This window comes from Onychostoma macrolepis, chromosome 15 (genome assembly GCF_012432095.1).
Source record: "Onychostoma macrolepis isolate SWU-2019 chromosome 15, ASM1243209v1, whole genome shotgun sequence".
Lineage (NCBI taxonomy): Eukaryota > Metazoa > Chordata > Actinopteri > Cypriniformes > Cyprinidae > Onychostoma > Onychostoma macrolepis.
The window spans coordinates 7,574,916-7,701,436 of record NC_081169.1 but is presented as its reverse complement, the minus strand read 5'-3'; the positions used below and the strand labels follow the sequence as shown (position 1 = coordinate 7,701,436).

At 36.7% G+C, this 126,521-nt stretch overlaps 4 protein-coding genes across 13 annotated transcripts; all 4 read right to left on the bottom strand.

Moving 5' to 3' along the window:
• Positions 1–1,127: 1,127 nt before the first annotated feature.
• On the bottom strand, positions 1,128–21,652 carry zgc:153184 (uncharacterized protein LOC751652 homolog). Its single transcript, XM_058745500.1, has 6 exons — positions 21,343–21,652; positions 10,798–10,881; positions 10,459–10,527; positions 10,224–10,292; positions 6,410–6,613; positions 1,128–3,795 (listed from the first exon to the last, which is right to left on the bottom strand). Exons 1-6 carry the CDS (start codon positions 21,346–21,348, stop codon positions 3,370–3,372), a joined length of 858 nt encoding a protein of 285 aa, XP_058601483.1. The 5' UTR covers positions 21,349–21,652; the 3' UTR covers positions 1,128–3,369.
• Positions 21,653–28,440: 6,788 nt separating this feature from the next.
• mlnr (motilin receptor) lies at positions 28,441–32,048 on the bottom strand. The gene is made up of 2 exons (XM_058799395.1): positions 31,319–32,048; positions 28,441–28,778 (listed from the first exon to the last, which is right to left on the bottom strand). The coding sequence occupies exons 1-2, from the start codon at positions 32,046–32,048 to the stop codon at positions 28,441–28,443; spliced, it is 1,068 nt and encodes a 355-aa protein (XP_058655378.1).
• Positions 32,049–35,280: 3,232 nt separating this feature from the next.
• fndc3a (fibronectin type III domain containing 3A) lies at positions 35,281–118,481 on the bottom strand. Of its 10 annotated transcripts, none has more exons than XM_058799269.1 (27): positions 117,734–118,169; positions 107,571–107,660; positions 100,807–100,969; positions 88,601–88,676; positions 66,670–66,746; positions 66,056–66,299; positions 60,727–61,044; positions 59,296–59,354; positions 53,623–53,792; positions 53,297–53,356; positions 51,334–51,472; positions 51,153–51,206; positions 50,941–51,065; positions 50,000–50,174; positions 49,548–49,634; positions 47,992–48,130; positions 47,243–47,311; positions 47,030–47,148; positions 45,801–45,906; positions 44,292–44,467; positions 44,048–44,161; positions 43,214–43,363; positions 42,079–42,428; positions 41,703–41,915; positions 40,732–40,898; positions 39,921–40,042; positions 35,281–37,589 (listed from the first exon to the last, which is right to left on the bottom strand). In XM_058799269.1, the coding sequence occupies exons 3-27, from the start codon at positions 100,927–100,929 to the stop codon at positions 37,275–37,277; spliced, it is 3,747 nt and encodes a 1,248-aa protein (XP_058655252.1). In that variant the 5' UTR covers positions 100,930–100,969; positions 107,571–107,660; positions 117,734–118,169; the 3' UTR covers positions 35,281–37,274. The 10 variants fall into 10 exon arrangements, with proteins under 10 accessions (XP_058655252.1, XP_058655254.1, XP_058655256.1 ...); XM_058799271.1 differs by having other exon boundaries at positions 107,575–107,660; XM_058799273.1 differs by lacking the exons at positions 107,571–107,660; positions 117,734–118,169 and adding an exon at positions 118,369–118,481.
• A 2,303-nt stretch (positions 118,482–120,784) lies between these two features.
• cysltr2b (cysteinyl leukotriene receptor 2b) lies at positions 120,785–126,308 on the bottom strand. The gene is given in 3 exon segments (XM_058744966.1): positions 120,785–121,866; positions 121,868–122,760; positions 126,173–126,308. Coding segments are annotated over 2 exon segments (963 nt in total). The 5' UTR covers positions 122,744–122,760; positions 126,173–126,308; the 3' UTR covers positions 120,785–121,779.
• Positions 126,309–126,521: the final 213 nt, after the last annotated feature.

Sequence of the window (126,521 nt, the reverse complement as noted above, 5' to 3'; positions counted from 1 at the left end):
TATGTTACAGCCTTATTCCAAAATGAATTAAACTCATTCTTTTCCTCAAAATTCTACAAACAATAACCCATAATCACAACGTGATAGAAGTTTGTTTGAAATCTTGGCAAGTTTATAAAAAACGAAAAAACACAAAATAAATAAATCACATGTACATGAGTTTTCACAGCCTTTGCTCAATACTTTATTGAAGAACCTTTGGCACCAATTACAGCCTCAAATCTTTTTGGGTACGATGCAACAAGCTTTGATCATCATTTGGCAGTTATCTGCCATTCTTCTCCTTGGTTCTTCACCTCTCAAGGTCTGTCAGGTTGGATGGGGGCAGACGCACATTTTCAGGTTTCTCCAGAAATATTTGATTGGGTTCAAGCCCAGGCTGTGGCTGGGCCACAAGGACATTCACAGCATCATCTATAAGCCACTCTTGATGTGTGCTTAGGGTCACTGTCCTGTTGTGCTCCAACATGCACTGTTAACTGTGGCACCTTATATAGACAAGTGTGTGCCTTTCCAAATCATGTCCAGTCAACTGAATTTACCACAGGTGGACTCAAATCAAGTTGTAGAAACATCTCAAGGATGATCAGTGGAAACAGGATGCACCTGAGCTCAATTTTGAGTGTCATGGCAAAGGCTGTGAATACTTATGTAGGCTACACGTGATTTTTTTCTTTATTTTTATTTTTTTAATAAATTTGCAAAGATTTCAATCAAACGTCTTTCATGTTGTTATTATGGGGTGTTGTTTGTCGAATTTTGAGGAAAATAATGAATTTAATTAATTTAGGAATACAGCTGTAACATAACAAAATGTGGAAAAAGTGAAGCGCTGTGAATACTTTCCGGATACACTGCAAAAGCACCGAATTTACCCAGCAATGAAAATTAGTGTTGTTATGACTAGTACGGAGGCTTCGAGGCTTGTATCGAGAATATTAGGTAGCCTACTTTCAGACGGAGCTCTGTATCTAGGCTTGTATCATTTTAGTGAAGTGAAGTCAGTTCGAAGCTTTGTTTGATTGCAGTGGGTTCACTTTTGGTGGAATTGAGCCTGAAGACAGTGAAAAAATATTGGTTTTAAAATTCCACTGTCTTCTGTCTAGTCCACATTAATCACTTTAACCCTCTTTTATCCAGTCTAAATAACTGCATCATTTTCCTCTGTTGAACAAAATCAGTTACAAAATTATAAAACAATTGAGCATAAAAACTTTAAAGAATTTATTTCTTTATTTTACATGTGTTTACTATATGAGTGTATATGTTAAATTTATCAAGCCCGTTTTAACCATGTAGCGCACATTTTGGCACTGTCACACTACTAATTTTTTTTCTGCACATTATTAGGATGGACCAGCAGCATTCATTCAAATCCTCAAGAAATGAACCACTTTTCAGCACATATAGCTGGAAATAATAATAATAATAACTCTGTCTCTTCCACAGCTGCCAAACTTCATTCAAACTTGTTCAAACAGGTTACAGCGTGGCAACACGTTGTGCCGAAGTCTTACAAGTACTGGAGCCAGTTGCATTAACATCAACATGTTAAGAAAGACTGTCTTAAGAACTAGTTTGACTAATCAAGTGGTAATCAACCTTAATTTTCAGATTTAAATTCGATCCAATCTACGTTTTTGCGTGACTGATTATAAAAAATTATTTATAATTAAATTACCAGTCTTGCAGAAACAAATTAGATGACTAACTTTTAAGTCTAGTCTAAGCAGTTTATGCACACGGCCCTGGTCTCTGCAGAACAGCAATGGGAGTTTCCGGATCAGTAGGCGAGGACAGACCTGAGGGGATTTCCAACCATTTCACCTGGTTTGCTCACGTCATGTAATCAATCATAATTGACATTTTGATATGTAATTAGCCTATATTTGAAAGGAAAATCGATTCATAATAAGAGGGTTTGCATATTTGCACTTTAATTGTCAGCAGCTTTAGCATTCTGCAGAATAACTCTTTCTGAGTTCAACAGAGGGAAAGTCAACTGGGTGAGTAAATGATGATATGATTTTCATTTTCGATTTGAGTATCCCTTTAATGTTAAACAAAGAGAACTATGAGAAAAGACCAGATATCATTACAATTCATTACAAATGCTTAACCCTTAATTGCTGTATATAATAAAGGAGAGCATCTGGTAAGTGTAAATAAAGCTCTTTATTCACTCTTATATGGGAAGTAAAAGGTCATTGATGCAGTACAGTAGCTTTGCAGTCACAGTGATACATTCCAGGCATTTTATTTAATAATAAAGTAGCTATCTTTGCATAGCAGCAGTGGAGACTGCGGGTCAATTTGGCTTTCACAATATCTGCCACTAGTTCGTTGTATTGTTTATATTTATCATTTTTCTGCAAGATTTTAAAAACTGTGCATTTCATTATAATCAGACAATAAAAGTGCAGTAAGTAACTCATGATTTTGCAACTTAGTGGAGGGCAACCACACACCCTCTCCACAAGCCTGTCAGCCAACTCAATGTCAGCAAACCTAAACACTCAAAATGACTGACAGATAAAGCATTTCTGAAGTACTTATGAAGCATTTCTAGCCAACTTTTGCTGTTTACAGAGCCTAGGACTGTCACAGAGGCATGTCAATAAAACTGACAAGTCAATAAAAACACTCCTATTTCAATGATATTTGTCATTTTGTAGATTGAATCACATAAATATTCAAATCGGGTGAAGGCTGGAACTTTTCAAATGGAGAATACTTTCCAAAGGTAAAAGCGATCTCGTTCTCTGAACAGCAAATAAGAATTCAACATAAGTTTATTTAAAAGCAAAAGCAAGCAAGACAGAGGCATATGAATTATTCAGACATACCCTACAGAGTTTGAATAGAAACTCAGGGTTTGATATAACGGCTTCATTTTAGCTAAAAGATCCCACCTGATCTCTTGATAAAACATATTTATTATTATTATTATATTTCTTTTATTTATTTTTTTGCAGTTGGTAAATTTGTACAATTTTATTTGTACAAAAATCTAAAAAAAATTAATTAAAAAAAGGGTCCACCACTAAGCCCAACCAGCAATGGGGTGCAAGGAGATACAAACATACAGACTGTACAAATTCACCACCAATTCTCCAAAACATAAAACAAATGAGAGTGTGTTGATGACATCTAACCCTTTGTGTAATATTTGCTTTAGCAATATTAAGTCCATAAATCCACAGTCCTAAAGAGGTCCCTCTTCATCTATATTGGAGTCTGTTCTCAATGAGTTCACCTGAACGTTTGTTTGAAAAACTCCAGTAATTCAATTGTTGTCTGCAATAATAGGTTGCTAAATCAATGTTTATTGGCAAAAAAATTTGTTTTGATTTTGATGACCTGTTGCTTCTATTCTGGGTTGTTCTCTGCATCCAGCACTTCCTTGTCCTCTTTCACTTCTGTCCTGTCCTCTTCGGTTTCTTCCTTCTCTTCTTTTTGGGCCTGTTTACAGTCAGAAGGTTCATATCCTCCTTCAGTTACTTCCTGATTTCCTATATGGGTTACTTGGGTCCCCTCATTTTCTTGGGGTACATCTCTGTGCTCTGTCCTGTCTTTTTCCTGTTGTGGGCCATTGGTGGGTTGTGCAGAGTCCATTTTATCTTCTGCATCCTCCTGCGAAGGCCCACCAATCAATTCCCCTTCATCTCCATTTTGCTGTTGACTATCTGGTTCACACGGAGAGTCATTTCCCTCGTTCCATTTTGCCTCCTCACATGCTGACTTCCTGTGTTGTCGTGTGGGCAGCCGTCGCTTAAAAGACAGCCTAGCTCGACTCTGTGAAGTGCACAATGCAATGCTAAATAAACAACATGCTAACTGCACAGAACTTCATAAATGAAACACTCTACATTAGCTGTAACTCCACGTGCCACACAAATAGCCCTCGTCATGTTTACCACACAGGACAATCGACTCGCAACTGATTCCAGCAGAGTTTGGCATTAGCATGTTGCTAAGCTAACAACACAATACTCATTTATTGAATTAATCATTTATAAAAAAAAAAAAAAAAAATTTAGGTGGTGATGCTGGCTGTTCCTCTCAATATGGTAATATGGCATTTTAATTATATTGAACCATTTTTATTGATACTTTTTAGTACTAAGTGAAATAAAGCAAATTTATAAATCAACATTCTTCTTGACTAGTCAACCACAGCTTGTTGCAATTCAGTCTCTGGTTCCTGCAGTGGATACTTCCTTCCTGTGATGGTTTCTGCCTAGTTTTTAATATAGCCAGCATGTTGGGAGCGAACATATGATGCCCTAAAATGATGTCTAGGTGGAAAGATTAGGTTTTGCGAACATAGCTGTTGCTCATGACGGCAGTAATTCTGCTATATTTTATACACAACAAACAAAAAGAGGATTTTTCTGATAAATGATAAAAGACTAGTTTGGTTTCTACAGTGAATTAAACATATCATCCAAACATCTCATTATTATGTTTCCTGTCTTATACAGTACAACATTCCGTCATTATTTCAGTGTTAGAAATCACTAAAAATTATTCCGTTACTAAGTGAACTTTCCAAATTAATCAAACTGAATTGCAAACAGATTCAGACCTTTTTGTGAATCCATTCATCAGACTGTATCAAAAGAATGATTTATTTGCAAATCTCGCGACATAAATTTTAATTCTAAACAGCAGCAATGTAGTGTAGTCGACCCTGCATTACATACTGCCTATTTACTTGATGCAAAAAGCAATAAAATATATTTCAAAATGTTTTCTGTAGAAAATTTTAAATTTAAAGCTGGTATTACTACCAAATTATTCCTCACAATGAAACTGGAAGGTGGCGTTGAGCCAAATGCATTGTGGCATATACATGCAAAGTAGCATGCTCTGTATGAATACTGCATAATTTGTCAAATGTACAGTAGTAGATTATATTTGCATTCCGGAATCAAAGAGTATAGGCTAGTTCAGCAGCTAAGTGCAGAATATGAACAATCATGTCTTATGGCTGCATTCTCTTGTGAATGCTCTTTGAAGAGGTGCAGAGGGTGTGATGCAGAAGTGACCTGATTGGATTAGAGTTTGCAAACCCTGTTGTTATGTCCTCAGGCAGAGCATGGACAGTCTCTATAGGCTTACACAGAGCTTAAGCCAACAATACTGGCTGCACGCAAAAGAGATGTGCACCTTGATGCTGATATCATCAGATCCTATTCTGCACACATCAGAGATTCTCTGAGAAACAGCAAGCCTGTAAAAGTTTACTGCTGAACTTTCAAGAGATCATGTTTTGCTATTCACATTAGTCTACAACAAATACAGGTTTTCAATGATCAACTGAACTTAAACCATCACTCACAGTCCAAAATATGTGTACAGCCTTGCATTTCCAATAATTATTCATCCTAAACCAGTTACAGTATATATTTGATTAAGTAACTTCTAAGTATCCCTCAAAAAGAGTTTTATGCAATTTTTAAGGCATATTTTATAGTTATATTTATATATACACATTCAAAAAACATTACTATGGAGTCCCTAAGGAGACAAAAACAATTATGAAATGGGAAGAAAAATCATATTTCAATGCTTTCGCATCTCTTGCTAAATTATTGCATTACCCAGAAAAATGTTGCATTTTCTCGCACAACATTTGCATTCTCACACACAATATGTGACCCTGAACCACAAAACCAGTCTTAAGTCTGGCGTATATTTGTAGCAATAGCCAAAAATACGTTGTATGGGTCAAAATTATAGATTTTTATTTTATGCCAAAAATCATTAGGATATTAAGTAACAATCATGTTCCATGAAGATATTTTATACATTTCTTACCGTAAATGTATCAAAACTTAATTTTTGATTAGTAATATGCATTGCTAAGAACTTCATTTGGACACATTTAAAGGCGATTTTCTCAATATTTTGATATTTTTGCACCCTCAGATTCCAGATTTTCAAATAGTTGTATCTCGGCCAAATATTGTCCTATCATAACAAACCATACATCAACTGAAAGCTTATTTATTCAGATTTCAGATTATGTATGAATCTCAATTTCGAAAAATTTACACTTAAGACTGGTTTTGTCGTCCAGGGTCACATATTTGCAATCTCTTGAAAAAAGCAATTCTTCTACCATCTAATTTGTTTTTTTTTTTTTTACCATTATCATGTCCCAGACATTTCCACTCTTCTGAAGTATAGGAATTTTTGTCAGCCCAGTTTATTTAAAATGTAAATATTTTGTACTAAATATAAATGAATATCACTTTATCTGAATCAAATCTTCATTGTAAGGGACAGGCTTGTGTCTCATTGACGTTACAGTAAGTTCCCAAACAAGAGTAAAGCATACTTTAAATGTATTTTGGAAAGTGAAATCCTTTGTATTGCTATTGATATTGACAAACTACTTGACCTTGTTGATGCTGGGCAGTGGTGTACCCTCGACCGGCTGCTCGAAGCTAACCGGCGCCTCATCTTCACAGGACAGCTGAGTGGGCTGCAGGGTGGAGCTCAGGGATCTGCGGGGGCTGATGGGACTTGAGGCAGTGGACGGCTGTTTGGACTCTGGACTTTTGGGTGGGGAGAGCAGGACAGCTGGAGAGAGGGCAAGATTGGCCTTAAAGAGAGAAGGAAAGAATCTGTTATGTTCTTGAATAGAGACAAAACTAGTGGTCAATTGTTTCTAAAATGCCAATATTTAGAGAACAAAGTGGATGATATAATGTACATTAACATAATGCAACTTACTGATGATGAGATGTAAATAAAATTGTGGGAGTTAAATGAACAATTATTTTACTCATTATTAAATATGTATTTAGTGGCACACAGGGCAGTGCATCGTTCAAGATATATAACTGTTGTGCTCAACTCCGGGTTAAAACAGTAAAAAAAACAAAACATTTATTTCAGCTAGTTTCTAAGGTTTATTTAGTTTAACTTATTAACTAAATAAACTAAAATTAATGAATCAAAAATAAATAAACATTAATTAATAAAAATGACAAACTAACAAAAATGGCAAAATTACTAAGACTAAAGTAAAAACTAAAATTTAATTTAGAATAACAAAAACTATAATAGTATATCAATGATAATAAAATAAAACTGATCTAAGGTACTCAGGTTTGAGTTTGGCTCGGGTCATGTCTTTAAGCTGTTCTCATTCTCTCTCCCACCACTTTCCTGTCAAAATCACCACTTTTGTATTTACTAAAGGCAAAAAGCCAATTAATAAAATAAAAAAATAAGTAATCAATCAAGCTTATTTGACAAAATTATTAAAAGAAACATAATATTTTAAAATGGAAATATAACATTTAATGTTATACATGTAAATATTATTTTAAAAAGTGAATACAATTTTTTTTTTAATTATAAATTTAATAAAGCTATTATGGCAAGCTAATATTTTAGTAAAAACAGAAAATGCAATATACTTAATATATGTTAAAATATTTTAATGAATAAAAAATACATTAAGTAGTTAAAATTAAAACAATAAAAACAACTAATTAAAAGTTATTCATGTTTGTAGAACGCTGTTAGAATTTTTTTTTTTTTTTTTTTTAATAATTGCTTTTAAATGGCAATTAAAATACATGTTCGTCAGACAATTCACAGTAATATCTAGGTTCTTAAAGTTATCTTTACCTTGACTACCTGTGTGTTACCCATGGTTAACCTCTGGCATAGGCTGTTGGACATAGATCAGGCTTAGTTTATGAAAGACGTTATTCTGAAATTAATATCTCCTACCTGTACAGGGGAGAACAAGAAGAGAGAGAAACGGCAACCCTTTTGTCCCATGACTGCCTGATAGCTGCTAAGTCGAGTCTAGTACAGCTCAGCACTCAGCAACTGAGGCTAAGCCGTTATCTCATTAGAGTCCTTACCTGAACCAATTGGAGGAGACGGTGCAGACCTGTCCCTTTTATGAGCAGACATATCCCACGGACCAATGACAGTTCAAACTAACTAGACACCTCTCATGAGAGATGCTGTGTAGGGTTTAGTTGCAGGTATTGACCATGCAGTAGTACTATTTAAACTCTAGGTGGCAGAAAATGTGCATTAAAAATCCTTGAATATTGTTTACTGCAAATTGCACATTAACACTGTATACTGCCTACTGGTTTTAAGTAAAAGTGTCCAGTTTTCACATTTTGTAAGTTTGATAAAATAATGACTAAACGAAGATGATAAAATGTCTTAGTGGATATTATTATATTGAGCTCATTGGTTATAATAGAAGAACTCCATTTGCATACTATTGTATGTATAGTATACATACTATAATATACACTACTGCATAAATACTAAGAGTATTATCGTAGCATACCATTCTGAACATCTTAAGCCATTGTGTGGTCTTGTGTTTGATATGCCCTTGCAACAGCATGTTATCAACACTAGGTGACAGTAGAGTTTTATAAAAGTAGGAGCAAGTACAAATTCTATAATATGACTAATATTTTGATGTTCAAAATAGACAATAAGTTGGCCTGTACAAAATAAATAAATAAAAGATATTCCTAATGCTGCAGGAAGCATATGCATTTAAAATATATGGAAAACTCTCTATATTTTGAAGACATGTAGGCTTTGTTTCATTGTGTTGTTGATTCTGTTTGCCCCATTATTTGACCTAGTTTTCCTGTCTGTTTGATTCAGTCTCATTCAGTTCACCTGTTACTCATTAATTAAGGAAGTACCTTAATTTCCTTTTTCAAACACAACCAATCAAAATTCCACTCTAATTCATCAGTGCCTCACACTAACTCCTCCCATATGCAAACATTCATTGCTTTACTCAACCAATCATGGCCTATAAATATACATCTACACAACTATGTATTTTCTTTCATACTGTGTAATACTGTACCACAAATGTTTACAGTAAAAAAAGTTTGGTTTCAATCTTGCTTTTGTGTTTACTGTGAATTTTTCAACATCTCTCTGACAATTACTTTCAGTCTTGTACAGAAATGTAGGCTACATAGGAGCTCATGAAAGAAGAGCTTTAGGATTTGAATAACTGTGTGTACATGATATATCCAAAAATATGATATAATGGCAAAGGTGTTTGCAACATAAGACAAATGTCCGCTTTTGAGATGTGTTTGTGATATCTTGAACACAGTGCTTCATTTTGCAAGAGATGTGAGGCATTTTGTGTGTGCAATTCTTGGATTTGTGTGTAAAGTTTTAAAAAGAGGCAAAGTTTTGAAAATGTGTGTAAGCAGTTGAAAAAAAACTGTAATTAACTCATTAGCTCCCTTTGTTTGTTTCCCTCATCCGGTATTGTTTGTATGCTATACCTTGGTTGTGAACTCTTATCTCTTTGTGGATTAATTAAAGCCTGTTTGGACTCATCTTTGTCTTCTTCGTCATGTTTAGCAATGTGACAGTTACATGCAAGTTACTTCTTAATTACATATTTCAGAAAATAGTTTCACGAGGCAACAGATTTCCTGTTTCCTGAATGAAAGTGCACTTTGGAAATGATATGTGAAATTGATAAGCAACCTAACAAACCTGCAAGGTTAGCATCTTTCATGCAAGTAAGGGGGCAGTTGTGGCCTAATGGTTAGAGAGTTGGACTTGTAACCTGAAGGTTGTGGGTTTGAGTCTCAGGTCTGGCAGGGATTGTAGGTGGGGGGAGTGAATGTACAGTGCTCTGTCCACCTTCAATACCACAACTGAGGTGAGACCCTTGAGGTGTGTGTGTGTGTGTGTGTGTGTGTGTGTGTGTGTGTATAGTCAGGACATAGATTTGTATAATGGCAAAGGTATGACATAGGTATTACAAGGTGGAGGTGACTTTTCAGGACATTGACCCATGTCCCCACATTTCAAAACTTATAAATCATACATAGTGAGGTTTTTTGGGGGAAAGTTGAAATGCACAGTCTCCTGTAAGGGGTAGGTTTGGTGTAGTGCAATAGCACATACAGTAAGTACAGTATAAAAACCATTACGCCTATGGGATGTCCCCACTTTTGACAAAAACGAACATGTGTGTGTTTGTTTGTGTGTGTGTGTGTGTGTGTGTGTGTGTGTGTGTGTGTTTGTTTTCACTGCAGAGCACGAATTCCAAGTATGGGACGCCACACGCCAAGTCCTTTTCCTTTTTTTCAAATGCATATTTCATATGGTGAAAACTTGTGCAAACAGCTGGCTGAAACTAAGATCTTGTGTAAAGTGGATAATCAAGGAAATCTCACCTGTAGTTTTTCAATAAGAGGTGAACTCTTTATCTTCATCTTAGGAGGATGAGGACAGACAGACAACTTCTGCAACAAATACAGTTTACTTCAAACAAATAAGTTACTTCAAAGACATTTGAGATGAGTCCATTTTACATGGATTCCTGGCATAAGGATATAACTAGGTGTTTTAACATTAATGACCTATTTATAGCTCAATTAGTAACTAATGTGTCAATGTTTACATGCTCACCTCTTCATGTTCTTCATCTTTTTGGTTGTTTATCACCAGAGAACATGGGGGGCTTCTCATAGATATCACCTGTAATTCAGAACCGTACTGTAAGCTACAATACATGAAAATAAAATATGTTCATTATTCACTAACAAGACTGTCAGTAGACTTTGTAACTGACTCTAGGTGGAATCACCACTTTTGTTAACAGTAGAACTCCTCAGTTAATTTGCAGGCCAACATTGACACACATTGCTTCAGAACCATTCCTCAAGGATTTTTGTACCATTTAATTGAATCGATATATGAATAAAAGCAAACATCATTTTGACAGAAAGACGTCAGATGTTCCACTACCTCCATGTTTCCTGGCATTGGCAGTGCATAACCTTTGAGTTTTCCAGCCAGCTGAGCTACTGACGGCTTGACTGGCGCTTCCTCCTGCAAGCAGAAAAGCAGAAACTGTTTGTTTCACTCAAAGGTGTTACTGTTGGATATTCTTTGCTGATGGGCCACAGTATCCTGATCTCACTTTATTGACACAGAATCCCACAGGGCCTGTAGTGAAGCTCAGACCACCAAACACAAGCGAGGAAGCTTGCGGGGGAAAGTACACACCCTACTGCTCATTTTACACATGGGCGTCTTTTTCGGGCCCATTACATAAGACAAGCATGATGCAATAATGGGATCAAAATGCAGCATGTGCTTGTTTTTACTAGACATGTTTTCTTACTTAAGAACAAATGGAAAATGAAAGACCTTTCAAAACTAAGAAATGGTGAGAGGGGGGTGGTGGAGAGGCTGGCTATACTTGGAAGAGCACATTACCGCTCTATTTTTGCAGTATGCAAACTGTGCGTAGTATCTGAATGTATAATTGGCTGTGATTTCTATTACATCTGATACTTTCATGTTTTAATCAGACTGGCAAGATTTTTGTTTTTCACAAAACAACCAGAGTTTGAATCCAGGATTTGATTCAAATTTCCATTTTCACTCTCCCTCTCTCTCCCTCCACCTTCCTTTGAGTTCTCCAATGTCCGTTATGATTAAGGCAAAAATATATGTGTAAATTTGACATAAAATGTCATTTTATTGGCCTGTATCATTTATTTATCAGCTTTATATCATTCATCAGCTATACACTGCTCTCTGGTATTGAAGCTTGTTTCCACCTTAAAGCAAAAAATAAAAAAGAAGATTGTGATTCACAAATGAATTTGCATTATAAGATATAAGATATTATAAATTTATTCGAAATGAGAAATGATCAGCTGTGAAATATAAAGTTGCAATTGTGACAAATTTATGTGACGTCATAATTATGAGAAAAAAGTTGCAATTGTGAGATATAATGTCACAATTATGATATATAAATTTATGAGTGAGAGATATAACTTTGCATTTAGGAGAAAAAAAGTTGAATTTGAGGGATATTCATTTGTTTTTGAAAGGTATAAAGTCACAATTGTGTGATAAAAACAATTATAAGAAAGAAGTTGCAATTGTGAGATCTAAAGTCACAATTATGAGAAAAAGGTTGCAATTCTGAGATATAAAGTCAAAAGTAGGTTATATAAATTTGTGAACAAAAGATATAAAGTTGCAGTTAGAGATTAAAAAAAGTTGAATTTGTGATATATAAATTTGTTATTGAAAGACAGAGTCACAACTGCAATTGTTAGATATAAAAGTACAATTAGGATATATCATTTATATATAAATTATAATATTTCTGATTGAGAAAATATTAGGTTGCAGTTATGAGAAAAAAAAGTTGAATTTGTCAGATATGTCATATTTGTTTGTTAATAAGAAATACAACGTCACAATTGTGAGCTATACTTTGTAGTATGCAGCACACTAGTTTTACATTCTGGACACAGCAGCTGTTTTCCATTGAAGAACAAACATGGGTGTATTGAACTCAAACATGAGTTTATCAGCAACACAGCTGACCCAGCATCACACTTACTGCCTGGGGGGAGTCTGTCTCATCACGAGGAATATATCAGTTTCACTGAAAAGTGAAGAACATTTTATAAAAGCATTTGCCATGGCTGAATCTATGCTTAACATTATCCCAAAGTATGTTTCAATGCCTCAAACACAAGAGTAAGCACTTGTTCTTGGCAAGAACTTATCTTACATTTGCCTTTTTCTCTCTGTGTGGCTCTGCCAGACTTTGCAAACTGAAATACATCTCTCCAACAACATTCAAACCCAAATCTCCCAAATATACACACTTTCCACACTTTATTTAACTAGATGTCCACACACATGGTGACCCCACTCGCCTTGCTTCCTCCAGCCACAAAAGCACACACTCTCACTTAACATCACACACTTTCTGAATACCGCTGCACACATTTGTGCTTACAAGTTCAGAAAGAAGACGTGTTTCCCCCAATCAACTTCCCTCCATTTCCTGCAGTTCCTTTTCTTCAACCATGATAAGCAGAATTCCCCTGAGACCACCCACCCCTTGACTCATTATTTTGGCGCCCATTATTGTTAACTCTTTCCTGTCCTTCGAAAACAAAGCCCCTGTGAAAATGGTAAACTTCACAACAAGGACAATAGGGTCACAAATTTGTTTAATGTCTTTTAAACCCACCCTTATTGGTATTTTTGGCAAAGAGGACTTGAGAAGGAATCCCTAGGAAAAAACATCACAATGGAATATGCCATCCATATTAACACATGTTAAATAGACTTTGTATTTCCTTCAAGGAATTTAAGAGATGTATCGTTTTATTTAAATGTGATGTATTTTTGCATAAAGAATGTACATTAATATTACAGTCAAGTCGATTTTACTCGAAACATTCAGTTCCAATTAAAACAGTCAAATCTGTTTTAAACAAAACAAGACACACAATGCATCATTTTACCTACATCAGTAAGCCAGAGATCGTTTTAAATCTGTAAGGCGGGTGGGAATTATGGGCTCGCTTTGGGAGTGGGAGTACAGAAAGCTCTATTTTAGGGTGCTGTGGCCTGAGAAATAAACCACAGACCGGCCTGTGAGGGTCTGGGTCAGTTATACTTGAGAAAAACCATGTCAGAGGAGAAAGCTCATGTGCAGTTTGTGGTATGAGAAACACTGGTTCAAATTTTGTTGAAGAGGTGTATACAATAACTGCAAAATGGAATTTCTAATGGAAACATATTCACTTTCAGGACTGTTTCACAACAGCAGGTTCGTGTTGTGCTTCCACACTGACAGTGTTTCTGCTGAGTAACAAAACTCATAAAGAAAATAAAGTGATTTCTAGCTACACAGTAGTTTTTTTTTTAAATAATGGCCATAAAACCTTAATCCATTTTAATCAAAAATGGCATGCGGGTGATTAAATGAAGCCAATTTGCTCATTTTGGGTGAATAAACCCTTCAAATCAGCAATATTTAGTCAGATTTACAAAATAAATAAATAAGAGAGAGAGAGATTTTAGCTTAAAATAATTAGCACACTAATAGCCCTTGTGACAGAGATGTGCACTTTATCATTACAACTTTAATGTAATTTCTATTGAAACTTGTATGTCATGCATTTAAATATATTTGTAATTACACATTTGCAATGATGAAGTTGCAATTTAGTACATTTAAAATATATTAACTAGTGCTTTAGTATGTTAGTCAACACGAGTGTACTTCTTTAAAGCACAACAAAAGGTTGTGGGGAAAAAACAATGACTTAAAATGTATTTAAAGTAAAACTTCTAAATTATTATTATTACAAAGTGCACTTATAAGAATGTGTTAAGAAAAATTGTCTGGATAGTGGACTCTCTTTAAGTACACTTAAGTGGCCTTTTATTTAATCAATATTATATTATCTGCAAGTATAGGTTTTTAACTGTATCTGTAAGTGCACATTCACAGTACTTGTAATAATTTAAAGCACCAGTACATACATGGTTTACTTAAAACCCAGCAAAGTTCTTAATGAAGGTATCAGACTGTAAATCCCTTTTTAGTAACCAAACCTTTACTTATAAAGGAAAACCACAAAGTTTCCCACAGGGCTGTCCTACTTGAGCAGATGTTTCTCTGACTGGCAAAACTAGCGACCAAATTACAGTCACAAGAGGATCCAACAGCAAAACTGATCCAGAGACAGCTGAATTTATGGCTCCAGAGCACCAGACACAACATGTGTCATATCTCAGATTATCATCTTCTTTTGGAAGGGCGTTAATTAGTGCGAGAGGATACCACAGAAAAAAACAAAATTGCCTATGGTTTTGTGAAATCTGCAGACAATGTATTACAGTTTACGCTGTAAACGGTGAATTATCATGACAGCAGTAAACCACTCCAGTCTTTGCATTACAGTGATTTTATCACTGTTCCAGTTAGCCCTTGCCCTATAGCCCAGTAACTTCCATTGAGATAAATGTGAATAGTAATGGACCTTTTTCTCCAAGTATTATAAACCTGTTTTAAAAGCCCCATTGTAATTCTTTGACAAATCTTTGACTACCATGTAAAAATAACACTTACCATCGCACACCACAGTACTTTTTGTTGCGCCTCTAATCATGTGCAAGAAAACTTGACAGCTGACCTCTTGGTACATCTTTGATGCTTCTCTTAAAGAGAGTTTTTGTCACAAAAACACTATCAGTGAACACTATCAGTAGACACAAGATGCACATGGTGCAATTTACTTGAATTCATACTTTCTGCACACTGACCTCTGAGAGTTCAGCCAAGGTTCAAGACTGGGTCATGAGTATCCACTATGTATGAGGTAAAAGGAAAAATATTGAACATAAACTCGAAAAAACAGGAAAAAATGACATAAAGAAAAGATAATGGTGATTTGGACTGATTCTCTCTAGCTGAATGGTCCTGCCAGCTAAGACTCGAATAATACGGCCATTCCACATCTCATTAATATGAGAACAGTCTCCATCTCAGCTATTCCAGGAAAACATGATGTGTTTGAATTTTACATCATCGGAAGATCACACTTTTCCACTGCCTCCACCGGTCTTTCAGGCACACAGCTTTTATATTTACAAAGGTTCTCTGTGTGTTACATCACTCAAAGCAATGGGAGAAACAGCTATATATTGAGGCCTGACACGAGGGAACATTATGACACAGACTATAGGTGTTCACCAGGAATTAATACCAATGTTTGACAGTCAAGCAAAATGCAGTAAAAAAAGTTTTATATTAGTGAAGATAAGCTGGGCAGGATGTTTATTCTTTATTTATTATATATCTACAGCTTCGAAAAGGATTTTATACAACGTTTTTTGGCTTAAGGATTCTGTACGTGTGTGTAGTCCTAAAAGTTGCAAACTAAATTTTTTCTTCCAATAAAAATGATGATCTTTTTTTTCAGGGACATATACAAAAAGGCAGTTAAAAATGCATTAGTTCTGTTTCAAAACCTAGTTAGCCACAAATCTGGCTCCTTCCTTAAGGTGCGGTAACATTAGCGACATTTCAAAAAATGTTCAATGAATGAAGCACAGCTTGCACAAAAGTCACCATCAAACCAAGCAGATTTCTGCTGGCAATGCAACCAATTCACAAGACCAACTTGACAATAAGCAAAATCTGTGTCTGGAACGCCCTCACTCAAGACTCCCAATCGTGTCGATTCCTATAATTGACTTGACATGGCCCACAAAATTTTGCAGAATAAGTATGCCTTACTAAACCTTCAGGCAGCATTCCAACTGTCAAAGGTGATCAGTTTGGAACTCTCTTCAAATAGCAGTTATAACAAACAGGAAGATTTGATTTGCAGCTGATTTTAGCGTTTGATATTAGCATGTTGTTAAGCTAAAGGCACAATACTCTAACAAGTATAAAAGTGCATAACTTAAAAATAAAGAATTTGTGAATATCACTGAACTTTATTTAATGATAAAGATTTTAATAAAGATTTTACTTTGTAAAAAGATAGCTGTCAGATTTTTCATATTATTCACAATTTTGGTCTGAGCTATTGTTGTAGTCCTCGAGACTGGCCTTAAGACCATTTTTTGAAATTCTCGGTCTCAGAATTGTATTTCAAGACAACTGTGGGGATATCACTAAATTGCTGGTGCATTGTCTGATTTATTTGTTAGCCTCATTAACGTGATTGGATGAAGCTTCCTGCTTCAAATGCAATCAGTAACTTATTTCTAATTTTATTTCTTTTGATACTGTCGTACTAGGTCAGAATTTAGTGGGGAATTGTCAAAAATTGCACCAAAATTAATGGAAATGCCCAAAAAGATATGACTGCAAATGTGCTTGTATGAGATCTTGTTTTTAAATTATAACATATAGAATTAAGCAATATCACAAAGGCAAGAGAGCCATTTTCACGAATATAAGCACTACTGCAAATATTATATTGATTTTATTCAAACGTTCAACGAATTACATTTTAGACACAATTTTAAATTTAAAAAGTTTTTGCTATTTCACAACAAAAATAAACAAATAGCAGAACTGTTGTGCTTTTCCGAGCAACACACAGAGGTAATTCGTTACTGAAGGTATCTTTGAAAGAATCGGCTGAATGAATGATTCTGTCACTCACTCATTAAGTGATTTGCCACCACCTAGTTTACTGTGTCATATTTAAAAGTCTCATATTTCTATAATCAAAATTTTATATTTAAAACATCAATCTCAACAGTATTTATGCAGTAATAGTTATACCAGTTCAAATGCAACTTCTGTGCCACTTCCTGTGCAAAGATGAATTTTGTTGGTTGTGAATTTATTTGATTGGTAACAGCTCTATACAGTGTCTTCTTATTCTAATTGTGTTTATTGATTAAAAATAAGACATTTTTCAAGCTGTAACTGTGGATCTTTCTGATAAATTTGAGTGCTGGTATGGTCTTGGTCCTGACTCGGTCTCGCTCTGCCTTGGTCTTTGTCTTGTCTTGGTCTCAACACACTCTGGTCTTGGTCTTGACTTGGTCTTGATTTAGGTGGTCTTGACTACAACACTAGTCTTAGCACCCATGTGAAAGCAAATATGTGTTCACTAATCAGAAAACTGCTACTTCTCAGCCAAAGCTGAGAAATCTAATCCCGTCTAGATATGATATCTGAGATTGCTGTATTTTTGTTGAGTACCTAGTCAAAATACCTTGACAAGTACCTTTGTCGAGTAGCCTACGGTAATTATTTTCTATTAAAGAGTTGCTAGGGTATTCTGGGTGACTATGCTAGTGCGTCGCTGTATACTACAGTGCTCTGCTGTAAAAAGTGATAAGTTGACTAAACTTAAAAAAATTGAGGAAACCCGTTGCCTTAAAATTTTTAAATAAATGATCATTTAAAAAATAAGTTAAGTTAATTGTCAAGTTCACTTAACTTTTTTTATTAATTACTATTTACTTAATAATTTTAAGGCAACGGGTTTCCTCAATGTTTTTAAGTTAAGTCAACTTATCACTTTTTACAGCAGAGCACTCTAGAATAGAATAGAGCACTTCAGTAATGTCCACATACAGACATTCCCACCTTTGTTAATAATGGAAACTGTTATTGTAACTTCTTTTTAATTAACAAAATAGACTATAACTTGTAATAGTACCGTTATGAATATTCATGGACACAAATGTGCATATGAGGCCATAAATCCACAAGAACTAGATGGTTGCTCATGGTACTTATGCCATCCCTTTGCCACTGTATAATTAATTTTCTAGATACGCCCCTTGATGTGAGAGCTAGGACATATTATATTTTCAACAAATTACAACTTAAATTTCAATTTATTTCTCTCACAAAGATATTGTATAACATTAAAAGACTCTCAAGTACAGGGCACAACCCCTGGTCACCATACACTTTCATTAAAAGAGCAGCATCAACATCTCCTTTTGTGTTCCACAGAAGAAAGAAATATATATATATATGGGTTTGGACATGAGGGAATGAGAATAAATATTTACACAATTCAATTTTTTTGGATAAACTGTTCCTTTGAACTTCTATATATTTAAAATGAAATGACTTAAATTAAAGCACTTGAAATATTGTTGGCTTACTACAATATTACATAATATTTGTCCGTTCTTACATCTTCAGTTACACTGTGTTCTCTTTCCTTCTTCCACAACATGCTCAAGCAGAGGGGACTCCCAGTTCTCTAAGTGTGATGGTATGTGGGATTTTCCTTATGACTTTCTCACATGGTGTTGCTTTCTGCAGTGATGTGCTTCTGAGAAGCTCTTCTTTTCTCTTTACATTATTCTACTAGGAAGTCACGCTACAAAGAAGAGCTTTCTCTCATGAGTATGAGCCTCCCTGTGTTTCCTCTCTCAGTCATCCTTCACTCGCTCTCTTCCTCTCACTCATCTATGTAAACTTTCCATTAAAAATGAACACACTGGTGCTTTCCATGTACACTATCACAAATCAAAAGTTTGGACACACCTTCTCATTCTTTGTGACTATTTTCTACATTGTAGAATAATAGTAACAATGGAAGCACAAATAGAAGAATGGGAATTCTGTAACCAAAACATTGATCTACACTCTTGAAAATAAAGGTTCTTTATTGGCGTTGATGGTTCCATGAAGAACCTTTAACATCCATGGAATCTTTCCTTTCCACAAAAGGTCCTTTAGAAGAAGATTTCATTAGAATATTAAAAATGTTCTTTACACTAAGAAAATAACAGTTCTTTTAAGATCTTTTCACTGAAAGGTTCTTTGGTGATCCAAAAATGCATCGCTGAGGAAATATTTATTTTGGAACCTTTATTATTTTTAGGAGTGTATTATTCTTTTAACTCTCTTATGCATGACTGAGGACAGATTTAGGGTATTGTGTTATATAATTATTATTATTATTATTTTTTTATTCAATTTTATTTTTATTAATTTAAAAAATATATATATTTTACTTTCTCTCCAGTAACTGGAATTAGCAATGGAGGTTTGGGATGAGATGAGTTCTACACACAAGAGCATTTTAAGGACAAAAACCAGACAAATGCCTTCTGAACAATATCTTGAGGTGTGGTAACCATGGTATAATCAGAATAATTGACTCCAGTCTGTTGAATTATTGAAACATAATGCACAACGGCCTGTCATCAATTATTCCTTACATAAGTCATTTTCATGCATAGAGGGTTATTTATTTAGTTATCTATTTGTTCAAATCATATAGGCAAAATGTATATTTGTCCCCAAAACTAATTTCAACCTTTTAAGCAAAACAAAAACAAAAGCTTTTAGATAAGGTTGTTATGATCATGTTCAGAAACATATACATAGATTCGTATTTGTGTATACAAACTTTTGACTGATAGTGCAAACATGCACATTCTGTGGAAAAGCATACCTCCTCCTTTCACATCCCTTTTAATGACCTTAAGATGAACACCAAGAAAAGAGTTGAATGCTCTTTGATTACACTTGCAGAAGTAACAACCCAACCACCACATGCCACGTGAGGAACTTTAATGCTTGTGGTTAAGAGAAAAAATCAATGCTCTTACTTTTCAAACAGAGGAAGATATTCTGCAGACGGCCCTTCCTGCTTCATTTTGTGGTAATTTGGGGTTAAAATAGTCTGAGTAGTCATTTCACCAGCACATGTCTGTTATAGTGTATCTGCAGTAGCTCACTTCAGCCACTGTGGACTAACTGAGATTTATAGATACAGATATTTTGGCAGACATATGGGTCAAAATTAAATGATTATAGTAGCACGGCTAACCAAAAACAAACTTTCTTTACTTTCCTATTAAAAAATAAATAAATAATTATAATTTCATAACAAACTTTGCAATTTTGTTTAAAGTTGCTCAATACCAGGGGGTGTCATCAGAGGGAGTCTCATAAATTTCTCAAAAAGCAACAACCCTTAAATTTTCCAGAACTAAACAGTAAAGGCATGTCTGTATATATATATATATATATATATATATATATATATAAACTAAAAAAAAAAACTAAATGACATTTACAAATACTGAAACAAGTACAGTATTTGTTGACAGGTCATTAAAGCACACATGCAGTTTGAAGTGTCATAATAATAAATGTTACATTCTAGCTACTACTATTCTCCAAATACATTTACATTGTTATTAATAATATTATTCGGTAACACTTTATTTTAAGGTGTCCATAATACAGAGTAATTACCTAATTAAGTACTTAGTAGTAGCCGTTGTAGTTACGTGAAACTAAATGTACTTACCACGTAACTAAGTTATGGAACAGCCTGTACTTACAGTTTGTAATTATGTAGATGTAATAGGCAGCTACTGTTACACATATGTAACAGGCCAAGTCTGTTACACAGCTACTTATGTAACCAAAAGATTGTTACATATGTGTTGCAGACTTTATACAATGTAATTATAAATGTAAGTACACAGACATAAGCTACTTAAAATAAAGTGTATCAAGATTGTACTTAAGTGTGCTTAATGTGTATTTATATCGTACACCTTATCCAGCTGCACCGTAGTTTGATTTAACCCACCAGTACACAGCTTAAATACATGTAATAAATTTCTAATTACATTAAAATGACAGAATATTACATAGTCATAAGCTACTTAAAATAAAGTGTATCAAGATTGTACTTAAGTGTACAAGTAGCTGTAGCTTAGTTACATGGTAAGTACATTTTATTTCATGTAAGTACAATGGCTACTACTAAGTACTTACATTTACATTTACATTTACATTTATGCATTTGGCAGACGCTTTTATCCAAAGCGACTTACAAGTGACTAGAGTCCCATATACATAGGCTTTTAAATCAAATGTCTTTCGCAGTTTTTATTTGGCTATGCAGTCAAATTTGAATTTTTTTAAAATTTATTTATTTAATTTTTAATTTTTTTGCAGGACCTAGAGGCAAAAAGTAATAGATACATAAAACGAGATCATACCTCCATCCTCAAACACGTTTATCCGCGTTGATCTTCTGTATCCAAGATCCGAGATGCGTCTCTCTGTTCTCCAGTCTGACAGCAGCTCCACTTTCCGTTTGTTTAGTCAGCAACACCCAGATCTGCGAACACTTCAAAACACAAACGACAAAGGAAGAGAAACTGTGCGGTGTTGACTTGAGAAGACAAGTGAGCTGCGCAAAACACGGTGTCCATCTGCGTCTGATCACGATCACCCTACTCTGAGTAAACTCGAAGCCGGACAGTTATGAGTCATGAACAGTTATGACAAACAGACTGGCTGTGTCACAAAACCTACTACACTGCCTTCTTTAACCAGTATTATGCTCCGTTTGAAGTTATTGATGGCAATCATGTGAGCGTCAGGTGCGAGAGTTTTATGCGTAATGTGCGCGATATCGCATTAAAAAAGACTGCGCACGTCTAGAACAAATATGTGATCTTGTTTCATTTATACAGTGTACATGTTTTTCTTTATTTGCCTCGAAATAATGAAAGTGAAATGTGACAACATGCCCCACAGAGAGGCACGTGAAACATGACCATAACAGCTTTAAATGTTTTCTGATTTCACACACACACACACACACACACACACATATATATATATATATATATATATACACACACAAGACAAACTGATATTTCGTCAACAAAATACAATTATTATTAACATATATAACATAATGCCTTTTTAATAATTAAAAAATAAACTAATTTGGGAGCTTGATGATGAACACACAACGCAAAACAGCTATTCAGACATTCAACAAAACAAAGCCTTATAGTCAAGTCAAGTCACTTTTATTTATATAGCGCTTTTAACAATACAGATTGTGTCAAAGCACTTAACAGTATCAAATTGGAGGATAGAGTGTCAGTAATGTATAATGATAAGATTAAACACTCAATTTTCAGTTAAAGGCATTTCATTATTAAATTCAGAGATTGTCTAGCTCAGTTTAGTTTAAGTAGTATCTGTGCAATCAAATCGACGATAATCGCTAGAAATGAATTAAGTGTAATTAATTATAAGACATGTATACACACAAACATACACACACACATATAAAGCACATAACACATGTTCAGGCTTGAGTATAATATTGTGACATAATTGCAAAAAAAAAAAAAAAAAGTATACTGAGTTAAAAAAGCTAAACTTTCTATATTATAATACTGATTTTGTAATGTCTAAACATAAATCGAAATGAAAAACTTTAAGTAATTAAGTAATCCTCTGCAGCCATCTAGTGGCTGTAATTGAAGTTTCATGTTATTTTCATTTTTAAAGTATTTGTTTTCCAGTACAGCAGTTTTCCACTAAACCAAAGAATATTTTCATGTTATTACCATGAATGAAATCAGAAAATGTAGATCTTCCTTAAAGTGAATTTTACATAAAATGATGTTATTTTATATAAATGTATGCATTCAATTTATTACACATTAAAAAAAAGTAATTGACATTTAAGATGATAGCTATCATGTTATTTCCTGCACTATGCTTCATCAGAGGGGGGAAGCAATTTACTTAACACAGAGCAAAAACAGACACCCTGAGTGCAATTCATGAGTCAAGCATGTGATAGAGGAATATGAAGAAGCGCTCTGTGTGTGCAAGAGAGAGAACACAACCACAAAGCAAAGCATGAAACAGAAAATTGCAGATAAATAATCTACTTGACTTGTAATGACAATGGTGCTGTCCTAGTCAGCTGACCATATTGTGCATGAATTGAACAAAACAATTAAATAAATTATATTATTATTAATTCATGCAACTTTAACCTTCTGAGATATTTATTCCAGAAGACAAGCTTGTAGGCTAGTTGACTGTACTTAGGCCATTCTGTGGATTTTGGACTGAGCTTTTTTGCTTTTGTTTTTGACATATTGTAGTTCCTGAGGTCTTGCTGAACAAAATGCTGTAAACGTATGCAACAATAAACAGTCTTTTAATTTAATCTTCATAAATAACTTGTATGCATATGTTAAAAAATCCTATTTGAAATGTTGGAAATGCTGTTTGTTACCTTTACAAATAGTTATTTATTCTTCTTATAACTAAAAAATTAAAGTTACTTTTGGTTAAAAAGTTGATTGAAAATTATTTTTAAAAAGATAAACAGTAAAGTCTTTAAGATTAAGTTTTATTTAAGAAGTTTTATTTAAAAGATGTTATTAAAATACATTTTATTTGACATGTTTAAATGTTTTGTTATTTATAAATTCATTTACATTTACCATGACCTGACTTCTTAAACATTTTGTAGATGTAAATAAATAAATAAACAAATAAAAACCCTGTGAGGTCTGCTGACAATTTTTTTATTTTATTTTATTGTTTTGATTGTTTTTATTACTATTTAATAGATTGTTTTACTATTGCCCCCACTAAATAAAATAAATAAATAAATAATAAATAAAAAAAGCAAAGAAGTAATTTTTCCATTTTATTTTTCTCTTGGTAAGTACCTTAAAAGTCTAAGGAAAGAACAACATAGCTAGCAGAAGATTGACATTTAGGAAGAATTTTAATAAATACTATATATAAAATCTATGCCCAGTACAAACGGACACTACAGTATGGACATGTTATGTTTTATGATATTAGATACTGTAAGTTTTCTAAACATGCGGAAAACAGAGACGCTCTCCTTCCAAAAAAGTGTTACTTCTAGCTAGTCATTTGACAGAAATGGGTTTTATACTCATTTAATTGTTATATGTTCCCTTGTTTTTTTGTTTTTTTTTCGGTTTCTTTTTTTTTCACCTGTCCTATTACAAGCCTACACTGTAAAAAAAAAAAAAAAAGTTGAGCCAACTTAAAATTTCAAGACAACCAGATTTTTGAGTTTTCTCAACTTGTCGTTTTAAGTTTATACAACAAAAATTTGAGAATCTCCCACAAAAATAAGTTGAGCAAAAATCTGCTGAAGCTGGTTACCTTAAAATTTTAAGTTGGCTCAACCTTTTTTTTCAATTTTTTTTACAGTGTACCTGTTACTGTGTATTTATACGTTTCTTATGCACTGTGTCCGAAATGGAATATTTCCCTACTATATAGTATGAGAAAAACAGTATCCCGAAAGATATGTTCGAATTCATAGTATTTGAAAAACTGTAGGCGAAAAGTACCCGGATGACCTACTTCCAGACAGATTCCACAGTTGATGCACTTTACTATCCCATGAGGCCAAGGGAGAGAATTCATGGGAGTTTATTAGGCTGAATTAGGTTCATACTATATTTATAACAGTAATGAAGTTCAAATTCAAATGAAGTGTCTACTCAGACAGCACGCAGTTTCAGACTCACTGGTCGTCTTTGTCTGCTGTTGTTGTCGTCCTTATTGGATGTTATGTTTTAATTATTTAGTCCTGTTTATCTCATGTTTGAAATCTCCTTTTTGTTACCGCGATTTACTTTTGTTGTTTTATTTTAATAAACAAATCACTGCATTTGGATGCTTCTCTATGTCATTTTCGTTTAAAATAACTTAATGGTTTTACACACACACAAGAATGATCACAATAAATTGTATTTTATGTCAAACAGAATGCAAATATGAAGTCAACGTATACTCAAAATTGCTCATTTAGAAATATATAAGTAACTTTTATATCAAAGTGAAGTTTAATATGCAATATGTAACGTAATGCGCATGTAAATGCAAATGCAAATATGTCAATTGGACTACAGTTGGAAATTGTAGGGTTCATACAAACAGATCTTTAAAAATCTGTTTATCAAGAATAGCATTGAGTGGACAGTTCAATTACAAGGTGGCCCTGATCCAGATTCCTTTTCTTTCGAGGCTATGTTGTGATAAAGACCCCTTCCTCCTCCTTTTTATACCCATATTCATAAACATGGCCACAGCTGAGTGAGCTCATGTCCTGTGGAGTTTGAGATTAGCTCAGAGCAAACAAGCTCTCTGTCAAGAGGCTGGCCGAGGGGAACACAACAAGGCTGAGTCCTGATAATAGTGCTTTGAAGGTCTTTGGAAGAAAGCCATAAGGAACATTCCAAACATACGGCTGTCTGACAGAGGAAATAATGTCTCAATGCTTTCTGTGACCCTTCTTTCCCGACACTTAACCAGATAGTTCAGTCATGTGGGAACAAACCTATGAGAGGCCGTTCAAGACATTATTCAAGCTTTACTCGCGCACACGCCATCAAACTCTCTCTCATACACTACTATACCGTCTCTCACACACTACCAAACTCACTCACACACACTACCAAACTCACTCACACACACTATCAAACTCTCTCATGCGCACACTACCAAACTCACTCACACACACTATCAAACTCTATAACGCGTTGACAGCGTGACTTTGAAAATTAATTAACCACTGGTCTAGATGCCATAGGAACATGGCAATTATCTCTTAGCTGCCTGTTTCATACTGTTTGCTTCAGGTCTGCAGCCTCCCCCTTCTCCTCATTCATACACCTACTGTCAAACTGTCACATGATACTGTTTGTGAATGAGGTAGTGACGTTTATGCGGTTTCTGATTGGCTGAACGCCAAAATTAAATGAGATCAATCTAGTTCAAGTACAGTAAGCCGATCGTAACTTTGATTTCTTCACTTATGTAATATTTACAAATATCGTTTTGACAATGTTTTGTCTTTTTGTCATTTTCGTTTTGGTTGTGGCGATAACAGGAAGCGACCATTTATCAAGTCCTATATCTTTGCATCAGAATGTCGTATAGACTTGGCAGTTGGTTCTTTTGACTCATGCTAACAAATAGGACTCCCAAACATGCTTCACATGCTACACATGCTAGCAGTGAATAGCTACATGCTAATAGTGATTAGCTAAGTGCTAATTCAAACTAAGAACTCTATAAAACTCCATAGTGACGATCTGTGACAACTAGTAACTGCCTAGCAACACCCTTGCAACCACCCCAAGTACCATAGCAACTGCATAGCAACCTCACCATTTACCTTAGCAACCACCCTGAATACCCTAGCAACCGCATAGCAACACCCTAGCAACCACCCCAAGTACCCTAGCAACCACATAGTAACATCCTGGTAAGCACCCTGATTACCCTAGCAACCGCATAGCAATAACTTAGCAACCACCCTGGGTACCCCAGCAACCACCCCGAGTGCCCTAGCAACCGCCTAGCAGTGCCGTGGAAAACACGAGTAAAGTTTGAATAATGTCTTGAACGGCCTCTCATACAAACCTGTATTAATGATCTCACACCACTTTACACAAAATACATGCATTCAGTAAAACAGCCGGACTGACTGATAGATATATTAATGATAGATATACACTGATAAATATATTGAACAATGTTTGAATACTGAACGATTCGAGAAACAAAAATGTCAATAAAACTATCATAGAAATACTAAACTACAATTAAAGGTTCAGAGTTACTGGGATTTTAATGTGTATATTGTATAATAATTTCAAACAGATCTTGTCTGGTATTAATTAATTAATTTATTTATTTTTTATTCATAAACTGACAATACAAATAAGATATAAATGAAACCATTTTTATTAAATATATTTGATTAAATATTTTATTTAATTAGATGTATTCAATTAAATATTTGTTATTTTATGAATACAAAATATTGCTCTAACCTCCCAAAAGTTATATATCGGTGTATATATATATATATATATATATACATTGTGTGTGTGTGTGTGTGTGTGTGTGTTAGTCAAGCATATGAGAGAGTGGCTCCCCCTACTGGAAATGCACTGCTATTGTAGAGTTAATTTCTTGAAAACAGTGGAGGTTATGTCAAAGTTACTAATGCAGTTTATACAAAAACAACTTCAATCCATCTTTTCAATACTTATTTTACATTTCTGAATTAAAATGAAATGTGATGTTTTGTGGGGCTTAATATAACAAAGTGGCTCTTACTTTGAGCCACACTTCATATGAAAATTGTAAAATAACACATTAAGTGTAAATTAGATTTTAAAAAGATATTATATATTCACGTTATTACTATTTGTATTCATATCTAATTAAAATGTTATTAATTTTTGTAAACCTTTTGATTACTGCTGAACAAATATCATTCAGTACCTTCGTTTAAATGTTGTTTCAAAAGCCACAGAAAATAAACTACTTTCCATTTATAAAAGAATAATATTATGTTATTTAATGATTACAATACACTATATTATAATGATTAAATTATAATATATATAATATACACAATTTTATAATTATTACAATACTATTATACTAATATTGTAATATGTGTATGATTCCAATACAATACACATATTAATACTATAATTGATATGAATATGATATGAATATATGAGCAAAATAGAATAATTTACGGACACAAGAACATTATAATACAAATAACACAACAAGATCATACCATCACTTGGTGGTTATGATGTATAGAATCACCATTTTGTCATGCACTGAACGGTAAACCGTTTTAATTAGAATGAAAGATTTGGATTATGCTTTCTGTAAGACATAAAAGCATAAAATGGCTTACGATTCTGTGTAATACAATAGAGATGTTAAATTAGAAATGAAGCACACAAAGGCTGCCTAAATGCTGCCACATCTCATTTTTGAGCTCAGGTGCAGCACGCATTTAAAGAGAGAAACATCAAACTGATTTCCACACCGCATTTATATGTGTCTGCAATGGTTTACAGTTGCTTTCACCACAATTGGTTTGGCAACAACTCGATTTTTTTTATCATGAAAATGTCAAATTCTAATCATTCAATTTCCATTAATCAAGTAGATCTATACAAAACCTATTTTACATTATTGATCTAGACAACATGATTACTATCACTACAGTGATCGATCATACAGTGTGTAATAACTGTGATATTATGCATTTGTGTGAAATCCTTCATTTATGAGTCATTTCCCCAGGCGCAGTCACTGTCACAAGCTTTTTCCACTCATAATGTGAGTCGGTTCCAAACTCGTTTTTCATTTCCGTCACACCAATTATTCCAGCTCTTATCCAATAAGCCCACACTTTCTTCACTTCTCCCAGGTTCCTGCGCTCCTCTTCAGCTGGGCTGATGTTACCGTAAGCCCTCCTCTGTCATCACGGTCTCCTTCACTCCATTGAACATCTCTGTGCACACGGTGAAGTCATCACGGGTCGAGATATGCCTCCGGTTGGGCCCGTGGTGGCGCCTGTGGGGCAAGAGGAAGAGGCGCTTGACGGCGGAGCGGTATTTGTTGGACATGAGGTTGTAGAGGACGGGGTTAATTGAGGCGCTCAGGTAGAAGAGCACCATGGAGGCCACGTTGAAGTTCTGACTGAGGCGGGCGGAGTGGTAGTCATCCACGTGTGTGAAGAGGAACCGGCCGATGTGGTAAGGAAGCCAGCAGATGGCAAAGACCGACACAACAACAGCTAGGAGAAGAGAGTGGCACAGGACACGGGGTTAATAGAAGAATGAGATTTGTCCATGTTCTGGGTGGTTGCATACTGAGACTAATTTATGAAGGCTTCTAATAAACTAAACATTCGCCAATCAAACAAATGAACATAAACTGACAAGATAGTAATAAGACAATAAGACATAAATAAGACAAGTTACATATTTGCAATCTGTTAGACTTTTTCCTCACACAAGTTGACATCATTCATTTACATTGCAATGACGTTTCTACCGCTACTAATTAAGATTAGGCAATATTCATGTCTCGCCCGAGTCACTTTAAATGGAGAATTTTGTAATTGTCAGTTTTATTCCTTAGAAATAAGGAACAGGGATGAAATTACAAGTATTCATAACCTCATGAAAGATAGAAAGTGATTGGTCTACAATAGGCATGTGGTATGGTATTACATTTTCAAATATATACGTGGGGGAAAAAATCCCAAAAATCTAATTTTCATGTTGTTAAAACTGCTGAAGCTTTTATCATGGTATACAATATTATCACGATGTTGAAATGCAAAAAAAAAAAAAAAAAAGTGTTCTACTATAACAGGTATAATAACTGTTTTTCCTCATAAGAAAAAGAACTATATAAATTGTTGTATTACATTATTGCATTGTATTGTAAATATTCATTAACAAACAGTTAAAAAAAAAGATACAACTGAACTTTGCTAGTTGTTAGCTCGGGTCCATACAGTTACAACTTTTGATTTTAATAATGTGTTTTCTTTATCAGTTAATGCTAACTATTTAATGAACTAATGTTAGCATTACAGCGGTGTTGTGCATTTTAAATCAAGATTGAAAATCAAGATTTATTTAATCTATTTTATTTTATGTATTTATTCAATAGTTATTACACTTTAAAAAAAAAAGAAAAAAAAAAAAAGGTTGAGCCAACTTAAAATTTTAAGGCAACCAGCTTCAGCAGATTTTTGCTCAACTTATTTTTGAGGGATATTCTCAAATTTTTGTTGTATAAACTTAAAACGACAAGTTGAGGAAACTCAACTTTTTTTTTTTTTACAGTGTAGTAGGTAGTGGTAGTGGGGTAAATCATGACACTCTTTGTACTTAACATTATTTTGGTCAAGTTAGGACTAAGTTGTAGATTTCAAAACAACTTTCATTTATGTGTTGGACTCATGTCTCGAATCCAAGACCATATTTGCATATCTGTCTGTGCCGATTGACGCAATATGATCTGCTCTGTGCTATTCTGTCTCTAGACTGAACACACTGGTGTGCACTGGTCTGCAGAGGTTTAAGTGACTATGACGTAAAACTAGCCTTCATTCATGCCAAAGGAAATGATATAGACCCTCTTCAGGTCTTAACTTGGACTCAACAAACTCACAACACTGCTAAGGTGTCCTGAGTACTACAGTTGCTAGGGGTATTGGGACGGTCACTTAATGGCAAAAGTCAAGAGTCTACCTCTATGTCTGATGAAATTCTGATCTCTAAATATGGCTCAGGTCTCTCCTTCAGTTTAAGTTATATGGCCGTTTTTTTATCCAGTTTTATGGTCCACCAGGCAAAAATTGTTAGCAAGATCTGAAGTAATTGCACACCTTTCTTCAACACAGAGATCTGAGACTCTTTCATTTACACTACAAAATTTGATACTTGGGGTTATAGGGGATTGTCCAGATCCCTAAACTGTAAGAATGAGCTGTGGCAAACTTAACTATTCATGGCTGTTACCATAAGGTCAGAATACACTACACGACTTTTGCTTAGACTTTTTATGCTGATTTTAATTTTGAGTCAACTCTAGTTGCCTGAAGCCAGAAACAGTCTGCAGATTTGGGGCAGTCAGAGTTTTCACAGTTTTTTTCAGAGTTTTTTTATGATGGGCACAGGCTCAGTTTTTTTTTTTTTTTTTAAGCTTCAAACTGATTTTATACAGTCAGGATTTCAAACACGTCTGATATTTTGAGCCTATTATAGAAGACTGCAGGGGTGGATTCTGGACGCTTCTGTGAGCTTAGGTCACAAAGGTCATTAGGGCCTCTCATCTACTGTACATGACCAATTTACAATTAAAGCATTTACTTTATTTTTCATCTTTAGAATATAATCAAGAATATTGTCTGAAACCTCTAGCTGAGAAAAAGAACTTTTCTCTATGCGTGTGTGTTAGTATCTGACTTCTGATGATGAAACTGCACTCTTTTCTTCAGTAAATTTTTCTTCAATTGTTTGCATTTCTGACTCCTGGTCTTCATTCACATACCTGGTCCTTGGGTCTTAACTGTATATCCCCTACAAGACGGTGTTTTCATCTGTCATGCATTTTCTAGCAACAGGGAGCATGAGTTTGATAAGTTTAGAATGACTTGAAAGTCTAATGTGATAAGTCTAATGGAATAATCCTCAGTTGTTTAATGTATGATACCCAGATTTTCTCTGTAACCATTTTCGAAATCTGCAAATGAATGACGAGTAGTGTTTAAAGTCGTGTAGTGTATTCCAGCCTCAACACTACCCAAGACCCACTCACCCAGAATCTTGACGGTCTGCCTGTTAACCTTCTGTCTGGCTGCCGCATTGGGCCCATGAAGCTCATGACGACTCTTCCACAACTTTCGACCGATGGATCCATACAGAAAGAGCAGGCAAAACATGGGGCAGAAGAAGTAGGCGGTCGACACCCAGATGGTGGTGCGCAGCAGCCCTGATTCGATGGCATAGCGTGTGTGCTTGCACTGCAAAGTGTCCGGGTCAGGCATCGTCTCATTCTCGTACTCCACACCCATCAGGAAGAACACTGGCGCAGCGGACAGTAGGGCAAAACCCCACAGAGCCAGAATGACATACTTGACCCTTCGCTTGGTGATGGCAGCCTTGGCTTTGAAAGGGAAGCAGATGGCCAGGTAACGCTCCATGCTGAGCACTGTGATGTGGAGGATGGTGGCGTTGGTGCATCCTTCGTTGATGTAGTGTGATAGTCGGCACACCAGCTCCCCGAAGACCCAGGGTACATACTTCCAGAGGCGATAGAGGTCGAAGGGGAGGCTAAGGAAGATGACCAGGTCTGAGATGGCCATGCTGGAGAGATACAGGTTGGTGGTGGTCTTCATGTCCTTGAAGCGCTGGATAATGAGGATGGTCATGGTGTTGCCGGTTATGCCGATGACGAAGAGTAGGATGCAAATGGTGGTGACAGGAATGAGGGTGGAGGTTGGGAAGAGAGAGTCTCCGCAATGGTGGTCCTCCATGAACTCTTCCATACTGATGCAAATCTGCAGATGCCCCTTGATAAGGTCTAAGAGATTGTGGTAAATGTATAAAAGACCTTTAAAAGAGGTTGAGCATGAAGAACTCTGATGAGACTTCTTTGCTGAAAGTCTGTTTCAGCATCAGGGAAGGTGGAACCAAAGAGGTGATGTGTTTGAACAGGAGATGAAAAAGACGAGACCTGTGGATGTAGTATCTGGCGATCTGCTACAGGAGATGAGAGCATCACCTCTCCTCTACTGTGTGCGTGCAGAATATCACTTAGTCCAATACTTAATTAAATAGTGAGATCACAAGGGGTGGAGACAGTAGACAGATAGGGATAGAGGTGGGGCTTTGGCTTTGAATGTGTGCATTTAAACGAACAGCTCTTGAATCAGTTTAAGTGCAAACTCTACTAATATGAATTACATTATTTGCATATCATTATTTATCAAGTTTTATCCAATTAAATAATTTGGACAAATATTGAACTTGCAATCTTTAACTTTATTTCCTTAGAATGACAATTTAGTGAGCATAAAGCAGGGTGATTATAAATAACTTAAAAAAAAACTCAAGAAACTGTTGCTTGAAATAAAGTAAAGGATTTAAAAACTTAAACATATTTAATTTCAGCTAGTTTCTGAAGAAACATTTCTCATTTTCATTTAGTAAAAAAAAAAAAAAAAAAGATATCAGTGGTGTGAAAAGGTTTTTGCCTCCTTCCTGTTTCCTGTTTTTTCACACTTGAATAATTCAGATCAAACTAATTTTAATATTACACAAAGATAACCCGAGTAAATACAAAATGCAGTTTTGAAATAATGATTTAATTTATTAAGGGAAAAAAGCTGTCCAAACCTGCCTGGCACTATGTGAAAAAGTAATTGCCCCCTAAATCTAATAACTGGTTGTGCCACCCTTTGCAACAACAACTGCAATCAAACGTTTGCGATAACTGGCAATGAGTCTTTCACATCGCTGTGGAGGAATTTTGGCCCACTCTTCTTTGCAGAATTGTTTTAATTCAGCCACATTGGAGGGTTTGAGAGCATCTCAATTGGATTTAAGTCTGGACTTTGACATGGCCACTCCAAAACCTTATTTTTGTTTTTCTTGAGCCATTCTGGTGTGTTTTGGATCATTGTCCAGCTGCATAACCCAAGTGCGCTTGAGCTTGAGGTCACAAACTGACGGCCGGACTTTCGCCTTCAGGGTTTTCTGATAGAGTGCAGAATTCATGGTTCCATAAATTATGGCAAGTCGTCCAAGTCCTGAAGCTGCAAAGCAGCCCCAGACCATCACACTACCACCACCATGTTTGACTGTTGGTATAATGTTCTTTTTATGAAATGCTGTGTTGGTTTTACGCCAGATGTAACGGGACACACACCTTCCAAAAAGTTCAACTTTTGTCTCATCAGTCCACAGAATATTTGCCCAAAAGTCTTGGGGTCTTAATTTGTCAAATCAACAAAATCAACATCAAAAATGAAAGTGTCAAATTGAAGAAACATGAGAGCTGTGACCAAAGCATATTTCAAAAAATCTAATGAACCTGTTTATAGAAATACTTCTTAAATTTCAACAAGAATATTGTTTTTTTTCCCAGTTCAAAAGATACACTAAATAAAAGGTATGACCTAATTGTGTATTTTTCTTTTTTTCTTACAAACAGTTAATTAGTATTAAAATTGGCATGGTCTACCACAATCTTTAGTCATATAGTATGTTGATACACAAAGAAGCTGCTGGGGCCCGTTCTTCGTACGTCACTTATTACATCTGAGATGATTTGAAAGATTCCAGATCTTGTAATCCTGATAACTGATCTCTGGCTAATTTGGTTCTTCAAACGAATTTGCGTATTAGATTAAAATATCTGGATTAAATTATCTAAGATTACTGCGCGTTCTCCTGTTCCCTGAAAAGGGCAGATGTATCGATCCTCGAAACCACGATCAGCAATGCAGTGATTGGCTGGTGGCAAGACAGCAACTTAATGACATCATATCATTAAAGACACCTGACAAAAACTTGACAAATTTCTGGACCTTTATAAGGAAACAGCCAGGCAAACAAAACTACATAAATGTATTTTAATTTTTTTTAGTTTATTTATTTATTTTTTATATGATTCCCAATTATTTATATTTGTGATTTCTAGTATTTGTACAGGCTTTACATTTTTACTTCAATGTTGTAATTAGCAATTCATTTAATACAATTATAAAGTAATTATTTCATCACTAATAAATCTTTCAATGAGTAAAACTGGCTGTGTCTATAGTATTATAGACTACACAATATTGTTATCTTATTTTCAAATAATTTTTTTAATTATTATTATTTTAAATTACTGTCCCTGGACCAGCAGGGAACTCTTTTAATAAAGTAGCGGTGGCTGGGGCCTATTATAAGTATCAATTCTGCTTAAAAAGATGCAATCTAATCCTGTTTGCATGAAATAAGCCTGCTCCCGAGCAGGTTTAAGTTTAAGGACCTGTTGCTATGACAACAACTCCGGGATGAGCTTCGAAGAACCAAATTATCCAAGATCAAGCGAAATCGGCAACAATCAAATCCAGCTAACTGAGTTAGCGACGCAAGAAGAACGGACCCCTGGTGTCCCAGGTGCATTGTGTTCACTTCAAATCTTGTTTTGAAACATTACAGAAAAATACATTTAAATCATTTTAATGTCTTTGTAATACGCTTTTACACTTGATTCAGGTTCTGAAGAATAATCTAATTTAATAGACAATCTGTCTGGAGTGAGCACTCCAATCCAATGAACCTGCCTCTTTCTTTGTGGACAATATTTAACAAGGAGGAATGAACTTGGTTTGTACACAGTCTGGAAGTCAGGATCTCTGACTAACAACACAAAATCTGAACTGGAATCTGAAAACACATTTTTACAAGTTTCATTCATAAACCATTCATAATTAATATAGTAAAAGTCATTACTATAATGGTGTTTAGTAGGTAGAAGTGTTCATATTTAGATTATATAGAGAAAATTTGATTGTTTTATTAAAATGTGATGGATGAAATCTGAAAATTTGATTTGAATGTGCTTAAGAGCGGGAAAAAAAAAACTAACGAAATGTTGACAATCAAATAAAGCAATAAATCTCGACTGAAAAAAATATTCATGTGTTTTTTTTTTTTTTTTAAGATACAAAAATATCATAGTGATATGAATCTACTTATATGGCAACATGCAGTAAAAGACGACAATTAAGAATTATAAATCTTTTATTGTGCATGGATCCGTCTGTAGATATCATGACTATACAGACACACTTTAGATACATATATATGATTATACACTTCCTATCTGATAACGAACAATTTAAAGTGATATGTCTGGTAGTATGTGTATACTATAACAAATTTTTGTTTTGGAATGTACGGTGTATGAGGTAACTGCAAACATTAAAATTACATAAAAATGGTCTCATTTTTTGTGCATATTTTATTGATTTTTTGTAGTTTTTCTGTCTCCCAAGAACCAAACGCCTACCATGGTGGGGAGATGTTAAAATGGCACACTTTGCAATTACATTTTATCACTATCAAAAATAGGAATTTGAGATTTTTTTTTTTTCCTTCAATGACAAACAGAAGACATCTGCAGAATATCTATAAGACCAAATCATGTAATTCATTTTCATCCAAGACTTCTTGCAAGGTACCTTCAGTTGTTAACAGTTGTTGACAGCACTCATATGCCCATAACCAAAGCACAACACAAAACCCTACGACCGGACCATCATGCTGCTGTGACAGCGCTGACAGTCACAAGACTTTAACACACAGAGAAAAAGGCAAATATTTTCGATTCACAGGAAGTACATGAAGGATTAACACAATTCATTACAGCTGTTTGCATTCCATTTCTTGCGCTTTTCTTAATTTCTCTGCTGGACAGAATAAACTTAAAGGTTTTATTTCCATATAAAAAATAAAGTTCAAATGTGTGATTTAAGAAAAAAAGATGATATCTGAAAATTAATATTTAGTCCTATATTCAATACTCTCGAGATTACATCAAAAAGTAATATTGCTAAAAGTAAAGGATAACACAATGCGATAATTTGGTTTCTAAAACTAAACAAAACCAAAAAAACAAAACCAAAAAAAAAAAATTAACAATAGAGAAATTAAGAAAATACTATTTGACTTCGAAATCATGATTATTGGCTGAATGAACCATTTCAAGAACAAATTTTGTGGTACTACATTTTTAAAAACAGCCAAAACACATCGAGGGCTTGCACAACTGGAGAACATGTTCCATAAAACGCATCACAAGATCAAGACGCATTCGATAAGCATTTTTTTCTCTTCTCACTAAGGTGCAAAGGTAACGACTGAAGGAAAGGTTTCCGAGAAGCATACATTGTTTGTGCTGAACGACAATATTTTGGAGCAAAGCAGCTGCTTGATTGTAAAAACAAGCTACAGTATACGTACATGATAGTAAAAATAACTATTAAGCTGAGTTAGTTTGGTATTCATAGTCATAGTCTTACTCCCCGTACTAAGCCAGAATCTCAGGTCCTCGTATCATACTGTACAAAAATATACTAACATTTCTCTAGTTATTTTTGCATCCTTTACACATTCTGAACATCAAAAAAGTTCTGAGGAAAGTGCTAAATCAACGTTCGCTAATTTGAGCGGTATCGGTCTCGCCTCCCCTTTTTTTAAATCGTAGATCTGTAGACTTCGCTCAGGACCCCCGACGGGCCTTCTGCTCGCCCGTAACCCCTCGCCGACGGCGTAGTCACTGGCCCTCAAGTCCCAGGCCCAAGATAGCAAACCGGTGAGCGGCGCGACCACCGAGCTAGCTTTGGAACACTCAACGAAACTGACACTCAACAGTTTACAATTGAAATTATACGTATAAATAACATAAAGACTACAGCTACACAAATAAATGAAGTGGTATGATGAGTATGCGACGAGCGGTAAGCTTCACTGCTGATCCTTCATTAAATCGCCCTCCGAGTCCCACGGAGGGAACGGCGTTCTTTCGACAGCATGCTCAGAAGGGACAGCAGAAAGATATATCAATAGATTTGGGTGAAGTAATTCTACAACTTCCTTTTCTCAATCCTTCCCCTTTACGCGGCTCCTCGACGCTGGTGCCGGAACGAAAAAAGAAAGAAAGAAAAACAAACATCAACAAACAAACTCGTTTTGACGATGTAACGCAGGGCCGAGGCTCATTCGATCACGAAGTACTGGATGGCGACCGCGATGAGGATGGACGTCACGGCCAAGAGGGCGATGATGAGGAAGGAAAACTGTTCGTCCGTCATGCTGCGTTTTGGCTTCTGAGCCTCGGCTGCTTTGGATCCCGTGGTGCCGGAGACCCCGGGGCTGTCGACGCGAGGTGGGAGCAGGATGACGGTGGAGCTGTAGGGCCCAATGATTTCAGGGGCGTCCTGGCACTGCCGGATGGCGCAGACGCGAAATCGGTACTCGGTGGACGAGCTCAGGTTAGGGAGCTGGTGGGAAGTGGCTGAGCCCTTGTAGATCTGAAAGAATTAGAGATGACAATTAAATATTTAATTAAAAACTAAACAGAAATATATTCTTAAAATACTGCATTTACACTTCTTTGGAGAAAGATTTTTTTTATGTTTTTGAAAGAACTCTTATGTTCACCAAGGCTGCATTTATTTGATCATACATACAGTAATTTTATAAAATATTATTACAATTTAAAAGAAGTGTTTTCTATTTTAATATACTTTTAAAATGCATTTTTTTCTTGTGATCCAAAGCGGAATTTTCAGCAGCCATTACACTCCAGTCTTCAGTGTAACGTGATCCTTTAGAAATCTTTCTAATATGCTGATTTGGTGCTTAAGACACATTTCTACAGTTGTGCTACTTTATATTTTTGTGGAAACCATGAAACCTTTTTAAAAGAGTGTCTGATGAATAGAAAGTTCAAAAAAAGAACAGCATATTTAAAATTGTTTTTTTGTAACAGCGTAAATGTCTTTATTTCATATTGTCACTGGATCAATTTAATTAATAGTGTATATAATAGCGTAGTGAATTATAATAGAAATATTGTTTAGCACATTTTAGGCCAAGTTCTCAAATCATAATTTGCTTAGACCTAAGATTTGCTCATTTTTTAATCGATCAGTAATCAGTTTAATTTATACAGGACAATATTCAGCATTACATTCTTCTTCATAACAAAAAGTAAAGAGCTGATGAAGTCTATTTTAAGGATGCAGATGTGTAGGCAGAGAAATAATACGCCCGAAGAACATGAGAATATGAATATGAAGTCCCGCACGTGTGTGTGGGCTGTATCAACACAAACACACAAGCCTCCCATCATGCCTGCAGTCTCCTACAGTGTCTCTCATCAGGGGGTGATGAGTCAGAGCCAGTGAGACTGCTTTACCCTTCCATTACCCTCATATCTACAGTCACTCAGAGGCAGCCCGCGCAGGTGCTCACAGTAGAGTGGTTTTAAGTTAAATCAAACGGTTCTGCCGGGTCCCGTCTGACATACAGTTCAGTGATAATATTTTTAGTAACAATCACTATTAGGAATTCAACAGGGCAACTACAGACAACTGGGTCATGTTTTTACCTGGCTCTCCAGTAGGCCCCTTAGGACCCACATTTAAAGGGACAGTTCACACTAAAAGGTTACTCCTCATGTCTTTTTTTGCAGAATGTTCAATGAGTTATAATAAATGTACCATAAAAGTAGTACTCAAAGTCTTTGAAGCAATATACATTGTAAGAAAAATTAAGTCATCAAATCTCATCTGTTTTTGTAAATTATGCATTTAAATATGGTGCTACAAGTTTGTGTTACACTGTTATAGTACAGTTACATAATTACAGTAAGTACTATTAATTGTAGTAATGTAGTAACATTAATTTACTACATACACTTACTACAGGGTTAGGATTTTAGGATTAGGGTTAGTTTCATAATATTATGCATAATTTACTGTACATTTAGTCTTCTACAGTGGTAGGAACATGTAACGTGTAACCAGGACAGGGCTCCTGCACTAAGTATTGTAACCAGGCACTGCAAAGGCTCACGTGACCGAAATGTTTGCCACTATTTCTATATAGTAGTGGTATTCATCTTACAATCAATGTTTCTTAATCTTTTTTTTGATTGTGCAGGCTTCTTTTTGAATTTTTCAGATCTAGTGAGTTTCTGGCTATTTAACAAGGACAACAACATGTCAGCAAAATACAGTGCTACCTATGTTTGACATAAATGTTCTCAACGCACAAGGTCCTAATGCACTTCACAATCAATCATAACATGTTTAAATGTTTTCTATTCAGCGAGTTATTTCAGTATGAATATATTATGAGTTTGAGAATTTTCATTTTAAGCACCAACACTACTTATTTTATTTTGTACTTTGGTGCTTCTTAACATTTATGGAGGCCTTGCCAAACAAAGGTCATGAAGGCCATAGTCACAACATGATGTCAGAATAAAGAGCATGCATAATCACATCACAAATGTGAGTGGATAGATTTGATTTAGCTATAACATTAAGTGCAATAACTGTCACTAAGCCATTCAAGTAATGACCACACTTGATCGTCATTATGCTATAATAATATTCATCCAAACTGCTGAACCCAACACCTGCTGTCTGCCGAGCGCACCTGCTGAGCGCCGTGACCTCTGTGTAATGTGCTTACAAGTGCGAACCTGCATTTGAGACTCTTTTGCCTCACGTTGAATAGAAATATTTGAATTGAGATGCTTCACTGAGGTTAAAATAGATGGTTTTTGGTGTTTGATGAGCTGTTTTCTACTGAAACACGTACATGCAGCTGATATAGTGCGGTGTAGGTACCTGTTTGAACTCAGAATTTCCCTGCATGCTTTGCAAACAGTAGATGACTGGATCTCCCTTCATAGGCGGCAGTGTCTCCCAGCTCACCTCACACGACTCGTCCACACGCTCCACACGAGGAGCTGAAGTCAGACACAGACAGATGTAGAGATGATGAGAACAAACCAAAGGTCAAACCGCATAACATTAAATATGTGTTTTAGGATGTTGTTGTCAAAGTGCATCAATTTAAAATAATTAATTTGAGTGTGAGACTGATTATTAAATGTAACACTGGCTGTAACATGCCAATAAACAGAGCTGTGCAATTATCGTTATTTATGCACACAAATTAGCTCACTTATGAGAAGACAGGCATAATATTCTGTGTAAAATACAAGTCAAGCTTCATTGAACACATTTAAAATAAATAAATACACTAAAAGACAAAATAAATATTTTTCTATTAAATAAAATGAGGCCGGGTTTCATGATAACTCAGTTTATTTACTAGACATTTATATAGTTACAAAAAATATTTCAAATATTATGCTGTCTTTTGAACTTTCTATTTATCAAAGTATCCTGAAAAAAATAAATGTATCATGCTTTCCACAAAAAATATTAAAGCACCACAACTGTTTTGATCATTGATGATAAGAAAAATGTTTTTTTTTTTTTCCAGCAGCAAATCAGCATAGTAGACTCAAGGATCATGTAAAGACTAGATTAACGGCTCCTGAAAAAATCAGCTTTGCCATCACTATATATTAAATGAATCAAAGGAAGTCGATGGGTCAAGTAAATGGCGGCTGCAGTTGGGATGCTGTACCTTTCAGGGGTGCAGGTGGGGAGAGGGGGGTGATGAAGGTGTAAACAGTGGAGAAGGGCCCCTCGCCCGCCTCGTTAAAGGCCTGGATGCGGAACACGTACGAGGTAGACTCATTTAGCCTCTGCACTTTGTGAGTGTGACAGGGTCCTTTATACAAGGATATAAACCTTTAGGAAGAGACAAAAACAGAGAGACAGAGAAAACGTTATAGAGTTAACCTCTATAAAGCCACAAAATACACAATATTATAAAACTGTAACAGAATTGAAGGCAGCCCCAAACAAAATCTGAGTTTTGAATTAATTATTAATAAATAAATAAATGTAAAAATAACTCATTTGAATCATTTATAAAGTTGAACACATCCCTTGCCTATTGCATGTTTGTACTATACTACCTTTCAAAGGCTTGTGGTTGGTAAGATTTTTAAAATGTTTTTGAAAGAAGTCTCTTATGCTCACCAAGGCTGCATTTACTTGATCAAAAAACAGTAAATAACAACATTCCTGTTTTAATATATTTCAAATGTAATTTACTCCAGTGATTACAAAGCTAAATTTTCAGCATCATTACTCCAGTCTTCAGTGTCACAAGATCCTTCAGAAATCATTCTAATTTGTTGTTCAAAAACCATTTATCATCATTATAAATGTTCAAAACAGTTGTGCTGCTTCATATTTTTATGGAAACCAGAATTCAGGTTTCTTATATTAATGGAAAGGTCCAAAAACGACATGTTTCATAATATTACAGAAGCCTTTACTTAAAAGTCACTTCTGATCAAATGAATGCATCCTTGCCGAATAGAAGTATCAATTTGTTTAAAAAAATAAAATAAAAAAATTACTGACTGCATATTTGGCTAATCTTAGCATTTCGCTTTCAGAGAAAATTACTTGAAACTTCTGGCATGCCTGGTCAGGACACAGTGCTAAAATATACTACAAAGCACCAACAATGCATCTACTAACCTCCCACTTTTATCCTCCATTTGGAGATGGTACTGTAGGGAATCGGTGGGTTGGGCCTTGGCCGGGCCTTCACCCCACTTGAGCCTGAGGGTCTGGTGACTGGAAGCGGTGCACTCCAGACGTGGAGGGAGGGGTGGCAGTGGCTTGGTCTTCAGTTTAAAGGTGTGGCTAAAGGGTCCTGCTCCCAGACTATTCAGAGCCTGGATCCTTATCCTTCAAAAGGACACAAGCACAAGATTCAATTTTCATTCATATGCACTCATTAATTCATTCAGATTCATGTTAATTTTTGGAATAGTTGTGGAATTTAATTTATGAGGTTCATAAGGTCCTACATTTATTTTACCACTGTTTTATAACAAATATTTCATTGTACCTGTAGGTGGTGTCGGGCTGCAGGTTCTGGATGATGTATTTGGTTACGGGCCCAGTAAGGATGGGTTGTCTTTCTCCCAGATCGATCAGGTACGACGTGATCTCCGATCCGTGATCACAGGGCGCCTCCCAGCGTAGCCCCAGGGAGGTGGATGGGGAGTAAAGGAGAGGTCTGGCCTCTTCATCCTCCTCGTCCTCCTCATCCTCGCCCCTCTCTGAGGTCCTGCAGCCCTCCACTCTCATCTCTGACTCGCGGAGAGCGTGGACGTTGCTGACTGGCGCTGGCACAGAGCAGGGTGTCTGGCAGAGCACGGCGTCGCTAAAGGGCCCCACACCAGCTACATTCACTGCCTGAGGAACAAAACACATACAGTCAAGTGAGTGACTACAGTTTTAAACAGGCCTGACGTGAACAGCAAATAAATCTTTAATCTTTGACTTTTTTGTAGATGATTTTAGTTGAGCAGGCTGAGAAATCATCAAGATGAACAATAACAACTACAGGACCAACTATAATAATAATTCTACACAAAAAAACAACATATATATATATATACAAAAATAAAACATGGGACTGGGCTAGACTAGTGTAGAAATGCAAAATGAAAGCGGACCGTGAAAATTGAAAGCATCAATTAAAGAATTTACTGACTGATTATAACTAATGTTATAAAACAACATTGGCTTATTTTAATTCAAATATCAGAAAAGTGATATTGAACTGTTTTGCTTTTGGAAATCTGCTAACTGTCCCACAAGAAACATTTAGGGAATGAGCATATTTTGTAATATAATTACAAACTGTAGCAAAATAATTTAATTGAACAAAATTTCAGCCAACAATTAATATATAATAGCCCCCGATATAGTAATAAACAGCTATTATAAACCCCACAGAAAAACAACAACTGCATTCGTCTCTCATCCACTGGGTGGCAGCGAGAATGTAAAGTTGGCACTCGCCCCATCATCTCATTTGCACGAATCAAGCTGATTTATTTGTGCTCACAGGAAGTAAAAGCATAATCAGTCAGCAGACTGCAATTTCCCGGTTATTTTCACATGGCAGATCATGTCTCACCATCAGCTCAAACACTGAGATGAAATAAGTGTGTGTGTATGATAGCATTTCTCACTTGTACTCTGCAGAAGTAGCTGGTGGCAGGCAGTAGACCCCTCATCTCATGGGACAGTGCAGCACCGGTGTAACACATCTGCATACTGCCTTCTGCTGCCCCCCACTCCAGACGATACTCTGACACTGCCGCTCCGTTACAGGGAGGGGTCTGTATGGGTGCAAAACACAGCCAATGTGTTAGACAAAACAAATTTAACAAAGCAAAAACAAAAACATATAAATAACAAAAATAAAAACATCAAACAAAACAAAGAATAAAATAAAAAGCACTACAAAACTATTTGAGAGGGGGCAACAGTTTTTTTTGTTGTTGTTGTTAAATACTTATAGGCAAAAATATGCAAAACATTACATTTTTATGTCATTTTATTTGTATTTTAGTTAATGTTTTAGTAATTTTAAGTGTCTATATCATTTTTAGTTTAAGATTCAATTTTATTTCTGATTTTTAATTTTTTTTCATTATATTATATTTATTTTCAGTTAATGTTTATTTTAATTAATGAAGTTTTTTCAATAGGTTTAGGTTTTTTTCTTTTTTAAGTTAACAATTATAAGCCGGATTCAGTCACAATGAAGTAACACAGATATAATTTGAACTGAACTGAACTGAGGTGGCTGATGACATAACTGAATCAATGAACTGATTTTAACTGAAAATTGAATATTTACTGTTATCCTTTTGCATTATTACATTTTCCTATTCAATGCTGTAAAGCTGCTTTGACTCAGTCTGTGTTGTTAAAATGCTATATAAATAAAGATGACTCTCAAAGTTACTAAAGACTTGCTTGACACTAAAAGAATACTTTGCATCATGGGATATTCTCACCTCCCAGCTGATCACAGCACAAGTCGGTGATTTACAGGTGACATGAGGGGGCCGACATGCCTCAGGGGCCCCTGGACCTGTTGTGACCTCAGACCGCTCCGAAAAAGGGCCGTACTGTTGAACACCAAAAAAAATATGAAACAACTTGCCAGCAACTATATGTGGCACATTCTTTGAAAAGAACAGATTATTAGCAACTATAAAAATAAGTAATATCTGTGACATTTGTAAGGCTTGCACTCACCCCAGCTTTGTTGGCAGCTCTGAGCCGGAAGCCGTAGGTCCTGCCGGGCAGTAAACTTCCCACTGTGCAGTCCAGTTCAGAGCCCTGGTACACTTCCCTGCCCTCGTCCATCTGGGGAGCGAACATCTCCACGCTGTACGAAGACACTGCACTACCTCCATCCACCAGAGGGGGCGCTAACAGATGCAATGAGAAAAAAAACATTCGGATTAAAAAAAAAAAAAACTTATTCAGCAAGGAAACTTTAACTCTTTCACCGCTAGCATTTTTGAAAAATTTGCTAGCCACCGCCAGCGTTTTTGCTGATTTTCACTAAAATTTCATGGCCCCCAGAATATTTTGTTGTATCAATATCTTAACATGCAATACATCAAAATAAAGATCAGACCCTCTACTTTCAAAAAAAAAAAAAAAAAAAATCAGTTTTATTCTAGCTTCAAGCATTTTTAAAAAAAAATCAACACTTGAATGCTTCATTCAAAAAAAAAAAAAGCAACATTTTGAGCAAAAAGCTGAGAAAAATCACATTTTTATCAAATACTACATCTGGATCATATTCAGTAATATCAAAGCAAAGATGCACTAGATGGCTTCCATCAGTACTCCTAAAGCTTGCACAGGCCTTTATCACTTTCTGGATTGACATTTCACTCTGTAACATTAGGCAGTTTTCAATTATACGTGGTTAGTGTTGATGATTTTTCATATGGATATATATGAGATCGCTCGTTTCTGCGTCTTCCTAGTCTCAGCCTCAGACGTCACGCCCACGGACTATTGGCTGAACATTTGATGCATATGGCACACAAAAGTGGAAACACTTCAGGAGTTTTGAAGTCGTCATCGGACTGGTTGAATTATACAAGATTTCCGGGAGGCGTGTAAAAAAAAAAAACATGTACACACTTACACACTTTTATTGAGGTGACATTTCCACACCCGAAACGGGACGCTGAACGAAACTAACTGTGATTGGTTTTTTAACGTGTTGGTCAAACGGCCTCATGGGCGGGCCTTGGCCAATGAAAGCTGCCATGGATTTCAGACCTTCAGCCGTCAGTCTGAAGGTCTGGCTACGTGAGACTAGCATCTTCCTGTTCTGTGTTTTTGATCGGCACATTCTAGACTCATTCAGGAGATGCGTCATAACACCCCCGAGTGCGTAACAGTGAGAACGCAGAAACACAGAAAAAATTCCATGTTTGGTAGGGAAGCGTTGTCTCACGAATAACAGAAAATTCCATGTTTGGCAGGGAAAAAGTTAAATTAAAAGTAACAGTAAATAATTTTACACCTTTTACAAAAACAATAAAAAATAAAATTAATAAACACTGATTTTTAAACTAAAAAAAACATAACATTTGAATGAATGACCCCAAACTTATAAACGATTGTGTATATACACCTCTCAATCCCCCAATTAACCCTAAATACATACTAAACATAACATGATTTTAAGAAACACAATTTGTAATACGCAATAAGTACACACACAAAGGCAAAGCTTACCCCAGCGCAGTTGCACCTCTCTTGCTTTGGGTTTGCCGACGACCCTAGGCGGCTGACATGGACCAGGAGGAACAGGTGGCGTTTGGACCTGCAAGGGCTCCGTCAACTAAAAACAACAAGGATGAGAAATGAGAAAAACTAGAAAATACTTGATACATTTTAATCATGCACACCACGCTCCACCTCCTCAATGAGAATTAGTGTGTAGGCACCGGCTGAAAAAGTGACAGCAGACCATAGCCATGTGAGCATTTTCTCACATTCACGGCTGTGAAAACCAGCGTTAACATGAGTCATAGCTGCGCGCTGGCAAGTCCCGCATGCAGATATGCATCTGTGAAGCGCCGACAATGCCATTACAGCTGGGATCAGAAGACGGAAGAGAGAAATTATTACCAGCCGCTTGCCAAAAGCGCTCCATTGATAAAAGCGTGTTGCGATTTTGAAGGCGTGGAGATGATGGAAGAGGGGAAACAAGTAAGCGATTAGTGCGGAAACAAACCGATAAAAGGAAGGTGGATGAATTGGTAACAAGTTGTGGAGCAAAGGAAAAAAAAAGATGACAGTCCAATAGAGATGGACAATATTTACACAAAAAAAATGTAATTGTATTTAGATGACTTAAAACGTTGGCTATAAAATTAGATGTAGCATTTTGTTTGAAAAAGCTTAAAATGTTATTTCCACCAAAGAGTGAATAGTGAAGATTGTTAGTAGTTTTACATTGTTAGTCAAAGTCCCCATAGTTGGAAAAAAACAACAACAAACATTTATGATCCAGAAACACTTTTTCTGACATGAATTCTTGAAGATGCACTGTGACTGGCTATGATCTGAGGCTTTCTGTAAAGAATACGCTTTGTTAAAAAGATGTGTGCTTTAATGTTTTGAAATTACATTTATAGTGCATTTCAAATCCAAATACTATACTTATACTTGCAGATGATATAATTGTAATGAAATAAAAGGCCCCTGAAGTGTATTTAAAGAAAGTACACTTTCACGACACTTTTAAAATGTGTGCTTTGTAATGATGTAAAATTTTCAGATTTTAAAATCATAGTTTTAATGGTCTTTTGTCGTATTTAAAAAAAAAAAAAAAAAAACTTATTTTGATGTTATATTTTTTTCAAATATTTTGTATACAGCAAAATGAGCATCAATATTTAAAATAAGAGTTTAATTTGGCCCTACAGCTATAAAAGATTGCATATTTTTGTGTGACATACTGGGCTCTCGCCTCCTGCACTGATGCAGTGGACTCTAGCCTGGTATGAACATCCTGGGCTCAGACCGTCACAAACACACTCCACAGCCGAACCGCTGTACACCTGATTCCAAGAACCACCTGAAACACACACACACAAGCAATCAATGAATAAACAATGGCAGGATCAAACTGAGCATGTGTAGACACACCAGAAAAACGTATTGCAACGTACCACTTAACCCTTCAGACAGCTCCGCCACATACTTTGTCACATCTGAACCGCCACTGTCTTTGGGAGGATCTGAGGCGACAAAAAAAAACAATTACTATTTGTGGCCAGTTCCAATATTATTTTAGTATCACTGAGATACTGTTATAATATCTTAATATTTTAAATTAGATTTGTTTTTTACACTTTCTGTTCTGAATTTATTTTTAATTTTTAATTATTTTGTTGTGTTTTTGATATTTATACAATTAAAAAATAGAAAAATAAAATGATTTAAAAATAGTTTTTATTATGCTTACATTTTTATTTTAGTACTTTAAATATAAATTATGCAGAAATGAGAAAGCCAATGTAACTAGCTGAAATTTTTTTGTTTGTTTGTTTTAAATTTTTTCACATAATATTTATAATATCCCAAGCAATGAAAAATGTTTTATGGTTTTAGATTATGATAACCCTAGCTAGTTTTTGATACTGAAGTACATTCTGCATTTCTGTTCCAACATTGTAATATTTTTAACCAAAATTTCACTCTATCTTGGATGGAAATTTCCAAGAAAAAAATTGTAAAAACCATTGAATAAATAAATTCCTAAAAACACTACTTAGAAATGCAGCTCACCAAGTTTCATGACTGAGCCATAAAAACAGTCAAAATGTATGAGGACTAAATCAAAGGTGATTTCTAGATTCGTTTTAGTTGTATTAAGTAAAAGTTCAATCTTTGTGTGTTTCTAACATGCTGAACTGACCCCAGGTCAGACGGAAACTGGTCGGGTGAGGTTTTCCCTTCACTGCGAGTCTCCAGGGGCAGCCCGGTCTGTCAGGGGCTGTGGTGAACTCTGACACACCGCTGGGGTTACTTTTCCCTTCTGCATTATAGGCGACAACCTGCAATGATTTATAAAAAAAAATAACATTAATAACCTTTTTTTTTTTTTTAAATAGCAGAATGTTATTCATTATAGTAATGAGAGAGTGTGAGTGTGTGTGTGTGTGTGGGGATTTATTAATGATTCAAAATGTCACAATGCAAAATAGAATTGAATGGTCCTAAAAATAGGCTTCATTATGACTCACCCAAACACTGGATGCAGAGGTAATGCAAATCTCTAGGGCCTTTCAAAACCCTTTATATTCACCACCAAATTTATCTCACTGAGAAACAGTTTTCCCCTGATAAAAGTTCAGGATGAGGAAGCATTTCACGGTTCAGAAATAAACAGTGCTGTTGTGATGTCATCTGTCATAGTAATTGGCAGTAATTGGGGATGCGAGCTCTCGGCAGGTAATCAGCTCCTCTCATCAGGATACTTGCAGCCGTTCTGATCGCATTAATACACTTTTGTTTTTGGAAACACGATTATGATCAACCCACCCCAATAACACCAGAGAACAGTGACCGATCGTATCACTACACCACCTGCTTCATCTCACAGCCGCTGGCAACAGGTGAGTCTCAATCATGACCGGGACAGGGGTGAGGAGAGAAAGCAAAAAAAAAAACTAAAAAAAGAGGAAAAAAGAATGGACTTACAAAAAACAAAGGAATAAATGAACAAATGAAAGAGAACAAGAACAAATTAAACAAACAAACAAAAAAAACCTAACAACCGAAAGGAAGAAAAACGGCACAAACAAGAAGAAAGAAGCTGATAATGGTAGAGAACAAAATACAGAGAATAAGAGAATATATAGAGACTAAATGAAAGGAATGACAAAGAATGAACAAACAGAAAGGCAAAAAAAGAATGAATGAATCTAAAGAATGAACAAATGAAGAAAAAGCAATTGAATTCAAAAATAAGAAAAGACTAAAATTAAAGAAAAAGGAAGAAGGGAAGAAAAATAAATGAAAGAGACAAAAGGAGGAATGACAACATTAAAAAAACAACAAAAAACTAAAAGAGATTTAAAAAGCACAAAGCGAGAACTATCAAATAAAATAAAATAAAATAAGACAAAAAAAAACAAGAGCAAATGAAAAACAACGAGAGGAAAAAACAGAACAAAATGAACTGTCAAACAAAAGAAAGAAAAGGTAAGAAAACAAGCAATAAATAAAATAAACTGATAAGGAAATATCATTAGACATGGCAATATAAATTGACAAAAAATTAATAAACAAAAAAATAAAGACTGAAATAAAAGAAAAAGAATGAAAAGAGAAGGAAGAAAGTAAATGAATCTTCAAACAAAAAAAACTAACTAAACAAACAAATAAAAATAAACTAACAAAAAGAAATAAACTGAGACACGTAAAAGAAGTCAGAAACATACATCCCTGTGTGTGTTTGTGTATTCTCACCCTGAACCTGTACGTGGTGCTCCTGTGGAGGTTTCTGACAGTGTGTGACAGCTCGTCACCATCATAACTGGCCTGGAACCCATAACCCTGTGAAACACATGACATATTCATCTAAACACACATTAAAAACCTGGCCTACTTATGGAAAATGCAATATTTACGACCCAGTTTACACCACAAATGAACTTTTGCCTTAGGCCATTCACAAGTATGAGACAGATCACGGTATACTACACACTTAATGTCTGCATAAATCACTTTTTACAGTCCAGGATGCATCTGGACAAATGAATGTTTACTATGCAAAACTGATCTGGCTAAAATATCTCTCTGACTAACTCTAAAATCAGAGATAGATGTTCAAACCAGGTGTAAGCAGGCCTTATATGTCATTTATTTGTCAGAAGTGTGTGATGCATTTCTGTGAAAGTGTGTGTGCGTCTCTCACTCACTGAGCCCTCCTCTTCCATCTCCAGCACGTAGCCGATTTCGTCTTCTTTGGGAGAGCCAGCCGGCCTGTGCCATCGCACACAGAGCCATGTGACCCCGGACTGAATCAGCTCAGGGCTTAAGGGGGGAGCAGGCACACTGCATGATGTCATAATGTGGACGGCTTCACTGAACTCACTACGGAAAAAGTACATGATCGTAGGAAAAAATATATACTTTATTGTCCAGACATAAGCCACTTTTTTTATCATCTGAAACATGCTACAAATTATATTCCAAAATATATATCCTGATTTTAACTTCAAGCATGTAATACAGGGCCAAAATGCACATAAATATGCACACACACAACATGTCAGTATTGCTAACTTGACTGTGGTGTTTTTTTTTCAAACGTGCATGTGAAGAATGCTGTTTTATGTGGATTTTAGGATTTTATTAAGTAAATTATAAAGTTGTTTACATACTATTATTAAATAATAGTTCAGCAACCAAATGTTAGGCTACATCGTGAATATGAAAATGAATCAGTGAAGCATGTGAGCCCAGTTTCAGTTCAACTTTAAATACATTTATAGGTTTGGCCTTTTAATAGCCTAAATGTTATTTACAATAAATGCCACCATAATGTTTGTATTGTTTATAATGTTAGTAAGTGTTTCATTCACTGATATTTTACATTATTTCTGAATGTAATCATAACATGCATCATGCGACTTATACACTGACGCAACTTATTTGTGTTTTTTTTCCTCTCAACAATGCAATTTTGACCAGGTACGACTTACAAAAATGTGGTACATGAAGATGTGTTTCAATTTATGGCCAGGAATTTTTTCCAATATATCTGCCATCAGCAGGTATAGACAAAAGTGAAATCTGAACACCTTTACAATTTCTTTAGGAGCTGGGTTTAGGAACATTTTGATACATTGATACATACCTCACCCCCATGTCATTTTTGGCTGCCAGTCGAAAAGAATATCTGGAAGCTGTGGAGAGTTTGGTGAGCCTGTACTGCTTCTGAGGGCCGTAGTAGCACTGTTCAAACACACCCGTCCCCTTCCCCTGTTCACAGATCACAGCCAGGATTAGCACTACATGAATGCTTAAACCTCACCTCACAGACTCAAAATAACAAAAAAAATATCGTACCTCATCCCACTGAAGGATATAGTTTTGGATTTTGGAACCGTTGTCACATGGAGCCTAGACAAAAAAAAAAAAAAAAAAAGTATTTTTGTTGTTGTTATGCACTTAATGTGTCAGTTTAAATATGCAATATAACATTTATGTGGGACAGTTGATGTGCCAGTGTGCTAATGTGTGCGCACACCTTCCATTGCAGGACAAGGCTGCTCTTGGTGCCGCTGGCCTTGCGGGGTGGGCTGGGACTGTCTGGCTCACAGCTCAGAGTGGTGAAGCTCACAGGCTCTGAAGGGATGCCTTGTAAACAGTTACACATGGCCTGGACCCTAAATACACACACACACACACACACACACGTATTAGCATATAGAAACAATACAATTACCAACAGTAAAGGAATAGTTTTAGATCTTAGAAACTGTATTTATAAAGACCCATTTTTTTGTAATATAACTACATTTATTATTATTATATAAGGATGCCACGGTGAGGAAATTTTCCCACTAATTAATAAACTTGTGACAACATCGATATTACCAACTACACTGCACATTTGACAAGAGAAGACATTTCTCTTCAGATCAGGATCTGTTGTGCTTATTTTGATCTTTTACTTAAAGGGGTCATCGGATGCAAAATTCGGCCGTTAAAAAAAACTTTTACGTGTTGTTTGAACTGAAATGTGTGTTGGCAGTCTGTGTACACAACCACCCTATAATGCTAAAAATCCACCCAGTGGTTTTTTTAAAATCCAGAAAAATAATATCCCCTTTTTCAAATCAAGCCGATCTCAGAGTCTTGGCTGTGTGACATCACACAGACCCAGGCCCCTCCCACAACTGTTGATTGACACGGCTGTCTTATCTTAGACCCGCCCTGAGTGAGCTGTCATCAGTCCGCCATTGTTTCAATGCCGGAGCAGGAGTAGACAAGAATGGCTCCTAAGCAATTGAAGTGTTTTGTTGTTGGATGTAATAATGAACATAGCAGTCATCATTTACTCCTGACATCTGAGCCGCTGAAGACACAGTGGATTACGTTTGTTTTTGAAGGGAATGCATTCCCGATCTGCCTAAATGCGTCTATGTTCAGGCGAATCATTCGTGATTCAGCTTCACCTGCAGAAGAAGTGAGTTTAAGGGTTTTTAATGAATTTTGCAAATCGGAGGGAGAGGGGCGGGGTGAGCAGAGCTCATTAGCATTTAAAGGGAAATGCACTGAAACAGCTTGCTGTGTGCAGAGTTGTTTTTGACAGGGTAGAAAGGGTGTTGTTTTACACTACCATTGAGAAATTTTAACCAAAGTATGTTGTAGACTTTTCATTAAGACCCTAAAAATCAAATCAACTTGTGGAAAATGGGCATCCGATGAACCCTTTAAGATCTTTACATCGTTCCTTTTCTTTGAACAAAACAAATTATTCTTATTGAAAAACAAAATAACAATAAAACAGAACAAATGACAAACTAACTTATATTAAACACTTAAATAAAAATAACTTATTAACAAAATTAAGATGGGCGACGTTGGGAGCCCCGCACATAACATTATATGCAAAAATATATTTATTGTGGCAATGAATTAAGAATTTGTTCCCATGACTTAATTTGTTTCCTTATTTTATATAATTGTGGTCATGTTGTACTAATTCATTCCATCATTTCTGTTTAATTAAAATGCGGAAACACAACACGGCCATGATTTAATAAAATAAAAGGGCACAAAATCTAATTTCATGGCCACAATTTAATTCAAACTTATAATATATATATATATAGATATATACAAAGATATATATATTTTTCACCGCAAGTCATGTGAGGGGCACCTGTGCTGTAACACAAATAAATGATAGACCTTTGGATTTCCCCCTTACTTTAAAACAAATGCTTAATTTCCTGCTTATTATTACTTTAAATGAAAAACACAACAACAAATCAAAGACAAATGCACTTGTATTAAACAGAAATATTGCTAAATAGGCGCAATCACTAATTACTGCGGCAAGCCTGTTAATATATCTATATATTTATAAACAATTTTATTCATAAAGGAGTGTTATCATTGACGGAGCTATGCTGTAAAAACTAGAAAATGTAAAAAATTCTGATAATGTCTTGTGCATTTAAAAGTCTAAAACGGACACAAACCTGACATGGTAGTCTGTTGCTGGTCTTAAGTCTTGTAAGGTTGCACTTAGTTCCACACCACTGACACAAGCAAAAGAAAGAAAATATTAGTAATATTTTTCGCAAAATGTAAACAATTAAAACAACTCTTAAGTATACGTCTACTATTGTGATCTTAAAAGAGATCATGCATGTCAAGTGAACTGCTGTTGAACTTCAGCCATCACTGACTTTAGAAAACCCACAGTAAACCACAAAAAACAACAGCGAGTTCCTCAACTGCACCCACACCTTCTCCACATCCTGCCCAGACCTCCTCCGCAGTGTGACACGGAGCATGATCTCACCTGTAGGCGCTCTTGTACTTCCCATCCTTGCCACTGTACGAGACGGAGACCTCATACGTGAAGCTGGGCTCCGCAGGGCCTTCTTCTCCCTCTTTGGGCTCATCGTCCCCTTCTGTCCTTGATGGGGCCACCCAACTCAAACTGGCCCCTCTGGCCTGGATGTCTGTCACCTGATTATGCAAGATGATAATAGTTTTTACATGCAGCACTACATTTAATGCAAGCTTTCAGTTGGAGGAAAAAAAAATGTTAAATTGGATCCAGTAGAAGTTCAATATGAAACTAGCTCAAAGTTATCACACTGATTTTAAATTATCAGTTGATTAGAAAAACATTGTTAAAATTGTTGAATTCAATGATTCTCACAACTGGTTAAAAACAAATTTACACAAGTTTAGGGGTGCACCGATACTAAAATTCCTGCCGATACGATTTATAGTATTTTATATAGAACTCAATGACATTATTTGGATTTGAGGTTACATTTAAATTAGGAAATTGCTAGAGTTTTAAAGATTACATTTTCTATTGAAAGTTAAAACAAATGTAAAAACAGAGGAAATTAGCATGTACTATTAACTGTCCAAAATCAGCTGATAGAAGTCTGACATTGACCCATAAGATAATTGTTTGAAAATCTCTATCATCATCCAAAAGACAATATATACAGTGGCCGAGAGCGCTGTAAAAAAAAAAAAAAAAAAACACCTGCAAATTTAGAAAACGACTTCGTCAATTTGACAACACACGCGTTGCAAATGCTCACAACACAACCAAATAAAGAAACGCACTGCAAATAGAAAAAAACACCTGCAAATTAAGAAAACAACTTAATTTGACAACACGCGCTGCAAATGCTAACACAACACAAACAAATAAAGAAACACACTGCAAATACTCAACCAAACATAGCTGCAAATAAAATTATTTATTTGGTTGTGTTGTGAGCATTTGCAGCACCTGCTGTCAAACTAATGAAGATGTTTTCTTGATTTGCTGGTGCTTTTTTTATTTGCATGTGTTTTCTGAAGTTGCAGTGCGTTGAGCTCTCTCAGCCACCGTAAATATAGCACCATTTATTGTGCATCACTAAAAGTTGCCTGAAACCTATTTTAGGCAAATTTGTACAGGCAAATGTCCGAAGTGACAAATTAAAAGTGTGACAGATTTAAAAAAAAAAAAAAATGCGCAAAGTAAACATTGGTAGAATTCTCAACATTTGTATCCGCAAACTTGCATAGACTGGGTTTCTGGCTGAAGTCTTTGTAATTATGCAAAACAAACTTTTGTTCAATTTGATTTGTTGTAGCGCTATTAATTTATTGATAGCTTATGGACTACAGATTTGAAAAAAGTAGAACAATATAAAAAAAAAAAAGATGTAATATCTCTTTTTTCACACTTTTCACAATTTTTATTCACCAGATGAGTCTCATAATCTTCGGACCAACTGTGACAAAAGTTATTGGCTGGATTTTTGGTTTATGTCACCGTTACACCCAAACAAATTCAACAGAGCTGAATAAAAGATGCAAGTCAGGATCCATCTTGGCAAATTAAAGAAAATATTGGTAGCATTCCCTGCAACTGGTGTCTGCAAACTTTAGCATAGATTGGCTTTCTGGTCTCATCTTGTAAATGTAGCAATAAAGAAGAGCAGAACAACACTTATTTTTATAATTGGCTTGTCAATGGATTGTCTGTGCAATTAATCTCAAAGAAGACCTTTATAATTTGCCTGATTTTAGGTCATGTCCCCAGACAGACTGATGAGAATCTGTGTTTGTAAATTGAGTGAATGTGACGCACAAGGACAGCCAAGGGACTGTATATGCAGACGAAAAGGAAAAGTTTTAAATGAGTGAAAACTGATGTAACAAGATGCATGATTGATTCAAACTCAATTTGTCTGATTCAGTGAAACCCGTTTTGTTGTGTTCAACTACTTTCAGAGGTTAATTGTTCCCAGGGGCTAATTAGCTATATATTTAGCTGCAAGCACATGTTTATGTGGGAAATACAAACGCCTGCTTGTTTTGCCTGGAAAGAGTCACTTTAGTTTATTTTAATGACATGCGGCACTTCCCCTCCGGAACAAAAGAGAACTCCTGTTATGCAAGAAGGAATATTTTTAGCTTTATTCCAGTTGAGAAACAAGTGTCTCCTTTAGTTATGGATGCATGACTATGTACCTTTCGGGTTTTCAGAATAGCTCAAGTTAGCGCAGATTACTAGGCCAAAACTGACTTAGAAAAGAACATAGTCATGGCCAAAAATATCAGCACCGTTGGTAAATATGATCAAAGAAGGCTGTGAAAATAAATCTGCATTGTTAATCCTTTTGATCTTTTATTTAAAAAATTCACAAAAATCGAACCTTTCATTGGATAAGAATTTAAAATGGGGGGAAATATCATTATGAAATAAATGTTTTTCTCAAATACACATTGACCACAATTAACGGCACCCTTTTATTCAATACTTTTGGAAACCTCCATTTGCCAGTTTAACAGCTCTAAATTTTCTCCTATAATGCCTGATGAGGTTAGAGAACACCTGACAAGAGATCAGAGTCCATTCCTTCATCCAGAATCACTCCAGACCCTTTAGATTCCCAGCTCCATGTTGGTGCTTCTTCTCTTCAGTGTTTTTGGATGAGCTAGGAGAATTTTTCTTGAAACCCTCCCAAACAACATGTGGTGATGTAGGTGCTGTTTGACAATTTTTTTTTTTTTTAAGGTTTTCTGACCCTGAGACTCAACTATTTTCTGCAATTCTCCAGCTGTGGTCCTTGGAGAGTCTTTAGCCACTCAAACTGTCCTTCTCACCGTGCATTAGGACGATATAGACACACGTCCTTGTCCAGGCAGTTTCGTAACATTTTATGTTGATAGGAACTTTTTAATTATTGCCCTGATGGTGTAAATGGGAATTTTCACTGCTCTAGCTCTTTTCTTAAAGCCACTTCACTAATTTGTGAAGCTCAATTATCTTTTGCTGCACATCAGAAATATATTCTTGGGTTTTTCCTCATTGTGATGGATGATTAAGGGAATTTGGGCTTTATTTTCCCTCCTATTTATATTTCTGTGAAACAGGAAGCCATGGTTGGATAATTTCATGTTCATAATCACCCTGGAGTGCTCAAAATTGTGAATATGAATGGGAATATACTTCAGAGATATTTTACTCATAAGAATTTCTAGGGGTGCCAATAATTGTGTCCAACGTGTATTTGAGAAAAACATTTATTTCATAAAGATATTTCCTACATAAATCTGACCAATACGTTTGACTTATCATTCTGAGCAGACAAAATATGTGACAATAAATATAGTAGGTAATGTTTTATGAGCTGTGAGGTCAGTATACTTCGCGAAAATTAACATGAAATGCATTTACTTAATACTTACATCATAAATTCAGGAAAAAATTATCATTAGGCAAAACTAACTCTTATAGACATTTTAAATTGATTTGTGGTGGCTTTAATTTATTAATTCTTCACAGCGTTACTCTTTTTCCACTTTTTCTCCAATTCATTTTATTCCATATTCACCAATTTGTCTTACAATTTTCAGACTAAGCCTCACTAAAGTTATTGGCTAGATATTTGGTTTTTACCATAGTTTCTCCCAAAAGACGTCAACAGAATTGAATAAACGATGGAAGTCTTAACAAAACTTTGCGCTCCAAAGTCCAAAGACATTAATTTTACAATTTCAGTCAAATTGTTTTTCTATTTTTTTAAATTTAAATAATAATTTAAAAAAATGATCCGGCTACTAAAACAAATTACAAAATATATTTTAGACCCCCCACTCACATCTCCACAATAAAAAAAATAAAAAATAAATCTATCAGATGTTTTAACATTTTCCCCTTCAATAAATAAATAAATAAATAAATAAAAAATATAAATGAATTAATGTATTTATTTATTTTCCCATTTAAAAAAAAAAACGAGATTTTTTTTTGGGACATGACCTTAAATTTTTTAAGATAAACAATGAAATAAAATGAATCTCTTTTCTATATTCTTGCATGTCAACGGTGGTAAAGAGCTTGCGTACTGTACTGTATTTTGTGAAAATTATTTTGAACAGCATGCTTAACTGGCCTTTTAAAATGTATTTGTAGTGCCCCTATAATTTATTCATAGCTCATGGACCACTAAGATTAAAAAAAAAAAAAAAAAGTTCATAATGTTCAAAAAAGGTCTGAATGTCTAATGAAAAAAGATCAGTAATCATTATTATACTGAAATGGCCAGGGCTGTTTCACGAAAGCTGAACTCACGGTTTCATGGAAACACCAATAAACCAGAACCCAGCACACCAGACAAGACAGCCATTTAGCTTCCTCTATGAATCAAATCAAATACAGCATTAATGACCCATTACAGAGAGCCATTACTGTCTTCTTGTGGGGACTGTAATCATGCATGGGATGTAGAGTTTTTGAGACCATGGATACGACTGTCATTAAGAAAACTGTTGACGCAGCAAGCAGCCGTACAGTTCTTCAGAAGGTGGTTTTCTCAGGGAGAGGAGTGTTAAATGTAGCATAAAGGCCTTTCAAATAGCCCACTAAGAAGAACAGTAGGCCATATCAGTACGATTATGCCAATGAGAGACTAAAGTATTGACCAGGCAGGCTGATTAGTAGACTGATATTTGGCCAGTGTGAGATTGTCCACCCTTTCAAAATGTCAAGCCTCGGCAGTGGATCCATTTTCAAACATTTTGGGGGAGAGATTTTAAATAAATATTGTGTAAAATAAGTGTTCCCAATAAATACGAAGTTTTATTGTGCTTTCCCACCACAGTGACTTTGCAAGCCAAGCATTTAGCCATTACCTATTTCTAAATTATCTCAAGCCATGGTTAGATTCTAAAATTTATTTAAACTATCAAGCTTGAAAGGTAACATGTGTCTGCTTCATCTCTGGATAAATCTATCAATCTTCTGTGGTTCGCCTGCTCCTCAAAGCTTTTTTTCCTGAGCATCTTCTGAAGTTGGTTTATGTTTCAGTCAGCTGAACATTCACTGAATCAATAACACTTTTCTTTAGTGTAGGAATAATGCTAGTACGGCACAGATTACTATATTCCTAAAATGGCTGTTCCTAATAATTAACTCAAGGATGCTTTTATTTAATAAAAAATAAAAACATTAATATTGTGAAATGTGTTCATTTAAAATGACTTCTCCTGTTTCAATATTTAGAATAAACTGTAGGAGTAAATAAAATATTGCTAATTGTAATTTACTCCTGTGATGGCAAAGGTGAATTTTCAGTATCATTACTCCAGTCTTTAGTGTGATTCTTCAGAAACATTCTATTATGCTGATTAGCTGATCAAGAAGCACCTGTTATTATCATGGAAGTTAAAAAGAAGACTGTTTTCTAAATATTTAAACTGTGATTTTTTTTTTTAGGATTCTTTGATAAACAGAAAGTAAAACAAAGCATTAATATTGAAATTATACATGTCTTTACTGTCACTTTTAATTATTTTAACTCTTCCTTTCTGAACAAATGTAAATTATTAAAATACCAGGCAGCTGCTAAAAATGCTTAGAAAACTACAAGTTAACATTAAAGGAAAATCAAAACAGAATATGCACATAAATATTAACAAATGAACATTAAAATAAAGTTCTACTTACGACTGGCTTGCAGATGGAGTTTAATCGTTCCTGAAGAGCTTTCTCTTCTTCATCCAATTCTACATTAAAAAAACAAAAAAAACAATATCTAGATAAGATGACTTCCTTATCAATTGTTTCATAAAAAGGACAAGTCTTCACACTCAATTTCGCCTCTTTAATCACATAAAAGGCATTTATTTTCCATGAATGGATTAATAGATACACCAGCTAAGTTTAACCGGCGTATAGCTGCTGCAGTTCCTCCAGGCTGGAGTTGGTTAGCACTGATAAATGAGTCAGTGCAGAGGTAATTACAGCTAATGTTATCTGCAGCAGCCTAAAGCTGAAGGAACTAATGAGACCAGAGATGAGCTGCTCGGGCCTGTTTACAGCGGGGCCAGAGAGAGGGTCCATCCCCGGAGCCCCATTAAATCTTCCAGTGGGCTCCTGGATGGACTTCTACCTGGAACCTGAGACATAATCATCCTAGGAAAAAGAAGACTTAATGGGACATTGATGTCTGTTAATGCTAATAGCTATTTCCTAATATATCACCATCAGTGATTGCATGCATGAGTAACTCAGCCAATTATTAATTGAGAGAGAGATAAATAGTAAATATTTAATTCCCTGATATTTTAAGCAAGTTTATCTTTTAATAAGATGTAGTAGGAGATTATCATTAAAATCTCATTTGTAAAGCAGTTTTCATGCTAAAATGTGATACTAGTTGATACTAAATAGCTGATTTATGCAAACCTATTAATGCAACAAGACTATATCTCTATACATTATACCTCACAATCAGTCTATTATGTCTATTCATTATGTCATTGTTTTTACTTAAATTCTTATACTGATAATATAATTTGTGACAAAAAGGTCAAATAAAAAAGAAAAAAGAAAACAAACAAAATGAAAAAAAAAAGTGCTGTCAAACGATTCATCGCATGCAAAAGAAGTTTTTGTTTGCATAATACATGTGTGTGTTCTGTGTATATTAATTATGTATATATAAATACACACATACAGTATATATTTTGAAAATATTTACATGTCTATATTTATATTCATATAATTTATATTATAAATAAAGTTATATACACATGCGTGTATATTTATATATAAATAATATACACAGCACACATACATATATTATGTAAACAAAAACTTTTATTTTGGATACGATTAATCGCGATTAATCGTTTGACAGCACAAACAATACAAAACTCTTATTAGATCACGATAAATAAATGTAATTATTGCTTTACCACTGGTGTCTCATATTGCTGATTCTACGAAAGTAATAAGACACAAGAGGCAGCGTGTTACATCTTCCCATAGGTTTTAGGCACATCTCTTTACTGTGGTAAAAACACTGTAACACAGCATCCTGTGGCTTAATACTTAACTCTAATGGTTCTAGCAACCCTAATATATTCTACCTACCCTCCCTACCTCCAGATTCTGTCTCCGTCCCTCTCCCTGGACTTTTGCTCAGGGCGGTGACAGCAGTGCTGGGCTGTGCTTGCTCCTCTGCGCCCTTACCCCCCAGCCCATTTTGGAGATCTCCTCCTGACGGCGGCGTCCCACGGCTCTTCTGTGGGGATGGAGGGGGACTGTCTTTGGAGAGGGCCAGGCCTCCACCTCCTCCTCCTCCGCCCACCCCCTGCCTCTCCTTCAATTTCTTCTGCAGGCGCTCGTAGGTTTTGCTAGCCCTGTCATCTCTGTGAGAAAATGCCGCACGTCCATGTGGAGGGTGAGTATCTGAGGAAATTGGAAAACAGAGAGACATGTAAGGAATAATGTGATTGTTGAATTATTGAAAAATGCACAGATGATAATGCCGCCATTGTGCAAAGTGTATCCCATTGGGGACTTTCTGAAATGTATAAACCCTTAGCAATTATATATATTAGGGGTGGCACGGTACATGTATTCGTCCCGAACTGTCACGGTACGGGCGTCTCGGTTCGGTTCATGAGGTCTTACGACGAATACAGGCAATTCACCCCAATCCAGAAGGGGGCGCCCGCAGTAATGCAACGCTGTTTGAACAGCGAATGCCATGAGTTGCGCACTTGAAAACAAAGCCCCCTAGACAGTGACCATGTGCTGATTCTGAACGCGTCTCTCACATAGACTGACAAGGGAGTATACTTTAAAGGCTTGTTCACTCAACTGTTTGCGAAATGGAGCTTTGTGCTCGTGTATCCTACCTCTCTCATTCGGCACAAATCCAAATATTCCATAGTATTTACATATTTGCGATGTAAAGTATCTGAATGCCAAGCTATTATTTATTATGTAAATTATAGGCTTTGTACTTCAGTCGCGTTCCAACGGTGACACAGAGGCGCGCGCGCTGGTGTTTGGCTCACTATTTTATTTTGATAAAGTACCAACTGCGCTGTCAATTTAGCAATGCTGGAACGGGTGTGTGTGTGTGTGTGTGTGTGTGTGTGTATGTGTGCTCTCCGGCACGATCACTTCAACTGTTTCCTTATACCAGCAGAATCAACTTTAAACACTTATTGTCTTATTAATAATCACTGTATAAAGGTCTGCTTTTATTTGTGTACACTCACAATGAAAACAAAACAGATTTTATATATATAACATGTAATAATATTTAGTATTTTCACATCTAGATGGGAAAAATGGTAATTTGCACTACTGTCTGTTCAAAATAAATGAAAAGAAACTGAGCATAGTAGATTTCTTTTTTTTCCCTGTTGTACCGAAATTGTATTGAACCGTGACCCCTAACCAAGGTATGTACCGAACATCTGTGTACCGTACACCATATATATATATATATATATATATATATATATATATATATATATATATATATATATATATATACAGTGAGGAAAATAAGTATTTGAACACCCTGCTATTTTGCAAGTTCTCCCACTTAGAAATCATGGAGGGTCTGAAATTGTCATCTTAGGTGCATGTCCACTGTGAGAGACATAATCTAAAAAAAATCCAGAAATCACAATGTATGATTTTTAACTATTTATTTGTATGATACAGCTGCAAATAAGTATTTGAACACCTGTCTATCAGCTAGAATTCTGACCCTCAAAGACCTGTTAGTCTGCCTTTAAAATGTCCACCTCCACTCCATTTATTATCCTAAATTAGATGCACCTGTTTGAGGTCGTTAGCTGCATAAAGACACCTGTCCACCCCATACAATCAGTAAGAATCCAACTACTAACATGGCTAAGACCAAAGAGCTGTCCAAAGACACTAGAGACAAAATTGTACACCTCCACAAGGCTGGAAAGGGCTACGGGAAATTGCCAAGCAGCTTGGTGAAAAAAGGTCCACTGTTGGAGCAATCATTAGAAAATGGAAGAAGCTAAACATGACTGTCAATCTCCTCGGACTGGGGCTCCATGCAAGATCTCACCTCGTGGGGTCTCAATGATCCTAAGAAAGGTGAGAAATCAGCCCAGAACTACACGGGAGGAGCTGGTCAATGACCTGAAAAGAGCTGGGACCACCGCTTCCAAGGTTACTGTTGGTAATACACTAAGACGTCATGGTTTGAAATCATGCATGGCACGGAAGGTTCCCCTGCTTAAACCAGCACATGTCCAGGCCCGACTTAAGTTTGCCAATGACCATTTGGATGATCCAGAGGAGTCATGGGAGAAAGTCATGTGGTCAGATGAGACCAAAATAGAACTTTTGGTCATAATTCCACTAAACGTGTTTGGAGGAAGAAGAATGATGAGTACCATCCCAAGAACACCATCCCTACTGTGAAGCATGGGGTGGTAGCATCATGCTTTGGGGTGTTTTTCTGCACATGGGACAGGGCGACTGCACTGTATTAAGGAGAGGATGACCGGGGCCATGTATTGCGAGATTTTGGGGAACAACCTCCTTCCCTCAGTTAGAGCATTGAAGATGGGTCGAGGCTGGGTCTTCCAACATGACAATGACCAAGCACACAGCCAGGATAACCAAGGAGTGGCTCTGTAAGAAGCATATCAAGGTTCTGGCGTGGCCTAGCCAGTCTCCAGACCTAAACCCAATAGAGAATCTTTGAGGGAGCTCAAACTCCGTGTTTCTCAGCGACAGGCCAGAAACCTGACTGATCTAGAGAAGATCTGTGTGGAGGAGTGGGCCAAAATCCCTCCTGCAGTGTGTGCAAACCTGGTGAAAAACTACAGGAAACGTTTGACCTCTGTAATTGCAAACAAAGGCTACTGTACCAAATATTAACATTGATTTTCTCGGGTGTTCAAATACTTATTTGCAGCTGTATCATACAAATAAATAGTTAAAAAAATCATACATTGTGATTTCTGGATTTTTTTTAGATTATGTCTCTCACAGTGGACATGCACCTACGATGACAATTTCAGACCCCTCCATGATTTCTAAGTGGGAGAACTTGCAAAATAGCAGGGTGTTCAAATACTTATTTTCCTCACTATATATATGTCTGTTATGCACAGTGCTATTTTGATGTCATTTATACGCTGTTGTAGCATTTATTAATATATTTTAATTTGCTTCTATTTTTTCATTTTTAGTAAATGTAAAAAAAGCTAATTTTGTGCTTTTGCCTTTTTAAAATTTATTTATTTATTTTAAACATTGTTATTTGGCTTTTATTTATTTTTATTTCAGTTTAGGTTTTAGTAATTTTAGTACTTTAACAGAATTATTTACTTGGTTGACAAGGGAACATTTCTAATTTTCGTTTTTCATCTAATATTTAAATATTATTTTAGCTATAGAAGTTTTAGTTTCAATCAACACTAACAACACCAATAATGCCATTAATATTAATAAAACAACAATATTGTCATTGTTCTTATTTTTATTTTCTCTTTATTACTGACTGTTTACTTGAAAATAATTAATATTATATTTAACTCAAAAACTTAACCTCAAAAACCTAACCTCAAAATGTAATAAAAACAAACTAAATGCCATTGACTTAATTTACTTTATTATGTATTAATGTTAACATGAACAGTATTATGAACAGTATTATTTGGTATTAACAGTATTATTACTATTATTATTATTAGTGAACACGCCACTATTTTTGAAAGTACATTGTGTACTAAGACTGACTGAAAAGTTGCGTATACATAGGCCGATATGGCTAGGAACTATGCTCTCATTCCGGCGTAATAATCAAGGAACTTTGCTGCCGTACCATGGGTGCAGCAGGCGCAATGATATTACGCAGCGTCTCTCACAAATGTCTCCATGGTTGCAAGGCACGCTTCCTGTGCAAGCAGGTGGTCACATTGGTTATGTTGACGGAAGTTAGCCTATTTGCAGGTGCTGCGTAATATCATTGCGCCTGCTCTTCGGTCATTTTTGAGCGAGATGCTAACGGTCTAATCAGATTTAATGATCTATGCTAAGCTGCAGCTAAAAGTGCTACCGCCAGACTCGGAGATCGGCTGAATGGATTAAAAAAAATGGTAAAACTCAACTGTTTAACTCTTGTGGAGTTAGAAAATGAGCCTATTTTCAAAAATAGTTTTCGTTCCTTTAAATATTCATACACAGGTTAAATTATTGATAATAACTTCTAATATTAAATAAATTACTGTTAAAAATGTAAGTATATTAATTGGTAAATATATTTATTAGTTAATTTGTGTTTTTAATAACATATTGCATAACACCAAAATATTAGTAAAGTGACCAGAGTCTATGGTAAAGGTAAGTGTTCCCTACAAGAATTTGTTTTTGTGTTCAGTATTTAAAGGCAACATATTTCACAGCTTTCAGTCTTTCTCTCTCTGAGTCCATAACTCAGCTAAAATATAGGCCTATATTTGAAGAGTTAATTTGCAAAAACCAATAACTGATTTTTTTTGCAATTTTAATTTGCAAAAAACGATTTTTATGTTTTTTCAGAAATCACGTTTTTTTTTATTGCGCAAGTAATATCAATCAAACTGCAGTTGGGTTGTTTTGATTAAGTAATAATAACTTAAATACAGGTAATTTACAAAATTAAAAAGTTAATTGAAAGTATGTTTTTTTACATATTAAAAGTGTGTTTTATAGCAAAAGCAGATAACTCCAACAGTCGTTTTTGGCAAAAGCATATCTCTCCACATTTCATGTTTTACAGTTTAAAAAAAATCTTTTAATCTTTGTAATCTCTTCTGATGACAATGTAGTTGTTGTTGTGATCATAGACTGTTTGGAAGCGATTACACGCAATACACAGAGCTTTTCCCTCACCATTGTAACGTGCTGCTTTTGCAAGGCTCCATGAAAACATTTCAGCTTTTATTTTCCTTTTACGCCCTGAAGAAGTTATCACAGGTTCATCAAATTCGTCGAAATTATCCATCTGCGATCACTTTTAGTCAGCTTTGACGAAACTCCTCTCAGCTAGCACATCTTTTCAAAGTGAAAGTAGTGTTGTCACAGCACTTGAATACAGAGCACTGATTCGCTAAAATTGACTTATCGGCTTCTGTTCCAAAACAACAAGGGCGCTTGTCGGCTTCTGCAGTAAAACGTGAACTCACGATGCTTTGTAAGTGGACAATACCGGCTTTTTTGACAAAACGCATCGAGGGTTCAGATCGCGCTATATGCGGAGAATAATGCAGGGCAATCATCTCTTTTTTTTTTTTTTTAAAGTGGAGTTTATCGGTTTTTGCAAATAAACTCCTTGAAGAAAAAATTTCTCCTTGAAGAGTCAGTAATGGCGCAGCATGCAGTCCCCCCTCTTGGTGAGGCAAAAGTATGTGTGTGTGTGTAAACTGACCCTGCTCTGGGTAGATGGTCGTGTGTGCCGGATGGTACTGGGAGATGTACTGGGGGTTCATATCTCCGGTTCCTCCAGCCATGCCTGAGTACAGGTGAGGGGGAGGGTGCATGATGTGCGGGTGGGGGATGAAGGCCTGCAGGTGGGCGTGGGGCGGCGGATGGTGAAGCGGGGAATGGCCCCCCGGATGAAACTCCGTCTGAGGTAAGACCAACACCCGCCTCACTCCGTTCTCCTCAATGATCTGCATGGAAAGATAGAGAGAAAATTACACAGGCACATACCATACTTTTAGCCTGATTTGCGTTAAAGATTTGAATATAGATTTGAAATGTACAGCATTTTAGAAATTATTTAGTTTGATATGTTCCAATGTGCTCCACCAAGCTCTTTTATAGGCAGAAATTTGTCCTAAGGCAGCATCATTTTGCAGACTAATGCCAGCAACAGCCTTCACTTTGATAGCACCTATGATGCCAGAAAATGCTGCTAGGTAGGACGCTTAAACGGTTTGGAAAAGGGCCACAGAGTCGACTGAAAATTGCATCCTTTTCACCAATCCAAAATAACAACTCCCATAAAAATAATATAAAACTAGTTCCGTAATGACTCACCTGTTGAACGTATCCAGGAGGCACATAGATTTGAGGCACTGAACCGTTTGGGGACATCATGGGAACCTGAGCAGGACCTGTGAAGGAAACATATTGAACAATAAATATAAAAAAGTGAAACACACACCACGTCATGTCACATTTACTTCTATAGCGCTTTATACAATAAAAAGTGATTTAAAGCAGCGTCACATAGACACGTGAGATCTAAAGTACATTGCTCGCTAAATCACACTTTTACTTTCGTAATGTGATGCATTTCGGAGTGAAACCGAACCTTTTTTTTTTAATATATATTTCATGAATTTATTTGTGACCAAATCATTCAGAGAGGTTTTCGGAATTGGAACTCAAAAGAATGATTTTTTCACTAATATCTTTAAAAAGATTCATTAAAAGATTAATTGATCTTAAATAGAAGAGAGAAAAAAGTAATTAGAAATTATTATTATTATTCTTATTAAAATAAGCAAAGCAGCATAAAAAAAAAAAAACTTCTGTTGATGAAATCAGGTTATGGGGTGTAACATTTCCACTTTTTTATTTTTATTTTCTTTTTATAAATATTATATATGTACACTCTTGTAATCAAGGTATAAGGAAAATGTTAGCAGTTTTTAATTGGAAAAAAAACTTTTAAAAAGTCATGTGGTATAACCATGTGATCACTGAAATTGTGATTTTTCAAAACTATACTTAAATCAACATTAATATAAAAGTTATATTTCAAAGAACCTTAAACTAAATTTTTCCTTTTCATTATCTTGGACACTTATTGACCAGTTTGAGTAAATAACAATGATGATGAAAGCAAATGTTAGAGTGAACTTTAAACACAAAGCAGGTCAGAAAACCTGTTATTTTTGGGTCATATTTACTGCTGTGTGCAGTTCACTTTCACATCAAAGGAGTTTTAGTTTTTGCCCCAACATTGATAAGCATATTTAGCACGTCAGTGCGCATAATTCATGACATTTACTTAGCTGGGTAAAGAAACACACTGAGCTGAATGTGTCTGCATAGCAGTTGATAAAACGCCAGAGTCGGTGGAAGTTTTAGTACTGGAGTGTCTGTACAGGAAAAAACTGCGACTCAGCAAAGCCTGTTACAGATCAGCTCTTTCATGCATTCCTTTGCAATCTGACACTTTCACTTTCAGAAAAGACTCGCAGAGCTTGTTAGAGCTGGATGATGCAAACGACAGCAAACACACACGCAAACGCAAAAGGACACAAGTAAACACAGACCTCCGTCCTGCTGTGCAGGTGTAGTTCCTTCACTCATGGTAAAAGGGCAAAGCAACAGAGAAAATAACAGTCCTCCATGAAGAATAGGAATGTACGTGTGGGCTAGTATTTGTTTTTCGTCCTCTTCCCTCTCTTTAGTGCAAAGGTTTCTAGCTCCACCTTTCCAAACTAGATCCTTCGGTCACAGGTAAAAGGTAAAAGTCCTCTGCACTACAACTACAGAATAAGGGATCAAGGTTTAGCTGACACGATCAAGTTAACTACTGCTAATATATACACCATAACGTTCTGTGAGAAAAAAAATACATAAAAAAAATTAAGAAATAAAACTTAAAATGAATAAACAAAACAAAAAAATTAATTACATTTATTTTTTTTATAATAAAAATATACAATTTTATATAGCAGTAAAATTCCTACATGCCACACACAGCAACAAGAGAAAGCTCTTTTAAAGGGTTAAATCTTTGCGATTATTTATCACTAGACCTTTTAAAGGGATAGTTCACCTAAAAAGTAATAAATTCTCAACTGTTTGCTTAATGATCAAAATATCTTCTATTATGTTGAACAAAGACATTTTTACAGGTTTGAAACAAGTTAAGAGTGAGTAAATGACAGAATTTTCTAAAAGAATATATAAAATTTATCTAATATCAGTGGATAAATAATCTAACATTGGGCATGGGCAATATATTGCCAAAAACACTGATACTGGACAATAACCAAAATGTAATTGATATACTGATGACAATGTTTTACTTATTTTAAATAAATAAAATATACATAATATTTTAAAAGTTATGTCAAGTCACCTTTGTTCATACAGCGCTTTTAACAATACATATTGTGTCAAAGCAGCTTTACAGTATTCAATTGGAAAAATAGTGTGTAATAATGTAAAACAGTAAACACTAAATTTTCAGTTAACGAAGACAACAATGTGTTTTATTTAGTTGGATATTATGCTCTCTGCTTTATTTTATGTTAACTGATCATGGCCAAGACATATATTTTTATTTGTTAATGTAAGGGTTTTACAATTGTTAAACTTATAACAGTATTTTTTCCTGTGTTTTTTGATAGTCGGACAACAGCGGAATTACAAATGACCATTCTGTCTAAACATTTAGATCACCATTCAAGTCACATTTTCCACAAATTTCTCTCATGTTGTCTTTCATGGAAACTGCAGCACTATTATTTGTACAAGCTATGCCAGAGAAACACAATGAAAAGATAAAATTGGGCCTAAGCACCTGGATGTAGCATAATGGAGGAACACGCTGACCTGCTCTGCTCAACCTGACCTAAAACAAACCTTATTAATCTAGCCAGAGCCAGGAGAGTCCTGTCCTAACATTTCCAATAGCGGAGGACCCTCACGTTCCACCTGAGCATCAGGAAACTGATCCACACAGCATTCGATTACAGTCAGATTGTTTTTAAACATCATATCTCCGACATACAGTAAGGATGTCAAGATGAACATACAAACATGGGTGGTTTAGTGCTTCTTGTTTCGACATCATGTGTCACTGTTGTATTAGCTCTCAGTTCACATCCTCCTCGACCAGATCGCGGCTGTTTTCATTCCATGAACAGACTAACTCACATAATCAGCAAGTGCTTGCTGGAAGTAATTACGGCACGCGCATGCCGTCGCTGCTCTATAATCAGCGTCAAAGTGGGTCTCTGTCTAAATGAGTGTGTATGTGGTTGGTGACAGGTTCAAAACAGAAATGTCTGATCTTTCGAACGGAGTAACTCTTGAATTTTATATTGGACATTAACTACGTTTTAAGGATTATGCAAATCAGTCCCATATAGGAATTTCATTGGGTTTTGGAAATAAGAGTTTAATGCAATGTAGCAATGTACTAACTTTAAACATATAATGCCCATTTTCCACAAGTAGATATTATTCTTTAGGTTCTTAATGAAAAGTCTGTAACATTGTTTGGTTAAAATTTTTAATTGGTAGTGTAAAAAACACCTTTTTTTACCCTGTCAAAAACAGCTTTTCAGAGCAAGCTGTATTGTGTCATTCTCCTTTAAATGTTAATGAGCTCTTCTAACCCCGCCCCTCTCTTCCAAGCCGCTCTCTGAGGGACTGTTTACTTTAGCCGCATTCATTGTGAAACTTGCTAATTAGCACATTATTAGGAAAGGCGATTTGCAAAGATTCATTTAAAAAAACCTTGTACTCGCTTCTTCTGGAGGTGAAGCTGGATCACGAATGAAACAGACGCATTTATGTAGATGGAGGGCGCATTCCCTTCAGAACCAAACCTAATCCTCTTCAGCCGCTCAGATGACGGGAGTAAATGACTACTGCTATGTTCATTATTACATCCAACAACAAAACACCTCAATCGCTTAGGACTCATTCTTGTCTACATCTGCTCCAGCGGTGAAACAACTGATGACAGCTCACTCAGGGCAGGTCTGAGGTAAGACACCAGTGCAGTCTGTGCTAAAATGCAACTGTCAATCAAACTAAAGTCACACAGACAGACGGCTCGATTTGAGAAAGGGGTAAAGATTTTAGTAGATTTTAAACACACACACACACACACAGGGTGGATTATCATTATATGGTGGTTGTGTACACACTGCCAACACACATTTCAGTTCAAACAACTTGTAAAAGTGCATGTAGCATTATAAGGTAATGACAACACAACGACATGCACAACAAATAGGGACAGAAATCATCAAATTTAATCATTATGTTCACTTAATGGATCTGACAGCAATTCAAATATTTGGAATAATTTGCATTGCCAAAAAATTAGAATTTTGATAAATACACTTAAATTATTGCACACTAATGTCTTCGCTCAGACCTTTTAAATGACATTTTTAAATGTCTTTAAAAGCCGGCATAAATGCAATGAAATTAATAGACCCTTTACACAGTTAATAACATACTGCAGTAAATCTAATCTAGCAAAGGTTTATATGTATTACATACATATACATACACATTCATACATATACATATTATATATATATATATATATACACACATACACACACACACACACACACACACACACACACATACATACACCAGTGTTTCCCATACATTGATTTATTTGTGGCGGCCCGCCACAAACAGATTTTTTCAAAAAGCTTTGACTTTGTTGAATAAAGGAGCACTGCACGTTTCAAAATCTAAACATGGTGCGGGTGTTTTTATAACACTGTATTTCTGAAGGAAACCGACTGTCTTCAGAAAATTTTAGATGTCATTTTCATTTCATCTTGCGTGTAATGTCTGATAAAGCAGCGTTTGTAAGCGGAGCGCTGTTTTGTGTACAGCGTTACCGGGGAAAGCGCTATTTCTCCGCGCTCTAAAAGTGCCTCCTGCTGACAGAGAATTAATTTGCATATATGCCACCACAAATAGAGTCCAAGTCTGTGGGAAACACTGCATTCATGCATATTAGGGGTGGCACGGTACACACGTCACGGTTCGGTACGTACCACAGTTCGGGGGTCACGGTTAGATACATCGCAAATATGGAAATATTACGGAATATTTGGATTTTTTTGCCGAATGAGAGAGGTAGGATACACGAGCATAAAGCTCCATTTCGCAAGCAGTTGAGTGCGCAAGCCTTTAAAGTATACTCCCTTGTCAGAGAGAGATGCGTTCAGAATCAGCACATGGTCACTGTCTAGGGGGCTTTGTTTTCAAGTGCGCAACTTGAAGTGCGCATTTGCTGTTCTTCTGCTGGCGGTTATCAAACAGTGTTGCATTGCTGCGGGCGCCCCCTTCTGGATTGAGGGTGAATTACCTGTATTTGTTGTAATAACCGTGACGGTTCGGTACGAACACATGTATCGTGCCACCCCTAATATATATACACATATACATGCATACATATAGTGTTGTCAAAAAAAACATCCATTTCCCGCTAAGATCTGAGTACTGTTGAGTGGATTCTTAAACAGCGCTGATTGGTCATTGTGTTCACGCGCTCAACAGATACATCTGTGATTGGCTTCAATGATCAATGAAGCGCTCGGTGAAGATTGTGAAGCGATGATCATTGAAGCCAATCACAGATGTATCTGTTGAGCGCGTAAACACAATGAACAGTCAGCGCTGTTTAAGAATCCACTCAAATCTTAGCGGGAAATGGACGTTTTTAAAATTTCATTACCGAATGGTATTGCGGTCAGTACTTTTGACAACACTATACATACATATATACACACACACATACATATAAATATATATACACATACATATAAATTAGGGGTGTCAACGTTAACGCATGCGATTAATCAAAAAATTTTAACGTGTTAATATTTTTTTTTTTAACGCAGATTAATCGTTTGATAATCGTTTGATAATAATACATTTTATATTTTAAAAAGTTGTATACATATTAGTTTTTATATATTATATAGCAAAAAACTTTAAAAACGTTTTAAAATATAAAATGTTAATTTGCAACAGTTATGCTAACAACAATAAAAAGACATATGACGTTAAAACAGCGACATCTACTGACGCACACCGTGCTGTGTTGTCAAGGGAACATCCCAGCTGCATTTCAAATGACTAAATAATGGCTCGCACGTGCCCTGTTCACTCCAAAGGGATAGGGATGATCACTTCCATTTGGAATTTGCCCCCTAATATTATATATATATAAAATAATCAATGATTGGGGTGATTTTGTAGGTTTCAAAATAGAAAATAAGCTAATTACAAACATAGATAAATATAATTAAAAAATTATACAAATTAAATAAACCGTGCTTTATATTCTTCAGGTAATTAACAGTATTCAAGTACAGAAATTGAATAATCAAATGTAAGATAACACTGCATACATAGTCTTCAGTGTATAAATTAACTCTGATATATCTGTGTTAAAGCTACAAAAGTAATTTTTCTCTGTTTTGTTGTTTGATTAACATTCATGACACAGAAAGCATCAGGAACATTAAACTGCTGTGAACCAATACTATCCATTTTCTTTATCAATTGTTTACCTTCACCTAAGCCATAAGCAACCATGTTTAACCATGTTTAACACAAATAAAAGTAGACCCCTTACAGATTCGAATGGTGTATTGCTCTTATCTGTACGATCAAAAATGGCAGAGTAATTCAAGCTCATTTCGGCCTTATCAGGAAAATCTGCCTCAAAACGCGTATACGCGTTTGTCGACCCCAGAGGGTTAACACAGTTTCGCACATGTGTGTCATTTCAAACACAAATAGACACGGAGATGAACGGAATTCAGTGTTCACGTGTAGTGATGCATCGATCCGATACTCAGGATCGGTGTCGGCTCCGATACGGTCATTTTCTGCGGATCGGGTATCAGTCAGACGAGACCGATCCAAATCCGATATTGTGCGTATACAATTGTGTTATTGTTGAGCCCCTTGAAAGGCACAAAAACATTATAAAGCACCATAACGTTTCCGTGCACAATATTTCAAGTGTTCTAAAGCTGTTGAATAGTTTAATCTGAGGTACAGATGAATATTTAATTTGTTAAATTCAAGTTCAGGTAAACTTCTCTCCACTGCGTCTGTCTGTCATCCTCCATTCAGCATTCAAACTGCGTGTCACGTTCGGTTACTACAGTCAAACTCTCTCCAAGAGCGCACAGTAACTGAGGTCTAAAACTGTTAAAAGAAAAGGCTCAATAAACTAACGCACAGATTTAATACACTACGCATCAATGTCTTTTCCCTTTGTACTTTTCTATGCGGACTCGGAGGGCTGCACAACCTCCACGCTGTGACTCCGTGCTGCTTCAGGCGCATCATTCTGCGCTCAGGATGTGCATAAGAGCTTTGTGCCACAGCTGCTCTGTATTGGAGCCTTTCGTATTTTAATGCTTTTGCGCAATGAAAGATTATTAATAGTCTTTTTTGTTCTGTCCTATCTATCATATGTTACTGCCTTCATTACTGTGCTATAGATTTAAAAGAAATGTCTTTTCATTTTATAGTATATATTTATATATAAATGTATTTAGACAGCAGCGCGAAAACGATCAGTATAAATATAATGATCAATATACTAAACAACGCACATACTGCGATGTGACTATCGTGGATGCGCACATCGCGATATCGATGCTGAAATGATGTATCGTGCAGCCCTGGGAAGGGTCAATTGGGAACTCAAATTATATTCGTTGTTTCTGCTCACCAATATTGAAGTTTACAGCTATGACGATGTCTGCTTCTGTAAACCCCACAAATGTGAAAAGGGTCTATTGCCCTTAACTGTATGCTTAACTGTGTACTACACGCTATAAATCCAGGTTGTGGAGACACCATCAAGCGTGTGTCACTGGTTGGGCTATACAAACACCCTGCTCTCTAGATACTGGCATCTGCTTTTAAAACACCATTTCGGTCAACCACTAATGCTAATATTTAAAAAAACAACAGCACTACTCATAGACAACATTACTCAATAATGCATCCTATTAAAATCATTAGCCCGTCTTATAAGTCTTGTAGTACTACAAAGAGCATAGAGGACTATTAGCTCTTCACTTTGATGTGGAGTGCTGCGCTGGCTTTGATGCCCGTTTTAGGAGAGACTCAAGCGGACTAATTGATGACTAATGACTCAGACTAACGGCCCTGCGTCAGGTCACCTCAGAGCCAAAATACCCAGAGCGTGGGAGGAATCTGATCCAATTCTACATCAGAGACCCTCCTGAGTAAGACGATCGATTTCTGATTTACGCTATGGTTTGGCAGGGGCGTGGAAAGATGCTAATGTTGCATCCGTTTGTGGCGACATTTTCTACCAAGGGTGATAGAGAGTCGTAGATGCGTTGACTCCAGCCGTGTGCATGACAGGCTTTCCCAGTTATACACACACACACATTTATTTGTGTAATCCACCCTCTCTCTCTCACACACATACACACATTAAATATACATATGAACAAACACAAACAACTGAATGAAAGAATGAATGAATCAATGGAAGAATCAATGGAAGAATCAATGAATGAAGTGCAAAGAGATAAGACAGCTAGGAAGGTAAAATGATGTATGGACTACGTAGGAAAATGAAGGATGGGCTAGGTGTGGAAAAAAGGGGGATGGGCTAGAATGGAAAAAAAAAAAGACACCCACACTTTTACATCAGACTGACGCACAAGCATAGACTGAGATCAGACACAAAAGGCCACATCCCCCTCCCTCTTTCTGTTTCTTTCTCTCTCTCTCTCTCTCTCTCTCTCTCTCTCATTTCAGACCCCCACCCCCCACCAGAAGAGCATGAACGGTCTGCTGTTCTGCTGACGTGGACCCCCAGTGCCAGCCTTCCAGAGGAAACATCAACAAACACGTAGAGGACGAGAAAAACACACACGCACTGAGCCAAGAATAACTCCAAACAGGCAGTTCTGTTCTGAGAATAAACAGCCGTTAAATCTTTTCTATCTCTCTCAGACACAAACACAACCGAGAACCGACAAGTCTAAACATAAACCATAACTCAACAACTCTGAAAGAGTTTTGAGGACTGGCTAGGAAAGCCAACATCATTGAGATCTGCTCATTAGAGCTGACGGCAAACACAAACCGATGAACCTTTGTGGCTCTCTTGAGATCTTTGGCATGTTCAGTAAATGCTCCAAACGCTCTACTGAAATCCAATAAGATGAACAGGAAAACTAGGCTACAGCCTGACGGTCGTGTCACTTGAGATGTTCAACATGTTGACAATCTCATCCTCTGCTGATATCCTGACAGACAGTGCCAATGCAGCTCTCCATTTCTCAGTTGTAGTTTCTTGATAGATAAAAATGTAGAATGCAGACAATGAAGTGGACTTTAATCTTCAATGGTAATTAAAGAACAGCACATTCCTCCCGGTCATCTTCCCTGTTCTAAACATGTCCAACTGGGAAGAGACCCCTGGAGAAGACCCAGGACACGCTGGAGGGGTTATATCTCTTGGCTGGCCTGGGAACACCTTGGGCTCCCACAGGATGAACAAAAAGGAAGTGGCCAGGGAAAAGGATGTCATCCTTACTTCCTGGATAAGAGGCGGAAGATGGGTGGATGGATGGATGGATGGATAGATGGATATGCAAACACAGTTAAACCTACATAAAGGGTTAGCGTTCAGGTTAGATAGAAACTTGAGAAACTCATAAAACCTCTTCTGGCGGTCGCCCAGTTGCTGTGTTCTTCGTTGCGAGTAGGTATTCCTTCTTGAATTTAAACATATCAAGCAGCAGATGTGAGCTTCATGATCATGGTTACTTTTCATAAAGTTCTACACTGAACTTTATTAGCGATCGCTCACATCACCTTAAGCCTCCAGCTCTAACTTGAAAATGAATGACGTCTAACTGCTTTGTTCCTACAAATCGCTGTCAGTGTGAATGCTCAAAATTGTGCTGTAATAAAATATTCAGTCAGTACTTTTACCTGGTTGCACAGTATATTAATTTAGGTTGCAGGGTGTCTTGTGGCACCAAATGAGATCGCAAAAGAAAAGTTTTAAAAACTTGGCCAGCTTTTTAGTGCTTAGATAAACAAGTAGTCCTGACCCAAACTTATGCCACTTGTGATGTTACAGATGGATGCTCAAACGCACTTTGCAGACTGTAGTTCCAGTTGGTGCCACTAGTGTTGCAAAAATTACAATGCTTTTATGCTATGTTGTAATTCCTAGATGACAATGGTAACACGATTAAGGTCAAAACGAATATAATTTAAAGGTGCCATAGAATGCATTGATACAATATTTTAAACTGTTCTCTGATATCTACATAGAAGGTATGTGGCTTAGGTAAGGGCACAAATTATCCAGAAACGGTTTTACATGTGCATTTACAACCCTAGGATTTCTCCCTAGAATGAAACGGTCTGTTATTGGCTTATTTGGAAGGGTCATGAATAATAATGTTGAGCTCTGCTCTGATTGGCTGTTTCACAGTGCAGCTCATTTCATTAGCTCACAGGAAGGAAACACAGGGAGCAAAATATATATTTCAATACTTTATCGTGCAGTTATATCGTTGGGTAATTATACTGTATATAAAATGCGGGCATCAGGGAGCCGCTATTAATATACGGGGCACTGAAACTGCTTTCAAATGCACAATCGACTTTTACTTTCACTTTTGCTTTAGAGATTCGCGATCGCACGTACTCCGTTTATACTATGGAGCAGCAGTACTTACCACACATTTTACAAGATCAGATGCTTGTCAGTGGTGCTCAGGATCTGTAAATCACTCGCCATCATCCTCAGTCATCTCTCCTTACTCTGTTTATGTGGTAAGTGAAATCTTATGTACTGTAATAGGCTACAGCTAGCAAGCAGCTAACCATGGCCTAATGGTTAGAGAGTCGGACTTGTAAACCAAAAGGTTGCGAGTTCGAGTCTCAGGTCCGGCAGGAATTGTAGGTGGTGGGAGTGAATGTACAGCGCTCTCTCCACCTTCAATTCCGAGTATGGGTCACCATACTTGGACACAGGTCACATCACTTTTTTTTATTTTGTAAGAACGTGTTATTTGCTGTCCGTGCCTTTCTGAATGCAGACACCAACCCATCCCTGCACTTCACGGAACATAACATTTATTTCCATGATCTGCCATTTTCGCTGTTGTCTTCGCTTGTTCCTTCACAATACCTGCAGAACTTCTGATGGTTCGGCTGGCATCTAGCATAGAACAGGGGTGGGTATATGTTATGCAAATGTCGGGGTTGTAACTATTAGTGATCCCGACTGTTACGTCATCACGTTATGTTCTCATTCGCCTATTTTTCAGTGGTCTTTTTTTATTCACGAGATTTACATAAGGAGGAGGAAACAATGGTGTTTGAGGCTTACGGTATGTCATTTCCATGTACAGAACTCTTATTATTCAACTATGCCAAGGTAAACAGTTTTCCATTCTATGGCACCTTTAAGTAATCAATAGACAAACCACAATACAACAAGTAACATTTGTTACGCAAATACGTAATTTTAGCAGGATTTTATTCAACTCAGTGTTGGCTACATTAAACTGTATTGTATCTCTATAATTTTTACATTATTCTTGCATTAAGACAATAGCAATAGTCATTTATTAAAATAATATTATGAAATATTAAATCTTGCCACATGACGTTGCAGTGGTCAAGCGTTACAAGTTGGAGCTCTCAAAAGATTGAGTTTACAAGTTGTAATAACGAGTTCTAGTAGGAAATGTAGCAATTACATGGTTATTGCAGTACACACTGGAGATTTAAGCATCAATACCTGATTTGGTTGTGATTTTGTGACTTTGTACAGCATTATTTAACATTGAAAATTTGCATCACACTTGGAATAACAGAGTTTTCCAATCCACGGGAAATTAATGTAACTAATGGAACATTTAACTTTGTCCTCCTGGATCCAGTCTGGGTCTTGGCTCTTTGTTTCAGCTAATCCGACCTAAAACACTGGGAATGTGTCCACATTGTCTGGGTCTAATTACAACGGCCCCGGAAATAATCAAATCAAACAGTTCCACCAACCCCTCGTCTAGGCTAATTGCTAATTACAAAACGTTAACCCAGCTCTAAACTTGCATTACTGATTATCTGTTGTCTGATTAGTTGTAACTATTTTCTTCTTTCTAGGTGTACTGGAGGCTCTATTCCCTTAACACTTGTCACTGGTTGAGAGGGTCCTACAATGTTCAATTAGATTAGTGGATTAGAGAGTTGCCAACAGATTTAAAGGCAGGTAAATGGATAGAAGGATTACCAAAGTACTGGTTATGCTTACAACAATACTAATTTAATGAACCACCTCCTCCTTTGCAGTATGGAGCAATTTAAGGAAGTCTCTTCCTTTTTTTTTTTTTTTTTTGAGTACTAAATATTTTATTTGCATCCTCCACAGGGGTATAACAAGCTCCCCGTCATGCCCCGACAGACCGAGTGACGTCCTCTACATGCACGGAGGGAGAAAAAGACCACAGCGATGTTTATGGAACACAAGAAACTCGATTTGGCAAACATCCCACTGTCTCCTCTCGTGATGCTTCAAAGAATAACACGATAGAGAAAGAAAGGTTGGGGGAAGTCAAGCTTACTGTGATAATATGCTTTCTTCCTCATTCCTTGGACTACATTCAATGGGGTATGATAATTCCCTTGTCTAATTTCAAAAGCCCACACAGATTTATAAGAACATAGAGTTTGTGTTTACCACCCCAAGATTTGCAAAAAGACAACATGGCATGCAGAGGTGTACATGCACGTAGGATATAAAATAAGCGTATTGATTAAGCTTGTTGAACCCTGCACCCATCTAATTGTTGAAGGATTATCATCGCTCAAACAAAAAAGCTCTTGGATCTTTCTCCAAACCATCTCTCATCCTATCTCTCTCTCTCTCTCCCTCGCTCCATCCATCCCTAAAGGCTTCAGCAAAGTGGGATGAGTCATCGACTCATTCATTCCAAAAGCTATGGACTGCAGATGCAGTGAATGAAACGTGTGCGGGAGAAACTGAGAGTGAATTCATAAACAAATATATATTATAATATCTTTCTGCAGAGACCCCACATATACAGATTCATCAGGTTCATTCAGAAATCCCGAGCAGAACAATATTTCAACATTTTTTTTTTTTCATAAAACCATTGTTACATAAATCATCAAGTTCAATCTACTGCATTAATGATTTTAAGAAAAATCTACTAGAGCCCGACCGATATGGGTCTTTTGGGGCCGATGCGATACCGCTATTAGGGAGTTAAAAACAAGTCTGATACCGATATATCGGCATGTGTATTTTATAGTATAATACCAGTCAAAAGTTTGGACACTTCCCATTTGTGAAATGAGCCCATCCAAAATGAGCCTGACATCAGTGCACTTAACAGTACACTTCACATCACATCACTTATTATAAATAACTTTAAAACACAAATAGAACAATATATTTATATAACTTGAATCAAGAAAAACAAGGTAACTGTGTAGGGTAACAAGCTACTGCCAATTCAACAGGAGCAGGTTGATGCAAGAAGCACAGCTTTTCCAAATGTAAACATCTAAAATTAATAAAATATATATATATTCTGTGTTGTGTATATTCTGGTAAATCAAATGAACATGAGGATTCGTATTTAAATAGTCTTTTTTCAGTTCAATGTTCACAGACACCAGTCGATGTCAATTTGATTTAAGTGTACTGACCTGTTTTTTATTTATTCATCAAAAATGACAGATTCCGTGAAAATCTGCATTATACAGTAAATTCCGTTTTATGACTGGATTCCGTGCTTCCGTACGCGTTTTCTGCATCACGGAAGTCATAGGGCCCTACTAATGTAGCAAACGAGTATAAGTTCATTGTGAGAGTAAAAGACGGGGACATTGTTTATGTACTTTATAGCTTTGCGTCTCACCAACTAGGTGACAACGTAGCGTTAAATCAACAGACTCAAGCCACCACCGCACTGCCATCTATTGGACTGCAGAGAGATACTAATTTTTCAGTCTGCTATGTTACTGACTATACTGTGATGTGACCGATGAGCATGAGTTCTGGGCCGCGGCATGGCTGGTATAAACACAACCATTGACTGAGTGGCCGAGATCAGCTCCAGTGCGCCGCAGACGCATGAAGTGATGCGCAGATCAGCTCTAATGTCTGCTGTTAAAAATGAACCATCCATTCATCATCACGCAAAACTAATTAGAATTCTAATTAGAATCAGAATCAGTGTAATGTGCCGATCAAATATAGGTGCGGGTGGGTGGTGGGCAGATAATTTGAAGCAGCGGACTCGGGTGAAGTTTGAGCTGGGTCGCCAGTAGCAATCAATGGAGCTGCTGGACAAAGTAAGTAATTACACCATTTAGATGCATTTAATCTGCGTAATGGCAGCACTCATCGTTTACTCAGGAAAAAGGTCTATATGCTCTGTAAAAAAAAAAAAAAGTTCATGTCACCGGCATATTCACCGATACCGATATATCTGCAACAGGCTCATATCGGCAAAATTATATATCGGTCGTGCTCTACAATGTACAGAATTTTTTTGCATTTCATGAATGAGGACCATTGAACACATTACACATTAATACTGCCCAATACTAGTTTAGTGTAGTTTTTTTTCTTCAGTAATCTGAAGGTCTGTCACTACTTCCGTTTCATCACACTTTTAATTATTTGCTTTAGTTAGTTCTATTTGCCTGATATTGGAAGCAGTGTACATAAATATTTTGCTGTCTGATTTACGTCTGACACACGTACCACATGTCTGAAGCACGCAAAACACTATATTGCAGCGTCCATTGCGAACAAATACAGTACCTGTTTGTTGTTTCCTGAAAAACATTTTTTATTACACAGCTCTCTGAGATACTTGATTCTGACTGGTCAATTGCGGCCTCCTCTATGGTCAAACATTTTTATATAATGGCCATTTAACTATAATTGGCCACTGTTCCAGGCTACTCATTTTCTGCTGTGGTAGATTTAGGTGTTATATCACTCCAGGGTCCTTTTAATTTCATAAAATTTTCAACTCAAATGAATTCAATTTCAGTCAATTTATATATGGGTGCATCCCTAGTGCATCACTGTCTCTGTGTGAAAAGCATGTTCAGACTGTCATGCTCTTTAATGCCAAACCAAAGGTAAACTATAATTTAGTTTAGTCTCAAATGAGCGTGAAACAAAGATTAACATGTTCTTTGATGTTAACCTATAGGCAAACAATAGTTCTGTTTAGTCTCAAATGAGTAATTTTGCCTTTTTACGCTTCGTGGGAGAGAGAAGAGCTCTACACACAGTTCAATGCTGATGGAATAAAGCCGCACTGTGCATCTGAACATGGTGACATTAGTAAGGGCTTCTCTGGATGGATGAATAGATCGGGTCACAGTACTCAGAGCTCACCGCTGGCTTCAGTCGCAATCCGAGCTGCGAGTAACTCCTTATAAATACACCCACACAAATGTCCACTCACAGGGAATGTTCCTACCCACACACACATAAATGCACTATAATGCCTTCCAAAAAACATAACACAGTGGACGTCTGTGCCAACGCACACATCAGACAGCAGACACAACCATAAACACAACTGCTCTACCACATAGTCTGTTTGAAGCATCATTTTTAGCTGTTAAAAATATAGTCCTACTGGCCTCACAACCCTTACCAAAATACTGCAGCTGTACCATGGTACACTATTGAAGCCTATTTACGCTACATCATGCTTTGGTAAATCAATATTATGAGATACCAAGTCATAATTATGAGATAAAAAGTCACAATTATGACAATTATAATTATGAAATAAAAAGTTATTGTTGCAACCTTACAATTACATAATTACAATTACACAAAAGTCAGTTATGATGAGTGAAATTACAAGTTATTAGTTATAATTATGAAATGTCACAATTATGACATACTAAATCATGAAATACCAAATTACGAAATATCATTTTTACGACATTAGTCAAAACTAGGGTTGCAAAATTCCGGGAATTTTCAAGACTGGAAACTTTCCATGGGAATTAATGGGAATAAACTGGAAATTTGCTAAATTGCAGGAACTAGGAACATAAATGTAGTTAAAACAACCAGATTTAATGCAATTTCAGTTTAATTTCTACTCTACACATTGCTCAATCGCACACAGCACACTGCGGGCTATCGAGGCCACGCCCCCTACATGCACTGTGCTTTCCTCCTTAACATGCACAGATCATTTCTTAAATCCTGCACACAAAATATCAAAATGTCCATCTTGGTAAGTATTCATATAAATTACATGAATATTACAAAAAATGTTTAAAACTTCCTTGTGCTGTGTGTAATATACTGTGCAGCTAAATTAGGCTATACCATAGTAAAAACAAATACACTGACTGAACAAACGTTTAGGTGAGATAATAATAAAACAAAAGTCTAAAAATGACCCTCCCCCCACACACAATCCTCGAGTCACCTAAGAGGGGGATTCCCCTCCATTTTCTCTGAAGCCGCACTTTCTGCATTTGAGCCCAAAGACTACATCTAAGTTTTGATATTCTAAATATATTTGATCTATGGGATTCACGTTTAACTAGTAAATACCAAAAAGTGTTTATACAGTAGCTAGACAGTTTATGAGGTAGGCTGTGTGCTATATAGCTCAAGCTGTGATGCTCCTTCTGCTAGCAAGGTTTCTGTTATCATACAGAAGTGCAGTACTGGTCAAAAGTTTGGACACATTACTATTTTTAATGTTTTTAAACATTGCATATCTTTTGCTCATCAAGCCTTCATTTGTTTGATCAAAAATACAGAAAAAAAAAAAAAACAGTGATATTGTGCAGTATTGCCGGTATTACAATTTAAAATAATGGTTTTCGGTTGTAATATACTTTGAAGACTGTAGCTTTGCATCACAGAAATACATTATATTTTAGTGTCACATGATTCTTCAGACATCATTCTAATATGCTTATTATCAATTTTGGAAACAGTTGTGCTGCTTAATATATATTTTTATTATTATTATTACTACTACTACCTGTGATTCTTTTTTCAGGATTCTTTGATGAATAAAGAGTTTTAAAAAAAACAACAACACATTTATTTAAAATAGAAATCCTTTTTTAACAATACACTACCATTCAAAAGTTTGGGGTCAGTATCTTTTCTCTTTTTTTTAAATAAATTAATACTTTTATTCAACAAGGATGTGTTAAATAAATTTTTAAAAAGTAGTAGCAAAGACTTATATTGTTAGAAAATATTTCTGTTTTGAATAAACTGTTCATAAGTTTTTATTCATCAATAAATCCTGAAAAAAGCATCACAGATTCCCCCCCAAAAATGTCATTTTTAAAATTTGTATTAGTTTGCATGCAAGTGAGTCTATGATCAAAAAAATATATATTTATGTTTGTATATGATACAGTTTTATAAATTTCCAATTAATTCCCGTAAATTCCTGGTAAGTTTCAAATTTGGAATATTTCCAAAGTTCCCCAGACGAAGTTCCCATGGAAAGTTTCCGGAAATTTGCAACCCTAGTCAAAACTGACAAGCTGAAGTCAGTTATGATAACTTAAAATATGAGACAAAATAATATGACAAAAAAAATCTGATTCTCTCATAATTATGGCTTTTTTTACCCTCATAATTTGCTCTTTTTTTTCAAATGCATCTTTTTACCTTTAGCATGTCGAAATTCTGACTTATGTCATGATTTTCATTTACCAAAGCATGACTGGGCTGACTGGACTGATGACATCTGTAATATGTTAATCTATGGTGGTTGATAATACAATTAGCACCATTACTACAGCTCATACTTGAGTATTAAAGTTCCATCTGCAATTTATACTACAACTAAGAACGATTTCTTCAAAGAACATTGTTAAATTATCATTGTAAAAACCATAGTACTGTATTAACAAAAAAAGGATGGTAGTACAATGGTATGTTTATGGTTGTTCAGACAGTTTGGAGAGAAATGTTTTCAAAAAAAAAAAAAAAAAAAACACGTGATTCATAAAGTTTACACATACTGAATATACAAGCTGTCTGCATCTTGTCCAGGGGACAGACCAAACCTGAGCAGTGTTGCCTTGTATCTGACATCAATGCAGCAGGTCTTACACAGCTAATCTAATCAGTCAAAACATCCCAAGCAAAAAAAATTACAGACAAATGTACTAAAGGCAAGTGACGCACAAGCATACAGTGAGTCAACAGTAAAGTGGGTGACGTCACCTGGAGTATGCGATCAAAACATGACTGTCTGCACTTTGACGTCTGAATGTCAGAATGGAAAACACACCAAGTACCAGATGTGGCCCATCACAAACAGCGTTGCACCTCATGATGAGAGATGAAGAGAATAACAGAACACTGAAGAAGTCGAGAGGAAAAAAAAAAAAAAGTCAACACCCTACAATGCTAGAGTGTTGTGCGAGGAACTTTCTCTACGGTTACTAAAGTGTTCCAGGTGGTTGCTAGACAATTGCTTACTGGCACAAGCCAAAAGAGTCAAGATCTAAGTCTCCATGATATTCGGCTGCCAATTGCACTAAACCTCTTAAATTAAGAAAACTCTTTATTTGTCTAAGTGGTTTTGTGCATCTCTATCCTGGTGTTCAGATATGGCTGAGTTCCTTCACTCTCTTTTTTTTTTTTTTTTTGCAAACCACACTCGGAAACATCTCCTGAGTCAATTCTGAACATTTAACAAATCGTAGGCAACATTCTTGCAAACTACTAAAGTAAGTGTGAGAACATCACGTGTGCGCTGAAGTGCTGTAATAGTGAGCCTACTGAACATCTGAACAAATAGCCAAACAGATGGATGCCTGTTCTTTGAGATACAATCAAACATTACTTCAGCAAGCAAACTGTTTAAGACGTGATACAGGCAGCCCACATTTGATGCTTAGAAAACATTAATAAAGAAAAGTGGTGAAGAAAACTATTATTTATTGCAATACTGTTGTCCGTAAGTCCTGTTAGTCAGACAGTGAAGGAACGTCAGTAACTGGAAACTCATGGCTAACATCCTACATGAGTAATCAAGAGACAAAAACACAACAAACCAACGTGTGCCATTTTCAGGCTGAACACCAATATCCACATCTAGGGTGGCAAACGTTCAAAGAAACGTTAAGTCTGTGATGTTAAAGGGCTGTGTTAACAAGCTTCATCCCTCTGATGTCATTCTCAACCACAGCCCACCCCCGGCAGTCTGGGATATCTTAAATTAAGTTCATTCTTCCAGTCTTAACACTGCTTCTTCATATTAAACAGACAGTTCTGAATCTCCGTAGTGTGTGTGTGTGTGTGTGTGTGTGTGTGTGTGTGTGTGCGTGCGTGGTGTTTATGTACTTCCAGCTTCTGAAAACACATGAATGAATTCAGAAATAGAACAAACGCCCATCTGGCCTGAAAAAGAAATCAGGAAGAGAGGGACAAACCAGTTCTCTCTGGTTTATCCTGCGGATTTTAACATTACCTCCGGCTCACTCTAAGGTTAGGGGTTAAACACACACACAAACACACACTCTTCCCTCGGCTCCCGCAACGGTGAGTCATCACTCCATTCACGTCACTGACAGACAACAGCTTCCAGTGACAGACCAGTGCACAGCAGCCCCACTCGCCCTAACGCTCCTCTTCCTCATCAACTCCTTCCTCTCAGAGAGTGGTGAAGCTTGCGTCTAAATTTAGTGACTCTGGCCTTAGAGAGATTCACATATATATATATATATATAATCATTAGGACTTAATGTCCAAAAATCATTAGGACATTAAGTAAAGATCATGTTCCATGAAGATATTTTGTAAATTTCCTACTGTAAATATATCAAAACTTAATTTTTGATTAGTAATATGCATTGCTAAGAACTTCATTTGGACAACTTTAAAGGCGATTTTCTCAATATTTTAATTTTTTTGCACCCTCAGATTCCAGCTTTTCAAGTAGTTGTATCTCGCCAAATATCGTCCAATCCTAACAAACCATACATCAATGGAAAGCTTATTTATTCAGCTTTCAGATGAAATTGACCCTTATGACTGGTTTTGTGGTCCAGGGTCATACATATATATTTATATATATATATATATATATATATAAAAATAAAACAAACATGTTTAGTTCTGTAAAGCAAAAAGACAAAAGATTGTGATTAGCGATTCACTCAGCAGATAAAAGATGACATTTTCAAATACTTTTCACACCTTTCCGTGCCATTACACTGAATGAGAATTGGAGCTTTCAAAACACAAATAAGAAGCAATTTACTTATTCAGGAACTTATTACTTATTCATTGATGAATCATTCGGACTGGTTTCAATCAACTTAAAAAATAAATAAAAAGACACATCTGGCTCATAAGAATATTTTGTTAATGAACTGGATATAGGTGATGCCCCAGTCCCAATTCACTGTAATTGCTTGGGAAAAAAAGTGACCAGTACATTCTTCTGTTGTGTTCAACAAAAGAACATATTTGGAACCACATGAGGGTGAGTAAAAGATGACAGAACTATTCCTGTTGCCACTGTGTAATCATAAATTAATGCGTTTTATAGATCGTAACGCGAGCGATTCTTCAAAATACAGATTTTTTTTAATTTCGATGTTCCAGTGAAAAATGCAGGTGTCTCACTGGTGATGTAAGCCAGACTTCTGGCATTTAGTCTGCTAAACCCACAACCTCCAAAATTGACAGCTCACACAATCATTTTTGGTGCACTGCACTTACACCCCCCTACAGAGATCAAGATCCACCCTCCATAGTTTCCCCAAATCCTGTGGGGAGTAGTTTGGCACTTCTGCTTTAATCTTTATACAGCATTTGGATGGATGATCACCTGAGTGTCGCTCGTTGATAAGAGGCAAGCTAACAAAGTGCTAGTCATAAATGCAAAAGAAAAAAATGATGCCCTTAGGTTTTCAGAACAAATTGGCAACCATTTCCATTTGGGTTTTCAGTTAAATGCTAAAGCCGGATGATAACATCAATCTCATTTCAATGCCGCCGACTGCTTACTTTCACAAGTTAAAATCCTTGCCAAGCTAATCAGGCCAGCTAGAAGCAGAACAATCAGGCTTACCGCATACAATGAGCTGGATGCTATTGTTTTTCTAATCAATAGCTTCCCAAGGCACAGTAATCTTTCAATTACAGTCACACTCCACTTCTTCCTATTGCAGCAACTGCCAATCAGAGAGGTTGGCAGTTCGTAGCGTGTTCACACCGTCCCACACAATGGCTGCAGACAAAAAGCGCTCTTCGCAAGCTGAGAGGGGGTGTAAGACATCTCATTGCAACCCTGCCGAGACCCACCAAACACTAGCTGACTGTTGTGACTGAGCTTCCAACACATATGGCAATTAGACCCAACACTGGATGGCTCTTAGTGAATGAGGATGTGTTGATTCAGACCGGGGGATCTGCTAGGAGTCATGATGTAGTCGTGTGGAAAGTGAGTTCAGTGGAAGGATTCTACTGTAGTTCAATAAAATAGAAATATTTGTGAAGAACATAGTGTTTCAGGACCTCGACCCAACCAGGACTGCTGCAACAAGTTTCCTGCATCAAGTACTTTACCCTCAACGAAAGCATAAGGTTGAGATTTTACGGTGTCAAAGGGCTAAAAGAACATTGCAACACACACACACACACACACAAAAAAGGAAAACCCATGAAAATTTGGTTCGTAGCTTGATTCTTTTTTATATCATGCCAACAAAAATAGAACCAAAAGAAATCAATGATTGCATTGGTCTCGATCACTCATGTTGCCTCAAACAACTCTTACTGAAAATTAAGCACTTCTAGATGTTTGGATGCTCCAAATCAAAGAGGAAAATTACAGGATAGCTTACATTGTAGAGGAGGCATTTAGGGACACTGGGTGTTATTTATGAAAATTAAAAAAATGGTACCCTCAAGATCTGGGAACAAGGAGACTCAAATCTCTCTAATCAATTTGAAGAATTTACAGGTATCAATCAGCACTTTAACTGCAGTCAATTACAGGGTAAGTCTCAGACTGGCAATTACAATCATCTGAACTTGTGATTTGACAAAATGAAACGCCACTTGTTCGTAGACTAATGTAATTATGGGTTAAATAACAGAAATCCTTGTTAACACAAGAGGAACTTAAGAAAAACGTACCTGTGATACACTGAAACTGACCATCATCTCGCTGGATCGTGAAGGCCTCTCCTGGGTTTACCTGCACCAAGATTACCTGAAGAAAGCAAGAAAGACGCTGTTAGAGGAAACAAGCCTATTTAGACCACCTCAAAACTCTTAGCTCAACACATTCCCTTATTTCATAAAAAATGCATAAACTGCTTGGATGAAAGATAACACTGCAATGAATAAAGATACACTGTAGTGATTTGAATGGCCCAACCTGTGAGGGCTGCATGAATAAAACCTAACAGGACTAAACTTCCTTCTGCCCTTATCTTGACCTCATCTAACATCAGCACCACGTGCTCCACGTGGCTCAGTTTTATTCCAGGCTAATATATGTAGTGTAAAAGCGGCCATCATTCAGCCAGGCACAAACATGCTTCCATTACCCTCATTTTCTCATGGCTATACATAACTGACACACAAATAAGATGAAAACGTACACATCCACTTCTGAGGGCAGCAGAAAATGGACACATTGTTTACTGCTATGACGAAAATGCTCTGATTCCAAGAAAAAAGAAAGAGAAAAACAGAAATATAGGCGCATACATACCAGCCATGTGGTGGCGGCAATGTGCTGCAAATTCAAAGTTTTCCTTTTTTTGTTGTTGTTGTTTTTTTTAAACAAGAACAAAAAATGATGTTTGTGTTTCCTTTGAGATCTGAGAAATCAATAGAAATGTCATCAAAATGGATTTGTTATTGTCTTTGTGGCACTCTAAACTCCTCCAGTTTTCTGATCAATGACTGCGGCTCAGTGGAATCGCGTGTGAATCTGACAAAGCTGAATCTAGTTTTAGCAATATCATCCACTCATAAAAGGCCCAAATTTGATCAAAAGAAAAATTAGAATTTAAATAACACAAAAACAAATTCACCATCTTTTGAACTCTCCCATTGACAATAAAATGATATAAACAGAAATAGCCAGACCTGGGCTCTTTGCACTTAAACAACTAGACCTCTATTAATATCCTAATAGCATTAAACCAACACACCAGCAACCGCTTAGAACACCTTAAAGTGCGTGTATACACAGTGTCTTTACAGCTTGTTGTCGCTAGTCTCTGTACTGTGAGAGTCACTCATGACTAGTGCCGACGCTGTAATGTTATTGCTAGACTGCACGTCTGGATACATCTTTAGATGATTAGATAACAGATTACTGGTAAAAGACGTTGACCTAATTTGGCTAGGAATAAGTTTTCATTTTGCTAACAACTAACATTCTGTGGTTGGAGAGTGTTACTGCTCAGTCCATTAAATCATTAACCACATGATCTACCAATCTACAAAAATAAACTCACACATACTGCCAAAAATTTCAAAAACCTAACAAATTACTCAAGAAGGATGACATGCGAGTTCCACTGACAAATTAATTGCTCTTTACTCAAATTTCTCTCAAATTTGCTGGACACGCCCACACATAGTCGCTCGTGATGCAAGACGTTGCCAGCTCTCCTTAAAAATAAATGAATCAATGGCATTAGTTTTAATAAGCTATAAAAGCACCCTAGCAAAAAGTACTACTCACATTCTCTTCAAAAATATACCAATTTAGTCAATAATGCTTTAGCTGTTTTCATCCCATCACAGTATGTACACTAAGTTCCAAATCTGTGCTCTAAATTGTTTATTGGTAATATGTCTGTCAAGTAATTAAATGTCAAAATAAACAAAATCAACTGAATTCAGGAAGCTGTCGCACAAAAATGTGCTATATTTATACATTACCAAAATCATTCTCAGACCTCTACAATACCACAAAACAAAGAAGGGCAAAGCAGGACTCCACCGTTCAATAGACAGGATGCAAATCTCTGATATTAGATTACAAGGATGAATGATGATGAAGTGGAGAGGACAACATCACTGGATGTGACGTCCAAACCCACGTCACTCGCATGGGTCTGAAATGAGATGGAGAGGCAGGTTCAGCGCTCATCAGAGTACCACTTGTTCCATGAAATCGCTCTGAGTCAGTCTTCCATTGAGCTTTTGTTAAGGCACTATTGATGACACATCTGTCTTGGAGACGAGCGGGAGCGCTGATCTATTTCAGTAGAGCAGGGGTCCTGATCTGAAAGCCTCCAGCAGGAAGTCATCTGACTGGCTGATTTTAAAACATATGCCACTTCGTTCAGCTCTCTCTAGTCTTCGGATAAAGGTCTCAATGTTTGTACCTTCCTCATGAGAGGATATGGAGCGGGGTGAGTCACATCAAAGGTGTAGATGAACCATGATAAATGTCATACTGAGACTGAGAAACACACTCTGATATCAGTCAACAGGTAGAATAAACACAAGGAAAGTGTAGAGTCCTAAAAATGTCAGTGAAATATTCAAAAACAGTAAAAAAAAAAAAAATTCATTTTCAATCAAATCAGGTATTCTAGCATACAGGTTATTAAAGAGTTTGAGCATTTTGTTTCGCCAGTGTCTGTTTAAATTGACTGTGCAAGTCAATGTAAATGTGTTCTCAAAAGATCTGAACTCTTAAAAAAATCTTGGAGCCAAAACAGCGCAAATAACGTGTCATGCCAAGAACAACAGGAACACTCTCAGCCTCAGCCGAGGGTTAAGAACTGACAGTCCTTCCGGAGGTAAAAACCAACTGAACGAAAGGACCTCAACCCCAGCCACAAATCAACAGTGACCAGCTTTCGTACATCTCATTCTCATCTAAAAGACAACAGCAGCAGTCTTTAGAACAATGAAAAATAGTCATAAGAGAATATTTATCTACTCAATACAATAGAGACAAACACAAATGAATTTCAGCCTCTAAGCTTAACCTAAAAAATATTTATATAAGCATAGTATGCATTTCAAAGAAAATTAATTTGGCAACAAGTGCAATTTATTTACCTCAGACTTGTGGTGGAAGTCACAATTATAGCGCCTGAACTCCCACGGCTTGGGGCTCCAACTGCGGGTCTCCCCTAACACAGCCATCCTCTGTACTTCCGTCTCACTCTCTGTTCCCATTCATGAGTGCCACTGAGACACACCAGCTATCCCTTGACTGCTGCACACACAAACACACACTCATACGAGCGTGTTCTCGCTTGGCCACAAGCGCAGCGGCAAAGAGCGATGCATGAGCAACAGCACACGCAACGATGGGGGTGGCTGAGGGAGGTCTTATTGAATTAGGTTCAAGCAGCTACATGCTGTTGCATTCACGTGTGCGCGCGCGAGCGAGCTCACAATTACTCGTTCTGCTCTGCCTTGCTCACTCCTTTGTTCTGCAACACAGCTGGTTATCCTTGTTCCCCTCTCTCTCTGATACAACTCATGTACTGCATTACTGACACATTCTCCAGGTCCCTCTCCTTTGCCAGCATGCAGTTTTCAGACAAAGCAATCTGTGTTTACACACGTATGTGTGTGAAAAAATACTGAATCTTCACTTACTGTAGCCCGCATCTCCCTCTCATCCAGCCACAGCTGCTTCAACAGGCTGGCCGATATTCTAAGGTATCTGGTATCTGGTAACCTCCCTGTGCTCCGGGGGTCCGAGCCACCCTTCTCCGGCTTCACCCGGTGCTCATGAGATTGGAAGGGCTGCACGGTGTGTTCGACACATGGGGGCCTGTGTGAACTCTTCACCCCCCTAAGCAAAGCCCCGAGAGGAAGGGATAGAGGTCTCGCCTAAGTGCGCTAGCTGGAAGCCGTTCACAAGATAACAGGAGCGAAGCCCATGTTTGTGCGCTCCCTTTCTCTTTTTTAAATCTCTCCTCCTGCTCTCTCTCTGCAGTAGATGGACGACTCTCTCTCCCTCTTCTCTCTCTTTCTGGCTCCAACTCTGCCTCACCACCACCGCCAGTCTCCACGGCAACCCCTTCAACAAATAAGCCCTGGCGATGTCCGCAGCGCGCCACCAATGAGGAGGACAGCTAATCGCTGTGTTCTGCTCACAGGGGGAGGAGGAGAACGAAAAGGAGCGAGGGAGGAAGGCCACGGACGAGTGGATGCAATTGCTCTTTCATTCGAGGGTTTGTAAGTCTCACCTCTCCCTCTGTGCCACACTGGCATTGACTCGTGACTGTTCTGTGGCGAGCGTATGTGTGTGAAAGCGAGTGAATATGGATGGCGTCCAGACTTTACAACACCTTCAGGTAGTGCCAAGTACGGGACTGGCATGGATCCAGCAATTAAAAGCACGGATAGGGGTCTCAAGTTATCCTCGACTCCTTTGTTCTACGTTTTGCTTTGGTGATGACAATAGTGAGGGGGCACAAAGCGACACGCGCTCATTCACCGACAGACACTCGCGCTCAGCCTCCCTCCCCCTCTAGAAAGAATCAGTCGTTCTTTCTATTCTCCATTCACAGAGAGACGCTGCTTCTATTAATACCATGATCGATGTACAAGGAGATGAAGTTGGGGTAGTGCAACAGCTTCTTTGGTGTGGAGGAGCGCCTCAGCCCTCACCTCTACTACAGCAGTGTGATTTGGTCCTCTCGCTGGAGGAGACGGCATGGAAAGAGAGGTGTGAAACATCGACGCATAAATAGGAGTGACATCCCTGGATAATATGAACCTATCTGTTTCCTTTTGAAAAAGATCAATTAAACTTGTCCTTCATAATCTTCAACACAGAAGGGAGGTAAAAGAAGGCTCAAGTTTCTTTGACATCTCAAACTACAAAAAAACAGTACTTCTTAGACTAGAATTTCCTCTTATAATGGGAATGCCCAAAGGCAGTTTGCAGTCTTTTATACAGCACTGATCCCGAAGATACTTGAGTTCTCAAATACTCTACATGTGTGTTACAGTCAAAACCAGACTAGCCCAACAAGAGGATTGTTTTCTGTAAGCTGTAAGAAATAGGGATGTGCAAAATCACATTTTGAAAAATTATAGTTATAGTTGATGGGTTGCTTGAACAGCTAGTCGGTTAAGGAAACCCTGTATAATTCAACCAGTTTAAAACTAATTTAGCAGACCCTGTTCACATGTGTCTTTGACAAATATTCAACAACATATATCCTAAATAACTAAGCTTAAAGTGCCCCTATTATGGGTAATAAAAGGTGAATATTTTGGTTTTGGGAGTCCCCAACAACAGGTTGACATGCATGCAAGGTCAAAAAAAACACTTTTATTGTTTTATAGTATGCATTTATTTTTACCTTATTTGCTCAACGACTCCCAAACGGTTTGCTCAATGATTCATTTTTCCAAACCCCTACTTTGCGTGACGCTAATCTGCGGTGATTGGTCCGATTGATCTCATTTTCACTCCGTCATGCCTAATAAAGCAGCATTTGTGAGTGCAGTGCTGCTTTGTGTACAGCGTTATCGGAGAAACCACTATTTTACTGCTACAAAAGCAAATGAATATGCATTTTCATTCAGACCAACAAGTGGGCGGACAATATGCTAATGTTTCATGTTGATGTCCAAATGAATCGTCTTGGGATTTGTTTTAAAAATGACTCGTTTCAATGATTCAGAGTCAAGTCTTTCTTTCGAGAGACAATAACTTTATACACGGTGCACTTTCAGATTTAAAACATTGCAGGATGTTTACATTCACTTAGAGCTGTGTTACACACTGCATGAAAGGTTTTCTAAAATCCATAATTTTATAAAAATGTATTATAGTCCTCAAAAAATCTTTAGATTGGGCATAATGACTTGGCTCAGTGAAGGTGATGTGAAGTTCTAAAGTAATTGTTTCAAAATTAATTATTTGCACCTAATTTACTGTAATACTGTGGAACGTCACGACGATGCTGCCACATTTGCATTGTGAAGTTGTCAAGTCATGACGCACCGTTGCTGCCACAGATACCTTGGTAAAAGCATCTCCACGCATATAGGCATTGTCGCTAAAATGTTAAAGCTAAATGAAAGTCATTCATCCTGATTTATCCTAATACTAAAAGTTGTTCATCTGTTTATTTTGTATCTGTACATATTCAAGCAAACTGGAAGCCAATTTCTTTAATATGTGCAGACTATAAATCGGGGCAGTAAAATGTCAGAGATAAGAGATTTAGTATCCAGGTGGTAGAGTGACAATGATTTGCACGAGCAAAGATTAGCGATGGGAACATTGTTTCTCTAATGCGTCATGGCCAGGCTGAACTTGCCGGGTTTAGGCACAAGGCCATCAGGAGGTGGGGGAGCGAGTGATTAGCAAACACAGCTACAGTGGTTAGTGCTGGCTTTATTACCCTGGAGATGGGCCAGTGGTGCCTTTGCGTTCACGGCTGTTAGCAACTGACGTCTGTGCTTCTCCGATGAGTCAGGGCTCAGGTTCCTCACTATTTGTTCCTCTTTAATTGTTTACCGTGTGGCAACGTGGCACTGCAGCTGAGCTGACACGAAACAGAAATATGTGACGTTGAAGAGGAGCCTCCAGATGTCGGTGCCATGCAGAAAAGAGCAAGAACCATAAAGGCATGGGTTCAAATAGCCTCAGGTAAATGACTTCATGGTGGAGGCATAATCTCAAATCTCTATTGTTAGTGATTTTCAACTATTCTCTGGTTCAGATGGCATAGAATATCAGCCTGAAACTACTTTCGTTCCGCTGTAACCTCTGTTCTTAGCATTAGCTAATGCCATACTAACTGAATTGTCAAACACAGACATACCCAGGCCTCTGGCACTTTGCGTGCATCTGGCTACTATTGAAAAGCAAGAGACCTCCGTGAGCTCTAGCAGAAGAGCCTTACGGTGACACTGTAGGAAGTATTGATTTACATAGCAAAGAGCCTCAAAACATCAATATGACTGATGGTTACTGAGGATGACAGTTCTCTTGACAGTGCCTTTGGTAAGAGCGGGTGATGCTTTTGGTCCAATAAGGCCTTTTTCAATTAGTTGTCATTTCCTTCTTCCCTGATTTGTTCTCCTAAAGCCTTATGTGGTAAACAGAGGCTCCCGCTAAACATTGTCAGCTTGAATAAAGGTGTCCGTGAGGTGCATTCAGTGCATTTGACAAGTGATTATCTATAGAAAAATCTATTTGAAGAGCATGCTTTATAAATAAGGTTTGGATAAAAGTGTCTGCTAAAAGAATTAATTTAAATGTACAGCAGGAAAGCTCTCATAAAAGAAGCACTTTTGAGTAGTAAAAGATAAATGCAAATCTGTTACAAGCAACTGATCTCTGGCTGTCCACCTTCTGCAAGGTATGACCTTAACCTTTGAAGGATTACATAGAATATATTGCCCCCCAAAACAAAACCTGCTAGCATCAAAGCTGGACTGCTATCTGCAATTTGTATTTCATGACACACAGTACAGGTGAAGCTGAACTAAAGGTGAATGGGAGAGAAGCAACATTGCACGGAGTCATTATGTGAAAGCAACCTCACTCTATTGATCAAACTCCTTTTACATGATGGTGCTGACAAGAGTGAGAATTCTGCTCCACAACAGTGAATGGGAGATGGTTACTTGAGATGACTTTGTCAGCTCTACAAAGAATTGTCCATTTTCTCTCCTATTAGGTGATAAGTGAAACACCCACTAGAGAGAGGGAGAGAGAAAGACAGAAACTCATTGCTATGGAAACATTGCTTAGTTCACCAATGAGCACAGGGAGGAGTAACATGTGGGGACAAAGGGAAAGATTAATGTTTGGTTCAGCCATTTTATGGTTTCAGAGGGCACGGTTCGATGAACGGCCGTAACTCAGGCACTGCGTGGTATCACGGCCACTACACATGAATCCACCCACAGCTCTGGCCTTAGGCCCAGCTGTGCGTCTTCTGTCCACCTCCTCACGGCAGGATGGCGTTAAGCGGAGCGGTGGGGTGGGGGTTATTCACTTTCATAATCACCCCACTGACGCACTCAAAAAAAAAAAAAAATCATTATCAATAATTATCAATGGGGGTTATTTCTTTGTGTGCTAAAAAGCCGTTTAATTAGGTAGACTAACACATTCACAAACAAAAAAAAATGTGTTTAAAGTTGGGACACATTGTGATGCAAAGTGATTTTGTAATTGGATCAAGAATAAAAATGCCCAGAGTTTCGGTGAGAAAGACTGAACCTTCATCACCTAATCAGTTTCTAGCATGATTCATTTTTGTCCAGAATGGTGATTCGTACAATTAACACTGACTGGGAAATGTCAGTTTCAGAGTTTTCCCCTTCTTTATTTCTTTACAAACTGAACTGCAGAGCAAATGATGTGAATGTACAAATAAAGAAAAATCTGAGAACAAATAACATCGATATCCAACTGTATTGGAACAGCACTAATAGCATTTACGAATCAATAAAAGTAAACGTTTTGTCAGCTTTATGCAAGAGAAGCTTTTGCTTCACTTTCCTGGTTAGTTTTCCTCTGCGGCAAGTACTATGTTAACAAGAAAGTGTACGAGATCAAAAGGAAAGTGAATCAAAAACACATCAGTGCTTTCTGGTCGATTTAGAGTCATTTATACGAGGGGCTTTTCGGCACAACTAACACAACTCTGTTCTTATCCAGCACAGACTTCCTGCAGAGTGGCCTATTCTACCCTGCTTAGAGTCACTGCTCTTAAGGTAAGCCTGACTGCTGCTTCAAAAAGCCTTGTGCACATAAAACCAAAGTGTTAGAAGACCACATAAAAACCTGAAACGACCCGAGGCATAGGGAGGAAAAGGCAAATAAATGAAAATGTAAAAGGCCAGACGTCAGTGCTTACAGACAGCTGCAGGGAGGAGGGAGGAAGTAGGGTTTCACCAAATCTTTAGAGAACAGCTGGGCACATGGGCTATTAGTAAGTATTGATAAACAACGGCCTGATTCATCTCGTCCTGGTTCTAGCACAGACAAACAAGCAGGCAGGACTGCAGGGAGTAGAGAGGAGAGACATAGGTGGCGTAGTCTGAGTGGCGAGGCAGGAGGGAGAAACGAATAGGAACTGTGAATCATTGTGCACGCACTCCACTTTGCTTTCATGAAAGAGCAGCAACGGTGTTGCCAGGAGGACGCCACACTGATATTTAGCTTCCCTCGTTTCAACTGCGATGTCAAATGCACAAGTGCTACGCGGCACAGAGGAAGAGGGAGGAGGGAACCCGGTTGCTGAGAGAAAGTCCAGTGGGAAAGGTCAGGTCAGAGGCATAAGTCATCATGGCACATTGTCACTACTGTTTTCGCCAGGATGCGTCACTCGGTCCGGGTCACGAGGACTCAGGGCGAAAACTCCTGCCGTCAGTCTCGTATTCTCACGTTTACCCAGTTTCTCTTACGCAAGCATGTTTCCTCTGACACGCAGACCAGCTAACACCAGGAGTCACTTAGTTACACTTACTTTACCTCAAGCTCTCCCTGTTGCGAACATCAAACGCACACCTGGAGAGGCGCCACGGTCGTGATTAGTTGTAGGCGTAAAAGGCCACATATGAAGAGAAATGCCAAGGGCACAAACAAACACGGAGACGGGCACACGCTTGCATGGTAATTAGCACTGAGCTAGTGCTAGTCCTGGCTTTTCGCAACAGTAAAGATTCATTTGTATTCTTGCATCGCTGTAGAGGCGTGACATGAAACCCATCATGCTATCTCTTGCATATCTTGATCTTGACAGACAACATCTACCTGTTCCCTAACGGAAGAAAGCGTCTGCATCCTAATCAGGGCCGGCGCCAGGGCACCTCAGTCAGGGGGGCATTTCAATTTCTAGGGGGGGGGGGCACAAAAAAATAAAAAATAAAAATCACGTCGAGCTTGGGTTGGGCTTTGGGGGTGTAATGCAATGTCTGCTTGCGAAGGTGTGTAATGGCTTTCATATGCACGCTATATTATACTTTCACTTTCGAACATGTTCAGCAAGGAGGGGAGAGGATGGAAAGGGCCAGGGGGGCACGGCCCATGAACCTGCATCTGCTCGCGAATCGCTCTTGCTCTGCTTTGATAGGCTAGCTACACTGCTTCAAATCAGACACTGATTGATCTGCTCAAATCAAACACAACTTTATGCGCTCTGCAGACAGTGTGTAATGCTCCTCCAATTAATTATCCATTAACGGTTTAAATAAATAAGTTCGTTAAGAAAACTGAGGGGGCACAAATTCTTTCTGAGGGGGCAATGATCCTAATCTTGTTTTCCACTGTCTAGACACCAAGAAAAGTAGGATAAGGCTTAAAAAATGCAAAAGGCATCATACAGATTCCACACTCTACGGAAGCAATTTCTACAAATGAGTTTGCTTGGCAATGCACTTCCACAACCTGTGGTTTTATGAATGAGGCGAGCAGGAGCTGATAAAAATGAACGGGGAAGAAAAGGGTCATAGGAATGGAAGATTGGAGCAGGGGATGGTGCGTATGCATTTTCTGCCTCTTTAAGTGCTCAGCGGACCATAAGGATGATTGGGAAGGACTTGTCAGGTGATCGCCGCAGGGAGTTGAAAAGTCAACAACACGCTAATAACAACACGGCCTTGCCGAGCCTAGATAGACTTCCACTACACACAGTGGGCGAGTAACACGTCCTTATCTTTCAGCATTTTTTAGACTTGATGGTTTATATCTTTAAGAGTTGGAAACAGTGGTTAACACTTATGAGTGCGCTATAATTAGCCATGCCATAAGTGTGCAATTACTCATTGCAATTTAATGGTAATTACAGCAATAAGATTGACTGAAAATCAGCTTCCAAAAAACAAACAAAAAAAAACAAAAAAATTTGACATTCCCAAGAAACTGATGCATTTTCACCTCGTTTGAATGCCAGTCACGGTCACTTAAGAGAAATCAGCCTGATGTCCATGAAAGTGACAGCAGTGGCACACAGCCTCGTCGCGGCCACTGACTCTCACCATGACAGCCTTAGGGGGCAGCGACGGATGGACAGCTCCTCTCCATGGCCTTTACACCCACTATCACACGTCTCCGTGCTGGGTCAGGGTCAGTGACGTAAGGACTGGCCAGAGCCACAAGAGCTGATACCGACACTTTGGGAGTTACGCCACTCCTCATGTACGATGACGGTATAGTAACACTTTAAGCATACTAATATCACTATCATATTTTAAGAAAATAAGCACCATCATTAACATCACAATGATCTTAAATGCATTTTTTATTTCCCCCTAGTTTCACACACCATCCCAGATACAACTTCAATTTTAGTTAAATTAATCTCGCCGCCCTGTTTATTTATTTACATTTTTTCTGATTTTTAGGCCAGACTCCAGTGGTGATTAATTTTTAGGATTTAATTATTAGCTTCATCAAATCCTCTGCAGTTCCCTTACCATTTGGGAAACCCTGGTGTCATAGTTTCATGCATTTCTTCTTTTGCCATTTTTATTAGTAGTAGTAGTAGTAGTAGTAGCAGTAACATATTTATAATTTTATTCATGAATTTATGATAAAAACTAAATACCGTATATTTAAATATTTTATTTAAATTATATTCCTTGTCTTTTTATTTTGTTGGATGTTGGCAATATTACTTACTAGTTGATCATTTTAGGAAATATTAGGAGATAAGAGGAACACATGTAATATTAGGTTACAGCAGAAGCTAATGACAGGAGGCTTGAAAAGAGTGTAGAAAAAAACAAGTGTGTATTAAACCAGTGCTATGCTGTTTGGTCGCGAGTTGTTTAATAAATCTGTTTGAATTATACTCAACCTTGTAATCTGCTTTATTATTTCTTTACTCCCGTCCAATGGAGACTGAAATGCTATGGAAATCAAAATTAAGCTTTTCATATTTGTCATGCCCCTCACAGGGCTTTCTGAACTGCTGAATCTGTTTTTGCCGATACCGCTCTATGCTCTTTTTATTTGGATTAAATGTATTTGGATAATAACTTTGTTTCTTGACTCTTGAAGCTTAAGCTACTGCATAAGTAATTCTGTAGTCTCAAAAAGGGTTCATGTACTTTTTGCCATCAAAAGGTACAAGCCATTGGAAGTGATTGACTGGGCATCCCTAAATGTTTTACTACAAAATCTAAAATATATTAATATTGATATACACTCCTTCTCATATATTATTATCAACAACAGACAGACCGGGTTCAGCTTGCTGAAGCTTGGGTTCAACAGAATCATATAAGTGAGTTTGCCATGAGAAATGATTTCAGCAGAACTTCAGCAGTCTGCTGGGTAGAAAATTGCTTTTTCTGCAGAACATAGCTTAAGGACTTGACAGAAAACACACAAGTGAGCATGAAGAAACGATGCTGATTTATCCTACCTGTTGTGGTCCATCTCCGTTGACGATGTTGGGCGGGTGCGGCGGTGGAGGCGGGGAGGTGAGCATTGGGATGTCTGGGCTGAGCAACTGGCCGGACTCCAGTGGGGAGGTGTGGTCAGCCATGACTCCCTCATCCACACTTCAGGAGAGGCACTGCTTGCTCCTGTAACCACAAACAATTCAGTCAATAATTCAATTCCATCATTAACAAGCACTCGTTCGGAATCGCCATAATGACCGCATGCATGCATGCAAGTATTCAAATATTACAATTGCGAAATAATTCCTCACAATTAAGTATTGTCTAGATGTTGACAACATATGTTTTATGTAAAGCTATATTAACACAGAACACATTTTGGTTTGTACAACCTCAATTCTTTTTAATTGATTACAGATTTGTTAAGATTTTAACACTTCATTCATAAACCTCAGCACCTACTTTTTCTTGCACCGTTTATGCCATATGATACTTTAAATCGTGCAACTTATTGGGGAGAGGTCTGATGCCGTTTAGGGAATAAACATACAATTTGCATAGGTTGACTTAAATTCTGATAATTTACATTATGTACATTTACTACCATTCACATTTTTTAAAATGTTTTCTCAAGTCTCTTATGCTCACCAAGGCTGCATTTATATGATCAAAAAGATAGTAAAATCACTAATATTGTGAAATATTATTATAATTTAATATAATTGATTTCTATTTTAATATATTTTAAAATGTAATTTACTTCTTTGATGGCAAAACTGAATTTTAGCAGTCATTACTTCAGTGTCACATTAATCTTCAAAAAAAATCTAATGTGCTGATTATGTTGAAAACAGTTGTGCTGCTTAATATTTTTGTGGAAACCGTGATACAAGTGTATGGATTCTTTGATGAATAGAAAGTTAAAAAAAAATCACATTCATGACAAAGTCTTTACTCTCACTTTTTATCAATTTTTAACAATCCTAAAGTGTTGGTAAAGTAATTCTAAAGTCTTAACACCTTTCAAAATCAAAATCTTACTGACCCCAAACATTTGAACAGCAGTGTATGTTTCTATAAATAACTCTGTAGAAAAGTGAAATATAAAAGTGCTATATAAAGTTCATTGTGGAGAGCCATATCAAATTATGCTTCCAAACATGATCCTCTCATTAGCATGCGAGAATAATTTCTTCCTTTGCTCAAGAGGTCATTTATAACCTTACACCCACAGTGGTATGGAAACCCTTTAGGCTTGACTTTTAATTTCACTGTTGAGTTTACACATTCATAACTTTATGGGGGAAGAACAATAAAAGTACAAAGTGTTTCCATTGAGTAATTTGTGCCATCGTATTTGGCTTTAACAGCCAAGCAGTTCAGCAAACTGTATTATCTTCTCAGGGTCAGTTGTGGTTTCAAGCATAGAGTGGTATGTCAAACGCAAGAAGCCAGATATGCTTTTTGCCACTTCTTTCTTATTTTAGAATTGTGCGTAAGAGAAAATATAACCTATTTTAAGCTCCTTTCATTGTATTCAGGGACTATTTGACCTGTCTGGGTGCCACGCAGCAGAGGAATGAAAATGTGCCATTTGTTCCCTGCCACGTCCACACGCACGCACTCTGAAACGAATTCAAATGAACTAATCAACTCATAGTATGAGGTGCAACCCGGTGTGAGCACGCTCTCTCTCTTCTATGTATCAGGCTCGCAATGAGTCACAAGCAGAAGGTAATAAGGAGGAAATGACATGTGTCCTTGAAGCTCATTAGTATCTAGCGCATGCGTTCTCGCCAGCCGCAGCGATCAGCCTAATCCATTAGCTAGTCCCCTACTTAAACCCACACACGAAGTCAGGTTATGTGGGTGATGCTCAATAAGACGAATCCTGCTAAGACTTAACAAACCACTTTTCAGCAGACACAGGCTTTAGGAAGATGGGTAAATGCAGCACCTGCGCCTGTCAGTCGGGTATTAACAGCGTTACAGGTTTAATTCAGTCGGACCTCGTGCACTACATCTTTGGTTCTTTCCTTCCAAGTCAATACTAAAATAGGGTATTGAAACCATCTCACAACATTTTTTACCTCAAAACATCAGGAGAGACTACCAGACTACCAGTTCCATAAAATCCCATAGATGCTAATTGAAGGTGGAATCAGAGCCATATCGATGGTCAAAAATAAACTCGAACTTGAACTATAACTTAGGTCTGTGCTCTTTAACTTGGGCCAGTAAACAGCCCTATAGTAACACTATAGTAACAATGTGCTAACAACCACTCAGAAAACATTAGCAACTGCACAGCAACTCTGGTGAACACCATCAGCACTCAAGTACTGTGGTGGAGGTTTTTTTTTTTTTTTTTTTTAAACAAGAAATCGCTGCTGAAATTTTCTCTTAAATAAATAAAATGTATAACTAGAGCTAGAAAAAAAACTATTAATTTTTAATTCAATATTTTACTTTAAAATTGATTTATTAAATGAATTACTTGTTAAATATCAGTTCAATTATAACTTCAGAACCTTGAAGCTTTTTTTATAATAAACAGTTCACTTGGGAAAAAAAAAAGAAAAAAAGTTTAATAATAATTATAGCATCTTTTGTAACCTTTATATCATTGTCTTTACTGTGACTATATACACAAGTTATGACAGCCACTGTGTAAATGATTATATTTTAACAATGAATAGTAGAAACTTATTACAATTAGAGAACACGTTTTTTTTCTTTAGAAGTTCAAGTAAAAACTACAATTTACATGTCTGCCCACAATTTCTTAATTGAGTGTTGATTATTATATATATTTAAAAAAAACATAGCAACTCAATTTAATAGTTCAGACTCTGTTGTTAATTGTAACCTTTAATATTACAGTAATGTGCAAGTAACAGTGCTCTCTATATAGTTTATACCATTAGATGAGATATATATATACACACTTTTTTTTATCCTTAAGAAAATTAATTATTTGAATTTAAAGACAGGCAGAGTGAACACACACACACACACACACACACACACTGACAGTATATGTTAGGCATGTAATGGTTCACAAACATCGGCGGCTTGGTACATACAATACTATGCAGGACGACTGACCGCTTGATGTATCATAAGAATTCAATTACATGCCCCTAAAATTCATAACATGGCAAATGGCCCATTATATCATGAAACAGTTCAGCAATAGGCCTATCACACAAGCAAAAGTTTTTTTCACAAATATCTGCATTATGTAAATGTGATATTGATTTTATACAACAGTTCAATAAACAAGAAGTTGTCTTTTAGACAAAATATTGTAAGTATTGCCTGTGTTTGCTCAATTTGACCAATGAAAACAGTTCCAAACAAAGTCACAGCAGAACTGTTGTGCCTTTCTTAGCAACACACAGAAGTGTTTCGTTACTGAATTAATTCACGGTTCTGAATGAATGGAGTAAGCCAAAGATTCAGTAAGCCATTCATAAAGTCACTCGTTTCTTTTCTGAATGAATCAGCCGTTTGAACGAATCAGCTGACTGAATGACTCACTCATTAAGACAGTGACTTGCCGCTACCTACTGGTGGTTTTATAGTTTCATATTTAGGCCGTGTGTCCACCAAAGCATTTTTAGGCAGCTGAAAGCAGCTTCTGCAGCACAGTGTTTTCATCAGTTGAGGTGCTTTGGTTGCTGTCATACAGAATATCCACAGAAGTGAGGAGGCAGATGCATCATGAATTAAATGTTAAGTATTATAATTATTTTTCATATCAATATTAGTAGTAATCCGGGAATCCCATATGGTACAGACATCAATACTAGGAGACAAGCAATATTAACTTGCCCTCCATTGTTGTTTAGTCGTAGCACAAGCAGAATGTGAGACAATTGGTCAGAGTGGCATTTGCCCCACCCCCTTCCACTGAGATTGGACGGCTGACTAAAAAGTCCAAAGTTGAACATTCTTCAACTCTCGCCAACGAGAAAAGAAAAAAAAGAATAGAAAAAACAAAAAAAACAAACACAGCACTCCCATTGAAAACAACTGAAAAATATGCTAGCCTCAGGGGGGGAAAAAAATGCTTTGGTGGACATATAGCCTTAATTTATGTAAGAAATAATTTTATATTGCAATATTCAGTTTTTTTTTAATCTCTTAGCATTATTTATGTAATTATCTAATTGCAGTGTAAATACATTCATGCCACCTCTGAACGCTCTGTGTAAATATACCTAAAGCCACTTCAGATGCAGCTTCTGAAAACAATGTTACAGCCACAATGGGGGGGCAATTGACCAGTTTCACTTGCTTTCAGTGAAACTGTAAATGTTTCAAGTGATTACGTGGCAAACTCCTCCAACACAAGGGAGAGCTCTTACTGCAACTTGGTAGTACCTGGAAATGACAAATGATGGTGTTTCGTCAGCAGGAAGTGTGGGGGAGGAGGGGATGACTTCGGAGATTAGACTACAGCACTTGTTTTATTCAGTCACCACATGCAAAAACCAATTTCTGTGCATAGCACTGTTTGTCATATTAGCCTACAGGGGAAACAGCTGGAAATTTCTAGGGGAAATTAACAATGACAAACCAGATTTTTACATCTCCAAAGAAAATTTAAGCACTGCTTATCTGCAAAACTTTCCGCCTTGATGCTAGGGCGTTGTAGGAAGCTGCCTGAATGTTGCTATGTGCACTCCAAAAATATTAAGGCTTAAATGCAATATTTATGTATTTGAGCTGCATATAAAATTTCCATTCGTTTGGAATGCACAGTGGCCGACTGTAGTGGGCTCCAAAGTTGCAATAAATACAAAAAAGGACATTCAGTTGCTTTAAAAAGCATTCAGTTTATTAGTTCCGTTACAGAAATCTGACCCATTTAATTTATGTATGACTCACAAATATGTATCATATTGTATTATTTTATGTTAAAACTGTGTCCACATGGATGGAAATTTAATATGCACTAAAAACACATAAATCTTAAACTTAGTAAAAATTGTACGATGGCTTAAAAGTAATAGCACACCTCAACAAGCCACACCATTTGAAGTACAATTCATGTCCAAAGCAGTGTGTTGGATGAGTTTCTTTCAAAAGTTTAATAGGGTTATATGGATTGTTCAAATCCTTATGTAAATTACTTCTGCTCACTTATGCTCATCACACTACTAATAATACACTAATCAATATTCATTCATTTAAAGAGCTTAAATTCAAATATTAAGTATAACAGGCAAAAAATGTGATTACAAGGCTCAGAAGGGAAAACCCCATTTAGTGTATGAGAGAAGGAACTTCTAAAGTTTCTGTGGCTTTTCTGATTTTGCTTCAAACGAGAGTTGACATTTCATGGTGAGTGATAAAAAAATACCTGCTAAGAATGCCATCATTAGAAATCTTTCTTAATAAATGCAGCAAAAACAAAAACAAAAATACATTAGGCCTAACACTCTTTTTTAACAACGGCTTACTGAAACTTGTGTCTAATGTCAAGAACAAAGTAAAACTTACTTGCATTGTTTACCAAGTTGTCAGTGAAACCTTGAAACAGGTTTTTATATAGAACTGAACTGTTTTTACTCAGGAAATTATGACTGACAGACAGCAAAATTACTAGTACATGGATATAAAAAAATAATTTTTAAAGTTAAAAAAAGTTACATAAATGTCTTATTCAATAATAAAATAAGAAACAAAGAAATAAGTATTTGTCTTGATTTAATTCATTGAACCAGAGGCAATGTAACTTTAAACAATTGAAATATCTGCCATTGTATTACTTATTCATTTCTATTTAGAAACAAGAAAGCTCCATTTAATTGATGAAAAATACAGTTAATGTTAATTCATTACAATTTAAAAGAACCTACTTTTTGGGGGGGGGAAGGCTCAGCTGCTATTACTCCTTTCTTGTGTGTCAGATATTTCAGAAATCATTCGAATATGCTGATTTGGTACTTATGAAACAAAAAAAGTTGCAAATTTTTCTTGAAACCATGATACTTTTTTTTTTTTTAGGATTCAATTCATTTGATTAATGGAAAATTTAAAAGAACAGCATTAATTTGAACATTTGTTTTTACAATCTCTTTTGATCAATTGTATGGATCTTACTGATCCCAAACATTTGGACAGTGGCATATTTTGAGTCAAAACTTCCATTGCCGTTAGCTATGTTTGCATCCAAAGATGCAAATTTAACTTATGCACAAAACTGTAATTTTGCATAAAACATTTGCGAATAACGCACTGTTTCCATCCAATGAGTCAAAGAGAACAAAATTGTTAAAGTCCAATTTTGAGTGGGGGGGAAATACTGATATATCAGTCATATATGCATATATGTTACAAGCCGGTAGGCAGGGGGGGTTCGGGTGCCAAAGGTCCAGAATTTAAGTCGTTTTTTTTTTTTTTTCATGTGATTATTGTCATCATTGTTTTAATCAATGCTTGTGACAAATATTCTGTTGCTGTTTCAAATTAATATGATACATTATTGTAGCTGGACGTATGTGTGTGTGCCGCGCGTGCAGTTCAGAGAGAGTTCTCGCTAAGTTCTCACTTTTCAAAGCAACGGTGAAGAAGCATCGCCTCTGAATGATGGGGGGGGGGGTAGGGGTTATATATATATTTTTTTTTTAATTAAAAGGATTTCTATATTTTATCCACTCAATAGTCTACAATATAATAGCCATATAAACGTAGCGTAATTATAATAATAAAACATAGTGGGATATTCAGTGATATTGGCTGTGCAATATCGACTTTTGTGATTGGCCAATACCGGCAGACTGGAGCCAATGGAAATGCTTCTCCTTCGGTGCGCGTCTTATTCCTCTGAGAACTTCAAAGCAGACCGCTTGAGGTAAATTATCTGGAAGAATACAGAGGTAAAAATTCAAAATGTGGAGGTTTGTTTTATAATATATGATAGACTGACAGTTAAGTAACACAACTAAGGGATCTGTTCAACTGAATATTATCACGATTTCAAATGTTACATTGCATTTATAGTTTAATAAACAAGTAGCCTAATATGTAGTCACTTACCATTTAGACGCAATATTGACGTTTTTGTTCTATTTCACCAACGAAAAAAGCTACAGAAGAAAAGCAACACTCAGCACGGTGTTTTGTTATTGAATGATTCATCATTTTGAACGAATCGTTTTAATGAATGACTCAATGATTCATTTATTAAGACGGTCACTTGCCGCCACCTATTGACGGTTTAGTTTCATGTTTAAAAGTAGGCTATCGTCGTCGTCGTTGTTGTTGTTGTTGCTTTTACATTTGTTTAAACATCAATCTCATAAATTATTTATTACAGTTGTAATCTTGCAGTGTAAATTTTTTAATTTGATTGATAACAGCCCTTATTATTAAAACTGAATTTGATCAAATATAAGAATTTGATATGAAAGATAAAGCTTAAAAAGATAAAGTAGCCTAGAAATAAATAATTTTTAACCTTTAATATTAGAATGATGTACCAACTGGGGTTCCTTATGGTTTACAGCATTAGTTGAGAGATATTTTTTTCTTTGAAGAAATTTGCTATGTACTGTACCTGATAGGCCACAACTTAATAAATATTGAATCAAATTGTGTCAATAAATGTTTTCTTTTTATTTATTTTTTAAATAAATGTATTGAAGCAAAATGTTTCTTGTCAGAATGCACCAAAATGCTTCATTTGGTTAAAATCATAAACACAGTCTCATGGGGGACAATGCCCCAGACACCCCTACAACAAATTACTTCGTAAACATGTCACCTTTTTCAGCACTTTTGAGTTTGCAGGTCTGTAGTATTATTTACTATGATTTACCATGTTTCTAGCATGATTTACCATGATTTACCACATTGCTAGCAATTGTGTGAAGTGTCAGTACAAATGAAGTGATAAACCCTGTGAGACTGTTATGTCTGTAGCGTTAATGATCCTGGATGAAGCTGTGAACATATTCTCCAAATTGCACCCAAGAAGATTGGAACTGACCAGTGTACTAAATCCATAAGTGTCAAGACAAATACAGCAACAAGCAAAGAGGCATTGACAGAGAGTCAAGAAATGATGATGAGAAGAATTATTATTAATATTTCAGTAAAGTTCATTAAATCTATTCTGTTGTTAGTGTGGTCTTTAAATTTATGAACTGTGTATGGACTGACAAAGGTGTTACATGAGGAAGCAATTTGACAACAATGCAGTAAATATTTTAGGTGCATCAAAAAGCCTGCTCGTTAAGATACCAGCAAACAAGCTAATCCAGCACAAATTAGTGCATAAAAGGTCACCAAAATGAAGTATTTGAACCTCATAATTAAATACAAAAGGAGGAGAAAAACTGCAAAAAGGTCCACTTTTTGAAAAAAAAGAACCCCCCTTTTCAATAGGCTGGCTACCGACCTGTGTTAACTAGGGATGTGCGCTACGACTAATTTGACTGTAGTTTAAACGGAAGTTTTGTATCCGATTAGTCGACTAGTCTAAAAGCTAGAAACCCCCAAAAAATGGCAAAAGAAAAAAAAATACTTAAGAAATACTTAATCTTTGCATCACACTGTCAAATCCCTCAATGAAATCTGCTAAAAAAAAAAAAAATAGGTCACGATTATACAGTAAGCTTGCCTCACGTTATCATCATTTAATTTTAGGCGGTCGTTAAACCGAAAATAAGGAAGAGCATACACTCAACATAAACCAGTGCATAGCTTATTTATCCAGATCGGCTGGAGCAATGCAGAAATGGAAACTACTGACAGAATTCTTCATTTTCATATAACGTTAGCCAACACATTAAAACACAAGTCAAAAACAATAGGAACGTTTATCAAGGAATAGCATTACAACGGCTTTTAAAAATGTACTACATGTTGGCTATATTGTCTAAAAACAAAACAATGCTGGGTTTACTTACTCAGACCATGCGCATTTGTTCAGTGAATTTAACATGTTAACGTGGTCTGGCGAAAGAAGGGACTAGAGGCGATTCTGCACTTGAAAAAAAACCGCGCTCGGCAGGACCTGAAGTCACAGGCACGCAGAGAGATAACTACAAGCAAGCAGACCGTTTCGAAAAGAGCCTGTATATCCCGCACCACCACCGAAGTGGGTCTCAGAGGATGGGATCGCGGACCGCAGCGGCGGGTTGTAGTGTATGACATGATTGACATTTGCTGGCTTTGGCTAGCCTCCAAGCTAACGCATACCTGCCTGTATTGAATACGATTACGCATCGCTCCAGTAGAGTTATTGTAAGCCAATTTGACATTATACAGTTTACACAAAACTTTTCCCTTTCCTTCTAACTCAAAATAATCCCACACCTTGCTGGTTCTTCGCTGGTCATTTCGAGCTCGCCGCAACTGACATGAAGAAGAGGCATGCGAGGTCTGAGGTAAAAATGTAGTTTCCGCCCAGATAGGCTTTTAAAAATATTTTGATATTTAAATATTTTGATATTTATTATTTTTCAAAAGTTTTATTTTAGCTTGTTGTTAAAATGTTTTAAATGTAACGTTAAAATGTTGGTAATTTTTTTCTCTCTCGTGTAATCGAGTATTGATTTCAGTGTCTACTAGCAGGAGCTGATACCTTTTAGTCGACTAGTCCCGCACATCCCTAATGTTAACATATATGTTCTCAGAACTGTCAGTTTATATCTCGCAGTTCTGACTTTATAACTCGCAATTGCGAGTTTAGATCATGCAATTATGAGAGAAAAAAAGTCGGAATTGTGAGATAAAAAGTCACAATAACCCTTTTTATTTTTTATTCAGTGGCGGAAACGGGCTTCCGTACTTTTTTGATGCGCATGGTGGAATTTATTCGGTAAATGTATTTCCATCGTAGTTTATGCAGTTTAGTTAGTTTTCTTATCAGATGAAAAGTTTATCCTACTCAAATGCATGTAGTATTTTCAAAATGCGGATCACAAAAGAACAAAATGTTCTGATTTTTTACGTACCAAGCAGATTTTTTATACCAGCTAACATTTTGAAACGCAAACATTTTCTTTAATCCGAAATTTTATATCAGGACGGATTTAAGAACGATTTACACAAAAATTAATTCTGCCCATGTTTCATGAACGAGGCCCATGGACCATAATGTATACGTTAGCGTGAGACCACCGGGCTGGTGGGAGCTACTAAGGTGGGCAGACTTGCAATCTTAGAGAAATCGTTGTTGTTGTTGATCCATAACACTCAGAAAAGAAAGACAAACCTCTGAGATGTGCTTCAAAATTACAACTTATACAACTAAGTTGCTTAGTTCAGCTGTGTACACGCTGCATTTTCACTACATTAATAATTTGTGGATGAGTTTGGTTGTAGAATATGACTGCCACTCTGTGCCTACTGAACAGGATTTGTGTTGCGTTGTCATAATGATCGTATTTACGACTTGAGTGCACATGACCCATAAAGTCATAATTACCGGTGGGAAATGACTTGGTGTTGAGGGCGTGTCGATTTCAAAATTATGGCGGAAGCAAATTGGTATTGATCACAATAAGTTGTAATTGTGAATGCTGACTGAATAATTTAGTTTGCATTCTGTTGATGAAGAACTGCTAGCGAGAAAGCGCAAGTCACTTAGCTGGTTCACAAGGAGACAGAATATATATGCCATAGTTCTATAAAAAAGGTTTGCAGGTATCAATTACACACCTCATGTAAACCATTTGCACTTTATTTTGTTGCATTAGTGCTAAAATGTTTCCTGTTGTAGATGGGAAGTGAAAAAGAGAGAGAAGATAGAATATTGCTTGGCATGTCAATTTTTAAGGGCCTACATCACTTAATGTCATAGTTATTATGATTTTTAAACATGTAAGCAGGAATATGAGAACTTAAATGCAGCAGAAGCACTCAGAAAGTGTACCATATTTATCTGCATATGTGTACATACTGTAGCTATTGAAATCAAGATTATGACTAAACATGAAACAGAAAAAAGAAAAGAAAAAAGAAATCAGAGGCTAAGAGAGAAAGCATCAAGCATGACAACATCTGCCTGACAGTTATAAAAAAAAAAAAAAAAAAAACTTCTGGGGTGTGATCAGAAAGTCCCTTATGCAGATGCCAAAATGATCCTACTAGAAATATATATATTTAAAAAAGTACAGTGAGATGACAACATCCCAGCCAGGAAGGCAAAAGAGGTCATAAATAAAATTACTTTTACTTCACTATTCCTTTAAAAAAAAAAAAAAAAGACACGTTCCCACGAATTTCTAATAAAATTTGGCAATATGTCAGCCTATCAGATGTTCTTGCAAACTAACTTTCTCATTGTGAGTCAGCGTTTCAGTGGTTAGAACATGAGTTTTCAGATTGTCCAAACAGGGTGGTTTCAGTCGCAGTTTGGCCTGCACAGCTGTTGAGCTGCAGCTGATAATTTTTTTGGTCCATCTCAAACCAATATGCAAACACTGACCAGGTCAATTTTCTATTCTATCAATCTTCTGTTTAAACGGTATATGAACTGTTTAGAGTCATTGCGAGTCTCCAAAAAAAAATTAAAATAAAACAAAATAATATTTGAAAAATCCAAGTTTCATAAGCTTGTGTAACTAAAACTCATCACAATCTAAAATATCTGTATTGCCTAGGATACTGATTTTCTGAACAGAGTCTCAAAGATAAAAGCACAAGTTTGCTCCACATTGTGATGGCATGGATCACAAATCAATATCAAAGCACTGATGCATGACATGTTGTGAATGACAGCTGGAAAAAGAAGCATGTGTACCCTAAAGTGTATGGGAATAACATGAATAACTCATGATTTTAATGTTGCAATTAAATGAGATTCTGTTACAAAGCCAAACATGTTCCTAATAAATAAAAAGAGACATTTGGAACTGATACTTAACGAAATAACCATGCTGTTGTACATGAAGAGGTTATAATATTTCAGAGAAAAGTGCACTCATTCACAGGAAAGCAGATACAGGGTGTCTGAGATTCAAAACAAGATGAGTAAATGTAGCACAGCAGGAAGGTCTAAAACAAGCAATGATGTTTGCATAGTTATTAGCCATGGCTCTATTAATAAATAACCAAGTGTCCTACAGTGCAGTGATGGAAAACTCTAGCTGTAAAACAGTCTCAGTTTTAGACAGTTATTTTGAGAAAGAAAACAGAAAAATCTAACCATTATCATTAACTAAAAGCTAACTGAAAGTTTTCAAATTTTATAAAATTAATGCCAAAGCCATTTTGGTCTCTTCACATTAAAATACCATGATCTTTATTCATTAAAATGGTCATGAGAAATTATATTTTCCTTAATCTTTTGATATTTAAGAGGAACATTATTGGAACAGTTCTCCCAAAAATGAAAATTTAAATTACAGTTTAATTCAACCTGAGGTCATCCAAGATGTTTTTTTTTAATGAAAGGAAAGGAAAGGACGTGACGTGTGGCCAAGTATGGTGTTCTATACTCTGAATATTTTCCCTTGCATTTCACCCATCCAAGTGTATTGAACAAACACACATACACTGTGAACACACACCTGGAACAGTATGGCAGCCATTTTTACTGCGGCGCCCAGAGACCAGTTGGGGGTTCGGTGCCTTGCTCAAGTGTCTCACCTCAGTCGTGGTACTGAGAGTGGAAGAGAGCGCTCTTCATTCACTCCCTCCACCTACAATCTCTGCAGGTACCGGGACTCGAACCTGCAACCTTTGGGTCACAAGGTTGTTGTTGTTTTTTTTTATCGGAAAACATATTTGGAGAAATTTAGCATTACATCACTTGTTCACCAATGGATTCTCTGCAGTGAATGGGTGCCGTCAGAATGAGAGGCCAAACAGCTGATAAAAACATCACAATACCACACCACTCCAGTCCATCAATTAACAACAATGCTGCCGCTGCCATGTCGTGGAGACGCTGCGTATTTCGTTGTGAAAGCGAAAGTACTTTGTTTGGCCTTCCAAATGAGTACACAACTAGAAATCAGTGATTAAGTTGTATTTACAACACTGTTCCAGAACAGTACAATGCAAATATTCGAGTGTGTGCTGCGCATTTTACGGAGGACTGTTTCCTGAAACTGGGAGAGAGTAGCCTACAATGTGAACACTATGGATGGCTGTGAACACTATAAAGTGGGGCAATTTCAACGTCGCAAGGACAGTCTGCTGTTTCTGACTCACAGCCTGTAAGCAGGGCCGTTTCTAGCCAATTTGACCCCCCTCCTCCTCCTCCTCCTCCTCCTCCTCCTAGTAACGATACTAATTTGTGGAGACTGAGTTCCACAAATCTGAATGCATTATTTGTAAATTGACTTAAAGGGATAGTTCACCTAAGTGAACCCTCAAGTAGTTCCAAACCTATATGAATGTCTTTGTTCTGCTGAACACAAAGGAAGATATTCTGAAGAATGTGGGAAACAGAGCAGTTCTGGGGCACAATTGACTTTCATAGTATTTTTTTTTTCCTACTATGGAAGTCAATGGTGCCTGGTTACAAACTTTCTTCAAAATATCTTGTTTCTGTGTTCGGCAGAAAAAAGAAACTCATACAGGTTTGGAACTACTTGAGGGTGAGTAAATGATGACAGAAATTTCATTTTTGGGTGAACTATCCCTTTAAGATAAACATTTTGCACAATTTACTATCTGTAATATCATTGTGTTGCCACTAGATGCCTGTATAGCCCTATGTAACAATCCCTAGTAGCTAAGACATTGCACATAATTTACACATAAATTAATTTGATTACATTTGGATTTGGATACATGTTTATATACTATCAATAGCTATTTTTTGTCTTTATCTGTTTTTGTTTTTTTTGTTCAATTGTTTTGTTGTTGTTGCTTGAAACATTGATTTAAAGTGTCAGTTATTGCATTATTATTTCAGTCAAACCTATAAAACCCTTTGTTGCCCCAAACTACAAATAAAAGCCTGATCAGTGGCATAAAAGTAATCAATACAGCTACTTAATCCTTTGCTACTCATTAACACGTGAACTTCCCCTTTAAATAACATGACGCTCTGCCCTCAATGTGTATGACGCTTCTCCCATTAAGTGCTGTGTTAGAAGTGAATGAATTGATCAGCATTTCGACACCTCCATAAGGATGTATTAAACTCGACAAAGCAGTTTAATAAAGGATGTATTGATCTCGTGAATTAGCAAATTTTACTACACCAATATTTTTTAATTGGCTGTTAAAGTTTATATGGGAATATTACATGGCACGCTGATCCTTTAACAATGCATTGGTGCAAAAACGCACACCTTTTGGACAAATCTCGCTACATGATTTATCAGCTGCCACAAATACTGCCTAAACTAATTTTTTACCTAAAGCGAGTTTTGAGCAGTGTAGATTAGTGCTTGTTTGTCGATTGTACGATCACAAAAGCAGACATGGTGTTATGTTTACGCAGTGCGGCGCAATGTGTTTACATTAATCTTGCGTCATAAAAGCAGAGGTGCAAGTACATTTAACCACTCAGTTGAACGCAAAAGCGGTCTTCTTCGTGAGCATTTGAGTGTGCAGTTAAAAACTAGCCTAGAGCGCCAATCTGCTGTTAAAAACTAAGTTCTGAATCGATTCAAAGGAGAATCGCGATGCATTAGGCTGGCCGCACACTAGAGGATTTTAAGGCCGATTTTAAGCCCAATTTGCACCCCCACACGATCAGGGGGGGTGGCCCGATTCGCGACTTGTCGCAAGCGATTTTTTGTCCAAAAATCCTCTATTGTGTGGTGTCATTACGATTATTTATCTGCTCCCGATCGAGACGGACCGTCGCCGAACTCAAATCGTATTTACTACAACTGATCTGGCTTCCTCTGACGCGTTACCCACCATAGCCAATGAGAGCAAGCAAGCGTCACCTACAGAACTTTGCGTGCTTCTACAGCTGAAACTTGGCAGCCACAAACATGCCATGAAAGCAGAATACATCACCCATATTCTTTGTTATACTTTGTTTTTCACTGTGAAACAGAACGCGCGCCAGAAGAGCCAGCCGACAACGTCAATTGTTATCCATTTGTTTTTCTTCTCTAGTCACGTTTGATCTCGCGAGTGTCCGTGAGATCTCGTGTCACTGTGAAATCGTTCCTACAATCGACAAGTGAGTGGTCTCCTGTTCTGGTCGAATCATCTAGTGTGCGCATTCAGAGGATAATAAGGCTAAAAATCGGTTGAACTGTCTTCATGTCTGTGGTCTCCCATGGTTTTAAAATCGTTTAGGATTTGAAAATCGTCTAGTGTGCAGCCAGCTTTAGGAAAAAATAAATAAATAAATCACAGAATCGATCCATTAATCGATTTATCATTACACCCCTAGTTTCGAGTGGGATTGTCCGTTTGTCCAAACATAGGGACCATTCAATAACAATAACAATAATAATAATGCTTTAATTCTGCCATTTCATTTAGTGACATTAGAAGTGCAGAAATTACACACTTAACCTTTAATATTAGAAGCCCAAACTACACATAAAACCCATCCCTTCTGAAAAAAAAAAAACAATAGAACCCTGCCCAAAACACAATAGAAAATGTAATGGTTTTAATGGTTATAATGGGAATTGTATTGGTTTTAATGGAAACTATAATGGTGTCTATTCTATTGGTGGGATGTTAAATCCTATTGGAAAAATGCCCAAAACACACTACAAAAAGGAATTTTGTAATGGTTTTACTGGAAAAAAGCTAATGGTTTATAATGGTATTTTAATGGAAACCATTAGAATTTCTGTGATGGTTTCTATTGTTGTTGTTTTTTTTAGCAGGAATAAGCAGAAGCCACTGCCAGTGGTAGACAAAACTAATGCACAAGCAGAAATTCTATTGGCTATCGCTCACCGATTATGATCACAGTTTGAGAAGTTTGGTTGCCATATTTTAGCTTTAATGCTGCATTCGAGACAAAGTTAGAAACGGGAATATCGGGGAAGAAATACTACTTCCAACTTCCGTGAGTTTCAGTCCATCACACCACAAGATGGCGCCATGACTGAACGAAAACACTTTGTGTTCTGCGAATTATGACAAAACCATGAATTAAAGCAATGTTAAGGCTCTCCCAAAATCTGTTTATTGTCATTCGTTATTAAAATCTTATAAACTGTCTAATGTCAAATATAATGCTATGCAGTTCCAGCGAAACTTGGAGCGGCGTTATTTGTTGTCAACACATCTTATTTAATAAAGCTTCTATCAGAAAAAAAGAAAAAGTATATATTGATTCACTAACATTTTGTTAAAAGTGCAGTTGCTTTAAAAGTGCTGATAAGCTTTCTGATCATATCACAATACATATTTAGTATTTTACAAATATAAGCTGATCTGATTTGGAATGTGTGTGTGCAAGTGTCTGTACAGATATGCACATCAAAGAAACATTCCAACATTCTAATCGCACCTTTCTTTCATTACAGAAGCCTTTCGAACATCGCAGGTGCCAAGTGAACGTTTACGCTGAATGTTTTTGCCATCACAGGCGCCCTCCAATGTTCGAATCGAACACTTATAAACGTCAAGCTTTTGAACGTTCGAATTGAACATTATCAGATATAATCCAAGTTAGTTTTTTATTTAGAACGCGACTATGAAGACCAAAGCTGCTGCACGCGCCGGTGATGCCCAAAAAATACAGCCTAGCTAGAAAGCTCAGTAGATTTTGAGACACAGCCAGAGTGAGTATAGTGCCTGCAGCAGTATTTAATCTGCAGCTCTGTGATCAGATGACGTTGACGTGTGCACTTCAGGCCCTACTCAATTTCTTTTAAACCATATACTGATTATGCCTGTCATTGCACACTAAAAGTGGCTAAAAAGAGCAGCTAACCAATCACATCTACATGCAGAGAGTAAATAAACGCACATTCACCTACGTAAGCAGAGCAAATGCATATTTAGTAAATCGAAATAATTTGCAAACGTGTATCGACTCACCAACAGCTCGTTCCGCTTTCTATATCTTATTTTCTCGTTCACTTCTCTTCTTCAGGTTGATGTGTATGTGTGTGGAGGCTTTAAAAGCACTAGGCCAGTGTGTGTGTGTGATCTGGATCTCTATAAGCTACGTGGCTCTTTCACACTTGAATATTACACCAGTTTACAGTCTCAACCCTCATCCACTCGCTTTTTTCTACGTCTGAAAACGTCCGGGGGCCGAGACAGGTCGCGATCGTCCAACGCAAACAACTTTTCCCCGCGAGTGTTGTTAGTTTTCACGGCCACCTCCATCCATAGCGAGCGCAGGCTCTTCAAGCTTCTGGATAATCGCCATCATTTTCCGCTCAAGAATGTACACACACACATACACACGTCACTGCGCATGCGTATCACAGCCGCCTCAACTTTCATTCCTTTCCACTTTTCTGTCTGTAGTTGTAGCATTTGCTTTTCATACGTGTTGTTGACAGGGACAATAGTGCAATCGAAGCAAAAACTGTACCAAAGGCTACGTAGTGTTTAAAATCGATATCTATTTATATTAACTACAATATCCTTACAGGCCTAAATATTAAAATTATTTTACATAGCGTTAGAAAATGACGAAATTCAATTTTCAAACATCCGACTACCTGGAAATGTCTTAAGTGTGGGAGTTTTCGGTGTTCCTCATTGGTACCGACAGATGGCGCCACAAGTCGTGTAGTCCCTTCCACAGTGAGGCTTGCAAGGTTATGGTTTGTAAACGCAACGCCCCTGGATCTAGACAGGCCTATGGCAAGCCGTTTTAACTTTTATTCATTCTCAGGATATGACTTCTTGATATCAACAATTCAATTTTCACTAGTTAAAATGTTAATTCTTGATATCAGGAATTAGATTTCCACTAGTAACAATGGCTATTTTTGATATCAGCAATTGCATTTCCACTAGTAACAATGTTAATTCTTGATATCAACAATTACATTTTCACTAGTTAAAATGCTAATTGTTGATATCAAGAATTAAATTGTTGATATCTGTAATTGTATTTTCACTAGTTAAATGTCACCATAGGCTGCCATTCAAAATCAATTGTTGATATCAAGAATTAATTTCTTACTAGTAACAATTTAATTCTTGATATCAGAAATACAATTCTTACTAGTAAAAATGTCTATTCTTGATATCAAGAATTTAATTGTTGATATCAAGAATTTAATTGTTGATATCAACAATTAGCATTTTAACTAGTGAAAATCTAATTGTTGATATCAAGATTTAACATTGTTACTAGTGGAAATCTAATTCCTGATATCAAGAATGAACATTTTAACTAGTGAAAATTGAATTGTTGATATCAAGAAGTCATATCCTGAGAATGAATAAAAGTTAAAACGGCTTGCCATACAGGCCTCTGTTTAAATAATGTAAGTCAGTGGAGGAGATCCCGGGGGAAAAAAACAACGCGTGTGGAAATTCGTCCCATAGTAAAATGACTGCCAAACCACTTATTTCTGCTTGCCATCAGAAATGAACTAAATTTGGAGTTTGCTTTCAAGAGTAACAGTTGTATTAGAGAAGTCACAGACACTTTTGCCACCTAAAAAAAATAATTTTAGGGTGTCATCTATTTATTGGATGCGCAAACGGTAACTGACCATCACTTTTTATTTAGAGAGAAATACTGTACAAACAGTTTCACATGTAACAAACAAGAGCAAACACGCGCACGCACACAAAGGCAAAGCAAATGAGCAAAATAAAAATAAAAATGCATGATTAAAATAAATGAAAGTAAAATAAATATTCAAATATACATTTAAATCTTTACCGGCAGAGGGCGCAATGTCGTCGTGAAAACTCTTCACTAACCCAATACCCACATTTGTGCTCTTAAGTGTACAAATGTGCAAAATAAAGCTCTACAGAAACTTTACTTACATTTTTACAACATGTTGTACGTGTGTCCCATTGTATAATCAAAAGTTCTACACATACTTGCAGTCTTCGTGCCCACTTGAACACTTACAGCCAAATACAGGAAATAGGTCATCTAAGTAGACAAGTGGTCAAGTGCAAGACCGCAAGTGTGGGTTTTGAGACAGGCCCTAAATATTTCACTGAGACCGTTGACCTGAAACTGCTCTCGAAACTGCTGTGACGAATGACTGCATTTGGATGTTATTGCTCTGACTTATATGCCTTACCGAAACACCTCAAAAATAGAGCAGTTTCTTTGCGAGTATGTTTTTTATGTTATTTTATTTATTTATTTATTTTTAAATACGGAAGGGGTCTATATACAGTTATGATTTAAAAAATAATAATTAAAAAAAAAGCACGACCAGCAGGTGGAGCTGCAGCCAATATTTTGGGAATCCAAGCTATTATTGGTGCTTAGTAATAATAGTGATTTTATTATTATGTTGCTGCTTAATATTTTTATAGAAGCCATAATACATGTCATAAGTTCATAAGAACATTTATTTGAAATGGAAATATTTTGTAACATTATAAATGCCTTTGGCTCTTGTTGTTGTTGTTTTTAATAATTTAATGCATTCTTGCTCAACAAAAGTTGTATTCTTTTAACCTTGTGTGCCCCAAACATTTGAATGGTAGTGTCACACTTTCTATAAAAAATTCCACAAAAAGTACAACTTTTTTCATCATTCATAATAATGATTCAGTAATTCATAACAAATATTTCAACAAAACTGCATATTAGAATGATCATCATGTGACAGTAAATACTGAAGTAATGTGATGAAAATTCAGCTTTGCCATCACAGGAATAAATTAAATTCCAAAATATCTGAAAAAAACCCCATATATATATATATATATATATATATATATATATATATATATATATATATATATATATATATATGATAGATATGACTCTTTTCATACCAATGCCTTTCATTCTCCTAAATAGGCTAAATCTGTGCACTGCAGAAAGATTTGTTTTATGTATAGACAGTTCCTCCAATACTTTAAAATACAATTGTCTTATTTTATTGTATTTTAACATTACAGAGAATAATCCCAACAGTTGTAAATGTATGTATAAATATCCACAATTTAACAATGAATAATGAGAAATAATTAATACAAAAATTCCATAGACAGATAGACAGGTCAGTTTTGGCAATCCTGCATATTTTTTTTATTTTTTTTCAATTGTGGTAAATTGGAAATAGATAGATAGATAGATAGATAGATAGATAGATAGATAGATAGACAGACAGACAGACAGACAGACAGACAGAGAGAGAGAGATTATTTTGTTTTGTTTATTTATGGATGCATATTTGTTTTTATTCTATGTACAATGCTTTGGCAATATGTATCCAAGTATGTCATGCCAATAAAGCAATATGAATTGAATTGAGAGAGAGAGAGAGAGAGAGAGACAGTAAATAAGCGGTATAATACTCTAAAAAATCTTTGAAGATTACATCATGAAAAATAACTGCAAACTTGATGAGTTCAGTTGTATAATCTCAAAACAAGTTTAAAATATATCATCAACACTAATGTACTTCAAAAGAATCCTTTTGAACTGCACACATGTAAGCACTTACTGTCATGTAGGTCCTTACAAAAAAATGCATAATTAATGTGTCCAATTTAGGCAGATAATTATTATCTGAAAAGAAGGAATGCACATAAACTAAACTGGAAACACATGCACCAAATAAATTCCTCTATGCACAACATAAAACTCAAGTAACTTTTGACTCCACAGATGGACCAGTGGACCAACATCACTGCGTACCATCATGTTGTTTTAGTCAAACTGAAATGCGTGCGGAAAAGATTTAATATAATTATCTGTTTTGTTGTCTTGAACACATGGAATGGAAACAGTGCTTTCCTGCTGGAGGTTAATCGAGTTCATCCTGCGTGGGACAGCAGATCCACCAGAAATAGGAAATGGTCTTTTCCAGGAATTTCCCTCTCAAGTCGCAACAGGTCCCAAGCACTCTACAGTCTAAAATGACTATCTGAATCATTTTTCTTTATCTTTTCCAACACTTTCACATTCTGCTCAGTTATACAACTCTGTCTTCTCGGTGTATGTTGTCGCCAAAAGCTAATGAAGTTTTCCCCAACGAAAATGAAAAGCAGTGGATCCAGGCAACTGTTTCCTGAGGCCAGACAGTGTGTGATGACCGCTGCCTTTCTCAGACTTTCAATATAATGGCAGGACTCGTCATAACCATTGTTATGAATGTCCATCTCAGCCTCCAAAAACAGAGTTCGGACGACATGATATGGCATAAAGCACGTGAGAAAAATCAGCAGAACAATAATGACGAGAGAGCAGGACTTCTTGTGATTGAACTGAGATCTTTGATTCTGCCTGGTCTTCTTTAGCTTTAGCAAATACAAGGCTGCAAAAATGTAACACACTGAGATGACCATGAAGGGCATAACGAAGCCTAAAAACAAAACCACTCGATTCAACATGATAATGGTCCCCACCTGGGACGGCCTCAGATCCAGGCATTTGGTCTGATTAGAGTCCACATAAGTCCCGGCTTTCAGAAGAGGGATGGACGCCACAGACACGATCAGCCAGATGACAATGCATAATGCCCAGGCTCTCCTAGAGCTTTGCCAGCGCACGTATGTGAAGGGCTTCACGATGGCCACAAAGCGAACCATGCTCAAAACCGTCAGGAAGTAGATGCTGCCGTACATGTTGATGTAGAAGACGTATGACATGATCCGGCAGGTGATGTCTCCGAAGGCCCAGTAGTCCATGAGATAGTAGGTGGCTCGAAACGGCAGCGAGCACACCATCATCAGATCAGATAGAAGGAGATTGAGCATGAGGATGTTGACTGGAGAAAAAGACGCTTTTCTTCTGAACGATGAGGAAACGAAGAAGAACAGAGATATGAGGTTGCCAACAAGCCCAAGGGAAAAGATGAAGAGATAGGCAATTGGGTAGACGGTGCTTTTGAAATCGCTGATGGAGCATTTTGAGAAATTCGATGAATGAGGATTCATTGTCGGGTTGGGGAATTCTGTGAACAAAATCAAAGAGATCACATTTAAATTAATAAGGAATCTGAACCATTTTCAAATTAGACAGCAAAATATATGGATGTTTCAGGCATATTACGTCCCAATGGTTGATTTTGATTAAAACTTTTATACTAAAGTAATAGATTGCTAAAAAAATATCAAATTTGCTGCAAATTTACTCACCTGCAGGCCATCCAAGATGTAGATGAGTTTGTTTCTTCATCGGAATAGATTTGGAGAAATTTAGCATTACAGTATGTAACTTGCTCACCATTGGATCCTCTGCAGTGAATGGGTGCCGTCAGAATGTCGGCAGAGTCCAAACAGCTAAGAAATCCACAAAACTCCAGTCAATCAATTAAAGGCAGGGTTGGTGATTTGGTTCAAAACCATTTTTTTCACCATTTCACATTTTTTTATTGTTGTTGGTTGAAAATCCTGATAGCAATCAGGATTGCCAATCAGGCAGTCGTGGCCTAATGGTTATAGAGTCAGATTTGTAACCCGAAGGTTCCTAGGAGAGTCTCAGGTCCGGCAGGGATTGTTGGTGGGGGGAGTGAATGTCCAGCGCTCTCTTTCACCCTCAATACCACGACTGAGCTGAGACCCTTGAGCAAGGCACCGAACCCCCAACTGCTCCCCGGGCGCCGCAGCATTGGCTGCCCACTGCTCCGGGTGTGTGTTCACGGTGTGTGTGTGTTCACTACTGTGTGTGTGCACTTGGATGGGTTAAATGCAGAGCACAAATTCCGAGTAAGGGCCACCATACTTGTCCACACGTTACTTCTTTTCAATCACTAAGTTTAGTGGTCTAAATGCATTCATGTATTCATATTATCTGTGGAAGGAGTAGGACCATAAAATGTTTATCCAATCATATCCCTTGGTCTGAGGGCTATACGATAGGCTGTCAATGTATATATTTGCATACCTCTGCGCACCCTGTTAGCGCAGACATGATACATGACCAGCCTATTCTATTACGCTATTGCAGACCGAGAATAGAGGGTGTTATTATTGTAGTATTCTGCGCTTTGTACTATAATGTTTTCTCACTGGTGAATGAGACCTTAAGTAATCTGACAGCGTTGCATTCAACCCAACACCGTCTCTCATCGTCTCGCTGGTCTGCCTGTGCATGGTCATGTGTTTTGGACGAGGCATCGGCTTTGGAGAGTGATTTGCAGGGAGGCTGGGATCTTATGCTTTCAAAGCAAGCCTTTTCGAAATCTCCTACCCTACCTTTAACAACTTGTAAAGTGAAAAGCTGCGTGTTTGTCAAATCCATCAAGATAATTTTAACTTGATACTGTTGCTTCCTTGCAGCCAAAATTACAAGTGAATAATCCATAATACTGCTTCATCCGAAAATTCCTTCTGTTGACCTTTCACATCAAAATCCACCAACTTATTTGTTTAGAACTGTTTTTGTTTGTAAACGGTTCTTGATCGGTGCATATTTCTCTCCCCTAATTCAGATGAGATGATTTTCACTGGAGAAAGCGGTTTTATTGATAACTGGAAGTAATGGTTTGAAGTTAAAATGCCTTAATGTTGGATTTGTTTTGTACAGTCACATAGCATTTTTGCTTAACAAGACATTAATTGATGGACTGGAGTTGTGTTGATCACTTGTGGATTATTGTGATCACTTGTGGACCAGGTGTTTGGACTCTCATTCTGACGGCACCCATTCACTGCAGAGGATCTATTGGTGAGCAAGTGAAGTAATGATACATTTTCTCAAATCTGTTCTGATGAAGAAACAAACTCATCTATCGAATCTTTAGAAAATATTAATTTTGGGGTGAAATACTCCTTCACATTTAAACTGCCGTGAAGACTTAGTTTAATTTAACTTTGAAGGCAGATTTCTTCACAGGTTTTTAATGCCTTTCTCTTGTACAAATGTTATTGTTTTACCCTTGTTTCAAGGCTGCACTCTAAGAAAAAAAAAAAAGTTTTTACTTCAGATTTTTTTCTTTCAGTGTGACACTGTGAAAATCCAGAATATATTATGAATTGTAAAGAGTGAAATATACATGCAAATAAATAAATATTTCAATATTTACTATGTGTGAAGATGACTGACATTCATTTTTCAAAACCTTTCCCTCAGTTGTGGCATTATTTCAATTACAAGCAACAATTTAGTCCTTAAAAGGTTTTACTTGGTACTGGGTTAAGTGTACAACACTGTCAGTGAAAAGCATGTTGTGATGTGAAGAAAACTTCAGGACAAAATATTTTGTATGTGCATAATTTCCAATTAAGCTGTAATTTTGTCAAATTATAAAGAAAAGTGTATGAAAAAAAATGGGTGTATTTAGGATACATAAATTGCTAGTTATGGAATTAACCCAAGAAAGACAAGGGGATCTGCTATTTTATTCCAAAATGTTAAAAATCGACATTTTCATCACAGAACACAATTGAATGCAACACATTATTTGCATATACTGTTGGACACAAGTGATATTCAAACATGGGCTATTTTATTATTCATATTTCTGTAAAACTTCTGCAAAACAGTCAAAACTATCCTCTTTTTATTAGTCGGATGTTCATTTTATAATGCAATGATTTTATAATTCAAACTGGAATTGTGCCCTATTTATGCAAGCTAAAAAGCAAAAATCCACATCTGACATCTGCAGTAAAATGTACCTACTGCCCAAGGCAAAAGCAATGAGGTTTGAGTGTGAATATCATATTTCACCATAACAACCCAAAGCAGTTAACCCTGACTGATCACAAACTGTATGGGTCTGTATGACATGTAAAGAAAATTAGAAAAATGGGCAAATTTATTCAAGCATAGTAAAGTTTGAATTGTTCAGAGAATTTAGCTTTTTTTCAGTTACAGCTGCTGCTGTTAATGATAACAGTCTGTTTAATTCACATTCTTAACCCTAACCCTAAAACGCAAAACACATTTGAACACATGTTGTTGAGCAAAGACCCACAGGAAATATTGGACTGGTCTGTTTGTCTCTGGGAAGAGATAAATCCATATTATCTTACATTTGTAGGAACTGCATTAATACAATCTGCACTATCTACAAAGATATATTTTTTAACACCCTTATCATTAGAATAAATTATAATAATAGGTACACTATTAAAAACAAAAGTCATTTATTGGCCTTGATGGTTCTGTGAAGAACCTTTAGGTAGAAAAGGGATTCTTTAGATGATTGAAATTTTCTTCACGCTAAGAAAAAAATAAAAATAATTTTAAGAACTGTTCACTGAAAGGTTCTTTGGGGAATTCAGAAGGCTTCTTCTATGGCATCACTATGAAAAACTCCCTTTTTTCAGAGTGTATGGTAAAATGATATACAGTGCCTCAGTATTAGTCCATTGAAACGATGTCTATTTTCTTCATCTAACAAATTCTAATGCACTTACCTTTGAAGAGGCAGCCAAAAACCTAAATCTACAAAGTCCAAAATAGTCCAGTCCCCACAAATGAAAGCTGAATCCTGTGCAATAGTAAGAGTAGTGAGAGGATGCCATATAAAGACATGACCACACACAACTGCTGCTCTGGAGAAATGACTCAGTTTCTCAGCCCACAGACACACCCAGTCATCTCTGATCTGCTGCCAGAGGTATCAGAAGCGGTATATGCATACAAATATCTTCATATTACATTACATAAACTAAAACCTTATGATACGTTGGATCAAACTATTTGTAAATATGTAGAAGTATTCATTGTCTGATCCAATGTAAACTCAGATTGGATCTGCTCTAC

Coding starts and splice junctions, on each gene's coding strand:
- zgc:153184 (XM_058745500.1), bottom strand. Junction 10,528..10,797: donor CAATGCCAGGAAACATGGAG/GTAGTGGAACAT, acceptor TCTGAATTACAG/GTGATATCTATGAGAAGCCC. Junction 3,796..6,409: donor CACTGCCCAGCATCAACAAG/GTCAAGTAGTTT, acceptor TGCACTTCACAG/AGTCGAGCTAGGCTGTCTTT.
- fndc3a (XM_058799273.1), bottom strand. CDS start 100,929: ATGGCTGACCACACCTCCCCACTGGAGTCCGGCCAGTTGCTCAGCCCA. Junction 53,793..59,295: donor ACTCCATCTGCAAGCCAGTC/GTAAGTAGAACT, acceptor TTGCATAATCAG/GTGACAGACATCCAGGCCAG. Junction 50,175..50,940: donor AAAAATGACATGGGGGTGAG/GTATGTATCAAT, acceptor CTTTTTCCGTAG/TGAGTTCAGTGAAGCCGTCC.
- mlnr (XM_058799395.1), bottom strand. CDS start 32,048: ATGGAAGAGTTCATGGAGGACCACCATTGCGGAGACTCTCTCTTCCCA. Junction 28,779..31,318: donor GCAGACCGTCAAGATTCTGG/GTGAGTGGGTCT, acceptor CTCTTCTCCTAG/CTGTTGTTGTGTCGGTCTTT.